General features: G+C 42.0%; 1 pseudogene across 1 annotated transcript; it reads right to left on the bottom strand.

Moving 5' to 3' along the window:
* Positions 1 to 67,721: 67,721 nt before the first annotated feature.
* Positions 67,722 to 141,172, bottom strand: LOC308281981 (ferrochelatase, mitochondrial-like; annotated as a pseudogene). Its single transcript has 7 exons — positions 140,011 to 141,172; positions 139,380 to 139,393; positions 88,787 to 88,847; positions 78,769 to 78,918; positions 71,448 to 71,673; positions 69,791 to 69,844; positions 67,722 to 67,781 (listed from the first exon to the last, which is right to left on the bottom strand). The product of its transcript is annotated as a ferrochelatase, mitochondrial-like (transcript).
* Positions 141,173 to 144,179: the final 3,007 nt, after the last annotated feature.

Here is a 144,179-nt window from a genome sequence, read left to right as displayed (position 1 = left end):
CACACGAACATAATCTCTTTAATCCCCATATATGGAGATCCCTTATGTCATCAATATTAAGCCCATATCTGGGAATTCCAATATATATATATATAGACAGTATATACATATTGTGTCAGTCGAAGCAGTGTACCTGCAACGACACAAGTCACACTTGCAAATGAATTCTGTCCTTGGAGATCCTCGATATCATCAATATTAAGCCTGTAGCTTGGAATGCCCATATATGGACATATTGTGTGAGTCTCATGTGGTCTATAACATAAGAAATCTATGATGTCAGACGTCAGTCATATTCATATTCGGGGAAATATTTTGTCCAACTTAAACCGCAACTCGAATCACACTTGCAAATGAATTCCGTCCTGTGTGACCTCACTCTTTCAAATTGCAAGCTCACAACGCAAGGCATTGTGAGCTTGTAGATCTGCTATTTTCATAACTCCTAACCTTCCGCATGAAAGGTATTTGCTATAACCACTAGTACACTATGGTGGCCATATCTCTTTAATCAGAGTGATGTTTATTAAAATATAAAACATTCTATGCAGACTCAAGTATACAAGTACAGGTGAGATGAAAACACTCCTGCCATATGTTTAGAAAGACATGTAGGAAATGGCTGTATACAATAGACTTTTTACTCAACCCCAGACCCCACCCCATGTGACTGATTGGTGTGACTTCATTACATTTACATTACATCCTCCCCCCACACAATCCATGCACGTCCTTTTGCATGTTAAACAACATAGATTTGAGATACCAATATCTAGTGGGGCCCAAACTAGCAGAAATACCCAAGCTCTCAACGCTCTCAATCGGAAAACTTGGGAGATTGTTTATTGGCTTTATTCACAACAAATTATGTCATACATAATAACTACTCTCAAAAAAGCATTTTTATAGCACTTTTCTAAGCAAGTTGTGAACTCAAAGCGCTTACAATGTGATGCGAAAATTCCAGAATCAAAGCGGGTTTAAGCGTATCACAAACTGCTCAAAATGATATAGCGCCCCCTTTGGCCAATTGGGGTAAGATTGGTTTTAGTGAAACTTGAACTAACCCTCTACAGTATTTCATCATGAAAATTTGACTTTGCATGTATGTTTTAGAGGCAGAAGAATAATTTGCATAAAACTGCAATATTCATTGAATTTATTTTAAAAAGCATGTTTCAATTTTAAAGAAATCCGATCTGACAGATCTTTAGATATCGGTCCAAAGTTCACGTAAAAAAAGTTTTGTGCACGTGGAGCGAAAATTTCAGAATAAAAGCGTGTTTACGCGTTTTACAAACTGCTCAAAATGGCGGAAAATCAAAGGGCGGAGCTTACTTAACAACGACACAGATGTCTTCCGCTTGAGTCAAAGCACCCGTGTAACAAGTTGCATGTCTTCAAACGGAACGAGTCATGACTTATGCCCGTTTGAAGTTTGAATTTTCAAACGCTTCGTATAGCGCCCCCCTTTGGCCGATTGGAATAAAATTGGTTTCAGTGATACTTTGACTAACCCTCCACATCTTTGCCAAATGCCATGAACGTGTAACTTTGCATGTATGATTTAGAGGCCGAAGAATAATTTGCATAAAACCACAATATTGATTGAATTATTAAAAAAATATATTTCACTTTAAAAGAAATCCGCCGAGACTAGTTTGACCGTATTGGTCCAAAGTTCATGTGAAAAAAGTTTCGTGCGCGTAACGAAAAAAACCCAGGAGGAGATAGATTTTTACTGTTTTTCATATTATTCCGAATTGTGGGAGACCTAAAGGTCAGAGGTCAAAAGTTAGAGGGTAAAAGTTGTTCGGCATGAGGAGACGCATAAGTGTATACAGGTTTCATGGCTGTACCTCAAACACAGCATGAGCTATACCTGTTCAAAGATCGCACTTTCGAAGGCTTCCTACAGCGCCACCATTTGGCCGATTGCTGTAAAAAGTAATAGCACACTTCACCACTGTAAGCTGAACACATTGATGTTTTTATTTTCATTTTCTCACTAAGTATGTAGGAGTAGAAAGGAACCGAAGTTTTTTGATACTTGCACTGACTGCCTGCCTAGTATAGAAATAATGACAATATCTAAAGTGTGCTCGCCTTATAGGCGAGCCCACAATAATGACAATATCTAAAGTGTGCTCGCCTTATAGGCGAGCCCACAACTAGAAAATATTGTTCCTTCGAAACAATTGTGGGCTCGCTTCAAGCCGGAAAACAATGGCTATAAAAGTACAAAATGTCAAGATCGCAGGCAGTGCTCTCTTTGACGTTACTGACGTCAAAGATTGGTCCATTTTGTTCCAAAAATGTGTTGTGCAAAAGTTGACCCGCTGGTGGCGCTATAACAGGCCAATGTGAGAAGGGTGGTATCTGTTCCTTGACCTATTGGGAATGTGCTTGCAAGATTTCACGCACATTGCAGGCTGTGTTCCTGATTTGAGGTGTTTTTGGCCTTGGCCACTTTATCGCTGCTTGCAGCTATATTTATAATTATTATTATATTTTTTGTGTGTGTGCACTTCATAGGCATATTAGATAAAGGTCCTTAGATTGTGTGTAGAATGTTTCATGCAAATTGCGAAAAAAAATCCTAACGGGTTTAAGCGTTTCACAAACTGCTCAAAATGATATAGCGCCCCCCTTTGGCCAATTGGGGTAAGATTGGTTTTAGTGATATTTGGACTAACACTCTACATCTTTGCCAAATGCCATGAACATGTTACTTTGCATGTATGATTTAGAGGCAGAAGAATAATTTGCATAAAACTGCAATATTCATTGAATTTATTTAAAAAAGCATGTTTCAATTTTAAAGAAATCCGATCTGACAGATCTTTAGATATCGGTCCAAAGTTCACGTAAAAAAAGTTTTGTGCACATGGAGCGAAAGTTCCAGAATAAAAGCGGGTTTACGCGTTTTACGAACTGCTCAAAATGGCGGAAAATTGAAGGGCGGAGCTTACTTAACAACGACACAGATGTCTTCCGCTTGAGTCAAAGCACGCGTGTAACAAGTTGCATGTCTTCAAACGAAACGAGTCATGACTTATGCCCGTTTGAAGTTTGAATTTTCAAACGCTTCGTATAGCGCCCCCCTTTGGCCGATTGGAATAAAATTGGTTTCAGTGATACTTTGACTAACCCTCCACATCTTTGCCAATTGCCATGAACGTGTAACTTTGCATGTATGATTTAGAGGCCAAAGAATAATTTGCATAAAACCGCAATATTGATTAAATTATTAAAAAATTATATTTCACTTTAAAAAAAATCTGGTTGATCAATCTGACCGTATTGGTCCAAAGTTCATGTGAAAAAAGTTTCGTGCACTTGACGCGAAAATCCCAGGAGGAGATAGATTTTTACTGTTTTTCATATAATTCCGAATTGTGGGAGACCTAAAGGTCAGAGGTCAAAAGTTAGAGGGTAAAAGTTGTTCGGCATGAGGAGACGCATACGTGTATACAGGTTTCATGGCTGTACCTAAAACACAGCATGAGCTATACCTGTTCAAAGTTCGCACTTTCGAAGGCTTCCTACAGCGCCACCATTTGGCCGATTGCTATAAAAAATAATAGCACACTTCGCCACTGTAAGCTGAACACATTGATGTTTTTATTTTCATTTTCTCACTAAGTATGTAGGAGTAGAAAGGAACCGAAGTTTTGAGGAGAACTTGATATAGTATAGTATAGAAATAACTAGAAAAATATTGTTCCTTCGAAACAATTGTGGGCTCGCTTCAAGCCAGAAAACAATGGCTATAAAAGTACAAAATGTCAAGATAGCAGGCAGTGCTCTCTTTGACGTTACTGACGTCAAAGATTGGTCCATTTTGTTCCAAAAATGTGTTGTGCAAAAGTTGACCCGCTGGTGGCGCTCTAACAGGCCAATGTAAGAAGGGTGGTATCTGTTCCTTGACCTATTGGGAATGTGCTTGCAAGATTTCACACACATTGCAGGCTGTGTTCATGATTTGAGGTGTTTTTGGCTTTGGCCACTTTATCACTGCTTGCAGCTATATTCATTATTATTATTTTTTTGTGTGTGTGCACTTCATAGGCATATTAGATAAATGTCCTTGGATTGTGTGTAGAATGTTTCATGCAAATTGCAAAAAAAAAATCCTAACGGGTTTAAGCGTTTCACAAACTGCTCAAAATGATATAGCGCCCCCCTTTGGCCAATTGGGGTAAGATTGGTTTTAGTGATATTTGGACTAACACTCTACATCTTTGCCAAATGCCATGAACATGTTACTTTGCATGTATGATTTAGAGGCAGAAGAATAATTTGCATAAAACTGCAATATTCATTGAATTTATTAAAAAAAGCATGTTTCAATTTTAAAGAAATCCGATCTGACAGATCTTTAGATATTGGTCCAAAGTTCACGTAAAAAAAGTTTTGTGCATGTGACGCGAAAATTCCAGAATAAAAGCGGGTTTACGTGTTTTACAAACTGCTCAAAATGGCGGAAAATTGAAGGGCGGAGCTTACTTAACAACGACACAGATGTCTTCCGCTTGAGTCAAAGCACGCGTGTAACAAGTTGCATGTCTTCAAACAAAACGAGTCATGACTTATGCCCGTTTGAAGTTTGAATTTTCAAACGCTTCGTATAGCGCCCCCCTTTGGCCAATTGGAATAAGATTGGTTTCAGTGATATTTTGACTAACCTTCTACATCTTTGCCAAATGCCATGAACGTGTGACTTTGTATGTATGATTTAGAGGCAAAATAATTATTGGCATAAAACTGCAATATTGAGTGAATTATTAAAAAATAATGTTTCACTTTAAAAAAAATCTGGTTGATCAATCTGACCGTATTGGTCCAAAGTTCATGTGAAAAAAGTTTTGTGCGCGTAACGCAAAAATCCCAGGAGGAGATAGATTTTTACTGTTTTTTATATAATTCAAAATTCTGGGGGATCTAAAGGTCAGAGGTCAAAAGTCAGAGCGGAAAAGTTGTTCGGCATGAGGAGACGCATACGTGTATACAGGTTTCATGACTGTACGTATAACAGAGCATGAGCTCTATCTGTTCAAAGTTCGCACTTTCGAAGGCTTCCTACAGCGCCACCATTTGGCCGATTGCTGTAAAAAATAATAGCACACTTCGCCACTGTAAGCTGAACACATTGATGTTTTTATTTTCATTTTCTGTCTAAGTATGTAGGAGTAGAAAGGAACCGAAGTTTTGAGGAGAACTTGATATGACGGTTAGATATTGTCACTAGAAAAATATTGTTCCTTCGAAACAATTGTGGGCTCGCTTCAAGCCAGAAAACAATGGCTATAAAAGTACAAAATGTCAAGATCGCAGGCAGTGCTCTCTTTGACGTTACTGACGTCAAAGATTGGTCCATTTTGTTCCAAAAATGTGTTGTGCCAAAAGTTGACCCGCTGGTGGCGCTATTATAACAGGCCAATGTAAGAAGGGTGGTATCTGTTCCTTGACCTATTGGGAATGTGCTTGCAAGATTTCACGGACATTGCAGGCTGTGTTCATGATTTGAGGTGTTTTTGGCTTTGGCCACTTTATCGCTGCTTGCAGCTATATTTGTTATTATTTTTCTTTTTGTGTGTGTGTGTACTTCATAGGCATATTAGATAAAGGTCCTTAGATTGTGTGTAGAATGTTTCATGCAAATTGCTAAAAAAATCCTAACGGGTTTAAGCGTTTCACAAACTGCTCAAAATGATATAGCGCCCCCCTTTGGCCAATTGGAGTGAGATTGGATTTAGTGATATTTGGACTAACACTCTACATCTTTGCCAAATGCCATGAACATGTTACTTTGCATGTATGATTTAGAGGCAGAAGAATAATTTGCATAAAACTGCAATATTCATTGAATTATTAAAAAAGCATGTTTCAATTTAAAAAAAAAATCCGATCTGACAGATCTTTAGATATTGGTCCAAAGTTCACGTAAAAAAAGTTTTGTGCACGTGGAGCGAAAATTCTAGAATTTTTTACAAACTGCTCAAAATGGCGGAAAATCGAAGGGCGGAGCTTACTTAACAAAGACAGAGTCAAAGCACGCGTGTAAGCAAGTTGCATGTCTTAAAACGAAACGAGTCATGACTTATGCCCGTTTGAAGTTTGAATTTTCAAACGCTTCGTATAGCGCCCCCCTTTGGCCGATTGGACTAAAATTGGTTTCAGTAATACTTTGACTAACCCTCTACATCTTTGCCAAATGCCATGAACGTGTAACTTTGCATGTATGATTTAGAGGGCGAAGAATAATTTGCATAAAACTGCAATATTGATTGAATTATTAAAAAATTATATTTCACTTTAAAAGAAATCTGGTTGATCAATCTGACCGTATTGGTCCAAAGTTCATGTGAAAAAAGTTTCGTGCGCGTAACGAAAAAAACCCAGGAGAAGATAGATTTTTACTGTTTTTCATATAATTCCAAATTGTGGGAGATCTAAAGGTCAAAGGTCAAAAGTCAGAGCGTAAAAGTTGTTCGGCATGAGGAGACGCATACGTGTATACAGGTGTCATGGCTTTACCTCAAACACAGCATGAGCTATACCTGTTCAAAGTTCGCACTTTCGAAGGCTTCCTACAGCGCCACCATTTGGCTGATTGCTGTAAAAAGTAATAGCACACGTCGCCACAGTAAGCTGAACACATTGATGTTATTATTTTCATTTTCTCACTAAGTATGTAGGAGTAGAAAGGAACCGAAGTTTTTTGATACTTGCACTGACTGCCTGCCTAGTATAGAAATAATGACAATATCTAAAGTGTGCTCGCCTTATAGGCGAGCCCACAACTAGAAAAATATTGTTCCTTCGAAACAATTGTGGGCTCGCTTCAAGCCAGAAAACAATGGCTATAAAAGTACAAAATGTCAAGATCGCAGGCAGTGCTCTCTTTGACGTTACTGACGTCAACGATTGGTCCATTTTGTTCCAAAAATGTGTTGTGCAAAAGTTGACCCGCTGGTGGCGCTATAACAGGCCAATGTAAGAAGGGTGGTATCTGTTCCTTGACCTATTGGGAATGTGCTTGCAAGATTTCACGCACATTGCAGGCTGTGTTCATGATTTGAGGTGTTTTTGGCTTTGGCCACTTTATCGCTGCTTGCAGCTATATTCATTATTATTATTTTTGTGTGTGTGTGCACTTCATAGGCATATTAGATAAAGGTCCTTAGATTGTGTGTAGAATGTTTCATGCAAATTGCAAAAAAAAAATCCTAACGGGTTTAAGCGTTTCACAAACTGCTCAAAATGATATAGCGCCCCCCTTTGGCCAATTGGGGTAAGATTGGTTTTAGTGATATTTGGACTAACACTCTACATCTTTGCCAAATGCCATGAACATGTTACTTTGCATGTATGATTTAGAGGCAGAAGAATAATTTGCATAAAACTGCAATATTCATTGAATTTATTTAAAAAAGCATGTTTCAATTTTAAAGAAATCCGATCTGACAGATCTTTAGATATCGGTCCAAAGTTCACGTAAAAAAAGTTTTGTGCACATGGAGCGAAAGTTCCAGAATAAAAGCGGGTTTACGCGTTTTACGAACTGCTCAAAATGGCGGAAAATTGAAGGGCGGAGCTTACTTAACAACGACACAGATGTCTTCCGCTTGAGTCAAAGCACGCGTGTAACAAGTTGCATGTCTTCAAACGAAACGAGTCATGACTTATGCCCGTTTGAAGTTTGAATTTTCAAACGCTTCGTATAGCGCCCCCCTTTGGCCGATTGGAATAAAATTGGTTTCAGTGATACTTTGACTAACCCTCCACATCTTTGCCAATTGCCATGAACGTGTAACTTTGCATGTATGATTTAGAGGCCAAAGAATAATTTGCATAAAACCGCAATATTGATTAAATTATTAAAAAATTATATTTCACTTTAAAAAAAATCTGGTTGATCAATCTGACCGTATTGGTCCAAAGTTCATGTGAAAAAAGTTTCGTGCACTTGACGCGAAAATCCCAGGAGGAGATAGATTTTTACTGTTTTTCATATAATTCCGAATTGTGGGAGACCTAAAGGTCAGAGGTCAAAAGTTAGAGGGTAAAAGTTGTTCGGCATGAGGAGACGCATACGTGTATACAGGTTTCATGGCTGTACCTAAAACACAGCATGAGCTATACCTGTTCAAAGTTCGCACTTTCGAAGGCTTCCTACAGCGCCACCATTTGGCCGATTGCTATAAAAAATAATAGCACACTTCGCCACTGTAAGCTGAACACATTGATGTTTTTATTTTCATTTTCTCACTAAGTATGTAGGAGTAGAAAGGAACCGAAGTTTTGAGGAGAACTTGATATAGTATAGTATAGAAATAACTAGAAAAATATTGTTCCTTCGAAACAATTGTGGGCTCGCTTCAAGCCAGAAAACAATGGCTATAAAAGTACAAAATGTCAAGATAGCAGGCAGTGCTCTCTTTGACGTTACTGACGTCAAAGATTGGTCCATTTTGTTCCAAAAATGTGTTGTGCAAAAGTTGACCCGCTGGTGGCGCTCTAACAGGCCAATGTAAGAAGGGTGGTATCTGTTCCTTGACCTATTGGGAATGTGCTTGCAAGATTTCACACACATTGCAGGCTGTGTTCATGATTTGAGGTGTTTTTGGCTTTGGCCACTTTATCACTGCTTGCAGCTATATTCATTATTATTATTTTTTTGTGTGTGTGCACTTCATAGGCATATTAGATAAATGTCCTTGGATTGTGTGTAGAATGTTTCATGCAAATTGCAAAAAAAAAATCCTAACGGGTTTAAGCGTTTCACAAACTGCTCAAAATGATATAGCGCCCCCCTTTGGCCAATTGGGGTAAGATTGGTTTTAGTGATATTTGGACTAACACTCTACATCTTTGCCAAATGCCATGAACATGTTACTTTGCATGTATGATTTAGAGGCAGAAGAATAATTTGCATAAAACTGCAATATTCATTGAATTTATTAAAAAAAGCATGTTTCAATTTTAAAGAAATCCGATCTGACAGATCTTTAGATATTGGTCCAAAGTTCACGTAAAAAAAGTTTTGTGCATGTGACGCGAAAATTCCAGAATAAAAGCGGGTTTACGTGTTTTACAAACTGCTCAAAATGGCGGAAAATTGAAGGGCGGAGCTTACTTAACAACGACACAGATGTCTTCCGCTTGAGTCAAAGCACGCGTGTAACAAGTTGCATGTCTTCAAACAAAACGAGTCATGACTTATGCCCGTTTGAAGTTTGAATTTTCAAACGCTTCGTATAGCGCCCCCCTTTGGCCAATTGGAATAAGATTGGTTTCAGTGATATTTTGACTAACCTTCTACATCTTTGCCAAATGCCATGAACGTGTGACTTTGTATGTATGATTTAGAGGCAAAATAATTATTGGCATAAAACTGCAATATTGAGTGAATTATTAAAAAATAATGTTTCACTTTAAAAAAAATCTGGTTGATCAATCTGACCGTATTGGTCCAAAGTTCATGTGAAAAAAGTTTTGTGCGCGTAACGCAAAAATCCCAGGAGGAGATAGATTTTTACTGTTTTTTATATAATTCAAAATTCTGGGGGATCTAAAGGTCAGAGGTCAAAAGTCAGAGCGGAAAAGTTGTTCGGCATGAGGAGACGCATACGTGTATACAGGTTTCATGACTGTACGTATAACAGAGCATGAGCTCTATCTGTTCAAAGTTCGCACTTTCGAAGGCTTCCTACAGCGCCACCATTTGGCCGATTGCTGTAAAAAATAATAGCACACTTCGCCACTGTAAGCTGAACACATTGATGTTTTTATTTTCATTTTCTGTCTAAGTATGTAGGAGTAGAAAGGAACCGAAGTTTTGAGGAGAACTTGATATGACGGTTAGATATTGTCACTAGAAAAATATTGTTCCTTCGAAACAATTGTGGGCTCGCTTCAAGCCAGAAAACAATGGCTATAAAAGTACAAAATGTCAAGATCGCAGGCAGTGCTCTCTTTGACGTTACTGACGTCAAAGATTGGTCCATTTTGTTCCAAAAATGTGTTGTGCCAAAAGTTGACCCGCTGGTGGCGCTATTATAACAGGCCAATGTAAGAAGGGTGGTATCTGTTCCTTGACCTATTGGGAATGTGCTTGCAAGATTTCACGGACATTGCAGGCTGTGTTCATGATTTGAGGTGTTTTTGGCTTTGGCCACTTTATCGCTGCTTGCAGCTATATTTGTTATTATTTTTCTTTTTGTGTGTGTGTGTACTTCATAGGCATATTAGATAAAGGTCCTTAGATTGTGTGTAGAATGTTTCATGCAAATTGCTAAAAAAATCCTAACGGGTTTAAGCGTTTCACAAACTGCTCAAAATGATATAGCGCCCCCCTTTGGCCAATTGGAGTGAGATTGGATTTAGTGATATTTGGACTAACACTCTACATCTTTGCCAAATGCCATGAACATGTTACTTTGCATGTATGATTTAGAGGCAGAAGAATAATTTGCATAAAACTGCAATATTCATTGAATTATTAAAAAAGCATGTTTCAATTTAAAAAAAAAATCCGATCTGACAGATCTTTAGATATTGGTCCAAAGTTCACGTAAAAAAAGTTTTGTGCACGTGGAGCGAAAATTCTAGAATTTTTTACAAACTGCTCAAAATGGCGGAAAATCGAAGGGCGGAGCTTACTTAACAAAGACAGAGTCAAAGCACGCGTGTAAGCAAGTTGCATGTCTTAAAACGAAACGAGTCATGACTTATGCCCGTTTGAAGTTTGAATTTTCAAACGCTTCGTATAGCGCCCCCCTTTGGCCGATTGGACTAAAATTGGTTTCAGTAATACTTTGACTAACCCTCTACATCTTTGCCAAATGCCATGAACGTGTAACTTTGCATGTATGATTTAGAGGGCGAAGAATAATTTGCATAAAACTGCAATATTGATTGAATTATTAAAAAATTATATTTCACTTTAAAAGAAATCTGGTTGATCAATCTGACCGTATTGGTCCAAAGTTCATGTGAAAAAAGTTTCGTGCGCGTAACGAAAAAAACCCAGGAGAAGATAGATTTTTACTGTTTTTCATATAATTCCAAATTGTGGGAGATCTAAAGGTCAAAGGTCAAAAGTCAGAGCGTAAAAGTTGTTCGGCATGAGGAGACGCATACGTGTATACAGGTGTCATGGCTTTACCTCAAACACAGCATGAGCTATACCTGTTCAAAGTTCGCACTTTCGAAGGCTTCCTACAGCGCCACCATTTGGCTGATTGCTGTAAAAAGTAATAGCACACGTCGCCACAGTAAGCTGAACACATTGATGTTATTATTTTCATTTTCTCACTAAGTATGTAGGAGTAGAAAGGAACCGAAGTTTTTTGATACTTGCACTGACTGCCTGCCTAGTATAGAAATAATGACAATATCTAAAGTGTGCTCGCCTTATAGGCGAGCCCACAACTAGAAAAATATTGTTCCTTCGAAACAATTGTGGGCTCGCTTCAAGCCAGAAAACAATGGCTATAAAAGTACAAAATGTCAAGATCGCAGGCAGTGCTCTCTTTGACGTTACTGACGTCAACGATTGGTCCATTTTGTTCCAAAAATGTGTTGTGCAAAAGTTGACCCGCTGGTGGCGCTATAACAGGCCAATGTAAGAAGGGTGGTATCTGTTCCTTGACCTATTGGGAATGTGCTTGCAAGATTTCACGCACATTGCAGGCTGTGTTCATGATTTGAGGTGTTTTTGGCTTTGGCCACTTTATCGCTGCTTGCAGCTATATTCATTATTATTATTTTTGTGTGTGTGTGCACTTCATAGGCATATTAGATAAAGGTCCTTAGATTGTGTGTAGAATGTTTCATGCAAATTGCAAAAAAAAAATCCTAACGGGTTTAAGCGTTTCACAAACTGCTCAAAATGATATAGCGCCCCCCTTTGTTCAATTGGGGTAAGATTGGTTTTAGTGATATTTGGACTAACACTCTACATCTTTGCCAAATGCCATGAACATGTTACTTTGCATGTATGATTTAGAGGCAGAAGAATAATTTGCATAAAACTGCAATATTCATTGAATTTATTTAAAAAAGCATGTTTCAATTTTAAAGAAATCCGATCTGACAGATCTTTAGATATCGGTCCAAAGTTCACGTAAAAAAAGTTTTGTGCACGTGGAGCGAAAATTCCAGAATAAAAGCGGGTTTACGCGTTTTACAAACTGCTCAATATGGCGGAAAATCGAAGGGCGGAGCTTACTTAACAACGACACAGATGTCTTCCGCTCGAGTCAAAGCACGCGTGTAACAAGTTGCATGTCTTCAAACAAAACGAGTCATGACTTATGCCCGTTTGAAGTTTGAATTTTCAAACGCTTCGTATAGCGCCCCCCTTTGGCCGATTGGAATAAAATTGGTTTCAGTGATACTTTGACTAACCCTCCACATCTTTGCCAAATGCCATGAACGTGTAACTTTGCATGTATGATTTAGAGGCCGAAGAATAATTTGCATAAAACCGCAATATTGATTGAATTATTAAAAAATTATATTTCACTTTTAAAAAAATCTGGTTGATCAATCTGACCGTATTGGTCCAAAGTTCATGTGAAAAAAGTTTTGTGCACTTGATGCGAAAATCCCAGGAGGAGATAGATTTTTACTGTTTTTCATATAATTCCGAATTGTGGGAGACCTAAAGGTCAGAGGTCAAAAGTTAGAGGGTAAAAGTTGTTCGGCATGAGGAGACGCATACGTGTATACAGGTTTCATGGCTGTAACTAAAACACAGCATGAGCTATACCTGTTCAAAGTTCGCACTTTCGAAGGCTTCCTACAGCGCCACCATTTGGCTGATTGCTATAAAAAATAATAGCGCACTTCGCCACTGTAAACTGAACACATTGATGTTTTTATTTTCATTTTCTCACTAAGTATGTAGGAGTAGAAAGGAACCGAAGTTCCCGTCTACTGTCTGACTGACTGACTGACTGATAGATAAATAATGACAATATCTAAAGTGTGCTCGCCTTATAGGCGAGCCCACAATAATGACAATATCTAAAGTGTGCTCGCCTCATAGGCGAGCCCACAATAAGACGTATACTGTAGTACAATATCCCAAATAACAGGCCATGATTATCCAGTCTAATGTCATGATATGGATATAATATTGATGCCCATGAAAGGCCAATGATTAAAAAAATTCTATTAATTAAAAAATAATTATACTACTGTAGTCTATAACATTTTAAACATTGCTGTTGTAGCTCTGTCGTTGTAATAGAGCTGCATGATTATGGCAAAACTTATCAAACAAAATCTTACCTTAATGAAAAACTATTTTATTTTGACCAAAAATACATTAATAGTTTCCCCATTCAAACACATGACATGCCTGTTTGAATTTCATTGTTTAAGGTGATAAATACCTTATGCCATTTTAGTCTGATGCCTTTCAAACAATGCAAAAAAATACCCCATGTCCCTGTTCCAGTTGTTTTTATTTGTCTCAACCTCTCTAAGGGGACTTAAAACGTTACACTTCTCTCTGTTAATCAGTGTAGCCTACTTTGTTAAACTTTCGGACGAGGCTTGCTTAACGAGTATTAATAGTTTACAGCTGGAAAGAAAACAAGACATCGCTTCTTAAACCAGCAGTGCGGATGATTTAAACTACACACAACGTCGTGTTTGGAAGCTGTTTACTACACTATGGAATTATTTATTTGGAACACAACACAAGGATATACTGCAGGTAAGAGAAAAGAAAAGTAAAGTGGACTGTGTTTAGTGTTGTCTGTTGGCTGCCGCTGCTGCAGGGGCTCTGTGTGTGTGTGTGTGTGTGTGTGTGTGTGTGTGTGTGTGTGTGTGTGTGTGTGTGTGTGTGTGTGTGTGTGTGTGTGTGTGTGTGTGTGTGTGTGTGTGTCTGTGCGTATCAGATGCGCGTCAGATAGCCGATGCTCTGTTACTTAACAAGACGTGTCTCTTAATGTTAACGTTAATGGGCTCCTCAAAATATGGATATAATACATTTCTTCCTTTGCATTGTATTGACTTGACTCGAGTGGACTCGGCGGGGGGCGAGTCCCGAGTCAAATGGTCCGAGACCGAGACGAGTCCAAGTCAAATTAAGGGCGAGATCGAGACGAGACCGAGTCAATGAAAATTTGGACTCGAGTCCTGACTCGAGACGAGTCATTGACTCAAGTACTACAACACTATTATACAAGCACGCACATGACTTTCTGATCACATGGATGTGATGCCATCGTGGTCAAAGCAACAGAGGCAAGTCAACATTCCTTGCGCCATCATAACATAACATTAACAAAATAAAACAAATGTGTGTAAAAGGTTTAATGAGACGTGAAGCCAATATTTGTAGGCCACTGTGTGGCAGGGCATGCAAACGGTTCGCTTGAGTTGCGCGCCCACTTTAACCTATTCACTTCTTTTTTTTTGGCAAGCGATACCTCTACATAAGTAGATAGTTAGGATATTATTTTGTTGGAACATATTGCAATTGCATCTGTGATAAAGAGGAAGGAGGCCCAGCGCAAACCAAAAATGGTGTAATTATCAGTTGGGTGCACGGTGCACCATGCAGATACAGTATCTCATCTGCAAACACGTATGTGACGTTCAATATAATATGGCCGATAAATTAATTGATTGGCCGGTAAAATATAATCCTGCCGGCCAAGGTGGCCGGCCCCAAAAATGCCTAGCGGAAACCCTGGTGGGTGCGTGTGCGTTTCTAAGAAGAAAAAGTACAGAGGAACTTTAAAAATAGTCTAAGCATCATCTTTAACAGGATGTGGTCTAACTTACTGCAGGTTTGTATCTGTGTGTGTGTTTGTGTGTGTGTGTGTGTGTGTGTGTGTGTGTGTGTGTGTGTGTGTGTGTGTGTGTGTGTGTGTGTGTGTGTGTGTGTGCGTGCGTGCGTGCGTGCGTGCGTGCGTGCGTGTGTTTCTAAGACACAAGAGGAACTGTAAAAATAATTCTAAGAGTCATCTTCAACAGAATGTGATCTGTCTTATACTGCAGGTCTGAACATGTGGTTTTTATTCTCACACCAACATCAGACTCTAGCTATGAGTGTGATTATGTAATTATAACTCACTAATTATTATTATTTTATATCAATATAGTTCTTCGGTTGCAATCAACATTCATGGCATTCACGTTGCCTAAAGACGCATTCACGTCAGTGTCCTTGGGTCCCACGGACGCATCGCCTCCATTGGAGTCCACGTTAAAATAATTTACCACGTCGCGAAAAAAAATATATTTTAAAAAGTCCAGACGCCACCATTGTTCATGGGTGAAGGCATGCTACTTAACGCTATGTTAACACAAATGAAATCCGCGTAGAAAGTCTTAAAACAGACGATAGAACTAACGACAGTGTGTTTTGAACACCATTGTGTGTCCGTCGATGGTCACAGAATTCAATGGGTGCCTGAGTTTTAGCGTAGCACCGGGCCGCTCTCTGACCATAGTGGCACAGCGTGTTAGGTGATACACCAAAAAGTGTTCCCCCACAGAACGTGTATGGCAAGACACGGCGCTACAGTGCAGCGACATGCGCATTGACAGCGAGCGGTCTCCGAAAATAACTTGGAATAAAAAAAGAAACTTAAAAAGTATCCAATTAAAATATAACTTACAAATGTAAACGTTTGCTGACGGCGTCACGTGTATTTTCCGACAGCATTAAATTCATGATATTGTATTTATTATGTTAGTGTATACTGAGTGAGTCTGCTCACTGCTCAGACAGCGACCCCGCCTCCTCTCCCCCTGTCCTCTTCATCCTCTTCATTCAATAACAACTGGATACGCGCGCTATAGTTTATAGATGTGGTGGACATTGGACAACGTGTTGAAGCCACACAGGTCTTCATTGCGTCTTTACAACAATAGCGACGATTAACGTCGTGGTGAACATGGTCAAATAACCTTTATTGGCTCAACTACAACACGGAGGAAGCAAGCTAGCCTAGCATGTATGCTATCTGAGACAGTATGTATGTAGCCTAGGCTGCCTAACTGTTTGATTGATTATAGCGTTTTCGTGGCGGCGCCGTCCCTGTGGTGGTCCGCCGGGGCCGCGGACCACCGCGGCCACCTGTGCCTTGCCCTCCCGCATCCATAGAGGGGCGGCACGTCCCTCTATGATCAACCGTTCAAAACAAAAGTAGCCGATCTACAAGCAATCCCAATCTACTGTTTTTGACCCAGTCCACTGGTTCTCTGTACAGCAGAGCAAACACAAGCACGGCAGATAGCATTTCCCCCATTCCATAGAAGCAGTAACAGTACAAACAGGATACATCTCACTGAGAAGATCCATATATTATCGATGTATATAAAATAACAGGTCGGTGGCTGTTGATTATGAAGACTCGGTAAAAGCTTCTATCTGCGCCCCCAAGTGGTCAACATCCGATATTACCGGTGAACATAACCATAATAACCAATTCAATGCACTTTGTCAAAAATGACGTGTTGAATTTTTGTGGGACCCATAAAATATCCCTGGGACGCATCCGAAAGACACTTCTTGGGTCCCGGGACTCATTACATTAAAAACCTATTAACATCACTGCATAGTTATGTGTTATTTAAGATGGAGTCTCTTTAGACTGTAGGGAACATACTGTCTGATAAGTATCATTAAGGCTACAGTCAAACAGGAGTGGAGCACAAGCCTGCTGGTCATTATCGGTACTGCAAGTCAGGGGATGTTACATGTTGTATGTTATTACTCAACTTCAGATTTTAAAAGCATTTTCAGTGAAAAACAGGTTTGTTTTATTTACATTTCTTATTTGTACCAATAGAATATTATATAGTATTTTCTACTCTACTTGAGAGTCCTGCCTTTCATTAGCAGAGCTGCACATTAAGTCACAGACAGTAAGGTACAGTATGTGTGCTTCCTACCCCTAAACGTTATGTGCACTGTACTGTGTAATCTCTATGTGTACATTTACACTGCATATACTGTATGTTTGTATGTGCAGACTTGAGGGCCTTATCTCGCATTAACCCTCATGCATAAACATTCTAGGCATTGTTTACTATTTTGAAAAACATTTTAAAATAGTTCAAACAGGCGATCTGCAACCTCACAACGTTTTGATATAAAAAAAATGCCAAAAAGGTTTAGTGAAAGTTTTGAAAGTGTCATCAAATAGATTGTTTTTCCTTTTTACTTTATTTATAATGCACATTTATAACAATCAAAGCTGACCAAAGTGTTGTACATGGTTAAAACAAAACAGAGCATCAACAAATGATATGCGTTTACACAACAAAATATGAAAAACTAAAAAAAATTAAAGCTCAAGTGCAATTAAACCCATTAAACCCCAGCCGATCGACAAGCTCACAACATGATGCAACACGTCACGGTGTGAGCTTGTCGATCGGCTATTGTCAACTACTGTAAATCTTTCCCCACAATAACAGAAAGCAGACTAGACAGTAGTATACAGCCCTGAGGGACTCTGCTCAACCATTACAGGTTTAAGTGGTTCAGTCAGACCTTTTTTATAATTCTATTCTATTGTCTATGATTGAGCATTTTGCAAAGAATTACATGAACTGATCTGTTGTGCCTTGAAAAGGAATCCATTGTGGCCGGTTATAGACACACATTTCTAAACCACACATTATTTGACCACAGCCGGTCAGGCCTGACCTCAATTAGTCGAACACCTCAATTAGTCGAACAGTCAACAACAACAATCAATCGAGGCCGAGGGAGTCTTATTCAACTACCTATCTCCACTATTCGAATGAGAGATTTGTCCAATTTGTTATCAAATAGTTTGGAGGGAAATATATATATCATCATTATATCATTTATTGGGAGAAACCAAGCCAGTATATGTTAAATGAGAAATGAATAAGCACAAATGGAACAATCCTCTATTACTATCAAACATTTCTTTATGTTATACAATCAGACTGATTCGTCTGCCAATCTTTAAGTCATGCATTTTGCCTATATAGTCGACTGCCAGTCCACTATATAGGCATACTCGGCCAATCAATTTTGACTATACAACTCCTTAGTCAGGGACAGACCGACAGTCCATAATGCTCTTTTGATTTGACAGAAGAACCATTAATAACAATGTTTCTGTTTGGTAACCTGAGATAAATGTATTTGGATTGCTACTTCTGATCAATATATCAAATTAGTTTGACATTTTATAAATTTGTTTTTCAATGTATAATTGTATCAGTTGCTTGATTTTGGATAGGGTAGCACTGGTCCTGTAAAGGTTGATGTTGGATAGGGTAGCGCTGGTCCAATAAAGGTTGAGAACCATTGATCTATTGTAAGAGGAAATGTAACCTTGTTTCCCAGACTTATCTCATCTCACCAGGAGGAAAACCTGGAAAACAACTCCATTTGAAAGTATCTATAGGATTACAATGCTATACAATGCATCACAACATTGTTCAATTCAATGAAGGTAAATTCAGTTTAAAGGGATATAAAGTCTTTTTAACTTTGTGAGCAAGAGTTTTTAAGTTGCTTGATTGAAAATTTACTGTATTTATTTATTTATTTCATTTTTCAATAATTTTTTTTTTTTTTAAATAAATGACAATTGAGAAAACATTGTTTTAAATTATTTCGATTCATGAATGGTTAAAATGGAGTTTGAGGTTACAATGAGCTTTTGTAGGAAGGGAGTGTGTCTGCCAATGTAACACGAGTTTGAGTAGACATTAAAACGACCCCACAGTGAAATATCGCTTTAATTCAATTCAGTTGAGAGGGCTTTGGCATCAATATCCTGTGTCAACATCAATGTTACCAAAGCATGAAAATACAATATGTCCAAATATGTGGCATCATGTAGCTGTACCAACACACCGGCTAACTGATACATTTCACTGGATAACTCTTTCACAGATCCAACGGTAAGGGGAACTGCATGGTGCGTCATACCATATACCTTCAGAAGACACAACACAGTCTTCTTCATCTCCATTAGGATTAGGCTCATCAGGGCTCCAGTACCTGGAGAAGTGGGAACATTTAATTGATTACAATACATTCCTCAAATCATGTTCTAGACATAAGGTACACATTAACTGGACAGTGAAATAGAAAACAGGTGTATTTTTTCTAATTGTGACACTGATAGTGTGGTAGTTGGTGTTTATAATATTTAATACAATTTAGAAAAAAAGCAGCAAAGATGAAATATGTGTGGTCAGTTGAATTGAAGTAGATAATAATGAATGTATAAAGTCTTACATTGGTGTTGTCAGCGGTGTTCCATCTACCCATTTCCACACTCCCTCTGTCTCTCTGTCAGTCAAACCCAGCCACACCCCCTGGTCCCTTGCAACTCTTTTAACAAGGTCCTGGACAGAAGAGCTGCTGGTTACTGAAGTACACACTGTACAATATATATGTTACAACACACACACACACACACACACACACACACACACACACACACACACACACACACACACACACACACACACACACACACACACACACACACACACCTGTTTCTCTTTGCTGTTTATGATCATCAGGTGAGATTTTTTGTCTCTACAGTATTGCCTGCTCTTCTCCCAGGTCCAGGTGTCCAACTCAGCAGAGATGTAATAACACACATCACCACTGCATGTAAATCCATGTGATTCTAACAAAACAATAGTGTTAGAAGCTATAATTAGTTCAGAATAACAGATCAGATTGTTATAACAATGATTAAAAACAATAATGTCTCACTGACCACTGCGTCTCTTCAGCGCATCTCGCTCTGCAGTTACACTGTCATATCTGGACTGTAAGTCATCGTTGTGTTTAGTCAGATTGTCATATCTGGACTGCAACTGTTCTCGGCCTTTGACCAGTTCAGAATCTGCAAGAGGGGGAATGAATGAATTGATATTTATTAGGCCTATATCAAATTATTGCAAAGCCATTGTAACTTCAAACTCTATTTTATTCATAATGAACGTCAAATATCTCAAAATGGAATCAAGCTATTTAAAAAACGCCAGGGTGTTCACAAAAGTCTGATTATTGTATATTTTAATATGACTCCAAACATGTTTGAAAGTGAAATATTCCTTTAATTTGACAATCATGATATGAATTGAAGAATGCATTTTGGGACAACAGGTGAATTGGTGTGAAGCTCAGCCAACGGCATGGTGGATGTGGTGTGGTGACAGATGTTTGGTATAAGAGTGGGTTGCATTAGGATGAAATATGATAGTATGAAAATCTGGGAACAAAATTGTTACTGATGGATAATTTATGATCCATGCATGAGGCTCATGCCCATGAAGTTTTATTCTGTGAACTGTTTTGATATACAGGTTAGTGCGACTGTGGGTACCATGACTACGAGATCGTGTTTGGGTTATAAGGCCTAGCCTTATCAATGGCCCCTAAACCAACAGTCTTACTGCCTTTGTGGAAATACACAGAGGACCGACCCAACGCACCACGTGTCTCTGTCTTGTCACATTCTCAAGGAACCAATCAAAGGCTTCCAGGTCATGTACTGTGGTTCATATTATGGTAAACCTCCATCAGAGAGAGAGAGAGAGAGAGAGAGAGAGAGAGAGAGAGAGAGAGAGAGAGAGAGAGAGAGAGCTGCAACTATGGAATTGTATGCTTCTTGTATGTCTCACCTGCCTGCTCTCTCCAAATACAACAATGTATGAACATAGTCCTGGGCTGTCTCAGAGTCTTATTTCAGTGTGAAAAAAAAAAAAAAAAAAAAAAATCTTGTGGTTATGGATTTATCATCCATATTTTTTTTTCTTTTACAACAGTTACAAAATCGTTTTCACAATGTGTTTCTAAAGGTGTGTAATAACATGTACTAGAAGTTTGAAATTCAACTCCTGTGGGAAACCTCAAAAAAAGTTTGTGTTCCATTTTTAACTTTACATACAGGAAAAAGAATACCCCAAATAAATCTGTTTTAAGTAGCATGTGAGGGGTCAAACTAGCGTTTTTTCATGATTCCAAATCTATTTAAAAGCATTCGTTTTGCATGAACGGGCTGTTCAGACAAACGCATCAGCAATATTACTGAATGAAATATAACATGTGAAGATACTGTTTATTATAGAATGACACTCACTGTGTAGACTCAGGCCAATGATGCCAGCCAATAGGATTGCACACAGCACACCCAGACACACTGCAGCAGCTCTGGCATGATTATTCTTTGACTCCTCAGAGGCTAAAAAACACAAGACGATCCTATGAGGTTAGTTCAGAGGGGTTCAAGTTTAAAATTAATGATACCTTTTGACAAGTTATGATTCTTTATGACAGATAAAAAGTAATTCATGTTCTTAATTGATAGGAATGTAAACATGGGGTTTGAAACTGTATCTGGGACAATGCACATTATTCAATATGGTTTACAAGGGCCAATGTTAGGACCAATGCATACTCCACTTTTAGAGACGACTTGAATTCGGTTCTGCTCTGTTCAAACTACAATATGTCATTCAGAGGTTCGGGCGGGTACCGCCATAAAGTTGGCTGTTCGGTGCTGCTGAGATTGTGTGTCTCCCCGAACCAAACCAAATTAAACTCGGTTCGGTCAAGGGTACCACGAGTTCCAAAATGTAGACCCGCCTTGAAACGGAACCGAGGATATTTGGACCGAACTGAATTTCCCTGAGAAAAATTCTGATTTACCAGCCCCTGGCCGAAACAGCACAGAGAATGATCCGATCTGGCCGGGACTTTAGACCCGTACTGGTAGATGATGCATTTATATAGCGCCTTTATCCAAGGCTTTACAGAGGTTGTGCATTACATTCACCCATTCACACACCGATGGCAGAGGAAACCTGCATTGAAGGCACCAACCTGCTCACCGAGAGCAACTAGGGGTTCAGGAGTCTTGCTCAAGGACTCTTCAACACTAACTCTGGGACAGTTTCTCTAACCCTGAGCCACTGCCGCCCCGTGCTACTGTGTCCGATGCTATATTATGCTTATTTTCACCATTACTTTGAGACTGGTCGTCTTCTCGTTTCTGTGTGTTTTGCACACAGTGAGTTTTGACTATTTTGAAAAACATTTAAAATACTCAGCTATTTGAACTATTAAAAAAAAAAATCAAAATCGTAAACAATGGCATAAAGGTTTGGGGATAAGGAGTAAGGCACCGAAGAAAATAGAGCCCAGTGCCACATTGAAATAGTTCATAGTTAGTAGTAGTAATTATACTTGTTTGTGTGTGTGTGTGTGTGTGTGTGTGTGTGTGTGTGTGTGTGTGTGTGTGTGTGTGTGTGTGTGCGTGCGTGCGTGCGTGCGTGCGTGTAGCCATATGCTAGCCTGTATTAGCCTGATTTCAGACTCTACGCTGGGGCTTGAGTCTGAACCTGTCTCCATTCTATAGAGCATCGCAGTTGAAGCCCCACCCCGTCCTCACTCTGGTGTCGGAAGCGTTTTCCGCATTCATTTCTTCCATAGACATTTCATAAAGTATTTATTTAAACGTTTTTAAGCCTTGGACAAAGCCACCTCGGCTGGAGAGGGATCATGTCAATATTCACATTTTTTTGAATGCAAAGATTAATTAGAAAGCTGAAAAAAAGGACAGGGTACAAGACTGTGTACATCATTATTTTTAAAATCGCGGAAACTACACTCCCAGAATGCCTTGCGAATGTTGTTGTTGTTTCCTGAAATACAGCCCTTAAATCACGCTCAGTTTAGTTGTCCAGGCCAGCATATGGCCTGAAATGTAGTGATTGTCATCTCTGTGGACTCTCTTATCGTCATCTTTAACACAGTGCATCATATTTGTAAAAGAAAGTATTCGCTCACGCAGTTCTGCTGATGTGCAATAATCTGCCGGGCAGACAGGGGGCAGTAAGCTACTTCCGCGGTAACCGCAAGATATGTGAAAGAAGAAGAAGCTAGACCAATCACAGACGTCGTTTTTACGTTTAGCAGCATGGGAAATGCAGTTCTTCTCCGTGCGATCTTGATTAAAACGTGTTTTTAATAAAACTAGAGTGATTGCATACATACTCGGGGGTTCTACAGGAGCATATGGAACCATTTTACAACCACCAGCCTAGTGGTAAGTGTACATTGAATTGCTACGACTTTGTGGCTGATAATGAAAAATCCTATGGTAAATATGAATGGCCAGCTTGCTTCCGACACCTCACTGTGATGCTCTATTTGATTGAAAAGGGGAGGGGATTTCAAATTTGAAATCCCCAATCACAAGAGATCTGGTGGGAGGGGTTGTGTTTGACTTTTGCACACAAAACATTCCCTCCTCCCCCTCCCCTCAATGACATGCACCAAACAGGTCATTGTCTTTGATGTTTCATTGATTAGAGAGAATCACTAACGAGCTATTCGACACTTGTATGGCTCAATCAATGACTGCAGTTCGGAGCCCTTTTGAAGTTCAAAGGGAGCAATTAAGAACTCTGGTGAGCCACGCAGCCACCCCTCCCTCCACTGTTTCTGTTGATTTTCAAAAGTTAGACGCGCCCCTCCTCCGCATTGTATTGATTTCAATGGTCGGTTTCGGTCGGTTTGAGAAGCTTTCGGTAGCAAGAGACACGTCATATGACACATCCAGACCAAGAGATGCAGTTCACTCAGAGAGTGGGCGGGTCTATTGGCTGGAGCCAGGCTAAGCCTGTATATCAGAAACCAGCTACACCGTACGCGTAACATATGTGTTAGGTGCTCATATAGCGTTTAGTTTTACCTCCATGCTGCTGTTGTGCTGTGTTCTGCTGTAGAGCATCCTGCTGGGTGCCAGTGTCAGGGTCAAGGTCAGGGTTAAGGTGGTCTGCCGAGACATAGATGTCTACTATCCTCTCCTCTCTCTCTCCTCTCTCTCTGGGACCATACCTGACATCTGTTGTCAGGTCTGGTACATCGTACACATGCTCATCCATTCTGCTTCATCTTCAAACTACATTCCTTGTACAACTTGTCAGAGAACTGAAGTCAAAAGAGGAGGTCTAACTTACAAGAAACGCAAATGACTTCACACTTTTGAGCGTGGAGTGCATGAGATAGCTGTATTTGCCCTGTTCTGGAACCACACATGACAACCACAGGTTTCAGAAACACAGAGAGAGGGTGGGCTAATGTTGTTTCTTGATGCTGTCGTGTGCCTTGTAAGCCTTTGTATTGAATGAGAGCAGGACAGAGAGCAACTGTGGTTCAGTAAGAGAGAGAAAGTATTAAATAATGTGTAATAATTAAAAAGGACACTTTCTCCTATGAATGCAATTGAACAGGTGTTTTCTGTATCTGTACACTGTATCTTTAAGTGCTTTAAGGAGGATATAGACTCATTGTGAGCAACGTACACAGGAAATGTGAGCAAATGTCAGAGGAAATGCCCAGCACACTGCTCTGTGGCGTTTCCTTAACAATCATATTGAATTCAAAGCGATCAATAGAACAGAATGTGAGTAATGTTCTTGCATGTTGCACAGCAGTGTTCCCCATGGATCAATGTCTATGGGTCATGAGTAAATACCCCCCAAAAATATGTTAGTTAAAAATAGGCTACTGTACATTCTTGAAAAAACAAAAGAAAACAAAAGAAAGAAAATAATTTCAAGCAGCAACATATTCAATTAATGATTGAAACTATGTGTGTGTGTGTGTGTGTGTGTGTGTGTGTGTGTGTGTGTGTGTGTGTGTGTGTGTGTGTGTGTGTGTGTGCGTGCGTGCGTGCGTGCGTGCGTGCGTGCGTGCGTGCGTGCGTGCGTGCGTGCATGCATGCATGCATGCATGCTGTATATGCACTATATGCTGAGCGGTATGAACATGTGAGAATTCAGTGAGATTGTCTATTATGAATGACTGTATGACATCCAGACATGTTCCATCTCTCCTGATGATACATACATCACACCTGTTGAATGACAATACCGCCACTGTCGGGCAGATACCTCTTATCTCCATTATTCCATACTTTAACAACAAATGACATTTGCAGAAAGAAAGGCAAGGGTGAAAGTGAAATTACTTGCATTGTTCAGAGACTACTCAATATATGTGAATATCTGTGAAATGATACCAAACTGTCCCCCCCCCCCCTCTCTCTCTCTCCCCTAACACTCTCCCCCCTGTGTGTGCGTGCATGTGTGTGTGCGTGCGCGCGCATGTGTGTGTGTGTGTGTGTGTGTGTGCTTCTAAGAAATAAAAGGACAGGAATTGTAAAAATAATTCTAGAGTCATCTTCAACAGGATGTGGTCTGTCTTACTGCAGGTCTGAACATGTATGTGGTTTTAATTCTCATACCAACATCAGCTAGACTCTATCTGCTAGATAAGAGTAGGCCTATATTATGTCATTATAAGCACCGATTATTATACTTTTATATTAATATAGTTCTTAAGATACAACAACATTCATGGTCATAGTTATGTGTTATTAAAGATGGAGTCTCTTTAGACTGTAGGGAAACATACCTCTTTATCCCCCTCTTTAAGCCTGCAGCTAAACAGGAGTGGAGCACAAGCCTGCCTGTCATTATCAGTACTGCAGGTCAGGGGATGTTAGTGTTTTATGTCACTGTTCACTTCAGATTTTATATGCATTTTCAATGAATTAATTAGTTGTTTTATTTAAATTCCTTATTTGTACGAATACAATATTAAACAATATTTTCTATTCTACTTGAGAGTCCTGCCTTTTATTAGTTTAGCAGAGTTACACATTTGTCACAGACATTAAGGTACAGTATATGTGTGCTTCCTACGCCTAAACATTATTCATAATGTGTGTAGGTGTGGCGTGCACATGTATCTCTGTAGGTGTACATGTATCTCTATGTGGACATTTACACTGCATGCATAGTGCATACTGTATGTTTGTATGTGCAGACTTGAGGGCCTTATCTTGCCTTAACCCTGCCTAAACATTTTAGGCATTATTATTTTGAAAAACATTTTAAAGTAGTTCAAAAAGCCAATCTGCAAGCTCACAACATCTTGATGTAGATAAATGCCAAAAAGGTTTAAGCGTAAGGGGTAAGACAAGAGAGGGCCATAATATTCAAAGTGTCATCAAATCAAAATCTTTATTATTATTATTATTATTATTTCAGAACTCAGTTTATGAAAAGAAATCTAATATGTAGGCATGGCTATCTGTTGTTGTGAGGTGAGGGGGGGGGAGTGATGCGTGCACATCATTATAGTCTTCTAAAAGTAGCCACAGGCTGAGCTGTCCTCACTTGCTGCTGCTGTTAGCATTTCAGAAACCATAATTAAAACTAGGCACTGCAGGTGGAAAAATGATAAAGTTTCCGCATATTCCGTAGATTTACCGGTAAAATTGTGCAAGTATTTTACTAACAAGCCATCTAAGAGCCGTATCCATGGCTTTCTCAGCCGTGCTCCGGACACACACACACCGCGTGTGTGTGACTGTGTGTGCGTGTGTGTGACTGTGTGACTGTGTGTGTGTGTGTGTGTGTGTGTGTGTGTGTGTGTGTGTGTGTGTGTGTGTGTGTGTGTGTGTGTGTGTGTGTGTGTGTGTGTGTGCGTGCGTGCGTGTGCGTGTGCGTGTGTGGGTGTGTGTGTGTGTGTGGGTGTGTATTTCAAAGAAGTAAAAGAGGAATTGTAAAAATAATGTGGAATCCTATCGATTATTCCTTCAGCAGAGCACTGGTTGTCTGTTGTGAGCTGCTGTTGTACACAAGGAGGCAATGAGCTACCAAAGTATGAGAAGTTCTGCGGGTCTTTCTTGGAAAGTATTCGAGGTCCAGGCAGGCGTCAATGGATGTCCAAACAGCTTTATTGACAGGCAGAGTTGAGGATTTACAGCATTCTTGCGGCTCAGAGGCCTCAGTCCACACCACCAGATCCACACCACAGCATCTCTCCCACTCGTCCACCCCTCAGGTTCCTCTCCCCACTCGCACACCACCCCCCTAGCACCCACGGTCCCTTCCCAAAATCTCCTGACCCTCAGGTCCCACTAGCACACAGAAGCTCTCTCAACACATGCATTTTATACATTACAAGAGCCCTCCCATCTTCTCCTGTTGGTAATTCTCACCCCCATGTCCTCTTCTGCCATTGGTCTACGAGGGACCCTCAGAACACCTTAGTGCATCCCCCTGCAGCCCTCAGCTGTTCGGTCTCCCCTGGGGAGACTAGCTTAAATGGAAATTTGAGTAACTGCATGTCAGGCTTTTGTCCGGGTTAGTCCCAGTTGTCCACCACTGTCAGCTGACAGCTGAGCCACCCATCAGGGGGTCTCTAGAATGCCACAGGACATGGCAGGTAGAGAGAGACATGATCCCAGATAGTGATTGCAGATAACATATCATTAACTCCAGCTGTACCAATGATCTTATTAACTCCACATTTCACCAACTTACTTGATCATTTAGTTAGTATAATGTTACACAATATAACCAATGATAAACCCTGTAAATGGTGGAACATTTAGACCTGTATTTTATAACTTCTTCGTAGAAGGATTTGACAAGCTCAACAGCTGCCCTGTCGGTGCATTAATCCACATACAGTATGCCTGGGGTCACTGTTTTTATGGCTTCTTCCCTGTGGCCCTCTGTTTACTGTTCACAGGGGTCATTCTTGATTAGCTTGACAAGATCAAGCTAATCAACCCCGAGGAATGTTGAGTCACTATTGTGGTTTGTCTAAAAGGAGATAAAAGACAGTACGGTCTTAAGGTCCGAATTGCCCCAAATGTGAGTCCTTAACGACTCCCTGTTGTTGATTGTCATCACCAGATGGCCATAGGGTCAGCACTCCCTGTCCTCAGGCCTTGGAGCAAACACTTCTTTGGGTGATAAACTCAGCAGGTAGTAGCCTCTGACTGTATCGGAACAGTCAGAGACAACAAAGCCACTATGGTCTAGAATAAGATAAGAGACAGATGGCAAATGGCTTGGATGGCCACATGCTTTAACCTTTCGTACTCAACTGGGTGAGCCTGCTTGTATATAATATTCCAAATATGATGTTTATGCTGTAGGCCCGATACCACAATCCTCCCCCCTTGGCAGATTCATCTGCCAGATTCATCTGCCACAAAATCATAATCAGAAATATCATAATTTTGGAATATTATAATTTTTGAAATATCATAAAATAATATTTTCATATAAATATCTGTCCTGTTTTAGGAACCGAATATCCATATGAAAAGACACCCCAATTGTCACAGTTCTCACAGTTCAGGTGTCCCCCCCTGGACAGTTGAACACCTATGGGTCAAATAGTTAACACATCATCATCATGAACACATTAATACCTAAAATCATAACTCAGAACAGAAACAATAATAAAAAGACCTCTCCTTTTTTCTGGGCATGGCGTGGATGTAAAAAATCACCATGATATTAGAGGAGAGAAATGTAGACTTGTGCAAGTATTCATTTACAAACACTTTTGCTACAGGGAAATTGTCATTTTCCCATGCTAAAAGAAAAAACTAAATCTTCTCGGGTCTTCGTACACAAAAATGCACAAAAATATTGTCCATCGTGCCTGAGCAAGAATAGAGAATAGATAATAGATAGAGATAGGTAAAGAGTTAGAAGTAGAGTAGAGAATAGAGATTAGACATAGAATAGAGAATAGAGATAGAGATATCGATAGATAGAGAGTTAGAAGTAGAGTAGAGAATAGAGATTAGACATAGATAGAGATAGATATTAGAATAAAGATAGAGATAGGGTGGTAGAGGTAGAGATAGAGTGATCCACGGCACAAGGTGTCAAAAGTGACACTGGGGCAGGGCAAGAATGTCATCCATCTTCTGACATGGGAAGGGGGAAAGGGTGTGGGATAGCAAGGAAGGATATGGTGCTCTCCTCATCTCAGAGCCCAATCAGGCTGTCCACATCTCGTCCATCGATGCCAGGCTCCGCTCCCTGGGTTGGGTTCATAACCGGCGTGGCATCTTCTCTCCATCGTAGGCCACCAAAGTCAACTTTTCTCCAGTTGGTCGTATCCTGTCGATAAAATAGCCCCATCTGGAGATCGCCGTTGCCAGGGGATGATTCCAGTTGCTCCCGCTGTTGGGCGGTTTGTCTCCACGGTGGACACTGCGTTCTGGGCAGTGTTCGGTCCATCGTTTTCTTGCACATTCTCCAGAAATGTGTTGTCTCGTTGCACTTGTAACATCGTTTCTGCTGCTGTGGGAATAATCTAGGCGGAGTCTTGCATTCTCTTGCAAAATGTCCTGGTTTCCCACAGGAATGACACCCTCCGAATCTCTGGGAGTTGAATGGCTGGTAGCCAGGTAGATTGCCCTCAGGCTTCGTATTCTGGAGAGGTGAATCTTGGAAGGTAGGTCCCCCCTGAGGAGATGGATGTTGGGAAATGCGTGCCCCCTGCGGCACCACTTGGTCAGCGTGTGAGTTGCTCTTAGCTATGACTGCGGCTTGTATTGTCACATTCTGCTTTGCGGTAATCAACTGTGTCTTGTTCAGTTCGCAGATTATGTCCATATCTTCTGCCTTCTGTGTATCCTGGCGCTCACGGACAAGGTTAACTGCATGATCCACATGAGTGGTGTAAGTGGGAGTGTCCATGTTAGATAACCCCACCACCATATTCAGCCTAGCCCGTGCCGCTTCTGGGAGTCCTGCTTCAATCTTGCTTCTGATGACAGCTTCCTCCGTGGGGTTACGGTCGGCATCTGCTCCCATGACATCCCTCCACTTCTGATATGCTCGGGATACAAAGACACGTGGGTTTTCATTTTCTCCCAGCTTGTCAATCAGTATAGCGTCTGGGTGCATACAAGTGGGATACCGATTCTTCAGGGCGAGGCACAACGCCCCCTTGTGCTGGGCGTATAGATCTCCGTCGCCGGCTTGAGAGATGGCGTGATTAGGCAGACCAGCAGCGTTGAGCAAGTCTCTTAGCACATGGTCCCCTGCTAGGCGGGCTATCAACTTTCTCCAGTCACCCATTGTCAGCTGTACGCCCACCAGAAGTTCATCAAACTTGGCAATCCATGGGAACGCACCATCTTCCAATCTGGGTAGCTGAGACTCAACGGTGATCATGTCCATGTTAGACCATGGCCTGTGCTCCAGGTTCTGGTTTGTGATAAGAACTGGGGCTTGAATAGCAGTGCATTGCCTCTTCGCATCCCCCCTGCTGGGTGAAAGACTTCTTTTCCGGTTGCATGTCTCTGCTCCAGCCTTGTGGTTCCTCTTTTCAGCTTGAAACTCCTTAATTTTCCGCACAGTGTCATTAAATGTCAGTTTCATGTCAGCTCCTGCTGCCCGAAGTTCACTTAACTGTTCACTCAAAAGAGAACACATCTTGTGGTGTCTCTCCAGTTGAGCTCCCACAGAGGTTAGCGTTTCAAAAAGCATTCTCTGTTCATGTCCCTGTGCAATGTCCTCGCTGTCGCTGTCGCTGTCCGAGCCTGCAACAGATTCATCGCTTCCTGCTAGGCCGGTGTAGAGTGTTCTTTTTCTGTGCCTGCTGTCACCCTCATGGCTCCAGTTGTCACCTTCATGACGATCGCCTCCTCTCCTGCGGCCTCACTCAACCTTGTTGTCATCACTGCATCCTCCCCTCTGCGGCTGGTTCTGGTGGCCGGTCCAGAAACTGCTGTTCTCCTCACTGGCTCCTCAGGTAGGCCTTCCGCTCCCCTCAGCAACTTCTCTGGTTTCTCCTCACTCCTGCAGTCCAACTTCTGATCCCCTCCTGCCGTCCCAGTCACCATGCGGGGTGGCTCTGCACAGGGGAACAGTTTGTTCTCTGCCGCCCCTTGTTGCAGGGACATGTGTGGCACAGGGTCACCATGAAAAGTAGGAGGGGGGTGGGTGGTTGAGGAAAGCTGTGTCTCCTCACATTCTGACAGGCGTGAGGTCACATGTCGTGGAGCTGCAGTTTCGCATACTTTAGGAGACCTAATCAGCCGCTGCGCCTCTCTAAAAAAATGTCCCAAAACGCTTAGTTCCAGCTCTCGCTTCTTGGTCCTCTTTCCTGTTTTCTGGTCAGATCTGTGCATACTGACTAAAGCTTGCATTGATCTTATAACTTCTGCATCAAAACTCCCCTTTTCTGGCCAAATACACCAACGCCGCGCCCATTTTTTAGAAATAGCAAATATGTCTGTGTAATAAAGACTATTCCTCTGTATAACCTCAGCTGGTGTCATAGCTGTCTCAAAAGCCATCTTAAAAACTGAATGGGTAAAAAAAACATAATAAGATGAAGACAAAACAAACCAATGTCGGTGTCTTGTTTACAAAACTACAAAACTAGTGAAAGTGAACTAATAGAGACAGAGAGACTCAGAGCTCACTCATAAAAAATAGGAGGGGGGTCCCTATGTAGCACATTTGCATGTACTGTAGAGCTACGGCTTGGTGTTCTCACACAAAGGGAGAAAGAGAGAGAGAGATAGACTGCATGCAAAATGCAGCAAGTTTTACGGCTATCTAGGAAATCCTGTGAGACCAGAGAAGTAAAGATATAGAAAAAGATTAGTGGTCAAGAGAAATACAGACAGAGAGAAAGAGAGGGAGAGAGAGACCCCAAAGATAAACACGACCCCCCTTGATCCCAAAACCCCCTGACTCACATTCCTCTCCACACACACACGTCAATCACTCACTCAATCGTCAATCAGTCACTTAAAACAAACAATGCCTGCTTGAATTAAACAATCCCAATAGTTCAACTCAAAATGAAACCCCTTTAAGTTTGATATCCCAGCCTAAAGGTTTATGAAACCTTACATGAAATGTGCAAAAAGAAATTGATAATGGTCGTTGTTTTTACACTAAAAAGTTAAAATTACTATTAAAATGTAATCTTAAAAATTGTTTAGCCACATTAAAAACCCATGAAATGAATGTGGAATCCTATCGATTATTCCTTCAGCAGAGCACTGGTTGTCTGTTGTGAGCTGCTGTTGTACACAAGGAGGCAATGAGCTACCAAAGTATGAGAAGTTCTGCGGGTCTTTCTTGGAAAGTATTCGAGGTCCAGGCAGGCGTCAATGGATGTCCAAACAGCTTTATTGACAGGCAGAGTTGAGGATTTACAGCATTCTTGTGGCTCAGAGGCCTCAGTCCACACCACCAGATCCACACCACAGCATCTCTCCCACTCGTCCACCCCTCAGGTTCCTCTCCCCACTCGCACACCACCCCCCTAGCACCCACGGTCCCTTCCCAAAATCTCCTGACCCTCAGGTCCCACTAGCACACAGAAGCTCTCTCAACACATGCATTTTATACATTACAAGAGCCCTCCCATCTTCTCCTGTTGGTAATTCTCACCCCCATGTCCTCTTCTGCCATTGGTCTACGAGGGACCCTCAGAACACCTTAGTGCATCCCCCTGCAGCCCTCAGCTGTTCGGTCTCCCCTGGGGAGACTAGCTTAAATGGAAAGTTTAGCTTTTAACAACCAACTATTGTCTAGATTGAAGTCCTATGTTAGTATATGGTTCTAACAGGTTATGTTATAATTGTGTCATCATGTTAATCAACAGAGTTAAGATTAATGCTGAAAAGAATAAACCCTTAAAGGAAACCTTTGAGTAACTGCATGTCAGGCTTTTGTCCGGGCTAGTCCCAGTTGTCCACCACTGTCAGCTGACAGCTGAGCCACCCATCAGGGGGTCTCTAGAATGCCACAGGACATGGCAGGTAGAGAGAGACATGATCCCAGATAGTGATTGCAGATAACATATCATTAACTCCAGCTGTACCAATGATCTTATTAACTCCACATTTCACCAACTTACTTGATCATTTAGTTAGTATAATGTTACACAATATAACCAATGATAAACCCTGTAAATGGTGGAACATTTAGACCTGTATTTTAGAACTTCTTCGTAGAAGGATTTGACAAGCTCAACAGCTGCCCTGTCGGTGCATTAATCCACATACAGTATGCCTGGGGTCACTGTTTTTATGGCTTCTTCCCTGTGGCCCTCTGTTTACTGTTCACAGGGGTCATTCTTGATTAGCTTGACAAGATCAAGCTAATCAACCCCGAGGAATGTTGAGTCACTATTGTGGTTTGTCTAAAAGGAGATAAAAGACAGTACGGTCTTAAGGTCCGAATTGCCCCAAATGTGAGTCCTTAACGACTCCCTGTTGTTGATTGTCATCACCAGATGGCCATAGGGTCAGCACTCCCTGTCCTCAGGCCTTGGAGCAAACACTTCTTTGGGTGATAAACTCAGCAGGTAGTAGCCTCTGACTGTATCGGAACAGTCAGAGACAACAAAGCCACTATGGTCTAGAATAAGATAAGAGACAGATGGCAAATGGCTTGGATGGCCACATGCTTTAACCTTTCGTACTCAACTGGGTGAGCCTGCTTGTATATAATATTCCAAATATGATGTTTATGCTGTAGGCCCGATACCACAATCATTCTAAGAGTCATCTTCAACAGGATGTGGTCTGTCTTACTGCAGCTATGAACATGTGGTTTTTATTCTCACCAACATCAGACTCTAGCTGTGAGTGTGATTGTGTAATTATAACACACTGATTATTATACTTTTATATCAATATAGTTCTTAAGATAAAACAACATTCATGGTCATAGTTATGTGTTATTTAAGATGTAGTCTCTTTAGACTGTAGGGAAACATACTGTGGGATAAAGAGGTGTTTAACCTCTTTATCCCCCTCTTTAAGCCTGCAGCCAAACAGGAGTGGAGCACTAGCCTGCTGGTCATTATCGGTACTGCAGGTCAGGGGATGTTACATGTTGTATGTTATTACTCAACTTCAGATTTGAAATGCATTTTCAGTGAAAGACAGGTTTGTTTTATTTAAATTTCTTATTTGTACCAATAGAATATCATATGGTCTTTTCTACTCTACTTGAGAGTCCTGCCTTTCATTCGTTTAGCAGAGTTGCACATTAAGTCACAGACAGTAAGGTACAGTATGTGTGCTTCCTACCCCTAAACGTTATGTGCACTGTACTGTATCTCTATGTGGACATTTACACTGGTTGCATACTGTATGTTTGTATGTGCAAACTTTAGGGCCTTATCTCGCATTAACCCTCATGCCTAAACATTTTGGGCATTGTTTACTATTTTGAAAAACATGTTAAAACAGTTCAAACAGCCGATCTGCAAGCTCACACTGTTTTGATGTAGAATAATTCCAAAAAGATTTAGAGAACGTTTTTTAAAGTCATCAAATATTTATTTTTTTACTTTATTATCTCATCTCACCAGGAGAAAAACCTGGAAAACAACTCCATCTGAAAGTATCTATAGGATTACAATGCTATACAATGCATCACAACATTGTTCAATTCAATGAAGGTAAATTCAGTTTAAAGGGATATAAAGTCATTTTAACTTTGTGAGCAAGAGTTTTTAAGTTGCTTGATTGACAATTTACTGTATTTATTTATTTATTTCATTTTTCAATACATTTTTCTTTAAATAAATGACAATTGAGAAAAAAATGTTTTCAATTATTTCAATTCATGAATGGTTAAAATGGAGTTTGAGGGTACAATGGGCTTTTGTAGGAAGGGAGTGTGTCTGGCAATGTAACACGAGTTTGAGTAGACATTAAAATGACCCCACAGTGAAATATCGCTTTAATTCAATTCAGTTGAGAGGGCTTTGGCATCAATATTCTGTGTCAACATCAATGTTACCAAAGCATGAAAATACAATGTGTCCAAATATGTGGCATCATGTAGCTGTACCAACACACCGGCTAACTGATACATTTCACTGGATAACTCTTTCACAGATCCAACGGTAATTGGAACTGCATGGTGCGTCATACCATATACCTTCATAAGACACAACACAGTCTCCATCTCCATTAGGCTCATCAGGGCTCCAGTACCTGGAGAAGTGGGAACATTTAATTGATTACAATACATTCCTCAAATCATGTTCTAGACATAAGGTACACATTAACTGGACAGTGAAATAGAAAACAGATGTATTTTTTCTAATTGTGACACTGACAGTGTGGTAGTTGGTGTTTATAATACAATTTAGAAAAAAGCAGCAAAGATGAAATATGTGTGGTCAGTTGAATTGAAGTAGATAATAATGAATGTATAAAGTCTTACATTGGTGTGGTCAGATGTGTTCCATCTACCCATTTCCACACTCCCTCTGTCTCTCTGGCAGTCAAACCCAGCCACACCCCCTGGTACCTTGCAACTCTGTTAACAAGGTCCTGGACAGAAACACTGCTGGTTACTGAAGTACACACTGTACAATAGATATGTTACAACACACACACACACACACACACACACACACACACACACACACACACACACACACACACACACACACACACACACACACACACACACACACACACCTGTTTCTCTTTGCTGTTTATGATCATCAGGTCAGATTGTTTGGCTTTACAGTTTTGCCTGCTCTTCTCCCAGGTCCAGGTGTCCAACTCAGTAGAGATGTAATAACACACATCACCACTGCATGTAAATTCATGTGCTTCTAACAAAACAATAGTGTTAGACGCTATAATTAGTTCAGAATAACAGATCAAATTGTTATAACAATGATTCAAAACAGTAATGTCTCACTGACCACTGAGTCTCCTCTTCAGCTCAGCTCGCTCTGCTAGTACACTGTCATATTTGGACTGTAAGTCATCATTGTGTTTGGTCAGGTTGTCATATCTGGACTGCATCTGTTCTTGGCCTTTGACCAGTTGAGAATCTGCATGAGGGAGAATCAACACACCGATGAGGTTTACATACAACTTTGTTGAAAACTATACGCTGCCAAGTTGAGTCAAACTACTACATTTACTGCTACTATATTAATCTTACTATAAATGTGAGAAATCTCTGTGAGTGCGCGTAGATGTAATCCGCGTATCTCGAGAACCGTTCGTCCCACACGCTTCAGATTCAACCCGATTTCCAGAACCGGCGCAAAACATTTGGAATCTCCTTATGCAGAGTTGATTGTTGACATCAGGCTGTTCCAGAGGAAATCGGCGCAAGCGCTGACTCATTGTGACATCACTTCATAAAAGGCTCTGATACCATATATGGGCATAAAATGGACACAGACAGAACCACCGGAGGGGCATCATACCCCATGGGTGGTAAAGCAAGCAGGCTGCGTATTATTGCTCAAGATGAAGACAGACAGATACAGAGGTATCCATATATGGGCATAAAATGGACGCAGGCAGAAATATATCTCCATATATGGGCATAAATGGACACAGGCAAACAGATAAATCGGGTTTGCGCTAAAGGTTGGGGCATTCATTCCCTATTTACATCGTTCCCGAGTAGACCGGTCCCCGACTAGATGATTGGCCGCCCGAAGGGCAGAGATCTCCATATATGGGCATAAAAGGGACACAGATAGATACAAAAATCTCCATATATGGGCATAACATGGACTCAGACAGACAGATATCTCCATATATGGGCACATGGACACAGGCAAACAGATGGTCAAAACAGGTCATACGACAACAGGTATAATGGGGTTTGCATTAAAGGGTGGGGAATTCATTCCCTATTTACATCGTTCCCGAGTAGGCCAGTGCTCGACTAGACTCTCGCCCGCCTGTCAGGCAGATACAGGGATCTCCATATATGAGCATAAAATGGAGCATAAAACGGGTCCTATGACAACAGGTATAATGAATGGGGTTTGCATTAAATGGCGGGGCATTCATTCCCTATTTACATCGTTCCTGAGTTGGCCAGGTCGCCGACTCGGGCGGCCGAGCTTCTAGTATATTGTGGCAAACCAGGGGAAACTAAGCGGCCTGTTAAGCTCAGACTGGGGGAGGTGATAGAGGGAGTCTACTTTCCTATCCAGGTTCTACAGCCACTTGGAAATTGGCATTGGTCACACCTGGAGCCCATTCACTAATCACCCTGAAACCTATATAGCTGGCTCCAAACAGCCAGGCTGGCTTTTGAATGCCAGACAGAGAGGAGGAAAGACCTCTCTCACTTGGAGTGAGAGGCTAGGAGGACGGACCGTAAAAGTGAGTGGGAATTCATTCTTGAACAGTGAGGAAGAACTTTGATGCGGTTTGGATGTCTTTTGGACTTTTGTGACTTACTGCTATATTTTGTGGCTTACCTGGTCTCTCTCTCTCCCTCCCCCCACCCAGGCACCGTCGACTCCAACACCACTGGGGAAAGCTGGGTTTCCCCCCCCCAAACTTAAAGGCTCACTGCTCTCTTTTCTGCCCACAGGACCTGAACGGTTCCATTTAGTTTGATTACGGACAAGGACAAAGACGCCCTGACCAGGAAGAACCTTAGTTGATCCTTTTGCCCCGCTCCTCACTTTGTTTGAATAAATACCTATTATGGTTGCATACTGACTCCGAGCCTCCTGTTTTATGGTGAAACATTACTCTACCACCCCTGGGTTGCCACATTTGGTGGAGAATAGGGGTAGCCACGCCCCCACCAGAGTTTCACCATAAAACAGGTACTCAGAGGAGAGTTTTGCATTATGGAAAACGCCCTAGTCCAGCTAATCCAGAACCAGGCCGAGCAGGCCCATGGTATCCTGGCCCTACAGGAAGCGATGACCAAGCTGGGCCAATGTTTGACTAATCAACAGACGCTGACAGAACCCTCTAAGGTGCTTACTAAACAGACAGGCGAAGATGACATTGAGGTGTACCTCGAGGTGTTCGAGAGGACAGCAGGAAGAGAGCAGTGGCCTAGGGGCCAGTGGGCTGGAATCCTGGCCCCGTTCCTTACCGGGGAAGCCCAGAAGGCCTACCGGGACATCCCCCAAACTGACATGAATAATTATGACAAGCTGAAGCAGGCCATCTTGGCACACTACGCGCACAATCTACAGACCAGAGCCCAACATTTCCACTCATGGGTCTATGACCCTACCTTCCCCGTTCGCCCCCAGGTTGCCGCCCTGGGGCGACTAACCCGAGCCTGATTAGTCTCAGGGGAAGGTCCCCAGGCCATTGACCGAATTGTGTTGGACCGGTGCATCAGAGCTCTGCCGGCGGATGCAAAACGAAACGCCGCCCAAAGCTGCCCAGACACTGTAGATAAGCTGATTACTCTGCTGGAGAACCACCAGGTGACGTCAGAGATGATGCGGAGTCACAGAGCAGAGAACCCCCGCCCCAGCCGTCCGGACCCCAGGGGAGACCGACCGAGGCTGAGGAAGTACGACCTAGAAGTCCTACCTGAACCCCCAGCTCCTCGGCCAGGACCACCCCGGGCCCCGGCAGGACGGGCACCCCCAGTAATGCGTGAGCGCCGTAGGTGTTTTACCTGTGGCCAAGAGGGCCATCTGTCCTGGAGCTGCCCCGGTAACGAGGAATCCATGCCAACAGAAAGTCCACGTGAGTCTCCACACAAGGGCGGCAGCTATCTCACCACCTGCTGGGCCCACAAGGGCACAGACGCCCCGAAGCTCCCTGTCAAAATAGGGGCCCGCGACGCGGAAGCTTTATTGGACTCCGGCAGTCACGTGACCCTACTTCGGCCTGAACTGGTGACTGGCACCCTGGGACCCCCTATCCCCGTCTCTTGTGTCCATGGGGACTCACGTGATTATCCCACGGCCCACATCAAGGTACAGACGACCAAGGGGTCTTTTGAGGTCTGGGCCGGGGTCGTGGAAAATCTCCCAGTACCAGTGCTAATAGGGCGGGACTGCCCAATATTTTGGCAGTTGTGGACCCGTAGCGGCACTAACCCCCGAAGAAGTAAGGTGAAGAAAAGACCCCGTAGCTCCCAGAAACCCAAGCCCATGCATGCCTGCGCTGCCCCCACTGGTGGCACGCTATCCGCCGGAACAGGGACACCTGGGAGCGACAACACCGGACCCGACGGCTCCTCGTCAGACGAGCTGGATGCTGCCCTCTCAACCCCCGCCGAGACCCCCGGGAGGGGCAATGCTGAACCCGACCGGTCCTCATCGGACGAAAACTATGCGGAGGCCTTCTCAGAGTTTCCCCTGATCGAAGGAGGAAAAGAGGCCCACCCAGGGCAGTTTGGAACGGCCCAATTAGAAGACCCAAACCTTGAGCAGGCTCGACAGAATGTGTCCATGGTGGAAGGAAAGCCTGCAGAAGGGGTGAGTCACGTCACTTTTCCTCATTTTGCAGTAAAAAATGGGCTTTTGTATAGGGTGGTTAAGGTCGGGGAAAATCTGGTGGAACAACTGCTAGTGCCTAAATGTTATGTTCCGAAGGTATTATACCTAGCCCATTCACATATGTTGGGGGCCCATTTGGGTGTGGAAAAAACATATGATAGAATACTGGGGCGCTTTTACTGGCCGGGCGTGAAAAGGGCAATCCAGGACTATTGTAGGAGTTGTGTAGAATGTCAGAAGACAGCCCCTAAAGTACACTACCGAAATCCATTGATTCCCTTGCCCATAATTGACACCCCCTTTGAGAGAATCGCAATGGACATAGTAGGTCCCCTGCCGAAGTCCAGTAGAGGACATCGGTACATCCTGGTCCTGGTGGACTACGCCACTCGCTATCCCGAGGCCATACCACTACGTGCGGCGAATTCTAAGTCGGTGGCTAAGGAGCTCTTCCTGCTTTTCAGTCGGGTAGGCATTGCCAAAGACGTTTTAACTGACCAAGGGACCTGTTTCATGTCTGGTGTAATGAAAGCAATGTATAAATTGTTGAAAGTGACACAGATAAGAACCTCCGTACACCACCCAGAGACAGATGGGCTGGTTGAGCGCTTTAATAAGACCCTCAAACAAATGCTGAGAAAAGTTGTTGATGCTGATGGGAAAAACTGGGACCAACTAATCCCCTTTGTGTTGTTTGCCATCCGAGAGGTCCCCCAGGCTTCAACAGGTTTTTCACCGTTTGAGTTACTGTATGGACGGAGACCCAGGGGCCTGCTGGACCTGGCTAAAGAGGCATAGGAGCAGCAGCCGTCGCCTCATCGCTCTGTAATCGAATATGTCGACCAGATGCAAGCGAGGATGGGTAAGATTTGGCCTCTGGTCCGTGACCACATGCAGCAGGCCCAACAAGCTCAGGCCCGTGTATACAACCGGAATGCCCAAATACGAGAATTCCGGCCCGGTGAGTTGGTCCTGGTCCTGATCCCGACCGCCGAATGTAAGTTCTTGGCCAAGTGGCACGGGCCCTACGAGGTACTAGAGAAGGTCTCGGCTGTAAACTACAAGGTGAGACAACCTGGGAGGAGAAAAACCTGTCAAATCTATCATGTCAATCTGCTGAAAAAGTGGCACACTCCAGATTGTGTACCGATACCATCATTAACTGCCGAGGTCCTAGCCTCTAATCCCTCACAGGTACCTCTAGGCCCCCAACTAGCCCCGGCCCACCGGCAAGATTTGACCGAGCTGACCAGCCAGTTTAAAGACGTGTTCTCAGACCTGCCGGGGCGGACCGAGGTAATTCAGCATGACATCATCACTGAGCCCGGAAAGACAATTAGGCTGCGCCCATATCGCATCCCGGAGGCTAAGAGGGAGACCATCAGAGAAGAGGTAAAAAATATGCTGGAATTAGGAGTCATTGAAGAATCTAATAGTGCCTGGTCCAGCCCGATTGTCCTAATTCCGAAGCCAGATGGCAGTGAAAGGTTCTGCAATGACTTTAGAAAGCTAAATGAGATATCCAAATTTGATGCTTACCCGATGCCCAGGGTGGATGAGCTGATTGAGCGGTTGGGTCCTGCCCGGTTCATATCCACCCTAGACCTCACCAAAGGATATTGGCAGGTACCCCTCACTGAAGCTGCCAAGGAGAAGACGGCCTTCTCTACCCCCGATGGATTGTACCACTACAGGGTCCTGCCGTTTGGCGTGCATGGGGCACCAGCAACATTCCAAAGGATGATGGACCGGGTACTCAGGCCTCATCGTGAGTATGCAGCAGCCTACTTGGATGATATAATCATACATAGCTCGAGTTGGGTTTCCCATCTAGGCCATCTGCGGGCTGTCCTGGAAGCCTTGCGACAAGCTGGCCTGACAGCAAATCCTAAAAAATGTCACCTAGGCTTGGAGGAGGCCCAATACCTGGGTTACACTATCGGAAGAGGCAAGGTAAAACCCCAGCTTCGGAAGGTTGAGGCGGTCCAAACCTGGCCCAAACCAGTCACTAAACGTCAGGTAAAAACATTCTTAGGCCTTGTTGGATACTATAATTGTTTCATACCGCATTTTGCTACAATTGCAGCCCCCCTACACGAGATGACGAGGAAAAACTGTCCGCATCATGTCCGCTGGACTGCTGAAGCGGAGGGAGCCTTTGCCTCCCTTCAGAGGGCCCTGTGCACAGAGCCAGTGCTGAGAACACCAAACTTTAAAGTACCTTTCATTGTCCAAGCTGATGCCTCAGGAACAGGTATAGGAGCTGTGCTGACCCAAGTACAGAGTGGAGAAGAGCACCCTGTCATCTATATCAGCCGTAAGTTAAAGGAACATGAACTAAATTACTCTACTGTAGAAAAAGAATGTCTGGCAATTAAGTGGGCCTTGCACAAGTTACGCTATTATCTGCTAGGTCGCAAATTCTCTCTAGTAACAGACCATGCACCCTTAAAGTGGATGTCGACTGCCAAGGACAGTAATGCACGTGTCACACGATGGTTTTTGGAACTGCAAAACTTTAATTTTGATGTCGAGCACAGGTCTGGCAAAGCTCACGGGAATGCGGATGCCCTGTCCAGGAGAGAGGAATGCTGGTTTGTTGACGCTCCTAGCCCCTGCCTGGAGCTGGAGGGGGGGGTATGTGGCAAACCAGGGGAAACTAAGCGGCCTGTTAAGCTCAGACTGGGGGAGGTGATAGAGGGAGTCTACTTTCCTATCCAGGTTCTACAGCCACTTGGAAATTGGCATTGGTCACACCTGGAGCCCATTCACTAATCACCCTGAAACCTATATAGCTGGCTCCAAACAGCCAGGCTGGCTTTTGAATGCCAGACAGAGAGGAGGAAAGACCTCTCTCACTTGGAGTGAGAGGCTAGGAGGACGGACCGTAAAAGTGAGTGGGAATTCATTCTTGAACAGTGAGGAAGAACTTTGATGCGGTTTGGATGTCTTTTGGACTTTTGTGACTTACTGCTATATTTTGTGGCTTACCTGGTCTCTCTCTCTCCCTCCCCCCACCCAGGCACCGTCGACTCCAACACCACTGGGGAAAGCTGGGTTTCCCCCCCCCAAACTTAAAGGCTCACTGCTCTCTTTTCTGCCCACAGGACCTGAGCGGTTCCATTTAGTTTGATTACGGACAAGGACAAAGACGCCCTGACCAGGAAGAACCTTAGTTGATCCTTTTGCCCCGCTCCTCACTTTGTTTGAATAAATACCTATTATGGTTGCATACTGACTCCGAGCCTCCTGTTTTATGGTGAAACATTACTCTACCACCCCTGGGTTGCCACAATATTTAATGGGCGATCATAATTGCTAATATTGAAAATAAAATAAATAAATCAAAAAAGAAAAAAGAAAAAAAGTGATACACAGCCCTGATGATGACCAGCCTCTGGTCGAAACATGTCGGTTTTTAAACACTGAAATAAAGTTGTTCCTCCTTTTTTAAACTCGAGTGCCTGGATCACTTTTTTCTTTTTTGATGACTTGATCCCGTCGATCCAAGAGCACCATTTACCTACTCGTTTTTACTACTTATACTCTCTAACGAGCACCTGGTTTTCTCTCTCTCTCACAAAATAAATAAATGTTGAATCATCAGAGAACTATAAAGCATTAAAATAAATTACAATATATAAAATACAATAGTGAAACTTACAGAGAGAGAGTCTGAGACCAATGTTGAGCAGAGCCTGAACACCACAAAGCAATCCAAAACCCAGAACGACCAGCCTGTACCGTCTGCTGACTGCAGGCAGGCAGGCAGGCAGGTAGGCACGCACGCACGTACGCACGCACGTACGCACGTACGCACGCACGCACGCACGCACGTACGCACGCACGCACGCACGCACGCACGCACGCACACACACACACACACACACACACACACACACACACACACACACACAGTGAGTATAAAGGGGGAGTGAGATCAGTTAAAATACTTCTTCACCTCTTGCTTTAAATCAATTTAAAATATATTTCTAGTGATTTGGTTCAATTAGTAACATGTCTTACCAGATCTACTCTTCCGTGGATGTTTCAGCCGAGCTGTGGTCTTGGTCTGAACATTTGCATAGTTTACGTCATCATCGTCTTCGCCATCATCTTCATCCTGGATCTCAATGTTTGCAGCCATTTCTACCTTTATGACTTCAACTAATCTGGCAGGTATTTGAAACGGTTCACCTCTTAGCAATACAATGAACAATAGAGGAGGGTGGTCTCTTAACAGAATGAACAATAGAGGAGGAGGTCTTTCTTTTATGAAGTTGTCAAATCACCCCCCCCCCTTCCTCCTGTTGTTTCCTCTATTAGAGGCAGTGCATTAACACCTCCTCCCCCTCCTCACCCCCATCCTCCACCCACACCATCACACCACCCTCCACCCTGTCCACCACTTTCACTCTCACATAGTGTCATACACTCCTTGTGTAACACATGTATCTTTTGTTATTTGCATGATTTCTCAATATGTGATTTGTCAAGCTAAATGTATTTATAAAGACCCCCAGCTCAAAGACATACCGTACATGAGCAATCAGCATTTAGCACAGTAAGAAGTAAATAAACTGTAAAAGCAACAGGTGAAATGGATAGCTAGTGAATAAAGTGTTGAATTCAGTGAAGGGAGCAGATCTGACAGGGAGGGTAATGTTGATCCACTGTGTAGGAGCTGAGACAGTGAAGGTATGGTCACCTCTAAGACTCACTGTATAGGAGCTGAGAAAGTGAAGGTATGGTCACCCCTAAGACTCACTTTAGGCTGTGAGACAACTAGGAGCTCCATACATTCTATTTGTTTCCTCAATATGATGATCATCAGTGAAAATTATAAGTAAAACAAGAAAAGAAGAAAACCCTCTTGTGTCAATTCAAATATGATATATAACCCAATACCGGTAATTGTCTATGAAATCATAAAGTCCTTCTATAAAGGGACACTTTGCAGAGTGCATTATCTCTGCCAGGCTGGGTGGCCTATGCCCATAACCTAATGTTTCTGCAAGAAACAGTGACTTCCCAGAGGAAAAATCTGCTTCTCATTTAAAGCTTTTCAGTTGCTCATGAGACGTAAGGGAGCCACACTTTTGTTTCTCATGTGTGCTTCATTAGAAGATCAGATATTGCTCTCCTTGAAGCTCCTTGTAGATCCTAAAGGTGCTTTAGGATCTTTAAGGAGCTTCTCATTTGGAGCCATGTTTGAGAAGAATTTGAGTATCTTATTCTGAGATTACAGGGAGTGAGAGACGAGATGTAGGGGAGCACTCTCTATTGACTCATTAGTGTATCCTATATTACTCTCATATTGAGCCAAATATGAGAAATAATTGAGTAGCTTTATTTGAGATGATAGGAGCAATAAATGAGACATAGGTGAGAGCTCTCTGATGGCTCATTTAAGTCTCTTAACTGTGACCCAAGATTCTTACTTTGAGCCATTAATGAGCAATAATTGAGATTTAATTACCCAGAACCTTTTTTTCTCACTTGGAGCTGTAAATGAGATACAGTATACATGCAGATATTTTGATATAAAAACAATACAATAATTTCCTTCAATAAAACTTTATTTAATTTCCTTCAATAAAACTTTATTTTCTGTAAGGTGGCTGAAGATGAAGTGCTTTTAACAGTAGTCTTTTAAAAGACTACTTTGGAAAAGGTTTGGGTTGTGTATTTACCTTGCCATGATGTAACTCTAAGGTGGCCAAGAAAACAATACATTTTAGTTATACAACAACCCAAACTACGACCAAAGTGGTCTTGTATTCCAAATAAAATAAAAACAAACATCACAGTTCCTCCCCTTACTACTCATGAATGCAGTGCCAAACAAGAAAGTGACCCTAATCAAATCAATGTGACCAAAACAGTCACTGCTACTTAAGTCAAATACATGCAAAAAAAACACATGCAATAATACTTAACTAATTAAATGCGCACAGCTTAAAAGTTCACTTAAGAGTGCAAAGTGCCCATTGGTCAGTGCAAAAAGCAGAAGTGACATGTACTCCCAGCAAAACCGGACAGGAACAAACAGTCAGTGATAACTATTCCAGTTACAAGTTACAGTTGTCCTTACCAAACGACCGTTGTGTTTCATTGTATAATGTGAGGACAACATTCACGAAGGACTGCCAGTCTCTCACGTCTCCGTCCTGGGTAGATGAATCTATCTGTTCCTCTGTCTCTTACTCCAGTATCCGAGGATCTCGGGTGGGAGTTCTTAAAGATTGTATTAAGTTTCCTGCACCCTGGCCAATTCCTCCACCCCTGCAAGGAGAACCCAACAACGGTGTCCGCCTTCCTCACCAGTCTGTTGAGGTTGAAGGTGTCACCCGCTCAGTTGTTCCTCCCCAGCACGTTATTCCAAAGAAAACTGCTCCACTTGCCATACCAGATTGGTAGAACATCTGTAGCATCCTGTTGCACACGCCAAACGATCCCGTCTTCTCAGGAAGAGCAGGCTGTTCTTACCCTTCCTGTGAATCGCCTCTGCGTTGTGCGACCAGTGTTTCCACGGACACCGCCTTCCATCCAGCTTCGGTGCCATACCGTAAGACATAGTCTGCAGACAGGGAAGATGAAATTAGCTATATAAGCACAGTCAACATGTTTTCCCCACGCCAGTGATGTCGTTCGAACCTTCTCTCAGTCAGTGGGGGAAAATAAAAGATACAATGTTACATTAAACCCTGAGACACAATCTCTTCCATTGAAATAACCAAAGAGTTAATGATCGTTTCGGCCTACACCTGCCACTGTTCAGCGACTGTTGCAGCGCAGCTATCTACAAGACTCTTATTAAGAAGGACCCAGAAGGGGCACTGTTTGATGTAAAGTCATCAACAAAACTTCCAGCTAAACCTTCAGTTTTAGAGGGGCTTTCAACAGGATAATCACAAGGTTTGTGTGCTTTATTAAGATAAAGTACCAAAGAAATTAGAACAACCAGGCTGACCGCATTTAAGACAAAGTGTCTTTCCTGAACAAAGTCTGTGGATTAACTTCAAGTGCGTTGTTAGTGAGTTGGCATTGGCCTGAGGGACTTTACAAATAAAACAAAACATCTCAGTATCAAATCAGTGCATCATCAGAGCACTCAGATAACAATATACTTTTCAGTATTAAAATTCAGTGCAGCATCAGAGCCCTCAAAATAAATCTTCTCAGTTTAGCATCAGAACCCTCAAAACCATCTCAAAAGTATCAGAAATCAGTGCAGAATCAAGAGCCGGGAGTCTCTGGTAGGGGACCCAACCGGTAGGAGACAATATAATCTCAAAAGTATTAAATAAATAAAAACAAAATAAAAATAATAATCAGTGCAGCATCCGAGCTCTCATTTATTTGACCCTGGGATTGACCTTGGTGGTAGCAGCATCTATCTGGTAAACAGCACTTTGCAAGAAGTGGTAGACATTAGCCAGATCCCGGTTGTACGAGGTAGCGAAGACGAAATGATTTTTAAAAAGCGTGTCGAAAGAGGCAAGGGAGTCTGGTGACTTACACGGGATTGCACGTTTGTCAATCACAATGAAGTATTTGTGTATGGTACACCTCTGGGTCCCCACAGCCAGTAGATAGGGTTGACGACTCTCGTGATGCTGTCCAGATGCCCCTCGACACTGGTCCCAGTCTGTGACAAGAGAACTTCATTAGTCATGTTATTACAATTAATATGTTTGCAGTTTAGAGCCCCAACTTTATGAGATAGCCACCAGAATCACTTCTTGCCACAAAATGCAACCAACAACATTCTGCCTTATCTTTATTCTGCTAAATGTAAAATAAATAAACATATTCATATCGGTGTATCTCAGGCTGATGGGGATAGATCTGTGGGGGGCGAAAGCAGACAATTATCACAGGGCAGTCGCTGATTACAGATGAGCATGGTTATCGCATGATTTCACAAAAGTATAGTTTTAAGGGTGACTATTAGGGACAGAACAGTGAGCCATCTTAAACTTTAATTGAACTATAACCTTACCTAGATGAACTTCACAAGGTGGTCAATGGCTTGTCGGGCTGAGAGCTTCCCTGGTCTCTTGTTGCGGCCTTGAGGTGAGGGTGGCATGAGGTGGATAAGGCAAGATGGAGGACATCTCACTGTCCCATCCTGAAAATACAAGGGAGAGAAAAAAACCCAGACATTTTTACTAAAATCTCTTCATTTTGGTTTCGAAACCAATTCCCTCTTCCATTAGTATTAGTCATTTAATTCCAGCATACCATTTTCCAGTTGTCCTGTTGGGATTCAGCTTTATGAAGCAGATCTTCAAGGTCGCCTGTCTGGGTGAGGCCAAGGCTTTGTTCAAGGACTTTCTGCCTGTAGCGAGTAGGCCCCTTTTCCAGGAACTTGGAAAAGGGGCAGCGATGCAGCGATGTCATCACCAAACATCAGACTGAAATTCTGCTCCATCTGCAGACAAGATGGAATACAGACGACAACATGGCATACATTTTTAATAGGTTCACCTTATGACCAGGGCTGTGATCTGTTTAAAGTCATTTTTCATTTCAGTTCGACTTTAAGGCAATACATACCATTCCCGCAATGTCAAGAAATCTTGGAAAGGTGGTGAATATTTCAGAGGACTTCACTGGGTCATGAACCATTGCTTGGCGATGGGTGAAGGTGTGTTTCATCTTCTCCTCGACGATTGCTTCATCAGTTGTATGGTTCATCAGTGCGATGGCCTCACAACACTGGGTTTTGACAGGGGATTCTGACACTCTGTAATGATCCTCTCTCCTCCAGGTTTGGCCATCAGAATGTTTTCAATCATCTAAGTGGGAGGGGGGAAAAGGGGGGGACAGGGATTTGGTGGCCAAATATATTTACAGTAGCACAAATGTAAACCATGCCCCCCATACTTCTCCGCAATTGTACTTTGCCATTTACCCCCCTGCTGCCCCCTTTATCAGAATCACCATCTTGATCTCCATTTCAAACAGTCATCTGCAAATCTTACCTGAGCGAGATGAGTCAGGTCAGCTCTGTTCCTTTGGGCAGGACACGGCTGCAAAATGGTGGTGTCATCAGTCCCCATTGTCTGCACTGGAGCTGAGAAAGGCTAGTTTCAGTGAGCCTCACTGAATCTAGCATGTTGACATAACAGGAGTGATTATAATAACATGTGATTAGCAAGAGGGGATCATTTGTGTTAAGAGTAATGTAAAAGAGATATTATAAATAAATATTGCGTGCCGGATCAAACAACATGAAGTGCTTTTGCGCACTGCTGCCAGTAGCCTACTTATTTAGCGTCTGGTACTAACTCTGCTGTCACGTACTGCAGTTGTTCTCAAACTTTTCAGGCCGCAACCCCAAAAATAATCATATTTTAACTGGGGACCCCCCACCCTGACGAGCACTAAGAGTTGGGACAGTACATTTTGTATAACACTGTTCTATTGTGAAAGTCTAGCAGATCTACATGCTCACAACGCCTCGCATTGCGAGGCTTTGTGAGCATGTAGATCTTCTATTTTCACAATCTCTGAGTCTAATATTTGATCATTTGGCCCAATGTTTAGTCTGTCATTTTAGAGGTATTAAAAAGTCCTTAAATTGTCACTTTAGAAATGTGCAAATACCCTCTATACACTTAAAGTTTGTTGGTTTGTTTACTGTTGAGAAAACAATGATTAGCCAATCATCAGGGGACCCCCCAAAATAATTTAGGGACGCCCCTGGGGGTCCCGACCCAAAGGTTGAGAACTACATTTCTAATACCTCAAAAGAACAGGGGAACAAAGGAAAGAAAAGACCGTTATAACATTAAAAGTAAACAAATTATATAAAAACTGGTCAAACGTTGCCCAAATTGTCAAATGATATAAGAGGCAACAATTGTGAAAATAACAGATCTACAAGCTCACTGCATTCCAAGTGCTTGTCAGGGTGGAGGGTCCCCAGTTCAAATATGACTATTTTGGGGGGTCCCCAGTTCAAATATGATTATTTGGGGGGCTTAAGTGGTTAACAGTCAACAGGATCACTGATTACATTAATTATGAGAAGCAGTGTTCTTGGTGACATCACCACCAACAAGTGCCACAGGATATAAATAACAACAAGTGGGCTTGAGACCAGTATATTATACCAAAACTTCATAGGATAGACCAAGGATATTCTCCTCAAAAATATAAAATAAATAAAAAATACCAACAGTACAAAGGCAGGGCCCTTAGCCAATGAGGCTAAGGGCACAGGGGTATATATTTGTGCCCATATGAGCCCACACTGTTTTGTATGAACAGTATTTCTAGTTAAGAACTGGTTCTCAAACTGTTTTTTTATTTAAAGGACCCCCTGTTTTTAGTATGCATATGGCCATGATCCCCCATCATCCATAACTCCCCTAGAACTGTACAAATGGAACCAGATGGACCTGTTAGGGTTAATTTGGTTCCATTTGTATACTCTACTACCATTGCTAGCTAACATTAGCCACAAATACCACACACACACACACACACACACACACACACACACACACACACACACACACACACACACACACACACACACACACACACATACACACACACACACACACACACACACACACACAGTATTGAACAGCTGCTAGCTAACTTTGGCTCTGTTAGCCACAATACCACACAACAGGCTGCAAGCTGTGCACAAATACACAGCAAAGCACCTTCTGTTAATACAAAATAAAAAAACGTCCACTTCTATCAAAAGGGAAGCTTATCTTACACATTTTGAACATTCAGTTCCATTAGGATGTAGTCTACTGTAAAAACGTTAGCATCAGCTAGTGTTAGCATTAGCTAGCGTTAGCATTAGCTTAGTTGTACTGGTTGGATGAACCTTTCAGAAAAATACACACTTTGTACAAAAACACTGCAGACAACATTCTTAAGTAACATACAGTACATGTAGGTTACTTTATCCAGTGGCTATGTTGTTTCACCTACCTAAAAAGGATAAAGTCCATGAGAGCATATAACTCCTGGTTGTTCTTCTCTTCAGCACTGACTGACTGAGGTTCAAAATGGCAGCCAGCCCAGACTGGTTCAAACCAGTTCCAAGTCGTTCCAATAGCTCCTCTCTGTCTTGAGGAGCAATAGATGAGCAGCAAATGAGCAGCAAATGTTTCCTCTGAGAAAGTATAATAATAAGGATATGCCCCGCCTCCTACAGAGCTCTGCTTCCTGCTAGATCAAAGCAATATGTGATGTCACTGTTCTCATCCTTCCCAGTTGTTGTTTGGGCAATTAACCCTTTGACTGACTGCTGCTGAAGCAATAATGCATTGTTTTTCATGAACTACTGTACACTTATCTAAAGATTAGATCTGATCAGATCAGATCAGGGGTCTTCAACAGGGGGTCCGCGACCCCTAGGGGGTCCGCGGGGATACTGCAGGGGGTCCCCTAAAAAAAGGGGGGGGAAATATATAGGATATATATAAATATATAATTTATTTTAAGAAAGAAAAAAAAGAAAAAAAATATATTTTAATAGCATTATTATTATAGCAGTATTGAATGCACAATGTGATTTTACACAATTTTATACATAAATATACAATATATGTTGTAGCCCCCTTCCCTACCCTACAAGGTATCTCAGTTATAACTATTATAATTATAATAAACATACTATAAAGTGTTAGGCCTATACATCATTGGAAAAAATACTATTTTTGTCAATACTGCATGTAGAAATACTCTGTAACAAATCATTCTAAATTTACTTAAAGTACAAAACTGTTGGTATGAAAATGTATTTAAAGTTCAAAAGTAGAAAGTACTCATTATGCAGAATCTTTGAAAAGAGCAGATCTACAAGCTTACAATGGCATTGGTAACATTTTTGAGAGGCCATTTTTGCGACCGTTAGGTCGCAGTTACTATCAAAACCTTCACTGGCAGTCTGTCTGCCTGTCTGCCTGTCCGTCTGTCCGTCTGTCCGTCCGTCCGTCCGTCCACATCACGGCACACCACACTTTTGCCCTTCTCCACAACCGTTGCCCCTATCCATGCCAAACTTTGCACACACACTCCTTGCCTGCCAATCCACAAGCTCCACCCCTCCAGAGACCCCTGGAGCTCCAGGGACCCCCAGGGACCCCCTGGCGCCACTGCCAAAAAGTCAAAAGTAGCCGATCATACATGTGCTTATCTCCTGGTTAGGGAGTCTTACTGGTATTGTTCTGCTCCAGGATTCTGGCTACCCCCCCTAAATCACATGCGCTGAGTCAGAATATGCAGGTTTTATTCCAATGCGCAAACAGGAAGTGTCTCAAAACTGCCACTTCCTGGTGTGTTTTGGGTATTACGAGTTGGTAGGTGCTCCGATATATTTTTTTCTCATGTCTGCATGTCATTTTAAGCCTCAGGTCGACATTCAGTAACCCTAATATCCTATCGTGATTTTATAGTAATTCAAAGGAGGCTAACCCTAGTTTAATCCTAGGAATGTCGCACAGAAATAAAACACACCTCCACGTGTTCGTCTCGGTGAGCTATTCAACATACTAAAAGATGCGCCCTTGACACATGATGGTTTCGGACTTATAACACGAAATAGCTAACCCTAGGGTCAGCTATTTCGCGTTATAAGTCAAAGACGATGCGACATCAGACCTTGGTTCCGAGATATGTTGTAGAGCTCTCCGAGACGAACGTGTGGATGTCTTGGTTATCCTCCTACGACCTTTCTTCCCTGGGATCTCCAATTTGACTAAGGGTCATAGAGTCTATAAACGTTAGAGCACATTGAATGCCAGGCCAGAGAAAGCTATCTCCTCACAGGAGTGTCTGTGTGGGATGAACCTTATACTGGCGTGTTCAGCTCGCAGAGACGAACATGTGTATTGTGTGTGTGTGTGTGTGTGTGTGTGTGTGTGTGTGTGTGTAACTCCTCTATACGACACTCCTGTGCCGAGAGAACGGCCCCTAAAGTTAGAATTAGGGTTAGCCCTCTAGGGGTCATACATCAACGCGTTCGTCTCAGCGAGCTGATCAAGAATCTTTTTGCCATGTGTCTGTGCGTCCCAGGGAACCCGAGCTAGCTCTTTTAGAAGGGTTAGAAATCGACTAAAGCATTTTTATGTGACGGGATAAGACTAAGAAAGATCTAACTGATCAGTCTTGATCACATGACTAGCGATTTGTGTGAAATTTGAAGGAGTAATATAAGAAAATATGTATTACGTAAGTCGGCCTGCTGGTGGCGCTATAAAAGGCATGTGACAAATGTAGGGCAAAGTTGAAGTTTTAGTCATGCTGCATAAATTGTTGAAACTCATGTAGTAGTAATAATATCTTAAAATGTAACTAACTTATAATGGTTATCCCCCAAATTAGCATTCTATTGATGCAGACCCTTAGTTTTCATTAGATAACGTTTCTGTAAGTTCTATACTTTATCTTAATAAACTATCTGATACATTGCTTTTAACATTCTTAAATTGGCATGAGATTGGTTCTGTATGTGATAAAATTGAGACATAATTTATCTAATTGTTGGTATCATTCGAGAGCTTGTACTAGCTAGAATGATATATACTTAAGACATTTTCTGAATATGCTATAAATAAAGCAAGTGAATTAAAATGAGCATTAAACACAAATGCATGATCAAATGAGAATGATTGAAGACTGCATCGTTTATAGCTATATACTGGCCAATCTGAGTCTTTAATGTGACTTAAATGAGATAATCTTGAGAGCTCTTTTACAGCTCAACAGTGGTCATTCTGAGACAGACCTGAGATGTAACAAAAAGCCTTAATTGAGCTTTAAATGAGATTATATTGAAAGCTATTTTTTATATCACTTGGAGCTAAGTTTGAGACGCAACAATCCAGATGAATTGAGCAATATTTGAGACATTATTGAGCTCTCCTGTATAGCTCATCAGAGCTTCCATCTGAGGCATGTTGCTCCCCAGAAATAGAGGAGAAACAGGAGCAATACCTGAGATCTCCTTTTTGTATCACCTTGATCTCATTTGTGGCTTGAGAAACAAAAGAGCAATAGATGAGGGCTCAATCATGGATTCTGCTTACAAAGACATGGGTGAAAGTGAAATTGCATTGTTCAGAGACTCCTCAATATGTGAATATTTGTGAAATGATTATACCAAATTGCCCTCCCCCTCTCTCTCTCTCTCTCTCTCTCTCTCTCTCTCTCTCTCTCTCTCCCCCCCCCCCCCCCCCCCCCCCCCTCTGTGCATGTGTGTGTGTGCGTGTGCGTTTCTAAGAAGAAAAAGTAGCCTACAGAGGAACTTTAAAAATCATCTACGCCGCTACGCGTCATCTTCAACAGGATGTGGTCTATCTATACTGCAGGTCTGGATGAAGAGTGTCTGCTAAATGCCTAAATTGTGTGTGTGTGTGTGTGTGTGTGTGTGTGTGTGTGTGTGTGTGTGTGTGTGTGTGTGTGTGTGTGTGTGTGTGTGTGTGTGTGTGTGTGTGTGTGTGTGTGTGTGTGTGTTTCTGAGGCTTCCCACAGACAGTCAGGCACTAAGTTGAGTGAGAGTTGTGTGGGGGAGGCGGGGGGCAGAGACAGCGCAATGCATTCCGGATGGAAGTCTAGTGGTTTGAAGTCTAGTGAGAGTCCTGTGGTTGCACAGAGCACCATCCAACAAGCACACAACACGCACTAGACTTCAAACCACTAGACTTCCATCCGGAATGCATTGTGCTGTCTCTGCCCCCCGCCTCCCCCACACAACTCTCACACAACTTAGTGCGTTCCACTGTGATTGCAGCCTCAGAGTAAAAGGAGGACATTCTAAGATATCTTCAACAGGATGTGGTCTGTCTTACTGCAGGTCTGAACATGCATGCTTTTTTGTCTCCACCAGCTGAAGGCATGGGGAGAGTATGTTTTCCCCTCTGTCCGTCCGTGCGTCCGTGCGTCCATGCGTCCTCGCAGTTTTTTTACCACCTAATCTCAGTCGCTGTTGGCACGGTCGCTGCCAAAATGAGCACACACACTCCCTGGATACCAATTCAGAACCTCTTTCAAATGGGCCTGTTCTAGCGCCACCATGAGGCCGATGTTCGCAAAACACATTTCTGTACACTACTCTTACAGAAAAATCCTACAAATCGGTAGGCAGTATCTCGACAGTCATGTGATCTGTCGAGATCCCGTGATCTGGATCATGGGATCTGTCCGATTTTGCATATTCCATCCTGATTGGCTAAGATTGGCTTCCAAATGTTTTTAGGATTGAGGATTTACCTATAACTCAGTGACAAATGTTGTACGCACACTCCCTAGAGGCCAAGGAAAAACCTTTTCACTGCATTTTTCAGCCTTTTATAGCGCCACCTTTGGGCCGACTTATGTAAAACACATTTTTGGATATTACTCCTTCAGATTTTCTCCAAAAATAACACAAATCAGTACACAGTATCTTTATAGTCATGTGATCAAGTCTGATCCGTCTGATATTTCATATTCCATCCTGATTGGCTAATATTAGCTTCCAAAGTTTGCAGGATTGCTCTGTTTTTGAACAAAATGCCTCTAATCATCAACGCAGCTTGCGATTACCGTGAAATTTGCCACACATATTCCCACTATGTCAAGGAACAAATGCTACCCTTTGTGCTCGGAAGAGCACTGCTTCTATTTTTTTCTCTTTATTTTCTTTTCTTTTCTTCTCTAGAACAACTTTTCATGAGAGCCATTAAAATCTTACTCATACCTTTATTGTGACATTTTGGAACAATATAATGTTTTGAATTAAAGTATTAGAAATGTCGCCTGTTTTGTGCATGTCTAATTGACAGTAGCCTACTTGAACGTCTGTGTGCATCTGAATGTTATTCATAATGTGTGTATGTGTGCACTGTACTCTACATGTTTCTCTATGTGTACATTTACACTGTGTGCATATGTTTGTATATGCAGACTTGCCTTACCCCTCATGCCTAAACATTTTACGTATTGGATACTATTTGAAAAACATTTTAAAATAGTTCAAAAGAGATGATCTGCAAACTCACAACGATGTAGAAACATGCCAAAAAGACGTTATTTATAAAGTACATTTATAACAACCAAAGCTGACCAAAGTGATGTACATGGTTAATGAAACAGAGCATGAACAAATGATATGCGTTTACACAAGACAATATGAAAAGTTTAAAACAAATTAGATGAGCTCAAGTGTAATTAAACCACTTAATCCCCAGCCAATTGACAAGCTCACAACCTGACTCAACTAACACGTTGTGTCACGGTGTGAGTTTGTTGATCGGCTATACATCACAATATATTGGGAGGAACCAAGCAAGTATACAGTATGTTAAATCAGACATTACTTAATAAGCACCCCCCACAGACCAAATGGACCGATCCTCTATTGCTATCTTAAAAACAAATATGTTATGCAATCAGACTGATTCGACTACAAATGTCTACTGCCAGTTGACTATAGGCAATATTCGGCCAATCAGATTTGACTATACAAAGAAATCCTTAGTCGGGGACAGGCCTACAGTCCATAAAGCTCTTCTGTATTTGACAGAGGAACCATTAATAACAATGCTTCTGTTTGGTCACCTGAGATCAATGTATTTCGATTAATATTTCTGATCAATAGATGCAATTAGTTTGAAGTTTTATAATTATTTACGATGTATAATTATATCAGTTGCTTGAGGTTGGATAGGGTTGCACTGGTCCAATAAAGGTTGAGAACCACTGATCTATTGTAACAGGAAACATAACCTTGTTCCCAGACTTATCTCATCTCACCAGGAGAAAAACCTGGAAAAACTCCAGTTGAAAGTATCTCTAGGATTCTACACAATGCTACACAATGAAACAAAACAATTCCGTTTAAAAGGATATTTCCCTTTCAAACATGTTTGGGGTCATTTTAACATCTAGTTTTTAAGTTGCTTGATTCAATATAACTTTTTTCAATATTATTTTTCTTTACTTTATAGGCTATTTATTTATTTCATTTTCCAAAACATGTTTTAAAAATAAAGAAAAAAGGTAATTGAAAAAACAGGTCCCTCACGTATAGGCTATTAGGACAATATGAGCCACCAGAACCAATTATGTTCAATGAATTCAATTAATGAATGGTTAAAATTGAGTTTGGACTGGAGTTACAATGGGTTTGTATAGGAAGGGAGCATGTCTGATCTAAATAAATAAATAAAACATGTACATAAATAAATACATATCTAAATACTGAATCAAGCAACATATAAACTGTCTGGCGTTCTCACAAAAGTTTGGGTAGACGTTAAAATGACCGCAGACATGTTTGAGGGTGAAATATCCCTTTCATTTTAAATCAATTAAATTGAAAGGGCTTTATTGGCATCAATAGCCTGTGTCAACAACAATGTTGCCAAAACATGAAATACAATGTGTCCAAATATTTGGCATCATGTACCTGTACCAATACACACCAGCTAACTGATACATTTCACTAGATAAGTCTTTCACAGATAAAATTATGGGAGACATAACTGCATGATCTGTCATACCAAAAACCATTATAAGACATAACACAGTCTTGTTCTTCAAAGTCATTAGGTTCACCAGGGCCCCAGTACCTGGAGAAGTAGGAACATTTAATTCATAGCAATACATTTACATGACATTTAATCATGACCTCAAATCATGTTCTAGACATAAGATACAAATTAACTGCACAGTGAAATAGAAAGCAGGTGTATTTGACTCATTGTGACAGTGTGATAGTTAATGTTTATAAGATTTAATACAATTTAGAAAAAAGCAGCAAAGATGAAATATCTGTGGTTAGTTGAATTTTAGTAGATAATAATGGTGTAATAAGTTATGAGGTCTTACGTTGGTGAGTTCAATGTTGTTCCATCTACCCATTTCCACACTCCTTCCTCCTCTCTGTCAGTCAAACCCAGCCACACCTCCTGGTTCCTAGCAACTCTGTTAACAAAGTCCTGGACAGAAAAGCTGCTGGTTAGTGATAGGTTACACTGTACGATAGGTTACAACACACGCACGCACGCACGCACGCACGCACGCACGCACGCACACACACACACACACACACACACACACACACACACACACACACACACACACACACACACACACACACACACACACACACACACACACACACACACACACACACACCTGTTTCTCTTTGTTGTTTATGACCATCATGTCAGAATATCTGTCTCTGCAGTATTTTATGCTCTCCTCCCAGGTCGCTCTTGAAGTAGAGATGTGATAACACACATCACCACCGAATGTAAATCCATTTGGATCTAACAAATCAATAAACAATAACGTTAGACACTATATTCTAATTTGTTCAGATAAACAGATAAAAATCATATAAAAATGAATAAAAACAGCAATGTCTCACTGACCACAGATCTTCTTCCCCAGCTCATATCGCTCTGCTGCTACATTGACATATCTAGACTGTAAGTCATGATAATGTTCAGTAAGATCGTCATATTTGGACTCTAAGTCATCATTGTGTTCGGTCAGGTTGTCATATCTGGACTCTAAGTCATCATTGTGTTCGGTCAGGTCGTCATATCTGGACTCTAAGTCATCATTGTGTTTAGTCAGGTTGTCATATCTGGACTCTAAGTCATCATTGTGTTTAGTCAGGTTGTCATATCTGGACTGTATCAGGACGTTCTGTACAGTCAGGTTTTTAATTCTGAACTCTAACTGTTCTTGACCTTTGACCAGTTGAGAATCTGCAAGAAGGAGAATCAACAAACTGATGAGTTTGACATACAACCTTATCCTGATAGTACATCTTAAAGGGATATTTCATTGTCAAACATGTTTGGGGTCTACAATGGCTTTTGTGAGCATCTCAGACAGTGTATAGGGAGAGCGGGGTAAACTGAGACACCGGGTAAACTGAGACACTCCATTTATCTTGGCAATGGAACACATTTGTGGTCATGTGCCCATTATATTTTCAAGCCCTTTGAATTTCCCACTTGCCATGAAGAGAGAAACCTGATAGTGCTGTAGAAAATATGCTTTTTTCACAAAAATGTGTTTTTTGCATGTAAAAGTAAATTTTCTTGCTGTCACATAATCAACTGTTGTGTCAAAGCAAATTGATGCAGGGACAACATTTTATATCATACATGTTGATGAACTACCAACTTATAAATCCATGTGATAGATGCTAGATGGAGATTACCCTGAATTGATAAAATTATCACTTTTCCCAAAATGTGGCTGTGGGGTAAAGTGAGACATTTGCTTCGGGGTAAAGTGAGACACTATCTCACATTAACCCAACATGATAGACATGGAGATAGCTGTAAAAATCTGATTAAAGGGTGTACCAAACTGTTCTCAGTTGATTCTTATGTAATTTTCCCTGTAGATTCCATTTCTGATATATATTTGTATGTACCGTGCATAATTAATGAGATAATTAGCATATTTGACTAAATTTGCTAATTATCTCATTAGTTATGCACAATACAACAATATACTTTGCAGAAATGCATTCTACAGAAGAAATTACATAAGGATCAACTGAGGAAGGTTTGGTAAACCCTTCTATCAACTTTTTATAGGGTTTTTAGTTTTTTCTTTCTGCCCATGTGTCACATTGTTTGACACATGGGTGGAAATGACAGGACAAACCCTATTAAAAGACTTTATGCTATGTACATTTTTGTGTTGTGCATATTTAACCTGGTTAACTGGGTTTTTGTGTTTTTATGGTAGTTTTAAAGTGAAAAAAGTGAGTGGATCACTTTACCCCGTTGATTCTCTGGTCTGTCTCAGTTTACCCCGGTCCTGGGGTAAACTGAGACACAAGACCACTTTTTTTAAAACAATCATATTTTCTCTGCCTTTTGTCTTGAATATGTTCTGATAACTTCCATTGTTAGAAAACATCCCAAATTACTGGTAAATGTGTACATTTTTACTGATATATCTTTTAGTTCGCCTATAGGGGAGAAAATGTAAAAAGTGTCTCAGTTTACCCCGCTCTCCCCTAAGTTCCTCGGATTCGCTATTTAGATATTTCATATTCATTTAATCAAATTCTTATACAACACCATTGTAACTTTAACACTTATGTTGCAATGATTTTTTCCGGCCAATGTCCCGCGTTGCCATGGTTACCATAGACTTCCATGTAATTGTGCAATTGTGTAAAAAGTGCACGCCCATGCCTAGCTGATGCACCACGTGTGTGCCCACTGTTCACAGCTTTCAAACAAAAAAATCCGCTTGGAAATCCGTTCAGGCATTCATGATTTATGGGCCATTATGTTTTCTTCAGATGTAAACAAACATGGCTGCCATATTGAAAGAATGGGTTGGTATGGGGGTTAAACATGCAATTTCGCTATCGCGATCATGCCTAATACATTTCTGGAGGTCCAAAAAAAATTTTTGAAAACATTTTTTTTGATTTTTTTTTTTTTTTTTTTTTCAAAAACGGCCCAAACTCGGGAAACTCGGGGTTGGCACAGCGTTGGTATCAATACAAACTCGGGAAACTCGGGGTTGGCACCAGATGTGTTTATTAGACAGCTAATTAAGGCTATCAAATTAGCCAATTTTTTAAATGATGTCATGTACCCCCATGTTAAATTACCCAATCAAATAAATTTTTTGTAGTTACTGTACTGAAAGTAGTACTTTCTGTACAGCAATTGAAATAAATTTGATTTGGGTAATATGGGGGGAGGGGCGGAGTTGAGCGGCGAGCAGTATCTTGTGAAACCCAACATAACTGCGCGAGGAGGAGAAAATGCGACAATTCATAAACCGAATTTTAAAACAAGCAGTTAGGGGTAAAATGTTTATAGAATCTGTTATAGAATCCACCCTAACCGCGTACAAAGTACAAGTCTTCTAACAAAAAGGTGTCAGAGATTAGAACGAGGGTCCAGCGATCTCCTCCTCGGCAGCTCTGAGCCCTTTTAGCAGCCATCTCCTGCTGTCTCACCGGAGCACACCGGAGGACTGAAGTCCGTGGCTCATACACTCGGTGTGTGTAGCCTGTGTGTGTGTATGTGTCAGAGACGTGTGTGTGTGTGTGTGTGCGTGCGTGCGTGCGTGCGTGCCCGCGTGTACACACACAATAGCTCTCGAAAATAGCCTTTTTTGCTACAAGCTAACAACAACACATCACGTTGTGCGCGGCAGCGCACGACGGACGAAGTATACATTCACTACTAACTGATACGGCCCGCCTCCTTTTCAGACTGTTTGGAGAAAGACCACGTGACCTACTGTATCATAATGTTAAAATTCTTTGTGTGTCATCCGGCCTTTAACTAAACTGTCTGGGGTGTGCACAAAAGCCTGAGTATAGTAGGCCTATATGTTAAAATGACTCCAAACATGTTTGATAGTGAAATATCCCTTTATTTGACAATGATTATATTAAATAATTTATTTTGGGGGAACAGGTGAATCAGTGTGAAAGCTCAGCCAACGGCATGGTGGATGGGGTGTGGTGACAGATCTTTGGTATTTATTTACTACAAGCTGCACACAAGCAGTCATTTTCCACAAATGTCCGTAAATGGGTGGGTGACGTGACGTAACGTTTTCGCTGTCCTCGGTGTCAAACATGTATAAATAAAAAATATATTTGTCAAAAACCTTCTGAATATTGTGCAGGACATTAAGCTTTATGTGAACTTACTCAAGATTAAAACATTTCATTCCTCATTTCTTCAGAATTTTCAACCAAACATGGCAAAACTCATATGGTGTGACTGTCCTGACCTTGTTTCTCAAAGTGGGAACTTGAATAAAACTAAGAAAAAGAATTGCTAAAAATCATTTGAAAATGAATTTAGGCTAAAAAAAATGTCTATTTGTGAGCCTATATCTTTTCAAAGTCAAAGCATAATGTTTTCAGTCATTTCTGATCAAAAACATTTTGTCCCCCAAACCAAAATCATTTGGTGTGACACTAGTTTGGACAAATTAAACAGGCAATTATTTGGACACCTATTGGCTAGAGAGGTCCTTCTTCTGTAAGGCTATTCAGCACTCCCAGCACAACTGCAAGACAGGTGTCTGAGGTGAGTTATGATTTTAACATTTTCATGAAATGCCATCTTGTTGAAACTTTGACAAACTCACCACTTTGGATGTCTGTTGGTGTGACACCTTTTCATTAAAAAAAGCTTAAGTTATTTGAAGTTTTGGTCATATTTCCATGTAGATCTAGGTTGCTTTGTTATAGCTAGCATGCTGTTAGCATGCTAATGTGTACATAGTAGCCTCAAGGTAAACCTAAATGCAGAAAACGTAATATGGTGTGACACTTAATTGCGACCGTAGGTCGCATTTACTATCAAACCCTGCACAAAGTGTAAGTCCGTCTGTCTGTCACACCTCACACGTCACACTCTTGCCCTGCTCATATCTCCGCAACCGTTGCCCCGATCCATGCCAAATTTTGCACACACGTTCCTTACCTGCCAAACTACAACCTCCAAGGACCCCCGGAGCTCCAGGGACCCCCAGGTCCCTGGGGGACCCCCAGATGTAAAAAATGACCAAATGTGCTAAACTGACCAAATGACCACCCCAACGGGGCTGCTCACGGGGAATTCCCGGGGACCACCCACTCCTGGTGCTCCAGAACGGATGCAAAAGTGGTGGCGCCCCCAGTGGAGGACCCCCTACACTGCAGCTCACATAAAATGCCGTAACTCCGGCTAGGAGCGACCGGGACAGCCGGGGCCGGTACCTATTCGTCCGCCTTGCCGGCGCGGAGACCCCACCCCTCATTTCTCACATGGCCCTCTTCTAGCGCCACCATGAGGCCGATTCTTGCAAAACACATTTTTGGACACTGCTCCTACAATTTTTGCCATAAAATCACGCAAATCGGTACACAGTATGTCTACACTCATCCCATCAACATGAATCTCTCCCATATAGCGCCACCTCCAGGCCGATTTTTAAAAACACATTTTTGGACACTGCTCCTACAGATTTTGCCCTAAAATCACGAAAATCACTACACAGTATGTCTACACTCATGTCATCAACATGGATCAGGAAGATTTTGGCAAAACACATTTTTGCCCTATTTGTGGAGATAAGTGACCTACGGTCGCTTATCTCCCGATTAGGGAGTCTTACTGGTCATAATGGTGTGACATGTCTGCTTGTCACGCCATATGACTTGATTGTCACACCATATGATTTATACTGTATTTAACTACAGATATAACAATAAATAACAAAGTTCCATGTTTCTTTTGTACTTTTAAACATTTGTTTTAAACATTTTTACATAAAATGTAATTTAGCTTCATTCAGTGATACTTCAAATTCATCAGACAGAGCAGAAACCCCTTCACAGAAACCTTAACATATTGTTTCAATCTAAACAATATTTTCTCTTTGTCTTAAACTATACATTCCATTTTCTTTTGTCAGCTGGAAAATGACAAGTGCTGAGAGAACGAGAAAGTACAGGGAGAAACTAAACAATGACCCAGCAAGGAGAGAGGAGCCAAAGGGGCGAGACTGCATTTTCTACGAAGAGCAGGAGGTTGTCTGTGGCATAGCAGAACCGCAACAAGGCAGCCGGTTTGCTACCCTCACCAAATACGACTGGCTGATGTACAATACAGTCTAAATGTATAATCTAATCTGATCTAATACTTTTGTACTTTCACTCACTGGACTGGACAGTGGACAGTGTTAAGGTAGGACCCGAGACAAAACTAGCGAAAATAGCTGATCTACAAGCTCTCAACACGTTGTGCTGCGAGAGCTTGTAGATCAGCTATTTTCGGAGTTGCGCAACCCAGCACTCTTTAGCTAGTGGAGATGTGGTGTAATTTCATGATTCCTAATTACATTTGTTCAACACAAAATGCTGTGTTCAAGTTCAGGAGACTTCGGAAAAAAGCAATTTACCTGAATGCTGAGTTCTGTTTCCACTAATTGGTGTTAATAAAACGTTGCCTTGGCTCCAAGTGTGGCTATGCGCCTTATTGTCTCTTTAGGTAGGTTAAAACACAGTTTGCTTTGACACATGAAGATATGATCATACGGTGTGACACTAAATCATTTGGTGTGACATTCCAAATAGTGAGAAATCATACCTTTATTAATGATTAAACCAAAAAAATGTTTATGGATTACATAGAGAATATTATCAGGAAGAGTCACAAATATTTGTGTAATTTTAGAGAAAGTTTTGACAGAATACATTTAAAATATGTTGTAAGATCATGAACATGGGCCTCACACAGAGTGTCGATTATGAAAAAAATATACAGATATAATTAATTTTCAAAAAACTATAGTGGATCACTGGTTAGTTATGATAAAGGACTTTGATAAAGTGAGTAACTTAAGAAAGATGTACTCCATTTTCATTTTATGAACAATTATTTTCATGTCACACCATATGACGATTTTAGGCACAAGTACAACAAACTGTTGAATAAAGTCTGATTCCAATAAAATATCTAAAAACAAAATGTATTTCCATAAGGTTGAGAGTGAGTAGAACAAAAGTAAATAACTTTTATGCCTGCAATTTAAAGTTTTTTTAAAAACAAATTTTTTGGGGCGTCACGTCACTGACCCAAATGTCGTTTATTTTGGAAGTATATTGGACATGAACTTTACATAATGTTTCAGAGACTCTTAAAGGCACTGCAGGGCATGAAAAGCATTCATTTGATAGGTGTCCATCTGCTCAAGGTCCGCATACTGTATAGTGGACCCTGAGTAGACTTGCGCAACAAGTCCCCCAAAACACATTGAAAATATTCAATGTACCCATCAATGTCTCACACCAACCCATCTGCCCCAAATTAGGACCAAATGTATTTCAGGCAAACGCATCAGCAATATTACTGTATGAAATATAACATGTAAAGATACTGTTTATTATGGAATGACACTCACTGTGTATGCCCCCGCCAATGATGCCAGCCAATAGGATTACACACAGCACACCCAGACACACTGCAGCAGCTCTGGCACGATTTACCTTAGACTCTTCAGAACCTGGAAAACACAAGACAATCCTATGAGGTTAGTTCATGGGGTTTAAAGTAAAAATTAATGATACCTTTCCACAAGTTATGATTCTTTATGACAGATAACAAATCATTTATGTTCTTCTTAATTGACTCATTAACATACATGTGGTTTGAAAGTGTATGTATTTATCAGGGACAATGCACATTAATCTCAGTTTTCCACATCAATTTAAATGTAAAAAAGAATAGGGTTTGCCGCCCGTGAGCCCTTGTATGAACGAGCATACGCAAGAGAATTTCACAGGACCGCACTCGCTCGCCTCTCCGCCCCTCAACTGCACATCCCAAATAATCGCCTGCCTCTTATTGAAAATGAATTACTAGGGTGCGTCACTGCCCCCTGTCTGAAAGGGGCTTCAGTCACTCCAGCCACCTGCATGTCCTTCTAACCTGGGCTGATCCTCTACCCATATCCTAATGAAAAATACTCATGTTTCGAAATTTGGTCCCCCAAAATAATCATATTTGAACTGCAGGGTCCCCCAAAATAATCTTATTTCATTGTTGGTTCCAAGGATAAATGTTGTGAAAATGGCCGATCTACAAGCTCACAACACCTCGTTGCGAGGCATTCCGTGCTACTTCTTTGCCTTTTTTTACTATTTTGAAAAACATTTTTAAATTCCAGACAAAAATAGGGCTCAGTGCCACATTGAAATAGTTAATAATGGTTAGTAGTAGTAATTATAGTTTATTTTTTATTTTTTTATAGCAACATACCGTATATCAGACAGCAACTACACCAGTGCTGTTGCGTAACGTAGATGTGTTAGAATGTGTTAGAGCGTTTACCTCCATGCTGCTGTTGTGCTGTGTTCTGCTGTACAGCATCCTGCTGGGTTCCAGGGTCAAGGTTAAGGTCGTCTGCAGAGATATAGATGTCTACTATCCTCTCCTCTCTCTCTCCTCTGTCTCTTGGACCATACCTGACATCTGTTGTCAGGTCTGGCACGGCGTACACGTGCTCATCCATTCTGCTTCATCTTCAAACTACATTCCTTGTACAAATTGTCGGAGAACAGAAGTCAAAAGAGGAAGACTAACTTACAAGAGACGCAAATGACTTCACACTTTTGAGTGTGGCGTGCATGAGCTAGCTGTATTTGCCCTGTTCTGAAACTACACATCACAACCACAGGTTTCAGAAACACAGAGAGAGGGCTAATGCTGTTTCCTTATGCTGCTGTGCGTCATTAAAAGTGCTGCTTATTTGAGAGTTCTGATGACTTTATTATTTGCCATCATGCTTTGAAGACATTGGGTTGAGCTCGTCAGTTCACCTGTTTCTTGATAAATCCAGATCTTATCAGTAGGGAAAACTAAACAATATAGCCTACAGCCTTTGTATTGAATGAGAGCAGTACAGAGAGCAACTGTGGTTCAGTAAAGGCGGCCGTACACTAACCGATAATCGGGGCATTTAATTACCCTCCCGACAGTCGGGCTGCCTCCGACTGAAACGGGCCAGACTATCGGGCATGAATGTCGTCAAGCGTGAGGGCTCACAGATCCACTCGGAGCCCACCCGAGTGGCTCGGAGGACTCTTTTCAAAAAATGTTTGATATTTTCCTGTATCACTACTGGTCTGGAAGACTGGAACAACAGCGGGGAACTGAGGAAAATACAGCCGATGCGCAAATCTGAACATAGTATGTGACAGATCTCTCTCTTTTTCTCTCTCCATCGCTCCCTCTCCCTCTCACTCACTCGATCACCCACACACACACACACACACACACACACACTTTTCATGGCGTCTGTCCGTCCATGGTTGTATCTTGAATGATTGGGATTTCAATTAAAACTCAACGGTAGCGCGATCAAAAAAAAAAAAACGAAGAAATAACGCTTCCAGCCACTGTCTGCAGTCAGTCACAGACTGCGACCAGCACATCACATCAAAGATATACACGCCCATCCTGATCTACGGGGGCTCTCCCCTGATCTACAAGCCTACAACGTGGCACGGAGGGACAGTTTGCAGATCTATATGTTCTGTGTGCGCTACACAGTCATACGACTAATCATAAAATCAGGCACCGTGAGAAGGAGCAGCACTTGACCATAACGCAGGAGAGAGAGGGGATGTCACAGTTGGATGGACATGAAACGTGTCAAAGTGAACTCATATTATCATCCAAATAGGACACAACTTCCATATTGAAGCTTTTTTTCCCCGTTGCGTGAGGCGGTGTTGTGTGTTGAGTGAGTGGATAACGTAATGTGTTTGTATGTGCGTGTGCATGCGTGTTGCAAAGCACAGCGCTCAGAACAGCCCCAGTGGCATTTTGTATCAATTATATTATTTATTGTTGCTGTGTCCGAGCCCGACTCAATCGGGATAGAATCCTGTAGCGTGCGGAGCGCCCGACTGTTCAAAACGGCTAGTGTGAGCCCGTTTAGATTATCTGGTCAGATAATCTGAAAAATGATCCTGTAGTGTTTAATTCTACCCGATTCAGTCGGGTCCGATTATCGTGTAATGTATGGCCGGCTTAAGAGAGAAATTATAAAATAATGTAATGCATTAAAAAGGAATTTCTCTCCTATGAATGCAACTGAACATGTGTTTGAAACCTGAATGCAACTGAACATGTGTTTGAAACCTGTCTGCGATGTGTGCACATGCCTGCATGGCAGCTTACTGTATCTTTAAGTGCTTTAAGGAAGACAGATGTAATGGAACAAATATATCATTGTGCTCAACAGTCACAGGAAATGTGAGCAAATGTCAAAGGAAATGCTCACCACCACAGTGATGTTGCACAATGCTAGGTGAATTCAAAGCTATCAATACAGCAGAATGTGAGTGATGTTCTTGCAGGTTGTACAGCAGTGTTCCCCATGGACCAATGTCTATGGGTCGTGAGTAGGGGTGACCCCGAATAGTCGAATGGTCGACTAATCGATCGAAACGGCAAAAAAACAAAACAAAAAAAACAGGCTATTCGATTACCATTCGACTATCAACACAATGACTAAAATCATAGTCGACTATACATCCTAGTCATGAGTAAATACCCGAATAAAACAACATGTTTCCTACAATTAGTTAATTAGTTAAAACATACTGTACATTCTTGAGAACAAATAAAAAAAAAATAAAAAATAAAAAAAAATAACTTTTTATTGAAAATAAATTCAAGCAGCAACATATTCAACGGATATTGTTGAATATGTGTGTGTGCGTGCGTGCATGCTGTAGGCTACATGCTCTACTTGCTGTGCGGTACTGGCCCTGTGAGACTGCCTATTAGGAATGACTGTATGACATTGTCACGACCTGGCTCTTAGGCCATGACAAACTGAGGAGGACACACGGCAGTGGTATAGATAATAACAATAATTTATTAACATAAAGGATAAATAATATATACAAAGGTTATGAAGTGTGTAAGTCAGTCATCAGTAGTGTCAGCAATGCATGGATGTGTGGTAAGTGTAGTGTGGGGTGTTGTAAAGGGTGAGAACTCAAACAAAGGTGCTGTCGTCTCGAGAGAGGGAGAAAGACTGGCTTGGCACCCAGTCTTATAGGGCTTCAGGGAGCACTGGCCAGGTGCTCCCAATGCACATAATCATGGGCCGACACCCATAGTCTCTGTGGAGAGAAGCACACATACAGGGAGAACTGCATGGACACCACAGGCCCTGAGGCCAGGCCAAAGGGGCCGTGACACCCTCCCCCTTCAAAATGAGGGACCATAAGGGACCGAGACAGTTTAAATAACGCAAACTTAAGTATACTATCAAATTCAACGCAGAGATAAATTAATACATAATATCAAGTAATGAAAAAACCCATGTGTAAATTTAGGAATATCCATACTATTAAATATCATAAATACCATTAAGTACTATCAATACCATTTGTCCCCAAATAACTTCAATCCAACCCATCCCGTCTTACAACCAGCACACCCAGTCCCCTCCTCAGCAACCAAGATTGACCATGGATTCCTGGAGCAACTAGGGCGGATTCACACTGCGGTCTCGAGACCGGTCTCGAGGCTACTTGGCAGATGTTTAAACCGGTTTTGACAGTGTGAAGCGTGCGGTCTTCCTCAGAAACGGATAGCCTCGAAACCACCTCAAGAGGTAGTCTCGAGACTGCATTGTGCGACCTCGAGACCGGTGAGCCGCAGTGTGAAGCAACCGGCCTCAAAAACGGTATTGATGTTGAACGTGACCTCATATAATGTCGACGAGTCAGCCGTCGGCACAAATAAATACTGGGTAACAGTTGTCGACATGGCCATGGGATCAGCGACTTCATCTCACAGAGAGATTGCTTGCTTGTAGGACTGTCTTCTAAAATTCGTTTATATGTTTTATATCACCAGTTAGCCTACTACTGTGGTGCGCTGGACTGGTGTCATGTACTTCCAATTGGGAGAAGTAGCAATTGGCGAACAGTTATTTATTGTCTCGCACCAGCGCACTGAGGCAGGGGTGAAAGTGAGACGGGACGGCCAGAACCGGCGCTCCGTTAAACATTCGGAACACGGGACTGTAATCTAGGCTGACCTAGGATCAGATTCAGGTCCGTTATTAGCCGCGAGGCAGCGACATGAAGTATGGCTGTAACTGTGAGATGATGGTTATGCTGCTCTGGGATCAGATTTACAGCGGGAGGGGGGGGGGCTTGGTGCGTGCGTGCATGCATGTGTGTGCGCTGTCGCCCGTCGGGAAAGAAAAGCAGAAAGAGAAAGCACTAGCCTACAAGTTAAACCATGAACTGTTAAACCATGAAAACAAACCGAAAATGACTTACCGCTGTTGATAGAAAATAGCCTAAAAGTATTCCTTTATCCCTGACTTTTGTTTCGATGTTATAGATTCCTTGCCACTGCTTGTGCACTGCTGTGCCTGCTTGACGTGCCATTAATGTGAATATTAAGCCACAAGCGTTTCAGCCATGTTGATTATTAAATAATTAAAATAATAACGTGCGCTGCGCTGCATGTCTCGCTCATCATTCTGCACGTTTATGCGCCTGGAAAATAGCAGATCTACAAGCTCACAACGCGTCGTGGATGCAAGGTCAGTGTGAGCTTGTAGATCAGCGACACAGGTCAATTGATATGCAAATAGGCTTGTTTGTCTTGTCGAGGTGTGGGGGGTGCGAGACCCAAGACCACTGCAACAATGTTCCACACTGCGCTGTCGCGCGTCATTGAATTGTTACACCAACTTTCGTGCCTGAATTTATTGGCAACCACCATCAGCAATGTCGCATAGTTGATGACACTATGTGCATACCGCCACCTATAGGACCGGGCTGTATAGTGCTAGTGATCTCCAGGGAGGCCAGAAGGTCTGCCAATGTGAATGCTGGCCAGCGTGAACCAGCAACCGGTTTCAGAATCAGTTCTAATCAAACGGATTGCAGTGTGAATCCGCCCTAAGAGGGAGAGATCGAACTGGAGGCAGGAGCATACAGAAAAGGACTAGAGGGACAAAACAAAAACACATGTCACATCTTGCCTACTATTTACGGCACCCTGGACAGGGCATCTGCTACAATATTTTCAAAATACTCCAAATATTAAATATATTAGATATGAAATATACTACTGGTAAATATGTTACACATTAAATATACTATACCACCTCTACTCCGATGGCCACCCGCACCCTGTCACAGGCCTCCACCCCAGCAACCTATTACCCAAGGAGCATAGGGGTGAAAGACAGAGGCAAGATGAGGACCCATGGAGAATGTCCGACGAGTAGGACCACAACCCTCAGTTTAGACACTGTAGGGAGAACATTGAGAACAGGTCACTGATCAGTACAAACAACATATAACAAAGGACAAAAAAATGTTCCGCCAATGGAACCAAAGACACAAAGATACAAACTGTTCCGCCAATGGAACCAAAGACAAACACCAAAGACACAAAACTGCTCCTCCAATGGTTAACCCCCCTATCACCAGCCACCAACCCAGCAACTGATGCAGTCTGAGTGACTGGCCAAGAGGGCCACTGGAGCAAAGGAGCAAATCACCATTACTTTACAGTATTTATGTCCAACAAAGAGTACCACCCAAATCTGGCCTGGCCCCTGTAGAAACGTAGACATTCTGTCCACCAAAGAGTACCAACCACATCTGGCTTGGTCCCTGTAGAAATTCATAAACAAACGTAGGGTTAGAACCAAGTACTGTATAACAAAGCCACCCGACATGTCAAAGGTTGCAACCTAATTAATTATTTTGTTGACCAAAACCCTGCAGGGGCCAACACCATAAGTGCAGAAGGCACCCCTGCAGTAGCTAACAAAGAAGAAATCTTCAGGTTAAAAAAACATCCTCTTGAATATCCAACAGAAAATGGTCACATTATCCCCCTTACTAGCAAGTAACATGAGCAATTCACCCCTGTAAACAAAATACCATCCGACATCTACTCTAACATCAACTCCACCTTGCCACACCCTCCTGTCCACCGCCACAGCAGCCTTGTATACAGGAGCACTTTAAGAGACTGACAAACAGGATGGCCTATAATGGAAGAAGAAAAGACGACATCTTGGGTAAAAACACAGGTCATGAAACCATTTGCGGGACTCCACACTATAAGATCAGCAGTGCTGTAAATACATCCAAAAACGAATTTGAAAATATTTAAAAATACCACCAGGACATATCCCACTCACATACAGATCTGCCAACAAACACTGTACAGAAACCTGAATCAGGAATCGGAGAACATACAAACCACTTCTCCCACACAATGCTCCCTGATCAGCTTTTCTGTCCAAGTTTTACTTTTTACACTTAAATCCTCATGAGCAAAACCCAATTAATTGGCTAAAACACCAATAAAATCAACACTAATCTACACTCTGCGTTGTTTTACAGTGCATTAAAACAAACGCACCCCTGCAACACTACAGCCGAGTTACCCAGTGCAATTTCAATAGAATTAACACTCCTCGTTTTACTCATATCAAACCCACTTCTTGAAAAACAGTTTATTCCCACACCAGATATTTGGTGAGCGCTTTTCTCAGTCAACCAATTTCTTTACGGCAAAACGCAGCTGGCCCCAAAAAGATAATGTTCTGCCCGAAAAAGTAACTTTAACACTTGCAATTCATGCTCTGGTCAATACATTGAAAAAGCAACTTTAACTCTACCCCCCCCCCCCAAGCTCCACATTTCTCTGGCCATCTAATAGCCATACGCATATCAGCGTTAACATAAGGCTTCATCTCACCTTGTTTGACTGGTGGTGAATGGTGGCATCAATGCAATGACCTGGTAGAGGGTTTGTATGATTCTCTGTAGCCATCGTTTTAGCAGGGCCTGCTGGGGGGAAGTGTACCGAGCCTGCAACCAAATGCGCCGCCTCTCTGAGACGGGCCAGAACAACGGCCACTCATAACCCCTCCCAGCTTCAGTCTGGTGGACCACTCGTCTGGTGGACCACTCGTCTGGTGGACCACCCGTCTGGTGGACCGCACCGTCTGGAGGGTCGCACCGTCTGGAGGGTCGCACCCGTCTGGTGGACCGCATCCGTCTGGTGGACCACATCCGTCTGGAGGAACCAACCGTCTGAGGAACCAACCGTCTGAGGAACCAACCGTCTGAGGAACCAACCTCTGTCTGACCCTGCTTTGTGTAACCATCATGCTACAAACCACCGACCAAATCAACTCAGTTTTTCCTGCCACCTGTTGGAGATGTATTCATTTACTTAGAAACGGACAATAAGTCCTTTTTACTATTATCCTTTAAAGTTACAAGTCAATATTGACAGAGCAGAACCACACAAGGAACAATGCAGGGCAAAACTGACACTCAAAAAACACTCACCATAATTAACAAAACCCTAAACAAACCAGTTTAAAAGAAATTGCCTATACTGCCTAGCAGACGCATGGATATGACACATTTAGCATAACAGGTGACCAACCTAATTGACCAATCAAGGGAAACCTAATGTTCCTTCACAGTCTCAAAGCCCTCAATCTCAGGCATTTCCAAAACCATAAATTCAACCTGGTCAATAGACAAAAGATGTGACTTACTTATTTTACAATAATACCATGTAGGTTCTCTTTTATAAAGCCATTAGACATGTTTAAATAACAACAAATTCCAAAAATGGAACCAATGCTTCCCCTCTGTCACTGACACCTTAAGACAAGTGAGACACACAAACCAAAAGAACAGTGAGTCCCCCTGTGGGAAAAACACCACTGACCTACATGGATCAGAGTACTGCCCCTAGACTGTACGAGACCCACCTGCCCCACCTGTTCCAATTACCACACCTGGTAACTAATAGACAGCATGAACCAAAAATAACCCACATATAAAAATAACCAAATGCAATTGTATTTACCCAGACAATTACTTAGATTACCCTTACTAAGATTATCTTTACTTAAATAACTCAAACAAAACCAAATTATTCAAACCCAAATTGTTAGATAGTTAAAATGAATCAAAACCAAACACTACCATGCACCTCCTCCAAATGCCGTGACCAACAGTGCCAATATAGGCCCACAAGCTCTAAACAAAACAGGAAGATTACTTTACCTGTCAATAATGTCACGGCCAACCCGAGTTCCAACTTTCGCAAACGGCACGAGCCCCCAATTTGTCACGACCTGGCTCTTAGGCCATGACAAACTGAGGAGGACATACGGCAGTGGTATAGATAATAAAAATAATTTATTAACATAAAGGATAAATAATATATACAAAGGTTATGAAGTGTGTATAAGTCAGTCATCAGTAGTGTCAGCAATGCATGGATGTGTGGTAAGTGTAGTGTGGGGTGTTGTAAAGGTTGAGAACTCAAACAAAGGTGCTGTCGTCTGGAGAGAGGGAGAAAGACTGGCTTGGCACCCAGTCTTATATAGGGCTTCAGGGAGCACTGGCCAGGTGCTCCCAATGCACATAATCATGGGCCAACACCCATAGTCTCTGTGGAGAGAAGCACACATACAGGGAGAACTGCATGGACACCACAGGCCCTGAGGCCAGGCCAAAGGGGCCGTGACAACATCCAGACATGGTCCATCTCTCCTGACGATACATACATCATACATGTTGAATGACAATACCATCGCTGTCAGGCAGAAACCTCTTATCTCCATTATTCCATGTATTAACTTCGTGATTCCATGTTTTTTTGTCAATTAGCGCCCTACTTGATTATACACACAAAAGCATCAAAAGTAGCAGATCCACAAGCTCAAAACCCGGCGCAAAGTGACGTGTTTCGAGCTTGTAGATCTGATACGTTTGCTGTTTTTGAATTTGAATCCTGAAAAATAACAGTTTTGAACACATGAGTTTTCCACCCTGAGAGAGACAGAGAAAGAGAGAGAGAGAGAGAGAGAGAGAGAGAGAGAGAGAGAGAGAGAGAAGGGGGGAATGAAAAGACAAATAGAGAGGATGGAGGAATGAAGGAGTAGGGAAGAGGTGAGTATAGGAGGGAGGGGAATGATTGACAGGTGGTGTGATTGTCATGCATGCCATCATGCACTGTAGTGCAGCTCTGAGTCAGTATGGATGGATGGAGTCACTGCAGCCAATGCAATACACTGGGAAATATTGACTGACTGACGGACGGACGGACGGACGGACGGACGGACGGACGGACGGACGGACGGACGGACGTGCAGACAGACAAAGACAGACAGACAGACAGATTAGCCTGGTATCACTACCATTTTCGAGTTTCTCATCTGTTCGGGAGCGGAAACGGCCTACGTCATGTTGTAGTCGTCAGACGGACTACACTTTGGCCAGAAAGATCAATCCGGAATAAGTGTTAAACCCCAAATAATTCCCCGTGCTCAGGGGCATAATTTTAGGGCCTACCCAATAAAAACCCTTTATGAGGCATAGTGTTGCTCATTTTGTAATAGTTTGTTTGGTATTATCCATCTTGATGTCAAACTCAAATACAAAATTAAAAAAAAAAATGGTACAAGTCGAGGGCCGGACTGGTACAATGTTTATTTAAACGCGGGCTTGCAGAATCGATACGCGCCAATGCATTGTGGAACTTATATTATGGGGGTGCGTGTTTAGCAGAGTGACTCACTGCCTCAGGCTGATGGCCTCAAAATATCTACCCTAGTCCATAGGGATATGCCTTAGTCTGATGGTTAAGATGTTGGACTTTCCCACAGGAGACCTGGGTTCAAATCCCAGGCGTTACAGGTTACACATGCAACATACCAACGGGCCAGTTCTAATAGTAATTCAATATCATCCTGCGGGCCAAAGACAATTCATTCACATGCCTGATTTGGCCCCCGGGCCTTTCAGTTTGACATACCGGTATGTGTTTTAGTCCAACTTGTAGCGACTGGCAAGACCTACACCTCTTCCTTTTACCGATCTTATTTTTCCTCCCAGGAGGAAAGTCTGGTTATGTGTGAGGTTAGATATAGATAGCTATAGATGTCTGTCTGTCTGTCTGTCTGTCTGTCTGTCTGCCAGTGTGTCAGTCTCTCTCTCTCTCTCTCTCTCTCTCTCTCTCTCTCTCTCTCTCTCTCTCTCTCTCTCTGACTGCAGTTGCGCGCCACATTTCTCATTTCTCCTGGGTTATATTTATTAACATTACCAACCTTATAATCAGGTATGCTGGGCTGCCTATCAAATAGCTCCACAGCACCAGGTTAATTTCCCCAAGCACTACATTATTTAATATCAAACAAAGTATCTAAATTCAACATAACCCAATCTAAACTATTGTAATCTAATAAGAATGTACATTATGAACCCTGGCATGAATTATTGATTTAAAATAAGTAGTTATGACTAAACTAATTTCACCGCTGGTTGGGTTTAAGGGATTCGTCATTAGCGTGCAGTGCTCCCACCATACAGGATGGTTCAGATATATTTTGTCGCTGTCGGGTGGAAACCTTGTATGTCCAAAAGTGTTACTTTTCAAAAAACTGAAAATAAAACAGTCATAATATATCAGCTAAGCTCCTTGAAAAGTTCTGTCAACACATATGACTCTTTACTAAACATTACCAAATACGATGTGAGCTTGTAGATCGCCTATTTTTTTGCTACTTTTTTGCCACACTTTTGCACAAAGAAGTGTAATATTGTTTCATTCAAATAAGTTCTGGATTTCAGCTTTAAAACTTTTAAAGCCACATATAATTTCAGACCCCTATGTCGGGTGGAAACCTTGGCATGTCCAAATCCATTCCTTTTTTTTTTTTTTTTTTTCTTTTTTTTTAATATATATACTGTATATATATACTGTATATATTTTTTGGTTTAATTAAAAAGGAAAAAGTGAAAATAGTAATATTGATCTACAAGCTCACAACACGTCGCATCGCAAGGTTTTGTGAGCTTGTAGATATGCTATTTTCACTATACTTTTGTGTGTGCGACACAAAAGTATAATGTATAATTTACGAAAAGGTAAACTTTTGAAACGTGGGACATAGGAGGTTTCCACCCGACAGCGTACCATATTATGAAAGATCTGCCAACCTGATGAATATTAGATGAGGGAAGGAGAGAAGAGAAATAAATGAATGCATATAGAATGACTACATCCAGGGACCATGAAGTGCATACTGTTCTGAAACAAGATTTTTTAACTCACACTCCTTGTTAGGGGACCGGGGCGACGAGGAATGCGTGTCATATTTTATGTAAATGACTTTTTCCGCAAGGAGAAAATGGTAGCCGGTGGTTAATGACACCCCCAATGCTACGGGGCGACGTCCCTCAATTATAGTTTTGGAATGAAAGATGTATTCCGTTAATCTATGAAGACCGGGAACACATCATTAGGTGTTGTTACTTCGACCGTTGTTTTATGCTTTAACTAATGAAAAAATAGCAGATATACAAGCTCACAGCGTGGCACCCAGTGCAGCGCTGCAAGCTTGTAGATCTGCTATTTTTTGAAAAATCATGAACGTTTTGTCACACGATTCCGTAAATTGTCTTCTAAATCCTTCTTAGGTTTTTTGAAAAACGCAAGTTTGTACATCAGTGGTTCTCAAACCTTTTCACGTCAAGGACCAATAGAAACATAATTATGTATTTGGACGCCGACCCCCGTCTCTAAATATTATGTATCAGGGACCCCCCAGAGCGAAATATATATTCAATTATTATTATTTTTTTTCAAAAATAGCAGATTTACAAGCTCGCAGCGCGGCACTCGGTGCCGCGCTGTGAGCTTGTAGGTCTGCTATTTTTCAATAGTTAAAGCATAAAATAATGGTTAAAGTGTTTCCAGGTGTAAATGGATTAAATTAATGAAAAGCCCATTTGGAAGAGAAGAGACGGAGGGTGCTAGATTTTGTTGCCGCGTGCACAGCTGGTGTTACTTAATTCCTTTTCTCTCTTTCACCGTTTCTTCCCTCGCTTTTCTCGTCTTCCCCCTCCCACTCTTCCCTTCTTTTCTTGCAATTTTTCAAGCGGCAAATTAATGGGATTCCTTCGTTCCTATAAGCAAGGTGATAAAAATGTATTACCAATCCCCTGCACATTTGAACCTGGCATATACGGGCTTCTGCTGTGGAAGTGCATTAAATTCTGGAGGGATGGAATGGAAGGATGAGGAGGGGGATATAGGGAGAGAGAAAGAAAGAAAGAAAGAAAGAAAGAAAGAAAGAAAGAAAGAAAGAAAGAAAGAAAGAAAAAGAAAGAAAGGACAGGAGTGGAGGGGACAAAAGCGAAAGCAAGAAACTTTTTTATAACACTGCAACCTCAGCAAAAAGGCCTCTGCGGTATTTTATATCTGTGTGTGTGTGTGTGTGTGTGTGTGTGTGTGTGTGTGTGTGTGTGTGTGTGTGTGTGTGTGTGTGTGTGTGTGTGTGTGTGTTTGCGTGCGTGCGTGTGCGTGTGCGTGTGTGTGTGTGTTGGGGGGGTACCCCTCCCATCTCTCTGCCATTCATCCCCTCATCCCCTCTTCCTCTCCGTAACTCCATCTCTCTCTCTCTCTCTCTCTCTCTCTCTCTCTCTCTCTCTCTCTCTCTCTCTCTCGCTTTCCCTCCATGTTGTGACAGATCCTAATCAAGTGAAATGACAACTGTTTGTAGTAATCATTGTCTCACACTCAACTGTCAACACTGGCTCTCTCTGTGTGTGTGTGTGTGTGTGTGTGTGTGTGTGTGTGTGTGTGTGTGTGTGTGTGTGTGTGTGTGTGTGTGTGTGTGTGTGTGCGTGCGTGCGTGCGTGCGTGCGTGCGTGCGAGCTTGCGTGCCTGTGTGGGTGGTGTGTCTGACTCTGAATGGGAGCTCTTGAATGAGTGAGTGTTGATTTTCAGAGGTGAGGCCATCATCATGATTCTGACAGGGATGCGACTGCAGAGAGAGAGAGAGAGAGAGAGAGAGAGAGAGAGAGAGAGAGAGAGAGAGAGAGAGAGAGAGAGAGAGGAGTCATGTCAAAGTCAATATAGAGGGTGGGGGGCAGAGATGAGAGATTGCATATTGTCTCCGTTGCTTTTCAGGATAAAAAATAGTAACAGATCTCGAACAGCAGATCTACATGCTCACAACGCCTCACGTTGCAAGGCGTTGTAAGCATGTAGATCTGCTATTTTCACAATAGAACCGTGTTATACAAAATGTAATGCCTTACTGCTTGTCAGGGTGGGGGTGGGGGTGGGGTGGGGTCCCCAGTGAAAATATGATTATTTTGGGGGTCATGGCCTGAAAAGGTTGAGAACCACTGGTCTACACCAATGCAACCCCTCGCAACAGAACTGTTTGAGAGAGCGTTGCAGGGCTGTCTGGACCAGCTGGCAGCTGCAGACCGGTGCCATTTGGGGATGATGGCTGCAGGTATACAGTAGTTGGCAAGGAGTTGCATTGGTGTGAGCTGGCCTTTATAATGCGTTGTTAGCTTAAAGACGCTCTTAATCCAAAACGATTTACAGTACAACAAGCAAGGACAGCACAAGGTAATACATCAAATTCATAGATGCATAGAAATAGCAGTCGTGTGCGTGCGTGCGTGCATTCAGAGCACTGCCTCTCTCTTTAACTCATTTAGTGCTCCTGAAATTAACGGATTATAAAGTCCACGATGCCACCTTCAGGCTGCATTCACTCCCGTTATCTTATTTTGAAGGCCAGAAGTCCACAGCGTAAACACTTCCGGTCTGACGTCATCGCGTCCTGCGCCGGAACCGATCGTTGTTTACGTGGTGTCATGGCGGATCGGCTCGGAGCTTTTCTCCATGTGCTTTATAAGCGAGCATCTGCCTCCATCTTCGCTTCTAAAGTGTAGTTTTGAGATAATGGACATTAAAGATGAGATCCCCCGTCCACCTCAATGTTATGGGATGACTATTTTGTGCTCGTGGAGCCGTGATGATGAGAAATCAGCGACGGATTTCGGCTCCGGACCTTCCGCCATTGTACTCGGTAATATATCCGTCGTTACAGTAATATATTACTTTTCACGAGTATACTCGGGATTGGCACCATGTGATACTCGAGTACTTTTCACGAGTCTTCTCGGGATTGGCACTATATGAGTTAATACGCCAGAACACGGGAACAACAAGTTAATCTCCCCGGTGACTGTTGCTGTGTGACAGCTTGATTGACAGCAGCTGTACCCCTGGCACACTGTGGAGCGAAGCGTAACGCAGGAGCCAGGCGTGTCTGACAACACGCCGCGAGGGGTGGGTGGTGGTGGTGGGGGGGGACAGAGTTCACGGCTACACGCCTGGGGTGGCGCGGTGACACGGAGGTCATCTGCATCGCCACTGTGGAGTTTTGAGCAAAGATTAGGATTGCATACAATGGCGTCATTGATGGAAATAGAAATCATATTCCATAATGGATAAACAGTTTTCCCCAACCATAATAAAGTACTCCACACAAGAAAAGAGTCCACACCAGTGCAAGTGGGTTTTTCTATATAGTTGTATTGAAAATATAGTTCAGGGTTCAAATTGTAGCAAGTACAGTACACCCATCGTTGGTTCTCTGAGTACAAAGCATAATAATTTCACATATATAGTTGAGTGTACACAGCATAGAAGACTTTCATTGGCCAATAGAAAATAACAAAGTAGAACATAACAATAGATATCAAATGTTTTCATGTTGTTGGCCCCAGTCGTAAGGCCAGATAGTATGTTTGGCATTTTGTTATCCTGTGTCCTGGTCATTATGACCTGCAGTGGACAGATCTCATCGTATGTTAGTTATTTGTCCCAACATTCTGATGGCATTGACGTTTAACACTGAAAATGATATCTATACCGTATTAATCATAATAACAGGAACATTTTAATCAATTATCTTAACAGTCATCGTCATGGTTCTACACCTGAGATCACAGTACTGATTGTATACATGTGTCACACAGGATTGCATATCAACGCTGTCGGGCAGAAACCTCTTATCCTCCATATTTTAACATTATGTTTTTTTGTAATTTAAAGGACAACTTTGTTTTTTTACAACAAGGGTTCATATTTTAAATTGTAATTAGAGAAAATAAAAAGTGAGTGTTAAAATGTTTTAATTTGCTTCGTTCTATTGTTTTATCGCATTTACCGTGCTAAAATGTGGGGCATGCGTACGCATGGGGGCATGCGTACAAGTGGCTAAATATGTATTTTTAGACACAATAAGCGAGCAGTTTCTTTATTGCTATTTACAGTAACACTTCTAGCCCCGATAAGTCACATCCAACCATGAAAGGTTGTGTTGTATCTTGGGAATGGGCTTATTCTGTGTAAAATGACATATTTAGCCACTTGTACGCATGCCCCAAACACTGAAATAAGAATCTCTAAAACAATAGAAAGAAGTAAATGAAATCAATTTAACACTCATCTTTTATATTCTTTAATTACAATCTAAAATATGAACCCTTGTTGTAAAAAACTAAAGTTGTCCTTTAACGCCCTTACTTGATCATAATACAGCGGCATACAAAAGCATCAAAAGTAGCAGATCTGCAAGATTGAAACACGACACGAAGGGATGTGTTATGAGCTTGTAGATCTTGCTGTTTTTTTTTTATTTAAATCCTGCAAAGTAACAGTTTTTGGACGTACAGTATGAGGTTTCCTTCATGTCGTCACAATCAGGCAGAAACCATGCTTCAACTTTGTATTTTTTGTAAAATGAATGCCCTGCCTTGTTTGTAATCACTGTTGCTGTTATTATGACACCTGAATTTCCCCCTGGAGATCAATAAAGGGTGATGTCATCTTTTATTTTATTATATCAAAGTGTACTGTCTGTATGAGACTGAGGTTGAAAGCTGATAAGGTAACCGGAAGGCTCTCCAAAACACACAGTCGCCCCATTATTATTTTTTCAGAGAACCTAAGGTTAAGGTTAGGAATAGGTTTAGGGTTGAGCAGTTTTACTGAGGTTAAGGTCATTTAGGCATCGGAGTGTGTTTTGGGTCGAGCGTTCTTGTATTCGCTGATATTGACTAACTTATTCCATAAAGACTTACTTACATGAGTGACAACTAAGAGTGTTGATGTGTTACCTTTCTCGATGAAAATATAAAATTACGTCTTAAATTGAAGTAGTTGGCGTGAAGACAACATTGATTTAAAATCTAACATTTGCGTCCAGAAATATTGTGTACTGTACTTAACTGTCAAATATAATAATAACAATGTTTCACTTGTTCAGCTTCCAATTTTTATTATTTTTATTTTTATTTTCCCGTCGATGGGCTTGAGCAGGGCTGTGGTCGTTGGGAATGTTTATACACCGAATTTATAACTTTGAGAATATCTGCCAATATTTAGATTGTAAAAATATAGTCTCCATTTTCATTAAGTGAAGTTTATTTTTCCAGTGATGCACATTTCATGCATAGTAAACTCAATATGCGCCACATTAAAAAAATATATAATATACTGTATTAATTATGAACATTGAGGCAGCCAATCTGTCTATCTCCTGTCTGTCTGTCTCTCTGCCTGTCTGTAGATATTTTATATGCCCGACTGGACTTGCCTAACGACATCACATAGATTCCATATAGTTTCATTGTTTGACAGCACAATCATCAGTGTATTTTGGATTCATGTCAATTTGTGTTTTCAGATATTTAACCACTTCAGCTGTCATTACCTAATAAACTTGACCTTTTACTCTGTACTTAGTCTACTCTTTTTACCAAACCTCTTTGACAAAAATAGCCGATCTACAAGCTCACAACACCTCGCAGCACGAGGCGTTGTGAGCTTGTAGATCTGCTATTTCTGGCTACAGTTCTCAGAATATGGACACTAGGGTTCAAGTGGTTAATATAAAAAGGATTGGAAGATTTGGAGGACCCCCTGTAGTAACTCTGAGGACCCCCTAGGGGTCCCAGACCCCCTGTTGAAGACCCCTGGTCAAGTTCAAAGACTGTGCTGGTTAATTTTAGGAGTCCTTGACATGAACATGTTTTTAGAAGCGCTGATGTAAACACATTGTGTAATTATCTGTCTCTGCCACCATGTTGCTAATGGTTTGAGAGCACAAATACAAGCGTGTGGAGGAGTCATCTCTCAAAGGCATAACGTGAGAGCTATAATAAGCTTCCCGAGGCATTGAGGCATTTTGGCAGGATTTTGGCCAGGAACGTAATCTAGAAGGGATTGGACCAGAGCTTAATAGGCTACGTGCCTGAATTTATGCCTCATTTATGGCTAATTTCACCCACACAGTTCATTGTAATGCAATACGTATGTGTAAAACTAGTCTGATTAAAAGATTTAAGAAGTATTAATGATTGTAATGCGAGGGTTTAGGAGGGATTCCATGCTTCCAAGCAGACATTCCAGGTTGTGGTTATGAAATAAATACAGCAGGAGGAGTGCAAGTCATTATGAAAGCATCCCCATAAAAAGTTGTGTTTTGGCTACCCCTGCTGAGTCCCTACAGTAGGGGATTTGAACGGCCCCTAGAGAATATTCAAGTCCCCTGGTTTTTATTGTAGCACAGTGTTGAAAGGAAGATGAACACTTTTATGTCTGAGAAAGGGGTGCATAGTGCTGAGTACATACCGGTATAACCGCCAGGCCGGGTGGCCTATCTACCCAGGGCTGTGTAAGAGTCAGTCAGTTGCATTACACTTTAAGGTTTCCCAACCTTTTTTTCTGCCAGGGCACACTTTTCGAAAGATCCTAGGGCACGCATAGATACACGGTGTGTGTGGCTATTTTCAAAATGTTCGCCTCTTTCTTATTTACTTGATGCAGTAATGTTTTTTTTTTTATCTTGTTTTCTTTTCTTTTTTTGCGGTACTAAAAAGGTTTTGAAGTCCTTAAATTGTGACTTCACTGTCAAATTTCAAATTAACACCAAAGCATCACACTGCACTACAGGGATGATGTGCAGAATGACAAATTACTCTGAAGAGTGTTCTGAAAATAACCTTTTTTGAGTGGTGCAAACCGCTCCTACACCTGGCTTTGTGTGTATGTCCCTATGACCTTATTTCCCTATATGTCCGTAGTACGAGACTACCATCATAGAAGGTGCGCAGAGAACGACATCACCACAGCTGATGTCACGGACAGAACTACCCATAAAAGGAGATATGCATGTGTCCCGTGTTTGATACCATACGGCTCACTGGTGCGATTTTTACGTCTGGCTTGTTGTGTATGTCCGTATGAGCACGGAACTCAATGTATGGAGATAACAAAGATAACAAAAGTCATGGACAGAATGGCCCATACAAGGAGATATGCACGTGTTGTGTTTGATATTATGCTAAGTGAGCAACAAGTGAATGGCGGCCAAGTGTGGTAAAATCAATCGACTCGTATTCAAGTGAATGGCGGCCAAATTAAAAGGCAACTGCCAACATGTTTCAGCCTGGGGAGGTCTTACGGGGCGAAATGAAACAGACAAATTCATTATAGAGTACTGAAAGATTATATAATGCTGGCACACACAGAATGGAAGTGCACACGGTTGCAACTCAGTCGCGCACAATATATGAACCGTAGATCAGCTATTTCTGTCTATGCAACACCATTAATATCATCGATGCCCTTGCTGTTGAAACCAGCCAGAGCGACATCATCATTTAAAGGCATTGTCTGTTGTGAGAAGGTCCTTGATGGCCCAGTGGAATCATGGGACAGGGCTGCGGTCAGGAGGAGCAGGACAGGGCTGAGGGCCGTCCATGGGGTTAATTAATAACATCTGTGTCCAATTAAACTCTCTTCACATCTCCTTCCCTGGAGTTCTGTCTGTCCAACCTGACAATGTGACGCCTCTCTCTGCCACGCCCCCCACTGCGGGACAGTGAGACCAAGTGGCCAACTCTGGTACTGCAAAGAGAGTCTGAGAGACAGGGAGATCCCTGCTATTGAACAGTCTAGTATGATTGCTGGCGTGGAAAGAAATATATATTTTATAAACATAAAGTAATACACATACTATGTTTGATAACAAATGGATTTTAAAAAGGAGCTTGTGTGTGAATGAGTGAATGTAATGCACACTATGAAGCACTTTGGATAAGGGTGCTTTATAAATGCACCAATTACCGTTTATCATACTACAGTCATATAACATAATAATCATCAAACTATAATCATAATAGTATGAGAAAAATATCAAACATCAAAACAGAACAGTATCAAATATAAACACACAGCGTGTGCACAGAAAAAAAAAATGTACCTCAGACTCTAGTATAAAGTATAAAGACATCATGTAGCAGCAGATATGAAATATGTAAGCTGTAGGCTTATGTGTGAATGGAGTGTATACAATACAATGTCATAGTGTCAGTGTGATGGCATCTTAAAGTTATGACTGACAAGGTGACAGGGATCAGTGTCTGTTCAGCAGGACTTTTTCACCATTTATCATGCATTTGAATGCAGAGAGTATCCACAGGGTATCCACAGAGTACCCACGGGATACTCGTTTCCGTGCACTTTGATGTACGCATGCGCCGATATCTGTCGCCTGGAATATTTTATTCCCCTCACGGGAATCGAACCCAAGCTGTGGGTTTGTTGCATCCGTGCTCTACTGACTGAGCTAATGAACGGATGATGTGACTCCTTTTTTGTGCATTTATCTTTGACGTGGATAGTGGGGTAGACGTGCAGTGGGGTAGACGTGGATAGTGAGGGACTGAATATTTACTATTCTGTCCATAACGGCACATATCTCGGTAACGCGGCTGAGTGGGATTGGCCGCCGTTCCGTTGGGGTCATCGGCGCCCAATACCGCGCCGCTCCGTCGGGGTCTGTGGCGTGGAGCGTTACACCGGGGAACAGAGAATCCATGGCATCTGGTTCGATGCTGGAATTCAATTCAGGTTTTATTATTGTGTACCTCTGAGGTTGACCACTAGATGTCGACATTTCATTCCACTACTAATCAAGCCACTGTTTCATTGTCTTTTTCTCAACCATCCACTGTGAGATACCGGGATACCCAGTATCCGTATCTACGGATACCTCTGCATTGAAGCGTCTGAAAACACGTGATCATTTCGCATTAAGTGCGTTGATATCATCTGAAACAGGTGGTCCTTGATGGCCCAGTGGAATCATGGGACAGGGCTGCGGTCAGGAGGAGCAGGACAGGGCTGAGGGCCGTCCATGGGGTTAATTAATAACATCTGTGTCCAATTAAACTCTCTTCACATCTCCTTCCCTGGAGTTCTGTCTGTCCAACCTGACAATGTGACGCCTCTCTCTGCCACGCCCCCCACTGCGGGACAGTGAGACCAAGTGGCCAACTCTGGTACTGCAAAGAGAGTCTGAGAGACAGGGAGATCCCTGCTATTGAACAGTCTAGTATGATTGCTGGCGTGGAAAGAAATATATATTTTATAAACATAAAGTAATACACATACTATGTTTGATAACAAATGGATTTTAAAAAGGAGCTTGTGTGTGAATGAGTGAATGTAATGCACACTATGAAGCACTTTGGATAAGGGTGCTTTATAAATGCACCAATTACCGTTTATCATACTACAGTCATATAACATAATAATCATCAAACTATAATCATAATAGTATGAGAAAAATATCAAACATCAAAACAGAACAGTATCAAATATAAACACACAGCGTGTGCACAGAAAAAAAAAATGTACCTCAGACTCTAGTATAAAGTATAAAGACATCATGTAGCAGCAGATATGAAATATGTAAGCTGTAGGCTTATGTGTGAATGGAGTGTATACAATACAATGTCATAGTGTCAGTGTGATGGCATCTTAAAGTTATGACTGACAAGGTGACAGGGATCAGTGTCTGTTCAGCAGGACTTTTTCACCATTTATCATGCATTTGAATGCAGAGAGTATCCACAGGGTATCCACAGAGTACCCACGGGATACTCGTTTCCGTGCACTTTGATGTACGCATGCGCCGATATCTGTCGCCTGGAATATTTTATTCCCCTCACGGGAATCGAACCCAAGCTGTGGGTTTGTTGCATCCGTGCTCTACTGACTGAGCTAATGAACGGATGATGTGACTCCTTTTTTGTGCATTTATCTTTGACGTGGATAGTGGGGTAGACGTGCAGTGGGGTAGACGTGGATAGTGAGGGACTGAATATTTACTATTCTGTCCATAACGGCACATATCTCGGTAACGCGGCTGAGTGGGATTGGCCGCCGTTCCGTTGGGGTCATCGGCGCCCAATACCGCGCCGCTCCGTCGGGGTCTGTGGCGTGGAGCGTTACACCGGGGAACAGAGAATCCATGGCATCTGGTTCGATGCTGGAATTCAATTCAGGTTTTATTATTGTGTACCTCTGAGGTTGACCACTAGATGTCGACATTTCATTCCACTACTAATCAAGCCACTGTTTCATTGTCTTTTTCTCAACCATCCACTGTGAGATACCGGGATACCCAGTATCCGTATCTACGGATACCTCTGCATTGAAGCGTCTGAAAACACGTGATCATTTCGCATTAAGTGCGTTGATATCATCTGAAACAGGTGGTCCCTCAAGGTCCCGACACACTGCTCACTAAACGCGTTGATGGACTTCAAGTGGAAGTGGATTTTGATTGATTTTTTGAATTTCTGATCAGTCCCCGTTGTCTGCATGAAATTGGCATGAGGTTGGTTGAATTTAACTTTATTTACAACGAGTGCTGTCCATCGGAACGCAAAAACATATGTGTGTCTGGTTAGAGAGTAGAGAGTGCTGATCAGATATGAATCAAGTATATTCATATTCAATAATTCGATTGTGTATTACTTGGCCACCATGACTTTAAGGCAAAACTAAAACCAAGCTACGTCCAACGATGCACACAGTACATAACTGCACACAGTCTCTGGATGGAGTGTTTAGGGGATTGATGCATCTAGTTCAGTGCTTCTTAAAAGTGGATCTATAGGACTCTATAGTTACTTGAGGGGGTTCCAAATGAACCATTACAGGTCTGTAACTCTGAGAGAGTCCACATGGAACCAAATGTAATGTTAGGTACTTAGAGTTATCCTTGGAATAAAGACAATTTGAGAACCACATAGGCTACTGGTCTAGCTGCGTCAACAACACGTGGTGTGTTTTATACCGGGTGCATCTCTCCATTCTGACAGACACTAACCCTATCGCTTAACCTAATCCTAACCTTAACCTCTATGGAAGTGTTGCCACTCGGACAATAAGAAGTCACTGTCGGAGTGGCGACATGTCGGAATGGAGAGAGCCCCCCTCTTATACCATGAGTCTGTTGGTTCAGCATTTGATGCTGCCGCATGGCCTGACTGACTGCACAGCTGCATGAACAGATTGTGGCTGGGGCGATAAAGTGTCTTTTCGTGAGGCGAAACATAGATCATGATTTAAGATGTAACCAGAAAAAGCAGCCTTCACAGACTGTGGATGCAGTCCAGAGAGGCGAGTAGAAACTGATAATGTCATGTCTGTACATGCTCCTTCCGATGTCAACACTTTTCTTCAGCTAGGGAGGTGATACGACTGCAAATTGTTGCTATTATGAACTTCTGATGGGCATGCAGTCTGAGAAACTTTCTCAGAACTCGTGCATCCACAGATATCAGGAGAGCCTGTCCAGAAGTGGGGAGGAGCATGTATTGGCCTTTAAGTCAGGATTCATTAACTCCCAAGCACTGTAGTTATGTTCATGGTGACTGCTTCAGACAGGCAACAAACAATAAACAAGAAGAAAGTTTTCCGATGTCTTACTCGTCGTGATGAGTCAAGGAGGAACGGCAGAGGGAGATAATTACACCTCTGAGCTCCTGAAATGCATTATGTGAAACTGATGAAGCGTGCTGAACAGTCATACATGCTGAGCTCCTGTTTTTACTCCATTATTTAGCAGGTAGGGAAGAATCGCTCTCGTTCTCTTATCTCCCTCTCCCTCCCTCACTCTCTCCCCCCCTCTCTCTCCCTCTCTCCCACTTGTTCCCTCTCTCTCTCTCTCTCTCTCTCTCTCTCTCTCTCTCTCTCTCTCTCTCTCTCTCTCACCCCTTCTCTAGCAGGTGGGATGAACGCACAAGATAATTACCCAGACTGAGAGCCAGTTGACGAGGTGAGGTAACGAGGGATCAAGTAAACCAGCGTTTCATACAAATGAGTGTGCCCCTGTCTGTGTGTGTGTGTGTGTGTGTGTGTGTGTGTGTGTGTGTGTGTGTGTGTGTGTGTGTGTGTGTGTGTGTGTGTGTGTGTGTGTGCGCGCGCGCGTGCATTTCGCCAATATACCTACTTTCAGCTATGTTCAATGTCGTCCTAAAATGTGGATGTCCTCATTAGCATAGTAATTCAAGGGTGTGTGTGTGTGTGTGTGTGTGTGTGTGTGTGTGTGTGTGTGCGTGTGCGTGTGCGTGTGCGTGTGTGTGTGTGTGTGTGTGCACGTGTTAATGTCCTCATTTGGTTTTAATGAACAGGTGCATCATTCCATGACTCAGAAACATAGTTAGATGTTTGCATTTTTCTCTCCAGGAAAAGAGTCCCTTCCTCCCACACAGCTAAATCTGGGGCAAAGTACTATAACAGTCAAGAGCCAACCCTATAATGTAGTTAAACAGCAACATACTGTATACAGCCAACCCTAATGTAGTTAAACAGCAACGTACTGTATACAACCAACCCCAATGTAGTTAAACAGCATGATGAAGAAGATCTAACCTTGCGTCACCAGGCTTTCCACCGTGGAGGAAAGCCAGGTATTCTGGCCCATGTGATCCTCTTTAGAAAAAAAGAATCATGTGTGTTCCCCACATAATGCGAATCATTTAGTTTCTATGAGTTAGCATAAAAGATGGACGTACTGTACCAAAACGATTATGCCAAACAAAACATATTCTAAACTAAGGGCATCCTTTGGGAGTTCTCGGGTGGCGCAGTGTTAAAGTCCCTGCCCACCACCATGTAGGTTGTGGGTTTGAATCCACTGTGGTACAACCACAACAGCTAAAAAAACCTGTCCATTATGAGCACGGAACTCCATGTATGGAGATAACTGACGTCACGGACAGAACGGCCCATACAAGGAGATATGCAGGTGCGAGTTTTTTAGGAATTAAAAGAAAACGCCATAATGAATGTGTATGGGAGGGGATGGGTGCAAGGATTATTTGGGCGCAATCCGAACCGTCTCCAAATCCAAACTTGTCATCAATGCACTTACTGTTGAAATCGATGACTTTTGTCTGAGAACTCGTTGACACTGTTCTGTTCCCAGAGGCGCACTGCAGCACACAGAGACACAGAGACACAGAGACAGCTCCCGGTCCATGTGATCCAAGGCTCTGTGTGCGTGAGCCTGAATGTTTCAAAGTGTCTGCATGTAAGTGAGTGCCGCGTACGTGCATGTGCATTTGCGCGTGCCTATTAACAGCAAATTGTAATTAAGCAAAACATAATATGAATTATTAAAATATTTGTTATAATTGTAAAAGGCATTGTTACAAGACTCTCGTTCTGTTTTCCAAAGTTTCCATCAGCAGCTCCTAGACTGAATTAAACAGATTAATTAAGTTCTACGACTAATTATGCAATGTGCTGAGAGGGACGGCAGTCGGATCAGCGGTTCCACACAATCTGTCTAAAATGTGAGGAATCACATGCGCTTGTGTGTGTGTGTGTGTGTGTGTGTGTGTGTGTGTGTGTGTGTGTGTGTGTGTGTGTGTGTGTGTGTGCGTGTGTGTGTGTTAACCATTTAGTAAAACAGACCTGAGTTGCACTGTACTTGGTGCGTTCTTTTTCCATCTCTTCACAAAAAATAACGTCAAGAATAAAGTTATTTTCACTTCCACGGCCACTTGAGGGCACCAAAGTCTGTAAGCCTTGCCAGAGTCTCTCCCATAGACGAGCGCTGTAACATACGGGGACCCACGCAGCAGTGACGTGCGTGTACATTTGCGCGTGCCTATTAACTCTCCTACTGCCAGATTATTTATTTATTTATTGGGTCTGGTGCCATCAAAAAGCGGCTTACCTTTGCGACGTTATAGTAGATAGATAGACATTTATTTTTTTATTTTTTTTGATTGTGCAATAGTGCACTTTGGTCTGCCAGGCAGCAGAGGGCGGCGTCATGCGAGAATGAATGTGAATTTGCCTGTTATGTGTTGCCGTGCATTCAGACCAGTCACTGGCCACAGAGCCTCACAGCCAGAGGAAATCAACAAGGAAGTGAATTGGTCTCCGTTGATGTTAACGCATAATGGATTTTTTACACCATCACCGCGGAAAATGTGTTTACAGTACACGGCGGCGCGACCCCTCATCAGCTTAAGGACATCAACAAGGTAAACGAACGAACGCGAACGAGCGCCGTATTGGCGCGGAGGTCTCTTGAGAATTGGGGCGAACAGGAACGACCAAAGCAGTATAAGAGTTAACAGCAAATTGTAATTAAGCAAAACATAATATGAATTATTAAAATATTTGTTATAATTGTAAAAGGCATTGTTACAAGACTCTCGTTCTGTTTTCCAAAGTTTCCATCAGCAGCTCCTAGACTGAATTAAACACATTAATTAAGTTCTACGACTAATTATGCAATGTGCTGAGAGGGACGGCAGTCGGATCAGCGGTTCCACACAATCTGTCTAAAATGTTAGGAATCACACGCGTGTGTGTGTGTGTGTGTGTGTGTGTGTGTGTGTGTGTGTGTGTGCGTGTGTGTGTGTGTGTGTGTGTGCGTGTGTGTGTGTGTGTGTGTGTGTGTGTGTGTGTGTGTGTTGCCCCGAGGAGGGGGGGACATATCCCCTCCACTTGAGCTGAATTACACAGTTGTTTTATGCAGATTTAAAGGCATTTTTTAAATGAAATACACATGAATTCATTAAGTCTATATTAGATCTTTTTATTGAACCACAGTAACAAGAGGAAACGTAACTTAAAATGTGTTGACAAACGAAATTGCATTTCCATTATGCATCTGTTCAAAGGTACTTACATTGTTGCTTGATTTAAAGAACGACGTTATCGTTTTTTGGTTTTTTGACCGTTTCATTTTGACTGAGAATGATGTGAGACTAGCCTACACACACCAGCAGCAGGTCCAGCACCTGCAATGACGGTCTCCTTCTGCCACTGCTTGTCACTATCGCGTTGCATTAATTAAACTCATTCAGAACAGCTGAGCTGAGCTGCCGACTGCACTGTGACTGCACTGGTGGGACTGTGCCTCTAGAGGGCAGTAATACGCCTTGAAATGAGAACTACTCAGTGTGTACAGTATAATCGATCATATTTGCGGCTTTTTCTTGGACCTGAACACTGGAGGGGATATCCCCCCCACCCAAAAAAAGTGGAGGTGTTAATCCCCCCCGTCCCCCCTACCCCCTGCGCGCATGGTGTGTTAACCATTTAGTAAAACAGACCTGAGTTGCACTGTACTTGGTGCGTTCTTTTTCCATCTCTTCACAAGAAATAGCGTCATTAACGTCAAGAATAAAGTTATTTTCACTTCCACGGCCACTTGAGGGCGCCAAAGTCTGTAAGCCTTGCCAGAGTCTCTCCCATAGACGAGCGCTGTAACATACGGGGACCCACGCAGCAGTGACGTGCGTGTACACGTGTGTGCGTGTCATGAAAAAGACCCGGATGAAAATGGCTACAAGATAGCCATAGGCTATCAGTCATGTTAGAAGCCCGATAAATAAACCTTTTCTGCTTCCATAAGAACACAGTTCAGAGAAAATGAGCTTCAAAGATGTGAGAATGTATTGGATTCGGCGGTGCGATTCGGCGGCGAGACGCTCTCGCGGGCCGATGTAAACAGATCGCGGCCGGCGGCCTGGATGAAAATTTTGCCTCAGGCTTCGTTGAGGCCTCCGATTATTTAATTCATTTTATATAAAAAGCCGATATAGTTTGGGATCGGCACCCCGTGAAACGTTGCACCGCCGACAGCATAGATTCAATAAACATTGGGGTGCTGTAAACTTGGCATCTGGCCATTTTCAATGGAATAAATCGTCGGACCACGTAGAATGGCTCGTTGGAAAGCGTAGGACGAGCCAGGACCACCCACGTCTCTACAAGCAGCTCAGGGTAAGTAAAATAGCAAAACAAATATTGTTTCTTGCCGAAAAAAAGCCGAACTTGTTCGGGATCGGCACACAAAGGGTTGTTTCATAATCTTATACGGTAGATTTGTTTACTGCATTTGACAGAAATGTAAGGTACTGCAAAGTGTAAATGTAATCAAAGGCGATTTTAAGGGGTGTCCTAGGGTGCACGTGCACCCCCTGGCCGCCAGGCGGCCATTTTGATTTTTTTTTTTTTTTTGTAATGTAACTTTATTTTATAATTATTAAATAAAACAGTGATCGTGATTTGTAAAATGTGCGCAAAAATAGAGGTGGAGGGGCAAGTATTTCAGCTTGCTTGCTTGCAATGTAAGACCTATCAGCTTGCTTGGCGACGGCGCTGTTGGCAGACTTGGCAGGCACTGTGGGTGGGCTGTGAGATTGACACCTGTGCTGGCCGGCTGTGTGACTCTCTGATATGATGACCCACAATTCCGTGATTTCCTTATCTGTTTCCGCCCGCCTAAAACAATATGGATACAGCAGCAGAGCAGCAATAATGGCGAAACGAACTATAAATACAAAGACAATTGACCAATTCTTTATAAAAAAGAGCAAACCCAGTGCCACAACCGATAATTCATCATCAGGAAATGTGAACACGGGTTCACTCGACACTGATAGTAATGCTAATGAACGTGAACCAGAGGAGGTGGACGGAGCTTGCAGCAGCAGTGATCCAGCCACCGACATCACTGTGGAAGGCTCGCCGTTGCCGGAGACCGAGGCCCCGGTTCCTCCACAGCAAGCAAGCCCCACTCCAGACTCAACTGTTGTTACCCCAGGCCCAGACCCAGAGGAGCCAAATGAAGCCAACTTTGTTCATGAAAGAGACCCTTGCCATGGCCCGGATAAAGCCAAGCAGTTTTTGGCTTTGGGTCCATATCAGCCAGAAGATGTAGAATGTCCATTAAAGGCCGCTGGCGAAAAACAACGCAAATTCAGAAAGGAGTGGTTTAAAGATTTTGCCTGGCTGGAGTATAGCGTGCGGCGTGCGCCATGACCGGGCGTTCTGCTTTCCATGTCGGGCCTTTGGTTCTGAGAACGCCGAGCAAGCTTTCAGGAGGACAGGTACATAAAGACACATCTCTGTTTACACAATGCTGTTGTACTCCCTCCAAGTGCATAGTCTATTATGTTATGAGCGCAGTTTCTCTACTTTGAGACAACTAAAAACGTATTTACGGACAACCATGACTGATAAAAGAGTGTCAGATATAGGCATTTTACAGATTGAGAAAATACACGAAATTAAAGTGCAGAAAATAATTGAAAGGTTTGCAAGTGCCAAAACCCGGAGGCTGCAGTTCATTGTGTAATAAGGATGTGTCTACTATTTGTTTTTGTGAAATGCTTATTTGACACTGTAAATGACTGCTTGATTGCTTGATGAATGATGATTAACTTGATGTTTGGCTTTATATGTCCTGGCTGTGCTGCCTCTGTCTGCAAAATAAGTAAATAAATCCTATAGATAGACATATGGTGTCTAGAAAAAGAAGCACCTGTTTTACACTTTTTTTTGTTTATATTGTGTTACATTTGGGTACAAAATTAACTGCAGAAATCCGCTAAAACAACATTACAAAACCGCTAATATCCGCAATTTTTTTAAGCGCGCCCGCGAGCGTCGGGCACGCGCGCTGGTTGTGCACCCCCTGCTGGAAGAGGCTAGAATCGCCTATGAATGTAATGCAGGGGTGAGGTGGAGGAGAAGGTTAATGGACCGTTTGTCAGCCTTCTGATTGGTCCCTGAGACTCCCTGACTGGCCAACCAGAAAAAAACATTCACTTTTTGCTATCGGGGGTGGAGTTGTGGCGAGTTGTGCAGTGAGAGAATGTTGCTTCAGGCTTTCAACAACGGTCCGCTCTGCGCGGCACGGCGTTCGTGCAGTACGGCCGCGCGAGGTGATAGCGATTTCGCTCATTATAATGAATAAGCTTCAACAGACTAGTTCACATGGACCTTATCAATGTAACTAAGAGTTTCGATTGGGTACATATATTTTAAATGGGCAGAATTACGAAAGCCAGCCTATTATGTGAGGAGAATAGGCTGGCTTTCATTTTCCTACCCAAAATGCACTGCACTTTCTCTTTCTATTGATCTCCTCTATCTGATCCAGAGGATTAAACTAATTAAAACATATATTTTCGGGGGAAAACTAGTGTTTTGCTATGTAATTACTGTACTTTTTTCTTCCCTTTTTATTAATATCACGTAGATGTGTTTTTTTTTTTGTACTTTATATAGCTGTAATGAGGCTATGAAAAAAAAAGAAATTCCCATCCACTTCCACTATAAAAGAATCTGCAATGGTGATTCTGTCCCACTGGGATTAAACAAATTAAAACATATATTTTCGGGGGAAACCCCCTGTTTTGCAACGTAACTACTGTACCTTTGTCTTCCCTTTTTATTAATATCACCTAGATGTTTTTCCTTTGGTACTTTAAATTGCAATAATGAGGCAATGAAAATACCCTCATTCACTGCCACTATAAAAACAATCTGCCCAGGGTCATCTGTACCACCATAGTAACAGGGCAGAATGGGGCGGGATTTGCAAATGAGAGAATTGCCCTGCATGTGCCAAAAATGTTTGAAAACCACTGGCCCAGTCTATCAAATATTTAAGAAATGGCCTGTAATTTTAACATACAGGATCTTGTCTATAACATACATTCTTACAGTATTTATTTGCATGTTAGTCAGATTATATGTTAGTCAGACAGTCAGCTATATTTGACTATATACAGTAGGTAGGCTGAGGGACCCACATATGAGGAGATATTGTGTGTTTTGGACAAACAGCAGCGTGGTGCTGTTTGTGGTGATAAGCTTAATGTCAGAGTGTTTTTGTTGGAGCGCCTCAGTGCGGCTGCAGAGTTCATGTGCAACCTCTTCCAGAGAGAGATGGAAACACTAGAAACTCTGCTGGAGAAACAAAACAAACTGCTGGACATTGACTGTGATATGGACATCGATCTACACACTGCAGGTATGACACAGTCTGCATGGTGAGGCGTTGATAAGCTGTAGATCTGGACTGTTTGGCACTGCATTGATAAGTTGTACTGTCTATAATAAGTATTACTTTGTGTTATGAAGTCACACTTATGTAGCATTGACTGTTCTTGACACACACACACACACACACACACACACACACACACACACACACACACACACACACACACACACACACACACACACACACACACACACACAGAAATATTACGACTGCTCTGTATTGTTGATTCTTCTTTTTTGCTGTACACAACAGTACTTCTTTTATTTTCTTACTTCTCTGTACATTTTTAACCTTAACTGCTATGCCGCCTCTGGGCGACTAATTTCCCCCCTTGGGATAATAAAGGTGTCTGTCTGTCTGTCTGTCTGTCTGTCTGTCTGTCTGTCTGTCTGTCTGTCTGGTTTGGGGGATCAGTGCTTGTAGATCAATATACAATACCAGCCAGTATACTCACACACACAATGGAAATCTGACTTCAGATGGAGAAGCCTTCCGTATTATTAAAGTCCTTATTCGTGTCACAAAGTCCTTATTATTAAAGTGCATATTGCATTCCTTCATTCCAGACCAGTGTGTGGAGTCCAGTCTGCAGGTGAAGATCAGTTCTCCTGCCAGGACTATTAAACAGGAACCTGAAGACCACCTTAAACAGGAACCTGAAGACCACCTGGATCTCAGTAAGTTTTGAGCACTCTGCCTTTATTTATTTTATTGGTGACAGTGGGCCAGTACTGCGGTAGCCCTAGAATGTCTGTGATCGTACATATAACACTTTGTGTATATTCCAAATACACAGCATTGATCGGTCCCCTCCGCTTGCGGTTAGCATAATCTCCGCAGCAGAAATATAATTAGTGCTACTTTTCCTAAGACTTGAAGTCAGATATTGTCCTCTAGTTTCATATCCCTTTGAAAGTTCTGTTTGAAAACATGCGTTCAGTTAAATATCTCCACTACACTTTTCCACAAGCTTCACGAACCGTGTCAATATGCCGACGGGTCGGCTTTCCGACCACCTAAACCTAACCTTAACCCTAACCCTAACCTCAGTAAAACTAACGCTGGTGAATGCTAACCTGGTGAATGTTAGCCTAGTCGGACCAACAGACCCTCGAACGCTCAGTCCCCGAGCTTCACGTGGACGACATTCAGTCTGGGGCGAGGGGCCATGGAGTGAGTGCTGGACTGAATTTATAAAAACCTCCTTTGGGAAGCAAGAACAAATGGGTGGGGCACACAAGCTTGTCTCGTGTCTTCTGTGAGATCGTGAGATGTAAACAAATGTGACTGATGCTGGAGAAAAGGTCCATATGTAGGCAATAGTGAAGTCCAGCAAATTAACAAAATAGGTTTGATGTAGGATTTTTGGTGTTTATTCTTTTTTTTTTATCTAAGAGTGTATGTTTGAGAACCTTTTGCCTGATGAAGACGTAAAGTCGAAACGTTGCAGTTGCCTATAATAAAAGTAAGTTTGGAGCATATAAGCATATATATGGAGCATATAAACAGTGTGCGGCGTTCTTCTCCTTCCACTATCTGATACCTTGATGTCCAGCACCTGGCCTGAATATAGGCTTGAGATGTGCACACAATCTTGTCTATCAACTGTTTGAGAACCTTCTCATTGCAACAGAACTCCATTTTAGAATCTTTAAATACCTTAAATTAGTTTGTAAACAGAGCTGTGTTTTTGTGTTTCCTTATACCCTTCTGGGGGGTGGTGACACATATTAACATGTCAAAGCCAACATTTACATCTGCAGTTTCTGTTGGCTAAAGTGTGGCTATTGTTCTCAGGCTTCAGCTACAGATCACCACCAATAGGTTAGGGCGGGTGAGGGGTGGAGTTAACAATCCATTGTTCACACGCTTACCTGCCTGCCAGTAGTGTGACAAACTTTGAGAGCCCTTTAGTCTGATTCTTGGTTTGAGGTTTAACTACATTCAACTAAGCATATCTTCTTCAAATATATTCAGATTTCAATGAATGACACATCATTTGAAAGCTAATATTCTGTACTTTCATGATCTGCAAAAAGCTGAAAAAAGACCAATGCCTACATATGGACCTTTTCTCCAGCCTTGGTCACAAATAACGGACACATTCTTTACTGCACAGCGCAGACTGTGCACCATCAAATTAACATTTTAGAAGATGCTGGCAACAAGTAATCTGTTGATACTTTTTTTCCAGTGACAGCTATGTACTGAGGTACTGCAGTGGAGGTACAATATTCAAAACCTTCAGAGAGTCTTGTTGTATTTTCTTCCTAGATTTCCTGCTCATTCCTGCGTGTAAAGGGGAGGTTTCACCTGAAGAGGAGTGGAGCTCCAGTCTGGTCCAGGATGAACCTCCACAGATTAAAGAGGAACAGGAGGAGCTACTTGATAGACCAGAAGAGGCTGGTGGGTCAATGTTGACATTTTTAGTAGTGAAAAGTGAAGATGATGATAAACGGAGAGTGTAGCCAGCACCTCAGCTGAACATACTGTATGAAAACACAGGCTGAGGACTGTGGAACATCACAACCAACCAGTGATGACCAGCTCCTCTCTTCACACTGTTATGAATCAGACAATGAAGACGGTGATGAGTGGGATGAGACTAGGGGAGATCAGTCTGCTTTAAACACACTGAAATTACACTTATCTAGCATTGACTGTTCTTAGGGTTTTACCGACGTAAATAGACTGCTCTGTATTGTTGATTCTTATTTTTTGCCTTGTTTTTTCTCTGTAAACAGCAGTACTTTTTTTCTTTTCATACTTCTCTGTAACTTTGTAACCTTAAAGGTGTATTTCACAGGGGTTTTGTAGAAACGGTTTGAAAACGGGGCAGGACCGTATCACAGATTGATTGACATTTGCTCTGGCATCGCTTCTAGAACTAGGTGACTTCCTGGTTTTCATAGTGTGGGCAAGGGGAGACGGGCTGACTGACAGACAGTATTAGCTTAACCTACAGTACAGCACAGTACAGGACAGTAAAGTAAAGTACAATAGAGGCACGCCATGACGTCATCAATAATATTAGTTCTGGCCGAAAACATGTGTTTAGACTAAATATCTCCACTACACTTTCCACAAGCTTCACATGGACAATGTTCAGTCCGGGGTGAGGGGCCCTGGAATGAGTGCTGGACTGAACTTATCAAAACTTCCTTTGGGAAGCACAAACGTGTGGGGCACACAGTTGGTCTAACATTTAAGATTCAACATTTAAGTTACTTCTTTAAAACTAATAGGGACCACCTCTCATTTGCCTCTTATTGTCTTATTCAGCTCGTCTCGCATCTTCTATGAGATCGCTAGATGTAAACAAATAATGGACACATTCTTTACTGCACAGCGCAGTCAGCGCACCATCAGATTTACATTTTAGAAGATGCTGGCAAAAAGGTAATCTGTTGATACTTTTTCCAGCAACAACTCTGCACTGAGGTACTGCAGTGGAGGTACAATATTCAAAACCTTTATAGATTCTCGTTGTATTTTCTTCCTAGATTTCCTGCTCATCCCTGTGTGTAAAGAGGAGGTTTCACCTGAAGAGGAGTGGAGCTCCAGTCTCGTCCAGGAGGAACAACAACCTCCACAGATTAAAGAGGAACAGGAGGAGCCAATTGAAAGACCAGAAGAGGCTGGTGGGTCAACAACATTGACATTACCAGTGGTGAAAAGTGAAGATGCTGATGAACACAGAGAGACAGAGCCTGTAGCCAGCACCTCAGCTGAACGCATGCAAACACAAGCTGATGTAGAGGACTGTGGAACATCACAACCAACTAGTGATGACCAGCTCCTCTCTTCACACTGTTCTGAATCTGACACTGAAGACAGTGATGACTGGGATGAGACTAGGGGAGATCAGTCAGCTTTAAACACACTGAAACCACACAAGGCACCAAATGTGGGAGGACAGGGCAAGCCGTCCCAGGATCTGACATCATCAAAAGAAACTCACTCCAGGAGGAGTCAAACAGGGAAGAAAAGCTTTAGTTGTACAGAGTGTGGCAAAATGTTTAATCAAAAGGGACATCTAAAAACACACATGAGGACACATACAGGGGAAAAGCCCTTTTCTTGTACAGTAGCGGGGCAGATAAATGCATTTTTGCACTAAAATACTTCACAAGTGGAAAGAAACCTAAAACTTTTCACAAGTACTCCTTAGGGGTTGTTCCTATGATAAAACACGTTAGACATTGAAAAATCAAAATGGCTGCCATGTTTCCAAGATGGCTGCCTCTGAACAGTACGCCAGCCAGTTAATGTACGATTTCCATAATATTAGAGTCGTTTTGTAGGTTTTAAAACATACTGAGTTCATTTATTACACTTTTAAGGCAGTCAGAATAACCTTTCTGACTTTTGGTTGGGGTCTTTCCTCACGTGGGACACCCCAGACAGACCCCTGAGCCTATCTCAGTAATCGCATTGCTCCTGCTCCAGAGCAATGTTAAATTAGATCATAACTGAAGCATTAAAGTTGTTGTAACTGGGCTCTGAAAGCAAAAATTAGTAGTGGCAAATACCCAGGGGTCTTCCACGGGGGGTCCGGTACCCTAGGGGGTCCTGAGAGTTACTACAGGGGGCCTGCCGAATCTTGATGGGGAAGTTTATTTTTAGTTTTTATTAGTATTCTCAGTATTATTTATAACATTTTTGTGTTGGACAGACAGGTTCACACTCACAGGTGTTACTGCAGGGATTGCAAGAATTAAGGTATTGCAACTTCTCAATTTATTGCACTGCACTCACACTGACAACACAACACACACACACACACACACACACACACACACACACACACACACACACACACACACACACACACACACACACACACATACACACACACACACTTCTTTAAGAGCTCACGGTCAATTGTACCCAAAGAAATTCACTACTATACATGTCCTCCCTAATAGTGTTGACAGTTTCCACTATAGCATTTGCAGGGAGGAGTGCAAGGCAGGTTATTATGGAAGCTCAGGGTAATTTGTCAAGTATGACAAAGTAGGCATCATAATACGATACCTTCATCAAGGGACATGATTTTGAGGAAGTGCAAACACATGAAGAGGCTGATACCCCAATTCCTTATCAAGTCCATGCCTCCGGTACAAAAAAAGGAAATTGATATATTCGAGTGAGTTCAAGTTATTGGATGTTACAAATGTCAAGGGTTCCTTTGTGTACATAGATTTTAAGGTGCTGACTGGGAAAGAACATTTGTTGGAATCACCAAAAAGACATGGGTCAATGCCTACTTGATGATGATGATGACCAAGCCATTAGCCGCTTCAAGGACCTTGGCAAGGTCATTGCCCATTCCTCCTGAGCTTATAAATGGTGAGCTTCCATCAACATTGCAGTTGGAACATTTTGCATACCATGTTTACAGTTCAAAAGGTCCAAAAACCCTGGGATTACTCAGATGGGAACTATTTCTGTCAAAGAACTTGGAGGGTGAGATGCTACCTCCAACTTGTGCTGCACTGCTACCACATTACCTCCGTGCCAACTCCGTCACAATGCAGGATAAATCATACCTGACAAAATGCCCTGTGCTTCCACCAATCGAAGAAAATAGATGGAATTCAGAGAGTGGAGGGTATGTTCCAGTTAGGTTTCTTGCTCTCCCTGCTCCAAAGGCAGTAGCTCATCAAATGTGTCTGCAAAGCAGGTTGTAAGGGACGGTGCAGCTGCTCAAATAACCTGCCTTTCACTCTATGCTATGGTGGAGACTGTGTCAGCACTATTAGGTTGGACATTGAAGATGATGATGATGAAGACGAATATATCCTGCATGTCTGAAATTACTGTATTGTAGTGAATCTCTTTGGGCGTAATTGACCATGGGCTCTATAAGAGGATAAGGTGAGGGTTTTGGGGTGACAATAACAAAGAGTTGTGTGTGTGTGTGTGTGTGTGTGTGTGTGTGTGTGTGTGTGTGTGTGTGTGTGTGTGTGTGTGTGTGTGTGTGTGTGTGTGTGTGTGTGTGTGTGTGTTGTCAGTGTGAGTGCAGTGCAATAAATGGAAATGTTGGTTTGCGCCCAAAGTGAAAAGTTGCAATACCTTCATTATTGCAATCCCTGCAGTAACAGCTGTCAACCATAACTGTTTAACACAAAAACATTATAAATAATACTGAGAATACTAATAAACCATCAAAGTACAATACATAAAACCAGGATACATAAAAAACATTCTAAGTTTCAAATGTAAAAAAAAAAAAAGATCTCATAGAGATTTGGCAGGCCCCTGTAGTTGCTCTGAGGACCCCCCCAGGGATCTCGGACCCCCCGTGGAAGACCTCTGTTATTTGCTACTAGTCATTTTTTATTTCAGAGCATATTTCAGATCTAATTTAACATTGTTCTGGAGCAGGAGCAGAGCGATGACTGAAATAGGCTCAGGGGTCTGTCTGGGGGGTCCCAGGTGAGTTAAGACCCCAACCAAAAGTCTGAAAGGTTATCCTGGCAGCTTTAAAAGTGTAATAAATGAACTCAGGATGTTTTAAAACCTACAAAACAACTCTAATATTATGAAAATTCAATATAAACTGGCTGGCGTACTGTAAAACATATCCGAAAAGGCGGCCATCTTTAACACTGGCGGCCATTTTGAAAATTAAGTGTCTAATGTGATTTTTCTAAAGAATGACCCAAGAGGTACACTCTGTCAAATTTTGGTGCTTCTTTCCAGAACTGAAGTATTGTTCTCCTTAACTGCCCCGCTACAGTCTGTGGTAAAAGCTTTGCTGAAAAGGGTAGTCTAAAAAGACACACGCTGATCCATACAGGTGAAACCCACTTTATTTGTACAGTCTGTGGTAAAGGCTTTTCTCGAAAGGGTACATTAAAAACACACATGAGGACTCATACAGGAGAAAAGCCCTTTTCTTGTACATTTTGTGGTAAAGGTTTTGCTGAAACAAGTAATCTAAAAACACACCTGATGACTCATACAGGCCAAAAGCCTTTTTCCTGTACAGTCTGTGGTAAAGGCCTTATTAGCACAAGTCATGTAAAAACACACATGAGGTCTCATACAGGCGAAAAGCCATTTTCTTGTGCAGTTTGTGGTAAAGGCTTTTCTCAAAATGGTAATCTAAAAGCACACATGAGGTCTCATACAGGGGAAAAGACCTTTTCTTGTACAATCTGTGGTAAAGGCTTTGCTGAAAAGAGTAAAATTAAAAAACACATGAGGACACATACAGGAGAAAAGCCCTTTTCTTGTACATTTTGTGGTAAAAGTTTTGCTGAAACAGGTAATCTAAAAAAACACATGGTGATTCATACAGAGGGACAGCCTTTACATTAAAGTGGTCACACACACAGACATACAGTATTATGATAATTCTGGTATAAACCAGGATGACAATGACAAGGATACTAAAACAGAGGAATCACACAATCTGACAATAGCAACATGATTGAATAAAATGAACACCATGCGTTACTTGTTCAGGGACGATTCAACACGATGGACACGTCAACTGTTTTACTTTTTATTATCTTGTATTATTCCCTGCAGCTCATAGGTTATTTGTAGAACAATATGAGTATATGTTATTTTGTATTTGTACTATTGTTTTATTGTGACCTATTTATTGTATGGTGTTCACGATAAATAAAAAAAATCACACCCAATGTGAAGTGAGTGGTGGTCATGCTTGCATAACGTCTTCAATCAATTGGTAATTGGTGACGTAATACAGGCCACACACACACACACACACACACACACACACACACACACACACACACACACACACACACACACACACACACACACATTGCTATGGCAAAACGCTGAGGAAAAATATAGGTCTAGGATGTAATTGGTGATGTACGGTAATATGACTACACACACACACACATACTGCTGTGGCAAAACGCTGAGGAAAACACATTGCTATGGCAAAACGCTGAGGAAAAGTGGCTACAGATAGGTCTAGGATGTAACTGGTGATGTAATGTGATGTAATAAGGCTACACACACACACACACACACACACACATATTGCTATGGCAAAACGCTGAGGAAAACACATTGCTATGGCAAAACGCTGAGGAAAAGTGGCTACAGACACACGCACAGCCACTCTATGGAGCGGTTTACCACCGCTCAAAAGAAAAGGAGAAAAGAAAAAACATCAGTGTCTGGGCACATTTTAAAACAGCAACAGGCAATCACATATTTAATCTGACTATATAAACGTGACTGAATAAAATAAATGATTGTTAAGTGGTCTGAAAATACAATCAATCCAACACTGATGATAGTGCTGTCAAACAAGTCCATGAAGCCATATGAAATCGAAAACGCTGAATCTGTAGTGAGGGTCCCTGGTTCATCTCTCTCTCAGCTAAGGGGTCCTTGGCCTGGAAAACCTCGAAGACCCCTGGTCTAGATGATAGCAGGAAGTTCACAGCTCAGTGATTCTTCTCAACCATCTTAATGAACCCCCTCAAGGACCCCCGGGGGTCCCTGGACCCCAAGTTGAGAGCCAGGGGTTTTACAGTAGTCAGCCAGGTGTTTCCTTTCAGCAGGCATGAGGTAAAAAAGATATATTAAAGAAACTTCAGGCAATTGTTCTTGTAAAGTCTGATAATTATCCCAAATTGGCCTCTTGCCTTCAAGGATATCATGATTCCCTTGGCCCGGCCGAGATTGTGAAGTGATGTTTTTTATTTATTTTATTTTTTTCATTATTCATTATTAGCTATGTTGTCATTATCTGAAATTTCAAAAGAATAAAATAAAATAAAAAACAACCTTGGCTGTATTGCAAGCTGTAATTACAGAGTGATATAATATTGCTGGTAATATTTGCTTTGTTGATGACAGCCTTGAGCCAATTGAGAAAGACAGAGAGAGAGAGAGAGAGAGAGAACTGTTACCCCCGCGACCCGATTCCGGATAAGCGGTTGAAGATGGATGGATGGATGGAAGAAATATAAATGAAATAGGCCTACCTGCATTTTGCGGTCAATGCTTTGGGAGTTAGATGTTAAAGCTATAGGGGGTCGCAATTAGAATAGATAAAATAGTCCCCACTTTTTGGGATGTTTTTTGGTCACTGACTCACAGTATATTTTATTTTGCACATACGTGGAATTTTTCCTCCTGCAACAGCTATGGTCTGTAGTAGCTCAGGTCTGGTTGCCAAGCGGGTTGGTGCCTTGCATGGTTGGTGCCTCTCATGGTTTCCTACACCATCGGTGTATGAATGTGTGAGTGAATGGGTGAATGTAAAGCACAATCATTGTAAAGCGCCTTTGATGAAGGTGCTACTGTATATAAATGCACCATTTACCATTTAACTAGGAGCCATGAGCAGCCATTCTACTGCACTTGTAGCCTACATGCTACACTTAGAAATATAAAATAGGTGTGAACCCATAGTTATAGCTATAGGCCTATAGGAATTTGGATTAAAAATTAGGTATCTATATTATCTGAGATAGGCTATACCTGCTAATAGTATCGTATGCAGATTAACATCTGCACAAAGTTGCACTGGGTATTAAATGAAACGTTTAGTTGTTGAAAATGTAAACTCATTCACGTGCTGTAACATTAAGATCTAAAATTAAAATAAAACACAGAGACAATGTCATTCATTAGTAAACACTCCCTGTGTGCAGTGCTGATATAATCACACATTCAGCATGTTTTCAAAAGTGAAAAGGGGTTTCATTGTAGGCCTAATGTCCATGTAAAAATAGAAAAAAAGGTCTTTCAGAAAAGTAAAATGTGTTATTCATTCAAATTCCACAAAGAACTTGATCAATAGCGAAACCTCAAAATGAACTTTTTAACAGAATCAGAATTCACTTTTGCAACATATCAGGTAGTGAGTGAAAAATGTCATGGGTTTGCTTTGCTTTCTTTGGCAAAGAAAATAAAAAAGAGGCTGTAGGTATGCAGCAATAGGTTACACAAAAAATACATTGAATACAGTGAGGCCCTGCCCTGACTGCAGTGAACTGGAAGAATGGGAGGAGAATCAGAGATGGACAAGGAGATGTTTCTCCACTCCAAGATAAAAGGATAGTGTTATCACTGCAAATCTCCACATCTTTTTACACTCGCAGCAGGACACGGAACCCAAACACACAAGGACAGACTGTCTTTCCACAGCTACAGCAGGCTCTATCTTCAGTTACACACCTTATTATTCCACCAGGGGGCGAAATGCAGTAGGAAGGCAACGGACGTGCCGCATGTGAAACACGTTGACCCGGAAGTAATTGCGTGTTGTGATCTTGGCTCTTTCTCGGTGAAAACGTCTCATGAATAAATGAGGTAAAAACGTGTCAAATGGAGTCTGTACGGCTGAATATAAATGAACACATGACGTCGGTGGGAGAGGAGATAGTGTGTGTTTTGGACAAACAGCAGCGTGGTTCTGTTTGTGGTGATAAGCTTACTGTCAGAGTGTTTGTGTTGGAGCGCCTCAGTGCGGCTGCAGAGTTCATCTTCAACCTCTTCCAGAGAGAGATGGAAACACTAGAAACTCTGCTGGAGAAACAAAACAAACTGCTGGACATAGACTGTGATATGGACATCGATCTACACACTGCAGGTATGACACAGTCTGCATGGTGAGGCGTTGTTAGTCTGTAGATCTGTTTGGCACTGCATTGATAAGTTGTACTGTCTATAAGTATTACTTTGTGTTATGAAATGACACTTATGTAGCATTGACTGTTCTTGACACACACACACACACACACACACACACACACACACACACACACACACACACACACACACACACACACACACACACACACACACAGATATTACAACTGCTCTGTATTGTTGATTCTTCTTTTTTGCTGTACACAATAGTACTTCTTTTATTTTCTTACTTCTCTGTAAATTTGTAACCTTAAAGGGGTCCTGCCACGCCCCGAAATTATAATAGTATGATATAGTAGGATACAGTAGGTCACGTGGTCTTTTTTAAAACGGTTTGAAATCTCTGAATCAAATGATCCCATCCCCCGTAGCGCAGCCCCCTCCACTCGGAGGAGTAGAGAGACAGACAGGAGACAGCCTGGCCAGCAGATATGGGATTTATGGCTATTTGAAGTGAGCTGGATCTCTGAAATTGAGTACTTTTCCCACCACTGTTCATTAGAAAGGAACGGCTCCCTACTGTGAACCGAATCATATCGTTCATTTCAAAGAGCCGTTCAAAAGACTTGATTCGTTCGCGAACGTCACATCTATACTGGCCAGCCACACGCAGTTCGAGGATGAGTTCGAGCGCAGCTGCCCAACTCAGTGAAAACATCGTGTTTTCCATTTCAATGAATAAACATAAACAAGCATATTCCCATGAACAATGGGGAAGTAACAACCAGTAACCACCGGAAATATAATTTTTATAGCCACAGATTCATATATAAATGTGTGTCTTTAGCTGGTTAGCTTTAGTGCTAGCCCAGCTAGCTAGCCCTGTGGGAGCAGAGAAGTTGTGAGGGCTGTGACTGTGAGAGCGAGCCTGCGGGCGATGGGAAGAAAATGTACATTGTGCAGACATACAGTAAGTAACAGTCAATTAATTAATTTGATTGGCTTATCGTGCATTCCCACAATGACATCAAACAAATATTAACTTGTTTTTAATATAATTTCTTAAGGTGACAGTAACCCTTAAGGTGGCATAAGCCCTTTAACTGCTGTGCCGCCTCTGGGCGACTGATTTCCCCCCTTGGGATAATAAAGGTGTCTGTCTGTCTGTCTGGTTTGGGGGATCATTGCTTGTAGATCAATATACCAGGCAGTATACTCACACACACAATGGAAATCTGACTTCAGATGGAGAAGGTTTCGTATAATACATTATTATTAAAGTCCTTATTCATTTCACAAAGTCCTTATTATTAAAGTGCATATTGCATTCCTTCATTCCAGACCAGTGTGTGGAGTCCAGTCTGCAGGTGAAGATCAGTTCTCCTGCCAGGACTATTAAACAGGAACCTGAAGACCACCTTAAACAGGAACCTGAAGACCACCTGGATCTCAGTAAGTTTTGAGCACTCTGCCTTTATTTATTTTATTGGTGACAGTGGGCCAGTACTGAGGTAGCCCTAGAATGTCTGTGATCGTACATATAACACTTTGTGTATATTCCAAATACACAGCATTGATCGGTCCCCTCCGCTTGCGGTTAGCAGACTAATATCCGCAGCAGAAATATAATTTGTGCAACTTTTCCTAAGACTTGAAGTCAGATATTTATTGTCCTCTAGTTTCATATCCCTTTGAAAGTTCTGGCCGAAAACATGCGTTCAGTAAAATATCTCCACTACACTTTTCCACAAGCATCACGGGTCCGCGTCAATATGCCGACGGGTCGGCTTTCCGACCACCTAAACCTAACCTTAACCCTAACCCTAATCTCAGTAAAACTAACGCTGGTGAATGCTAACCTGGTGAATGTTAACCTGGTCGGACGAATGGACCCTCGAACCAATGCTCAGTCCCCGAGCTTCACATGGACGACGTTCAGTCTGGGGCGAGGGGCCATGGAGTGAGTGCTGGACTGAATTTATAAAAACCTCCTTTGGGAAGCAAGCACAAAAGTGTGGGGCACACAAGCTTGTCTCACGTCTTCTATGAGTTTGCGAGATGTAAACAAATAACGGAAACATTCTTTACTGCACAGCGCAGACTGCGCACCATCAAATTAACATTTTAGAAGATGCTGGCCACAAGTAATCTGTTGATACTTTTTCCAGCGACAACTATGCACCGAGGTACTGCAGTGGAGGTACAATATTCAAAACCTTTAGAGAGTCTCGTTGTATATTCTTCCTAGATATCCTGCTCATTCCTGCGTGTAAAGAGGAGGTTTCACCTGAAGAGGAGTGGAGCTCCAGTCTGGTCCAGGAGGAACAACAACAACCTCTACAGATTAAAGAGGATCAGGAGGAGCTAATTGAAAGACCAGAAGAGGCTGGTGGGTCAACAACATTGACATTACTAGCAGTGAAAAGTGAAGATGCTGACTAACACAGAGACACATTGCCTGTAGCCAGCACCTCAGCTGAACACATGCAAACACAAGCTGATGTAGAGGACTGTGGAACATCACAACCAACTAGTGATGACCAGCTGCTCTCTTAACACTGTTCTGCCTTAACATCATACCATCGGCAGACCTCCGGGCGGGATTTCACCATAGCGATTTTCATCATTTCAACAAATAAGCATACTAGTGTATGCTTATTTGTAACTACATGTAACTTTTAACTTTGACATGAACAATGTTGCTAAAACGAAGATATCTGTGAGGTAATTTCTATACACAGATATAGAAATAAATTGCATTTTCATGTACATAAGGTGACTTCCTGGTTTTCATAGTGCGGGCAAGGGGAGACGGGCTGACTGACAGACAGTAGTAGCCTACCTACAGTACAGCACAGTACAGGACAGTAAAGTAAAGTACAGTAGAGGCGCGTCATCAATAATATTAGCTGATCAGATAGCCTGATTTAACTTTTTTTGTGTCTTTATTAAAGTCCCTATTCATGTCACAGTCCTTATTATTAAAGTGCATATTGTATTCCTTCATTCCAGACCAGTGTGTGGAGTCCAGTCTGCAGGTGAAGATCAGTTCTCCAGCCAGGACTGTTTCTATTAAACAGGAACCTGAAGACCACCTGGATCTCAGTAGGTTTCAAGCACCCCAAGCAACGTTAAGTTGTATATTACATTGTGTGTTTATTTACATCTGTCATGTTGGACATAAAAACTCAAAGACTCACTGATCTAACATTTACAAGTTACTACTTTAAAACTAATAGGGACCACCTCTCATTTACCTCTTATTCAGCTCGTCTCGCATCTTCTATGAGATCGCTAGATGTAACGGACACATTCTTTACTGCACAGTGCAGTCAGCACACCATCAGATTTATATTTTAGAAGATGCTGCCAAAAAGTAATCTGTTGATACTTTTTCCGGCGACAACTATGTACTGTCACTGAGGTACTGCAGTGGAGGTACAATATTCAAAACCTTTAGAGAGTCTTGTTGTATATTCTTCCTAGATTTCCTACACATCCCTGTGGTTTCCCCTGAAGAGGAGTGGAGCTCCAGTCTGGTCCAGGAGGAACACCAACCTCCACAGATTAAAGAGGAACAGGAGGAGCTAATTGAAAAACCAGAAGAGGCTGGTGGGTCAACATTGACATTACTAGTGGTGAAAAGTGAAGATGCTGATGAACAAAGAGAGAAGGAGCCTGTGGCCAGCACCTCAGCTGAACGCATGCAAACACAAGCTGATATAGAGGACTGTGGAACATCACAACCAACTAGTGATGACCAGCTGCTCTCTTCACACTGTTCTGAATCAGAAACTGAAGACAGTGATGACTGGGATGAGACTAGGGGAGATCAGTCAGCTTTAAACACACTGAAACCACACAAGGCACCAAATGTGGGAGGACAGGGCAAGCCGTCCCAGGATCTGACATCATCAAAAGAAGCTCACTCCACGAGGAGTCAAACAGGGAAGAAAGGCTTTAGTTGTACAAAGTGTGGCAAAATGTTTAATCAAAAGGGAAATCTAAAAACACACATGAGGTCTCATACAGGGGAAAAGCCCTTTTCTTGTACAGTCTGTGGTAAAGGCTTTTCTGAAAAGAGTAAAATAAAAACACACATGAGGTCTCATACAGGAGAAAAGCCCTTTTCTTGTATAGTCTGTGGTAAAAGCTTTTCTCGAAAGGGTAACATTAAAAAACACATGAGGACACATACAGGAGAAAAGCCCTTTTCTTGTACATTTTGTGGTAAAGGTTTTGCTGAAACAAGTAATCTAAAAACACACCTGATGACTCATACAGGCCAAAAGCCTTTTTCCTGTACAGTCTGTGGTAAAGGCCTTATTAGCACAAGTCATGTAAAAACACACATGAGGTCTCATACAGGGGAAAAGCCCTTTACTTGTACAGTCTGTGGTAAAGGCTTTGCTCAAGCAGATGGTCTAAAAACACACCTGGTGATCCATACAGACGAAAAGCCCTTTTCTTGTACGGTCTGTGGTAAAAGCTTTAATAACAAAAGTAATCTAAAAAGACACATGATGACTCATACAGAGGGACAGCCTTTACTTTAAAGTAGTCACACAGAGACATACAGTATTGTGATAATTCAGGTATAAACCAGGATGACAATGACAAGGATACTAAAACAGAGGAATCGCACAATCTGACAATAGCAACATGATTGAATAACATGAACACCATGCGTTACTTGTTCAGGGACTTTTGTGTTATATTGTGTACTATGGCTCTTCTTTTCGATTCAACATGATGGACACGTCAACTGTTTTACTTTTTATTATCTTGTATTATTCCCTGCAGCTCATAGGTTATTCGTAGAACAATGTGAGTATATGTTATTTTGTATTTGCACTATTGTTTTATTGTGACCTATTTATTGTATGGTGTTCACGATAAATAAAAAAGAAAAGGAGAAAAGAAAAAGCATCGGTGTCTGGGCATATTTTAAAACAGCAAACAGGCAATCACATATTTAATCTGACTAGATAAACGTGACTGAATAAAATAAATGATTGTTAAGTGGTGTGAAAATACAATCAATCCAACACCGATGATAGTGCTGTCTAACAAGTCTATGAAGCCATCTATGAAATCTATGAAAAAGTTGAATCTGTAGTGAGGGTCCCTGGTTCATCTCTCTCTCAGCTAAGGGGTCCTTGGCCTGCAAAACCTCAGAGACCCCTGGTCTAGACTCTCTAGATGATAGCAAGAAGTTCACAGCTCAGTGATTCTTCTCAACCATCTTAATGAACCCCCTCAAGGACCCCCGGGGGTCCCTGGACCCCAAGTTGAGAGCCAGAGGTTTTACAGTATTCAGCCAGGTGTCTCCTTTCAGCAGGCATCCTGAAAATTTATTGCAAATGTGTTTTTTCCCACAGATTTCTTTCCCTGTTTTGTCTTTCTAATTATTATGAAGAATGGCGCGTATTTCTGCAGAAACTCACAAATAGCAAGAAACCACTCCATTCCCATTGAAAAGCAGAATCCACCTTCATAGGCAGATTTAAACTTTGAAGACAGATAAGGTCATACAATAGCAAAAATAGCTGATCTACAAGCTCAACGTTCTGCAAATCCACTGAAATGCTAATGTATTGTCAATTGCATGACTTGTGAAGTTTCGAAATGGCACATCTGTATTCCATGTATGTATGTATGTATGTATGTATGTATGTATGTATGTATGTATGTACATACGTGGGGTCACTCAGCATGTGTTCTGGGGAAGGTTATGTACTGTATATCTATGGAGACTGTAGGTAGGCTATGTACCGGTATACAATCATAATTGAAGACCTGTGGCCTTTGGTTAGTCTTGCATAGAGATCTCAACAAGCGGCTGGTGACATCTAGATTCAATGTGATGTACAGTAGGTGCTATAACTGTCTGGAAACATCTCACAATGTGTTGCAATGCCATGCCTCACAGCCTCATGCCTGTAACATCCAGGAACACGTGGGGACAGAAGAAGTGTTGATTTTGTTCCCCTTTTCTTATAAGCACTTCAGGATTTAATGTGCATTGATTTTGTAAAGTGCTTTTAAACACCTTTCACATAAGGGGTGCGTCCCCTTTCACCTTTTTATTTTCAGAATGATAGAGCACTTGATGGTGCAGTTAATTATTGGAACAAGGCCTTACCATCCCAACATAGAGCAGCTTCAAACCCTATCAACAGTCACACAAGCAGTGGTGGACAGTAACTAACTGTATAGACTGAGGGTATGCGCATGCATAAAGTGAATGGTAAATCGAGCGGCAACTCGAGTGGCAAAGTGAGTTTAACGCTGTTTAATGCAATCAGATAGGACTTTTCTGTTTGTATGTGGGCTGTCAAGGCCAGAAAGTCTATATATATATATATATATATATATATATATATATATAGCTTAATATATATATTTGCCAATCAGTCTTGTAGATTTGGAGAAGGCATATATGACCAGGTACCCCGGGAGGTTCTGTGGGAGGTATTGCGGGAATATATGTTTTTTTAAACCAAATATCCCCCGGGTCAAAATGAACCGCGAACAGCATTAGAGGGTAAAAAAAAAATGAGGGGTGTGTAGCATGGGTGTAGTGCAAAAATATTTATGTTAATCACTGAAGAATCTTTAAGGCCAGTGAGTTTCAGGTGAAAAAATATAAACTTCTACGTTTTTCTTTCAAATGAAAATGTAAAACGGGTCAAAATGACCCGAACAGAACTTAAGGGTTCAAAACGATAAAATAGTCCCTCCCACTCTTTGGGATGTTTTATGGTCACTGACTCAATGTATATTTTATTTTGCACATACGTGAATTCTTTCCTCCTGCAACAGTTAGGCTATAAGGTCTGCTGTGGCTCAGAGCTGCGGTTACCAAGCAGGTTGGTGCCTTGCATGGTTGGTGCCTCTCATGGTTTCCTACGCCATTGGTGTATGAATGTGTGAGTGAATGGGTGAATGTAAAGCACAATCATTGTAAAGTGTATTCGATGAATGTGCTACGTATATGCACCATTTACCATTTAACTAGGAGCCGTGAGCAGCCATTCTACTGGCTCTATCTATCTATCTATCTATCTATCTATCTATCTATCTATCTATCTATAAACATACAGTATATCTGAGATAGGCTATAGCCTACCTGCTAATAGTATCGTATGTAGATTAACATCTGCACAAAGTTGCACTGGGTATTAAATGAAACGTTTAGTTGTTGAAAATGTAAACTCATTCACGTGCTGTAACATTAAGATGTAAAATTAAAATAAATCACAGAGACAATGTCATTCATTAGTAAACACTCCCTGTGTGCAGTGCTGATATAATCACACATTCAGCATGTTTTCAAAAGTGAAAAGGGGTTTCATTGTAGGCCTAATGTCCATGTAAAAATAGAAAAAAAGGTCTTTCAGAAAAGTAAAATGTGTTATTCATTCAAATTCCACAAAGAACTTGATCAATAGCAAAAACCTCAAAATGAACTTTTAACAGAATCAGAATTCACTTTTGCAACATAACAGGTAGTGAGTGAAAAATCTCATGGGTTTGCTTTGCTTTCTTTGGCAAAGAAAATAAAAAAGAGGCAACATGCAGCAATAGGCTACACAAAAAATACAGTGAGTGAAGCCCTGCCTTGACTGCAGTGAACTGGAAGAATGGGAGGAGAATCAGAGATGGACAAGGAGGTGTTTCTCTCCAAGATAAAAGGATAGTGTTATCACTGCAAATCTCCACTTTTTACACTCGCAGCAGGACACGGAACCCAAACACACAATAGTCAGGTGAGGTCCCTTATGTAATTTTTTTTTTTTTCTTTTGAAGATTTGCAAAACTATACATTTTTGGAAAGGTTATTTTCTAAGGAATCAGAAAATCAATGTTTCCATTTGCCCAGTTGTGTTTATGGCGGCCATATTGGAATTTACAAAATGGCCACCATAAAATTACGTTTTGTAATATCTGGACCTCTAAATAAGCTGGAACATTGATTTTAACTGCTAAACCTACATTTTCAGGGTCAAGGAATCCAATATTGGTAGTTATAAAGCTCAAATAATTACAACATTAACCCTTAGATGCATGACTGGGTCCAAAACAGCCTGGTGTGATTGTTTTCTTGCAATATTAGATTCACTATGTAATGTTGTTGGATTGTTTTGAAGATTTGTAAACTATACCTTTTTGGAAAGTTTATTATTTAAGGAATCAGGAAATCAATATTGGACAAAATGGCAGCTGTAAAATATATGTTTTGTCATATCTTGGCTTCTAAATTAGATGGAACATTGATTTTAATGGCTAAACCTACATTTTCAGGGTCAAGGAATCCAATGGTCCAAGTTATCATTTCATTTTTTGCATCAATACATAATCTACCATATGGGTAAAAACCGACACAGCCCAGGCAGTCAGTCAGATAACAAACTCATCATTGTTTTATAACTGTGAACTTTAAATGTTTGTTTAACCATGTTAAACATCATGACGTGTAATCATAGACAGTCTCTATGCATCATCATAATCATTATGATCACTTTTGTGCATCACAGCTTGGGAATCATCATCGTTCTGGTACTGGCTGCTGCACTGACACATGTCAGTACAGGCTTAGCTTTGCAGGAACATCTGCCAGAAGAACAGTCAGATTTACACTTGCATTGGACCATCTCAAGGATGGCCTTTGGAGCTTGGAGGACCTCTGTGGTCGTTGGTTTCAGCATGGCAATCAAGTGTTTGAAGTACCCATTTTGCAAGGGATCCATCTGTGGATCCATCAGAGCAATGGCTGTTTGTGCCCATGCCCTTGTTTGGACATGGACTCTCAAGATGTGCTGCTTCAGAGCTCCAGGTGTTGGAGGGAGCTTGTCACATTCTGCCCTATGTTTGCAAGCTGCACATACAAAGGACTCCAGTGTTGACAGCATTCTCCACTGTTGACAGCATTCCTTCTGTCACTTCTGCTTCATCCAAAAGCATCTACAGAGCATTGATCTTAATCTGTTTTGAGGTACATCTGCAGCCAGGTTGCCTTGCTTATACAGGAGAACCTCCCTGTGTTGTCGACCCCAGCGAATGCATGGAAGGCTGGCAAAGCCTTTGTTCTTTCTTTACGTAGAGCTCGCCACAGTGGTTCAGTCTACACCAGAGGCCATAGGAATGGATGTGTTCTTCAGCAAGAGGTCACAGTTTGCTTTGACCTGCACTAAAATGTCCTTATCTGGGTATGGAAATACCAACTGTGTATTAGGTGGGCTTTGCTATGAATCCAGCACAGCCTGGTGGATCAGCAGTGTGTCTGCTTCTTCGTGGTTATTTTCTTCAAAGACCAGGTCTTCGTTGCTCCAAATGTATCTAGAAGCAGATGTGATCATCAGCTTTCAGTCAGATCAGCCAGTCTGACTCCAACATCAGACACATAACACATAATATGCGGTTGATGTTGGTGTCATCTCTGACTTGATACTTAATATAAGCTTCTCCTTGTCTTTGTTCATCTCTGGTTGCACTCTTCAGAGAATCTTTGATCATAAGCTTGTGTTAGTTGCATCAGTCTATCATTGAAGAAGCCACTCAGATCCTTGAGTGTCACTACAGTCGCTGTTTTTTTTTGTTTTTTTTTGCTCAGCTTCTGCACAAGCACCATGCCATCCACTAGTGCGGTCTAATGACTAATGTAGCTGTTGCATCTTGGTGGGTAGAATTTCCAGCTTGAGGTGGCTGGTCTTCATGGGACATATCTTCTCTTGTCACACAGGGAGGTTCTCCTGTATAGGCAAGGAAACATAGCTGCAGAGTCTACCTCAAAACAGATGAACATGTTACCAATGCTCTGCTGATTGGATGAAGCTGAAATTATGGAAATAATGCTGTCAACACTGGAGTCCTTTGTATGTGCATCAACATCAAGACAATCCATGAAATGCGATGGCATCTGTTCTGCAAACATAGGGCAGAAAGTGACAAGCCCCCTCCAACAACTGGAGCTCTGAAGCAGAACATCTTGAGAATCCATGTCCAAACAAGGGCATGGGCACAAGCAGCCATTGCTATAATATTAGTATCTGTTAGGCTGACTGCCTGAGCTGTGCCATTTTGTTGGTGGATTATGCATTTCAATGTGATGAAATTATAAATGAAATTATAACTTGAACCATTGGATTCCTTGACCCTGAAAATGTAGGTTTAGCCATTGAAATCAATGTTCTGTGTTATTTAGAAGTCAATATATTACAAAAAATACATTTTACGGTGGCCATTTTGTCAATTCCAATATGGCCGCCACAGACATCTGGGCTAATGGGAAAATTGATTTTCTTATTCCTTAGACAATATCCTTTCCACAATTGTGTAGTTTTACATAGTGAATCTAATATTGCAAGAAATCAACCACACCAGGCCGTTTTGGACCTAGTCATGCATCTAAGGGTTAATGTTGTAATTATTTGAGCTTTATAACTACCACCATTGGATTCCCTGACCCTGAAAATGTAGGTTTAGCAGTTAAAATCAATTTTCCAGCTTATTTAGAGGCAGAGATATTACAAAACGTAATTTTATGGTGGCCATTTTGTACATCCAATATGGCTACCATAAACACATCTGGGCAAATGGAAACATTGAATTTCTGATTCCTTAGACAATAACCTTTCCAAAAATGTGTAGTTTTGCAAATCTTCACAAAACTCCAACAAAAGTATAAATCAAAGCATAAGGGACCTGACTACAAGGACAGGCTGTCTTTCCACAGCTACAGCAGGCTCTATCTTCAGTTACACACCTTATTATTCCACCAGGGGGCGAAATGCAGTAGGACGGCAACGGTGCCTGGATCCTTCAATGCTCACGTGAAGCACGTTGACCCGGAAGTAATTGCGTGTTGTGATCTTGGCTCTTTCTCGGTGAAAAAACGTCTCATAAATAAATGAGGTAAAAACGTGTCAAATGGAGACTGTACGGCTGAAGATAAATGAACACCTGACGTCGGTGGGAGAGGAGATATTATGTGTTTTGGACAAACAGCAGCGTGGTGCTGTTTGTGGTGATAAGCTTAATGTCAGAGTGTTTTTGTTGGAGCGCCTCAGTGCGGATGCAGAGTTCATGTGCGACCTCTTCCAGAGAGAGATGGAAACACTAGAAACTCTGCTGGAGAAACAAAACAAACTGCTGGACATCGATCTACACACTGCAGGTATGACACAGTGTTTGCATGGTGAGGCATTGTTAGGTTTTAGATCTGTTTGGCACTGCATTGATAAGTTGTACTGTCTATAAGTATTACTTTGTGTTATGAAGTGACACTTATGTAGCATTGACTGTTCTTGACACACACACACACACACACACACACACACACACACACGCACGCGCAGAGAGAGAGAGAGAAATATTACGACTGCTCTGTATTGTTGATTCTTCTTTTTTGCACCACACAACAGTACTTCTTTTATTTTCTTACTTCTCTGTAAATTTGTAACCTTAACTGCGGTGCCGCCTCTGGGCGACTAATTTCCCCCCTTGGGATAATAAAGGTGTCTGTCTGTCTGTCTGTCTGTCTGTCTGTCTGTCTGTCTGTCTGTCTGTCTGGTTTGGGGGATCATTGCTTGTAGATCAGTATACCAGGCAGTTAACTCACACACACAATGGAAATCTGACTTCAGATGGAGAAGCCTTCCGTATTATTAAAGTCCTTATTCATGTCACAAAGTCCTTATTATTAAAGTGCATATTGCTTTCCTTCATTCCAGACCAGTGTGTGGAGTCCAGTCTGCAGGTGAAGATCAGTTCTCCAGCCAGGACTATTAAACAGGAACCTGAAGACCACCTTAAACAGGAACCTGAAGACCACCTGGATCTCAGTAAGTTTTGAGCACTCTGCCTTCATTTATTTTATTGGTGACAGTGGGCCAGTACTGAGGTAGCCCTAGAATGTCTGTGATTGTACATTGAACATTTTGTGTATATTCCAAATACAGCATTGATCGGTCCCCTCCGCTTGCGGTTAGCAGACTAATATCCGCAGCAGAAATAATAATTTGTGCTACTTTTCCTAAGACTTGAAGTCAGAAGTTTATTGTCCTCTAGTTTCATATCCCTTTGAAAGTTCTGGCCGAAAACATGCGTTCAGTAAAATATCTCCACTACACTTTTCCACAACTTTTCCGCGTCAATATGCCGACGGGTCGGCTTTCCGACCACCTAAACCTAACCTTAACCCTAACCCTAACCTCAGTAAAACTAACGCTGGTGAATGCTAACCTGGTGAATGTTAACCTGGCCTGACCAACGGACCCTCGAACCAATGCTCAGTCCCCGAGCTTCACATGTACGACGTTCAGTCTGGGGCGAGGGGCCATGGAGTGAGTGCTGGACTGAATTTATAAAAACCTCCTTTGGGAAGCAAGCACAAACGTTTGGGGCACACAAGCTTGTCTCGTGTCTTCTATGAGTTTGCGAGATGTAAACAAATAACGGACACATTCTTTACTGCACAGCGCAGGCTGTGCACCATCAAATTAACATTTTAGACAAGATCTGATGCCACAAGATGCTGGCAACAAGTAATCTGTTGATACTTTTTCCAGTAACAACTATGCACTGAGGTACTGCAGTGGAAGTACAATATTCAAAACCTTCAGAGATTCTTGTTGTATTTTCTTCCTAGATCTCCTGCACATCCCTGCGTGTAAAGAGGAGGTTTCACCTGAAGAGGAGTGGAGCTCCAGTCTGGTCCAGGAGGAACCTCCACAGATTAAAGAGGAACAGGAGGAGCGAATTGAAAGACCAGAAGAGGCTGGTGGGTCAATGTTGACATTTTTAGTAGTGAAAAGTGAAGATGATGATAAACGGAGAGTGTAGCCAGCACCTCAACTGAACATATGAAAACACAGGCTGATGACTGTGGAACATCACAACCAACTAGTGATGACCAGCTCCTCTCTTCACACTGTTCTGAATCAGACAATGAAGACGGTGATGAGTGGGATGAGACTAGGGGAGATCAGTCCGCTTTAAACACACTGAAATTACCCTCATCTAGCATTGACTGTTCTTAAAGTTATACTATGTAACTTTTTTAATAGAACAAATCTTAAAATTGTCCTAACTATTAAATCGCTAAAGTTTTAGAACACCCACTCCGTTAATTTCAGACCCAAAAGCCTTTTCTTTATATGTTTTCTACATAGCCATGACAGGGGCTGTATTTCCCGGCAAAATGATGTCATCTCCCACATGATACACTACTGGCCAATCACAGCGAAGATCATACACCACCGGCCAATCACAGCGAGTCTTGCTGTCTCTTCAGGAATTAGCTTCCCTCAGCAACTGTGTTTACATTGGTGAAGGAATCTTGCCTGCTACTCACTCAATTATGGTCTAAAAATGATGGGAGCTTTAAGTTTTTACCGACATAAAACAGACTGCTCTATAGAGTTGATTCTTCTTTTTTGCCTTATTTTCTCTCTGTAAACAACAGTACTTTTTTCTTTTCATACTTCTCTGTAACTTTGTAACCTTAAAGGTGTATTTCACATGTTTTTTGTAGAAACGGTTTAAAATGGGGCAAAACCATATCACAGATTGATTGACATTTTCTCTGACAGAGCTTCTAGCACTAGGCGACTTCCTGGTTTTCATAGTGCGGGCAAGGGGAGACGGGCCGGCCGACAGACAGTAGTAGCTTACCTACAGCACAGCACAGTACAGGACAGTAAAGTACAGTAGAGGCGCGCCATGACGTCATCAATAATATTAGCTGATCAGATATCCTGATTTACCTTTTTCTGTGTCTTTATTAAAGTCCCTATTCATGTCACAGTCCTTATTATTAAAGTGCATTTTGTATTCCTTCATTCCAGATCAGGGTGTGGAGTCCAGTCTGCAGGTGAAGATCAGTTCTCCAGCCAGGACTGTTTCTATTAAACAGGAACCTGAAGACCACCTGGATCTCAGTAGGTTTCAAGCACTATATTCATTTATTTTATAGGTGAAAAGTGGGCCAGTAGCCCAGTACTGAGGTATCCCTAGAATGTCTGTGATCTTACATATAACACTTTGTGTATATGACAGATATTGTCCTCTAGTTTCATATCCCTTTGAAAGTTCTGGCCGAAAACATGCGTTTAGTAAATATCTCCACAAGCTTCACATGGACGACATTCAGTCCGGGGTGAGGGGCCCTGGAATAAAAACCTCCTTTGGGAAGCACAAAACGTGTGGGGCACACAGTTGGCAGGTGGTGTGTTTAATTACCCCACGCCAATCGCAACGCACCTGTCAATTGTGAGCCTCATACGTGTGTGCTTCCCAAACACACATGTGTTCTCAAAGGAAGTTTTCATATGTTCAGTCCAGCAGTCATTTCAGGTCCGGCCCCGTCGCTGGCAGAGAATGTTGTCCATGTGAAGCTTGTGGAAAAGTGGAGATATTTGACTAAACACGTTTTCTGCCTTTCAAAGGGATATGAAACTAGAGGACACTATCTGACTCTTAGGAATTAATTATTGGATGAGTACACAAGTAGCACAATGAAAAACACTTGAAACGTTGTTAAAACATTCTTGAGAGCAACGTTTAGTTGTACATTACATTGTGTGTTTATTTACATGGCTGTCATGTTGGACACAGCATAAAAACTCAAAGATCTAACATTTACAAGTTACTTCTTTTAAACTAATAGGGACCACCTCTCATTTGCCTCTTATTGTCTTATTCAGCTCGTCTCGCATCTTCTATGAGATCGCTAGATGTAAACAAATAACGGACACATTCTTTACTGCACAGTGCAGTCAGCGCACCATCAGATTTACATTTTAGAAGATGCTGGCAAAAGGTAATCTGTTGATACTTTTTCCAGCGATGGTGCCATGGCATTGGTCTGAAGGTTCATTAGTCCGAAGATAGAATACTATGCCTAACTCTAACCCTAACCTTAACCTCAGTAACCCTAACTAAATTCAGACTAATGAACCTTCGGACTAATGAACCTTCAGACTTATGGGCAGTCCCCCCAGCGACAACTATGCACTAAGGTACTGCAGTGGAGGTACAATATTCAAAACCTTCAGAGAGTCTTGTTGTATTTTCTTCCTAGATTTCCTGCTCATTCCTGTGTGTAAAGAGGAGGTTTCACCTGAAGAGGAGTGGAGCACCAGTCTGGTCCAGGAGGAACAACAACCTCCACAGATTAAAGAGGAACAGGAGGAGCTAATTGAAAGACCAGAAGAGGCTGGTGGGTCAACAACATTGACATTACTAGCAGTGAAAAGTGCAGATGCTGATGAACACAAAGAGACAGCGCCTGTAGCCAGCACCTCAGCTGAACACATGCAAACACAAGCTGATGTAGAGGACTGTGGAACATCACAACCAACTAGTGATGACCAGCTGCTCTCTTCACACTGTTCTGAATCAGAAACTGAAGACAGTGATGACTGGGATGAGACTAGGGGAGATCAGTCAGCTTTAAACACACTGAAACCACACAAGACACCAAATGTGGGAGGACAGGGCAAGCCGTCCCAGGATCTGACATCATCAAAAGAAGCTCACTCCACGAGGAGTCAAACAGGGAAGAAAGGCTTTAGTTGTACAGAGTGTGGCAAAATGTTGAATCGAAAGGGCGATCTAGAAAAACATATGAGGACACATACAGGCGAAAAGCCCTTTTCTTGTACAATTTGTGGTAAAGGCTTTGCTCAAAAGGGTAATCTAAAATCACACATGAGGTTTCATACAGGCGAAAAGCCCTTTTCTTGTACAATCTGTGGTAAAGGCTTTGCTGAAAAGAGTAAAATAAAAAGACACATGAGGTCTCATACAGGCGAAAAGCCCTTTTCCTGTACAATCTGTGGTAAAGGCTTTGCTGACAAGAGTAACATTAAAAAACACATGAGGTCTCATACAGGCGAAAAACCCCTTTCTTGTACATTTTGTGGTAAAGGCTTTGCTCAAACAGGTAGTCTAAAAACACACCTGATGACTCATACAGGCAAAAAGGCTTTTTCTTGTACAATCTGTGGCAAAGGCCTTATTAGCACAAGTCATCTAAAAAAACACATGGTGACTCATACAGAGGGACAGCCTTTACTTTAAAGTAGTCACACACACACAGACATCAGTATTGTGATAATTCAGGTATAAACCAGGATGACAATGACAAGGATACTAAAAAATAGGAATCGCACAATCTGACAATAGCAACATTATTGAATAACATGAACACCATGCGTTACTTGTTCAGGGACTTTTGTGTTATATTGTGTACTATGGCTCTTCTTTTCGATTCAAAATGATGGACACGTCAACTGTTTTACTTTTTATTATCTTGTATCATTCCCTGCAGCTCATAGGTTATACGTAGAACAATGTGAGTGTATGTTATTTTGTATTTGTACTATTGTTTTATTGTGACCTATTTATTGTATGGTGTTCACGATAAATAAAAGGAAAATGAGAAAAGAAAAAGCATTGGTGTCTGGGCATATTTTAAAACAGCAAACAGGCAATCACATATTTAATCTGACTATATAAATGTGACGAAACATTAACGATTGTTAGTTAAGTGGTCTGAAAATACAATCAATCCAACACTGATGATAGTGCTGTCAAACAAGTCTATGAAGCCATCTATGACATCTATGAAAAAGTTGAATCTGTAGTGAGGGTCCCTGGTTCATCTCTCTCTCAGCTAAGGAAAGAGCCCCCTGGTTTAGATGATAGCAGGAAGTTCACAGCTCAGTGATTCTTCTCAACAGGGACGTGCTGGGCCCCTGATTCAGCCCGGAAAAAGAGTTGGAGAGGCCCTCATTGCTGCTACTCAAATATTTGCCATTTCAGATCATGACAAGTGACAAGCCAATTACATGAGTTATATATCGTTGTTGTCGAGTGGAAACCTTGTATGTCCAAAACCGTTTGTTTTGTATTTATCATTTTAAAAATGATTTAAACTAGTGAAAACAGCCGATCTACAAGCACACAACGCCTCGCACCGCGAGGCGTTGTGTGCTTGTAGATCTGCTGTTTTCACTACTCTTGTGCAACGGCCTTGTATGATGAAGCAGGGCTTTGCTTTGCGAATAAATCTACAAATTTGAAACTTGGAAATACGAGGTTTCTGCCCGACAGTGACGATTTACTTTGTTGGCCACCCAGCCAACAAAATTTATTTTAAATTTGTTTCCTAATGGCCGGCCTGGACCGGCCGGGAATGAACCGGCCGTTTGGGAGTTGTCCCGCTTTTCCCAATGGCCAGCACGTCCCTGCTTCTCAACCATCTTAATGAACCCCCTCAAGGACCCCCGGGGGTCCCTGGACCCCAAGTTGAGAGCCAGTGGTTTCACAGTATTCAGCCAGGTGTTTCCTTGGCTTTCAACGGGCATGGGGGAAAAATATATTATATATTAAAGAAACTTCAGGCAATTGTTCTTGTAAAGTCTGATAATTATCCCAAATTGGCCTCCTGCCTTCAAGGATATAAAGATTCCCTTGGCCCGCTGAGATTGTGAAGTGATGTTTTTATTTTAATTTTTTCATTATTCATTATTAGCTATGGCGTCATTATCTGAAATTTCAAAAGAATAAAATTATATAAAAAAACAACCTTGGCTGTATTGCAATAAGCTGTAATTACAGAGTGATATAATATTGCTGGTAATATTTACTTTGTTAGTGACAGCCTTGAGCCAATTGAGAAAGAGAGAGAGAGAGAGAACTGTTACCCCCGCGACCCGATTCCGGATAAGCGGTTGAAGATGGATGGATGGATGGAAGAAATGTAAATGAAATACCTGCATTTTGCGGTCAATGCTTTGGGAGTTAGATGTGAAAGCTATAGGGGGTGGCAATTAGAATAGATAAAATAGTCCCCACTTTTTGGGATGTTTTTTGGTCACTGACTCACTGTATATTTTATTTTGCACATACGTGACATTTTTCCTCCTGCAACAGTTAGGCTATGGTCTGCAGTGGCTCAGGGCTGTGGTTGCCAAGCAGGTTGGTGCCTTGCATGGTTGGTGCCTCTCATGGTTTCCTACACCATCGGTGTATGAATGTGTGAGTGAATGGGTGAATGTAAAGCACAATCATTGTAAAGTGTATTCGATGAATGTGCTACGTATATAAATGCACCATTTACCATTTAACTAGGAGCCGTGAGCAGCCATTCTACTGGCTCTTTATCTATCTATCTATCTATCTATCTATCTATCTATCTATCTATAAACATACAGTATATCTGAGATAGGCTATACCTGCTAATAGTATCGTATGTAGATTAACATCTGCACAAAGTTGCACTGGGTATTAAATGAAACGTTTTCACGTGCTGTAACATTAAGATCTAAAATTAAAATAAAACACAGAGACAATGTCATTCATTAGTAAACACTCCCTGTGTGCAGTGCTGATATAAACACACATTCAGCATGTTTTCAAAGGTGAAAAGGCGTTTCATTGTATTGTCCATGTAAAAAAAGGTCTTTCAGAAAAGTAAAATGTGTTAGGCCTATTCATTCAAATTCCACAAAGAACTTGATCAATAGCAAAAACCTCAAAATGAACTTTTAACAGAATCAGAATTCACTTTTGCAACATAACACAGGTAGTGAGTGAAACAGTTCATGGGTTTGCTTTGCTTTCTTTGGCAAAGAAAATAAAAAAATAACAATAGGCTACACAAAAAATACATTGAAAACAGTGAAGACCTGCCCTGACAGCAGTGAACTGGAAGAATGGGAGGAGAATCAGAGATGGACAAGGAGGTGTTTCTCCACTCTAAGATAAAAGGATAGTGTTATCACTGCAAGTCTCCACTTCTTTTAACACTCGCAGCAGGACACGGAACCCAAACACACAAGGACGGACTGTCCACAGCTACAGCAGGCTCTATCTTCAGTTACAAACCCTCCACCAGGGGGCGAAATGCAGTAGGACGGCAACGGTGCCTGGATCCTTCAATGCGCATGTGAAGCACGTTGACCCGGAAGTAATTGCATGTTGTGATCTTGGATTCTCGGTGAAAACGTCTCATAAATATAAATGAGGTAAAAACGTGTCAAATGGAGTCTGTATGGCTGAAGATAAATGAACACATGACGTCGGTGGGAGAGGAGATATTGTGTGTTTTGGACAAACAGCAGCATGGTGCTGTTTGTGGTGATAAGCTTAATGTCAGAGTGTTTTTGTTGGAGCGCCTCAGTGCGGCTGCAGAGTTCATGTGCAACATCTTCCAGAGAGAGATGGAAATACTAGAAACTCTGCTGGAGAAACAAAACAAACTGCTGGACATTGACTGTGATATGGACATCGATCTACACACTGCAGGTATGACACAGTCTGCATGGTGAGGCGGTGTTAGGCTGTAGATCTGTTTGGCACTGCATTGATAAGTTGTACTATCTATAAGTATTACTTTGTGTTTTGAAGTGACACTTATGTAGCATTGACTGTTCTTGACACACACACACACACTTCTTTTTTTTTGGACACAACAGTACTTCTTTTATTTTCTTACTTCTCTGTAAATTTGTAACCTTAACTGCTGTGCCGCCTCTGGGTGACTGATTTCCCCCCTTGGGATAATAAAGGTGTCTCTCTGTCTGTCTGTCTGTCTGTCTGTCTGTCTGTCTGTCTGTCTGTCTGTCTGTCTGGTTTGGGGGATCATTGCTTGTAGATCAATATGCAATACCAGCCAGTATACTCACACAAACAATGGAAATCTGACTTCAGATGGAGAAGCCTTCCGTATTATTAAAGTCCTTATTCATGTCACAAAGTCCTTATTATTAAAGTGCATATTGCATTCCTTGATTCCAGACCAGTGCGTGGAGTCCAGTCTGCAGGTGAAGATCAGTTCTCCAGCCAGGACTATTAAACAGGAACCTGAAGACCACCTTAAACAGGAACCTGAAGACCACCTGGATCTCAGTAAGTTTCGAGCACTCTGCCTTCATTTATTTTATTGGTGACAGTGGGCCAGTACTGAGGTAGCCCTAGAATGTCTGTGATTGTACATATAACACTTTGTGTATATTCCAAATACACAGCATTGATTGGTCCCCTCCGCTTGCGGTTAGCAGACTAATCTCCGCACCAGAAATATAATTTGTGCTTCTTTTCCTAAGACTTGAAGTCAGATATTTATTGTCCTCTAGTTTCATATCCCTTTAAAATTTCTGTTTGAAAACATGCGTTCAGTAAAATATCTCCACTACACTTTTCCACAAGCTTCACTGGTCCCCGTCAATATGCCGACGGGTCTGCTTTCCGACCACCTAAACCTAACCTTAACCCTAACCCTAACCTCAGTAAAACTAACGCTGGTGAATGCTAACCTGGTGAATGTTAACCTGGTCGGACCAACAGACCCTCAAACCAATGCTCAGTCCCCGAGCTTCACGTGGACGACGTTCAGTCTGGGGCGAGGGGCCATGGAGTGAGTGCTGGACTGAATTTATAAAAACCTCCTTTGGGAAGCAAGCACAAACGTGTGGGGCACACAAGCTTGTCTCACGTCTTCTATGAGATTGCGAGATGTAAACAAATGTGACTGTTGCTGGAGAAAAGGTCCATATGTAGGCAATAGTGAAGTCCAGCAAATTAACAAAATAGGTTTGATTTAGGATTTTTGGTGTTTATTCTTTTTCCCCCCCATATTATCTAAGAGTGTATGTTTGAGAACCTTCTCATTGCAACAGAAATCCATTTTAGAATCTTTAAATACCTTAAATTAGTTTGTAAACAGAGCTGTGTTTTTGTGTTTCCTTACACCCTTCTGGGGGGTGGTGACACATATTAACATGTCAAAGCCAATATTTACATTGACATTTTCTCTGGCAGAGCTTCTAGCACTAGGTGACTTCCTGGTTTTCATAGTGCGGGAAAGGGGAGACAGGCCGTCCGACAGACAGTAGTAGCTTAACCTAGAGTACAGCACAGCACAGGACAGTAAAGTAAAGTACAATAGAGGCACGCCGTGACGGCATCAATAATATTAGCTGATCAGATAGCCTGATTTACCTTTTTTCGTGTCTTTATTAAAGTCCCTATTCATGTCACAGTCCTTATTATTAAAGTGCATATTGTATTCCTTCATTCCAGATCAGGGTGAGGAGTCCAGTCTGCAGGTGAAGATCAGTTCTCCAGCCAGGACTATTAAACAGGAACCTGAAGACCACTTGGATCTCAGTAGGTTTAAAGCACTCTGTCTTCATTTATTTTATAGGTGAAAAGTGGGCCAGTAGCCCAGTGCTGAGGTATTCCTCGAATGTCTGTGATCTTACATATAACACTTTGTGTATATTCCAAATACACACAATACAATCTGAGCTACTTGTGTAGGCCTACTCACCCAACAATTAATTCCTAAGACTTGGAGTCAGATATTGTCCTCTAGTTTCAGATCCCTTTGAAAGTTCTGGCCGAAAACATGTGTTTAGTAAATATCTCCACTACACTTTCCACAAGCTTCACATGGACAATGTTCAGTCCGGGGTGAGGGGCCCTGGAATGAGTGCTGGACTGAACTTATCAAAACTTCCTTTGGGAAGCACAAACGTGTGGGGCACACAGTTGGTCTAACATTTAACATTCAACATTTAAGTTACTTCTTTAAAACTAATAGGGACCACCTCTCATTTGCCTCTTATTGTCTTATTCAGCTCGTCTCGCATCTTCTATGAGATCGCTAGATGTAAACAAATAATGGACACATTCTTTACTGCACAGCGCAGTCAGCGCACCATCAGATTTACATTTTAGAAGATGCTGGCAAAAAGGTAATCTGTTGATACTTTTTCCAGCAACAACTCTGCACTGAGGTACTGCAGTGGAGGTACAATATTCAAAACCTTTAGAGAGTCTCGTTGTATTTTCTTCCTAGATTTCCTGCTCATCCCTGCGTGTAAAGAGGAGGTTTCACCTGAAGAGGAGTGGAGCTCCAGTCTCGTCCAGGAGGAACCTCCACAGATTAAAGAGGAACAGGAGGAGCTAATTGAAAGACCAGAAGAGGCTGGTGGTTCAACAACATTGACATTACCAGTGGTGAGAAGTGAAGATGCTGATGAACACAGAGAGACAGCGCCTGTAGCCAGCACCTCAGCTGAACACATGCAAACACAAGCTGATGTAGAGCACTGTGGAACATCACAACCAACTAGTGATGACCAGCTGCTCTCTTCACACTGTTCTGAATCTGACACTGAAGACAGTGATGACTGGGATGAGACTAGGGGAGATCAGTCAGCTTTAAACACACTGAAACCACACAAGGCACCAAATGTGGGAGGACAGGGCAAGCCGTCCCAGGATCTGACATCATCAAAAGAAACTCACTCCACGAGGAGTCAAACAGGGAAGAAAAGCTTTAGTTGTACAGAGTGTGGCAAAATGTTTAATCAAAAGGGACATCTAAAAACACACATGAGGTCTCATACAGGGGAAAAGCCCTTTTCTTGTACAGTCTGTGGTAAAAGCTTTGCTGAAAAGGGTAGTCTAAAAAGACACACGCTGATCCATACAGGTGAAACCCACTTTACTTGTACAGTCTGTGGTAAAGGCTTTTCTCGAAAGGGTACATTAAAAACACACATGAGGACTCATACAGGAGAAAAGCCCTTTTCTTGTACATTTTGTGGTAAAGGCTTTGCTCAAACAGGTCATCTAAAAACACACCTGATGACTCATACAGGCCAAAGGCCTTTTTCCTGTACAGTCTGTGGTAAAGGCCTTATTAGCACAAGTCACGTAAAAATACACATGAGGTCTCATACAGGGGAAAAGCCCCTTACTTGTACAGTCTGTGGTAAAGGCCTTATTAGCACAAGTCATGTAAAAACACACATGAGGTCTCATACAGGGGAAAAGCCCCTTACTTGTACAGTCTGTGGTAAAGGCTTTGCTCAAACAAGTAGTCTAAAAACACACATGATTACTCATACAGGCAAAAAGCCTGTTTCTTGTACAGTCTGTGGTAAAGGCCTTATTAGCAGTCATGTAAAAAGACACATGAGGTCTCATACAGGCGAAAAGCCCTTTACTTGTACAGTCTGTGGTAAAGGCTTTTCTCAAAAGGGTAATCTAAAAACACACATGAGGACACATACAGGCGAAAAGTCCTTTTCTTGTGAATTTTGAGGTAAAAGTTTTGCTGAAACAGATAGTGGTCACACACACAGACATACAGTATTGTGATAATTCAGGTATAAACCAGGATGACAATGACAAGGATACTAAAACAGAGGAATCACACAATCTGACAAAAGCAATATGACTGAATACAACTAACCCTATGTATTAGTTACTTGTTTAGAGACTTTTGTGTTATATTTGTACTGTGGATCTTCTTTTCGATTCAACATGATGGACACGTCAACTGTTTTATTTGTATTATCTTGTATTATTCCCTCCAGCCCATAGGTTATACGTAGAACAATGTGAGTATATGTTATTTTGTATTTTTCCTATTGTTTTATTGTGACTTTATTGTAAGGTGTTCAAGATAAATAAAAAGAAAAGGAGAAAATAAAAAGCATCAATGTCTGGGCACGTTTTAAAACAGCAAACCGGCAATCAAATATTTTATCTGACTTGACTGAATAAAATAAATATTAACCATTGTTAAGTGGTCTGAAAATACAATCAATCCAACACAGATGATAGCGCTGTCAAACAAGTCTATGAAGCCATCTATGAAATCTATGAGAAAGTTGAATCTGTAGTGAGGGTCCGTGGTTCATCTCTCTCTCAGCTAAGGGGTCCATCGCCTGGAAAACCTCAGAGACCCCTGGTCTAGAGTAGACTCTCTAGATGATAGCAGGAAGTTCACAGCTCAGTGATTCTTCTCAACCATCTTAATGAACCCCCTCAAGGACCCCCGGGGGTCCCTGGACCCCAAGTTGAGAGCCAGAGGTTTTACAGTATTCAGCCAGGTGTCTCCTTTCAGCAGGCATCCTGAAAATTTATTGCAAATGTGTTTTTTCCCACAGATTTCTTTCCCTGTTTTGTCTTTCTAATTATTATGAAGAATGGCGCGTATTTCTGCAGAAACTCACAAATAGCAAGAAACCACTCCATTCCCATTGAAAAGCAGAATCCACCTTCATAGGCAGATTTAAACTTTGAAGACAGATAAGGTCATACAATAGCAAAAATAGCTGATCTACAAGCTCAACGTTCTGCAAATCCACTGAAATGCTAATGTATTGTCAATTGCATGACTTGTGAAGTTTCGAAATGGCACCTCTGTATTGCATGTATGTATGTATGTATGTATGTATGTATGTATGTATGTATGTATGTACATACGTGGGGTCACTCAGCATGTGTTCTGGGGAAGGTTATGTACTGTATATCTATGGAGACTGTAGGTAGGCTATGTACCGGTATACAATCATAATTGAAGACCTGTGGCCTTTGGTTAGTCTTGCATAGAGATCTCAACAAGCGGCTGGTGACATCTAGATTCAATGTGATGTACAGTAGGTGCTATAACTGTCTGGAAACAATCTCACAATGTGTTGCAATGCCATGCCTCACAGCCTCATGCCTGTAACACGTGGGGACAGAAGAAGTGTTGATTTTGTTCCCCTTTTCTTATAAGCACTTCAGGATTTAATGTGCATTGATTTTGTAAAGTGCTTTTAAACACCTTTCACATGAGGGGTGCATCCCCTTACACCTTTTTATTTTCAGAATGATAGAGCACTTGATGGTGCAATTAATTATTGGAACAAGGCCTTAGTTACCATCCCAACATAGAGCAGCTTCAAACCCTATCAACAGTCACACATCAGTGGTGGACAGTAACTAACTGTATAGACTGAGGGTATGCGCATGCATAAAGTGAATGGTAAATCGAGCGGCAAATAGAGTGGCAAAGTGAGTTTAACGCTGTTTAATGCAATCAGATAGGACTTTTCTGTTTGTATGTGGGCTGTCAAGGTCAGAAAGTATATATATATATATATTTGCCACTCAGCAGGCTTTCCCACATAACTATGATGTATGATGTCACCTGCATACCCTCATGTGTATTGTAGATTTGGAGAAGGCATATGACCGTGTACCCCGGGAGGTTCTGTGGGAGGTTTTGCAGGAATATGGAATGAGAGGGTCCTTGTTGAGGGCCATCTGTACGCCCAAAGCGAGAGCTGTGTCCGTGTGCTCGGAAATAAGTCGGATTATTTTCCGGTGGGGGTTGGCCTCCGCCAGGGCTGTGTCGTCACCTATCCTGTTTGTGATATTCATGGACAGGATCTCGAGGCGAAGTGGTGGTGGAGAAGCTATAAGGCTCGTGAGCTAAGGGTTGCTTCACAGCTTTTTGCAGATGGCGTGGTCCTGATGGCACCATCGGTCCGAGACCTTCAGCTCTCACTGGATCGGTTCGTAGCCGAGTGTACAGCGGCCGGAATGAGGATCAGCATCTCTAAATCTGAAGCAATGGTTCTCAGCAGGAAACCGATGGATTGTGCAGTCCAAGTAGGGAATGAGGCTTTACTCCAGGTGAAGGAGTTTAAGTATCTCGGGGTCTTGTTCACGATTGAGAGAAAGGGGAAGACGGAGAAGGAGATCAGCCGGAGAATCGGAGCAGGAGGAGCGGTTTTGCAGTCACTGAATCGTTGTGAAGAAAAATGAGTTGAGCCGGAAGGCAAAGCTCTCTGTCTACCGAGCAATCTTTCCTACTCTCATCTATGGTCATGAAGTGTGGGTCATGACCGAAAGTATAAGGTTGCGGGTGCAAGCGGCCGAAATGGGTTTTCTCAGATGGGTGGCTGGTATCTCCCTTAGAAATAGGGTGAGAAGTGCAGTCAGCTGAGAGAGACTTGGAGTAGAACCGCTGCTCCTACACTTGGAAAGGAGTCAGCTTAGGTGGTTCGGGCATCTAGTACGGATGCCCCCCAAGCGCCTTCCTAGGAAGGTCCTCGATGCGCGTCTCACTGGGAGGAGACCCCGTGGCAGACCAAAGACCAGATGGAGGGATTATATCTCCAAACTGGCTTGGGAACGCCTCGGTATACTCCCTGAGGGAGTGGAGGAAGTTTCTCGGGATAAGGAAATCTGGAAGTCTCAGTTGGAACTGTTACCCCCACGACCCGATTCCAGATAAGCGGTTGAAGATGGATGGATGGATGGAAGAAATATAAATGAAATACCTGCATTTTGCGGTCAATGCTTTGGGAGTTAGATGTGAAAGCTATTAGGGGGTGGCAATTAGAATAGATAAAATAGTCCCCACTTTTTGGGATGTTTTTTGGTCCACATATGTGAAATTTGTCCTCCTGCAACAGCTATATGGTCTGCAGTGGCTCAGGGCTGCGGTTACCAAGCAGGTTGGTGCCTTGTATCATGGTTGGTGCCTCTCATGGTTTCCTACACCATTGGTGTATGAATGTGTGAGTGAATGGGTGAATGTAAAGCACAATCATTGTAAAGTACCTTCGATGAAGGTGCTACTTATAAAAATGCACCATTTACCATTTAATTAGGAGCCGTGAGCTATATCTCTATCTATCTATCTATCTATAAACATACAGTATAGGCTATACCTGCTAATAGTATCGTAGTTGCACTGGGTATTAAATGAAACATTTAGTTGTTGAAAATGTAAACTCATTCACGTGCTGTAACATTAAGATCTAAAATTAAAATAAAACACAGAGACAATGTCATTCATTAGTAAACACTCCCTGTGTGCAGTGCTGATATAAACACACATTCAGCATGTTTTCAAAAGTGAAAAAGGGGTTTCATTGTAGGCCTAATGTCCATGTAAAAATAGAAAAAAAAGGTCTTTCAGAAAAGTAAAATAGTTATTTATTCAAATTCCACAAAGAACTTGATCAATAGTGAAACCTCAAAATGAACTTTTAACAGAATCAGAATTCACTTTTGCAACATAACAGGTAGTGAGTGAAAAATGTCATGGGTTTGCTTTGCTTTCTTTGGCAAAGAAAATAAAAAAGAGGCAATATGAGGCAATAGGCTACACAAAAAATACATTGAATACAGTGAAGCCCTGCCCTGACGACAGTGAACTGGAAGAATGGGAGGAGAATCAGAGATGGACAAGGAGGTGTTTCTCCACTCCAAGATAATTAAGGATAGTGTTATCAGTGCAAATCTCCACATCTCTTTACACTAGCAGCAGGACACGGAACCCAAACACACAAGGACAGACTGTCTTTCCACAGCTACAGCAGTCTCTATCTTCAGTTACACACCTTATTATTCCACCAGGGGGCGAAATGCAGTAGGACGGCAACGGTGCCTGGATCCTTCAATGCGCATGTGAAGCACGTTGACCCGGAAGTAATTGCGTGTTGTGATGTGATCTTGGATTCTCGGTGAAAACGTCTCATGAATAAATGAGGTAAAAACGTGTCAAATGGAGTCTGTACGGCTGAAGATAAATGAACACATGACGTCGGTGGGAGAGGAGATATTGTGTGTTTTGGACAAACAGCAGCGTGGTGCTGTTTGTGGTGATAAGCTTAATGTCAGAGTGTTTTTGTTGGAGCGCCTCAGTGCGGCTGCAGAGTTCATGTGCAACCTCTTCCAGAGAGAGATGGAGACACTAGAAACTCTGCTTGAGAAACAACACAAACTGCTGGACATTGACTGTGATATGGACATCGATCTACACACTGCAGGTATGACACGATCAGTCTGCATGGTGAGGCGTAGTTAGGCTGTAGATCTGTTTGGCACTGCATTGATAAGTTGTACTGTCTATAAGTATTACTTCTTGTTAAGAAGTCACACTTATGTAGCATTGACTGTTGTTGACACACACACACACACACACACACACACACACACATACACACACACACACACACACACACATACACACACACACACACACACACACACAGAGAGAGAAATATTACGACTGCTCTGTATTGTTGATTCTTCTTTTTTGCTGTACACAACAGTACTTATTTTATTTTCTTACTTCTCTGTACATTTGTAACCTTAACTGCTGTGCCGCCCTGGGCGACTAATTTCCCCCCTTGGGATAATAACCTGTCTGTCTGTCTGTCTGTCTGTCTGTCTGTCTGTCTGGTTTGGGGGATCATTGCTTGTAGATCAATATACCAGCCAGTATACTCACACACACAATGGAAATCTGACTTCAGATGGAGAAGCCTTCCGTATTATTAAAGTCCTTATTCGTGTCACAAAGTCCTTATTATTAAAGTGCATATTGCATTCCTTCATTCCAGACCAGTGTGTGGAGTCCAGTCTGCAGGTGAAGATCAGTTCTCCTGCCAGGACTATTAAACAGGAACCTGAAGACCACCTTAAACAGGAACCTGAAGACCACCTGGATCTCAGTAAGTTTTGAGCACTCTGCCTTCATTTATTTTATTGGTGACAGTGGGCCAGTACTGAGGTAGCCCTAGAATGTCTGTGATTGTACATATAACACTTTGTGTATATTCCAAATACACAGCATTGATCGGTCCCCTCCGCTTACGGTTAGCAGACTAATCTCCGCAGCAGAAATATAATTTGTGCTACTTTTCCTAAGACTTGAAGTCAGATATTTATTGTCATCTAGTTTCATATCCCTTTGAAAGTTCTGTTTGAAAACATGCGTTCAGTAAAATATCTACACTACACTTTTCCACAAGCTTCACGGGTCTGCGTCAATATGCCAACGGGTCGGCTTTCCGACCACCTAAACCTAACCTTAACCCTAACCCTAATCTCAGTAAAACTAACGCTGGTGAATGCTAACCTGGTGAATGTTAACCTGGTCGGACCAACGGACCCTCGAACCAATGCTCAGTCCCCGAGCTTCACATGGACGACGTTCAGTCTGGGGCGAGGGGCCATGGAGTGAGTGCTAGACTGAATTTATAAAAACCTCCTTTGGGAAGCAAGCACAAACGTGTGGGGCACACAAGCTTGTCTCACGTCTTCTATGAGTTCGCGAGATGTAAACAAATAACGGACACATTCTTTACTGCACAGCGCATGAGCGCAGACTGCGCACCTTCAAATTAACATTTTAGAAGATGCCGGCAACAAGTAATCTGTTGATACCTTTTCCAGCGACAACTACTGTATGTACTGAGGTACTGCAGTGGAGGTACAATATTCAAAACCTTCAGAGAGTCTTGTTGTATTTTCTTCCTAGATTTCCTGCACATCCCTGCGTGTAAAGAGGAGGTTTCACCTAAAGAGGAGTGGAGCTCCAGTCTGGTCCAGGAGGAACAACAACCTCCACAGATTAAAGAGGAACAGGAGGAGCTAATTGAAAGACCAGAAGAGGCTGGTGGGTCAACAACATTGACATTACTAGCGGTGAAAACTAAAGATGCTGATGAACACAGAGAGACAGAGCCTGTAGCCAGCACCTCAGCTGAACGCATGCAAACACAAGCTGATGTAGAGGACTGTGGAACATCACAACCAACTAGTGATGACCAGCTCCTCTCTTCACACTGTTCTGATTCTGACACTGAAGACAGTGATGAGTGGGATGAGACTAGGGGAGATCAGTCCGCTTTAAACACACTGAAATTACACTTTGATTCTTATTTTTGCCTTGTTTTTGCTTTGTACACAACAGGACTTTTTTTCTTTTCATACTTCTCTGGAACTTTGTAACCTTAAAGGTGTATTTCACAGGGGTTTTGTAGAAACGGTTTGAAAATGGGGCAGGACCGTATCACAGATTGATTGACATTTTCTCTGGCAGCGCTTCTAGCACTAGGCGACTTCCTGGTTTTCATAGTGTGGGCAAGGGGAGACGGGCCGGCTGACAGACAGTAGTAGCTTACCTACAGTACAGCACAGTACAGGACAGTAAAGTAAAGTACAGTAGAGGCACGCCGTGACTGCATCAATAATATTAGCTGATCAGATAGCCTGATTTAACTTTTTTCGTGTCTTTATTAAAGTCCCTATTCATGTCACAGTCCTTATTATTAAAGTGCATATTGTATTCCTTCATTCCAGATCAGGGTGTGGAGTCCAGTCTGCAGGTGAAGATCAGTTCTCCAGCCAGGACTGTTTCTATTAAACAGGAACCTGAAGACCACCTGGATCTCAGTAGGTTTCAAGCACTCTGCCTTCATTTATTTTATAGGTGAAAAGTGTGCCAGTAGCCCAGTACTGAGGCAGCCTTAGAATGTCTGTGATCTTACATATAACACTTTGTGTATATTCCAAATACACACAATATAATCTGGGCTACTTGTGTACTCACCCAATAATGAATTCCTAAGACAGTCAGATATTGTCCTCTAGTTTCATATCCCTTTGAAAGTTCTGGCCAAAAACATACGTTTAGTAAAATATCTCCACTACACTTTCCACGGGCTTCACATGGACGACGTTCAGTCTGGGGTGAGGGGCCCTGGAATGAGTGCTGGACTGAACTTATCAAAACTTCCTCTGGGAAGCACAAACGTGTGGGGCACACAGTTGGCAGGTGGTGTGTTTAATCACCCCACGCCAATCACAACGCAACTGTCAATTGTGTGCCCCATACGTGTGTTTCTCAAACACATGTGTGTTCTCAAAGGAAGTTTTCATATGTTCAGTCCAGCAGTCATTTCAGGTCCGGCCCCGTCGCTGACAGAGAATGTCGTCCATGTGAAGCTCGTGGAAAAGTGGAGATATTTCTAAACACGTGTTCTGCCTTTCAAAGGGATATGAAACTAGATGACACTATCTGACTCTTAAGGAATTAATTATTGGGTTAGTGCACAAAAAGCACAATGAAAAAAAAAGAAAAAAAAAAGAACGCTTGAAACGTTTTCTAAAACATTCTTGAGAGCAACGTTGTATATTACATTGTGTATTTATTTACATGGCTGTCATGTTGGACACAGCATAAAAACTCAAAGACTCACTGATCTAACAAGTACAAGTTACTTCTTTAAAACTAATAGGGACCACCTCTCATTTGCCTCTTATTGTCTTATTCAGCTCGTCTCGCATCTTCTATGAGATCGTTAGATGTAAACAAATAACGGACACATTCTTCACTGCACAGCGCAGTCAGCGCACCATCAGATTTACATTTTAGAAGATGCTGGCAAAAGGTAATCTGTTGATACTTTTTCCAGCGACGGTGCCAGCGACGGTGCCATGGCATTGGTCCGAAGGTTCATTAGTCCGAAGGTTCATTAGTCCGAATTTGTTAAGAATAATATGCCTAACTCTAACCCTAACCTTAACCTCAGTAACCATAACTAAATTTGGACTAATGAACCTTCGGACTAATGAACCTTCAGACTTATGGGCAGTCCCCCCAGCGACAACTATGCACTGAGGTACTGCAGTGGAGGTACAATATTCAAAACCTTTAGAGAGTCTCGTTGTATTTTCTTCCTAGATTTCCTGCTCATTCCTGCGTGTAAAGAGGAGGTTTCACCTGAAGAGGAGTGGAGCTCCAGTCTGGTCCAGGAGGAACAACAACCTCCACAGATTAAAGAGGAACAGGAGGAGCTAATTGAAAGACCAGAAGAGGCTGGTGGGTCAACAACATTGACATTACTAGTGGTGAAAAGTGAAGATGCTGATGAACACAGACAGACAGAACCTGTAGCCAGCACCTCAGCTGAACGCATGCAAACACAAGCTGATGTAGAGGACTGTGGAACATCACAACCAACTAGTGATGACCAGCTGCTCTCTTCACACTGTTCTGAATCTGACACTGAAGACAGTGATGACTGGGATGAGACTAGGGGAGATCAGTCAGCTTTAAACACACTGAAACCACACAAGACACCAAATGTGGGAGGACAGCGCAGGCTGTCCCAGGATCTGACATCATCAAAAGAAGCTCACTCCACGAGGAGTCAAACAGGGAAGAAAAGCTTCAGTTGTACAGAGTGTGGCAAAATGTTTAATCAAAAGGAACATCTACAAACACACATGAGGACACATACAGGGGAAAAGCCCTTTTCTTGTACAGTCTGTGGTAAAGGCTTTTCTCAAAAGGGTACAATAAAAACACACATGAGGTTTCATACAGGAGAAAAGCCTTTTTCTTGTACAGTCTGTGGTAAAGGCTTTATTAGCACAAGTCATGTAAAAACACACATGAGGACACATACAGGGGAAAAGCCCTTTTCTTGTACAGTCTGTGGTAAAGGCTTTTCTCAAAAGGGTACAATAAAAACACACATGAGGTTTCATACAGGCGAAAAGCCCTTTTCTTGTACAGTCTGTGGTAAAGGCTTTGCTGAAAAGAGTAAAATAAAAAAACACATGAGGACTCATACAGGCGAAAAGCCCTTTTCTTGTACACTTTGTGGTAAAGGTTTTGCTGAAACAGGTAGTCTAAAAACACACCTGATTACTCATACAGGCCAAAAGCCTTTTTCTTGTACAGTCTGTGGTAAAGGCTTTTCTCAAAAGGGTAATCTAAAAACACACCTGAGGTCTCATACAGGCGAAAAGCCCTTTTCTTGTACATTTTGTGGTAAAGGCTTTGCTAAAAAAAGTACAATTAAAAAACACATGAGGTCTCATACAGGCGAAAAGCCCTTTTCTTGTACATTTTGTGGTAAAAGCTTTGCTGAAACAGGTAGTCTAAAAAAACACCTAATGACTCATACAGGCCAAAAGCCTTTTTCTTGTACGGTCTGTGGTAAAGGCTTTAATAACAAAAGTAATCTAAAAATACACATGGTGACTCATACAGAGGGACAGCCTTTACATTAAAGTAGTCACACACACACACAGACATACAGATTTGTGATAATTCAGGTATAAACCAGGATGACAATGACAAGGATACTAAAACAGTGGAATCACACAATCTGACAACATGATTGAATACAATTTACACTATGCGTTACTTGTTTAGGGATTTTTGCGTTATATTTTGTATGGATCTTTTCGATTCAACACGATGGACACATCAACTGTTTTATTTGTATTATCTTGTATTATTCCCTCAAGCTCATGTTATTTTGTATTTTTACAATTGTTTTATTGTGACTACATTGTAAGGTGTTCACGATAAATAAAAAGAAAAGGAAAAAACTAAAAAGCATCAGTGTCTGGTCATATTTTAAAACAGCAAACAGGCAATCACATATTTAATCTGACTATATAAATGTGACTGAATAAAATACATGATTGTTAAGTGGTCTGAAAATACAATCAATCCAACACCGATGATAGTGCTGTCAAACAAGTCTATGAAGCCATCTATGAAATCTATGAAAAAGTTGAATCTGTAGTGAGGGTCCCTGGTCCATCTCTGTTTTTTGGTCACTGACTCACTGTTTATTTTATTTTGCACATACGTGACATTTTTCCTCCTGCAACAGCTATGGCCTGCAGTGGCTCAGGGCTGCGGTTGCCAAGCAGGTTGTTGCCTTGCATGGTTGGTGCCTTTCATGGTTTCCTACACCATCTGTGTATGAATGTGTGAGTGAATGGATGAATGGAAAGCGTACATTTACCATTCATTTAACTAGGAGCCGTGAGCAGCCATTCTACTGGATCTATCTATCTATCTATCTATCTATCTATCTATAAACATACAGTATATCTGAGATAGGCTATACCTGCTAATAGTATCGTATGCAGATTAACATCTGCACAAAGTTGCACTGGGTATTATAAATGAAACGTTTAGTTGTTGAAAATGTAAACTCATTCACGTGCTGTAACATTAAGATCTAAAATTAAAATAAAACACAGAGACAATGTCATTCATTAGTAAACACTCCCTGTGTGCAGTGCTGATATAATCATACTTTCAGCGTGTTTTCAAAAGTGAAAAGGGGTTTCATTGTAGGCCTAATGGTCCATGTAAAAATAGAAAAAAAGGTCTTTCAGAAAAGTAAAATGTGTTAGGCCTACTCATTCAAATTCCACAAAGAACTTGATCAATAGCGAAACCTCAAAATGAACTTTTAACAGAATCAGAATTCACTTTTGCAACATAACAGGTAGTGAGTGAAAAATGTCATGGGTTTGCTTTGCTTTCTTTGGCAAAGAAAATAAAAAAGAGGCTGTAGGTATGCAGCAATAGGTTACACAAAAAATACATTGAATACAGTGAAACCCTGACCTGACTGCAGTGAACTGGAAGAATGGGAGGAGAATCAGAGATGGACAAGGGGGTGTTTCTCCATTCCAAGATAAAAGGATAGTGTTATCACTGCAAATCTCCACATCTTTTTACACTTGCAGCAGGACACGGAACCCAAACACACAAGGACAGACTGTCTTTCCACAGCTACTAGGCTCTATCTTCAGTTACACACCTTATTATTCCACCAGGGGGCGAAATTATAACATATATTACGTATTAACTTATATGTATTATATATTTAATGCAAATATATACGGTCTATAATCCGGACATGAATAATAAAAAACAAGTAGTTAAGGGGATACGATTGCTTTGCATTCTACATTTCAATTTTAAAGCCTTTTAAAATGAACAAAATATAAAATATGTACCTGCACTATAGCTGATAAAGAGACCAAACTACAAGACAGCTTTATTCTTGGACACTGGTGAGAGGCGGGTTCATTAACTTTTATTCAAGTATTTCTGTGCCTCAAAGAAGGCTCATGTGTACGGCAAAGTTCATTTGGATAAATATGAGGTCACGCCACGCTTAACCGCTTTCAACCGCTCAACACTCCACCTGTAAACATTGATAATAAAGTTCCCATCCTCAGTGTGTGTGTGCTGGAGCTTCAGGCCGGTGAAGAAAGCCTTGGCCTCTCCACAGGTAGGGTTGGTGCAGAGCGGACAACACAGGGTCATCTGACGAGAGCAAGGCTCGTTAGCCGCCAGGTGAGCCCGGACCAGATCTGCCAAGGCCTTCGCGAAGAGTGGGTTTCCGTTCAGCGACTCTGCTCTGCGGATGCTCTCTGCCCCGCACTCTTCTCCCAGCAGCCGGCCGTACTTTATGTCAAGCTCGTACAGCGTCTCTATGTGGTCCGACGTGAAGGTGATCGGCACCAGAAGAATGTTCCTCCTCCCGCGCTCGCAGAGGGCCCTGATCGCGTCATCCGTCTGCGGCCCGAGCCACGCCATGGGGCCGAACCGGGACTGCCAGGCCAGCCGGTAGGGGTTGCAGAGCCCCAGCCTCTCCATGACCGCCTGCACCGTGGCTTGTACTTCCTGCGGGTAGGGGTCGCCTCTGTTCACCACGGCCATGGGCAGGGAATGCGCCAAGAACAGGATGACCACGTCGTCCCGCTTCTCCTCTGGGAACTTCAGCAGCTCGTTGCGGACGTGCTCCGCGAAGCACTCCACCAGTAAGGGGTGAGTGGGCCAGCGGTCGATGACACTCAGCTCATCTTCGGCCCGACGCCTCTCTTGCGGTAGTGACGATAGATGGCGTTCAGGCTACTGCCCGTGGTGGAGCAGCTGTACTGCGGGTACTGTGTGAAGGCCACCGCCTGCTCCACTCCATCATTCTCCATCGCCTCTATGGCCTCCTCCGTCAGAGGGTGGGCATAGCGGAAACCGATGTAGTACCTGTGAGGGGCCGTTTCCGGAGACGTCTCGTCCAGGAGCCTGACCATGCCTTCCGCCTGCGTCGAGGTCCAGTGTTTGATGGGCGACCCTCCTCCGATCTTGCGGTACCGTTCCTGGATCTTAGGTGTGCGCCGTCTGGCAATGAACGGGCCCAGCCTGCTCTGTACGGGAAGCTTCATCAGGTCCGTGTCCGTGAAGAGCCGTAGCAGGAAGTCGTGGACGTCTTCCAGCTTCTCTGGCCCCCCCATGTTTAGCATCAAAATCCCCGTCTTAGGTCTCCTGTTTCCCTCTGTTTCTGGAGGAACAGGCTGGGGTGAGGCAGCAGCACCAGCTGCTTCTGTGGACTGTCGTCTCAGAGAAGATTTCAAACACACACTTCTGTTACCGAACAGGATAAGCCGTCTGTGTGGGCTGCTTCCCAGGAGGACTGCCGTGGCGGTACAGATCCCACTCTGAAGATGCATTGTGTCACAGAGAGAATATCAACGTCACTGAAAAATATGTGGTGTTCACAGTGAAAAATACCAAGTCCTGACAGAAGCACAAGTAGTAAGGGCACTGCAGAAACACTTGAGCATGTGGGTATGTAAGGCCAAATACCCTGGTTAGTACAGAGGGTGCAGATCTCTAGTTTAGAGTGTGCAGGTGTCATTATGAGTCAGGCATATCCATATATGGAGTACTAATAGCAGTCATGCCCAAAATTGACTTAAGAGAGTCAGTTAATGTTCCTCATTCCTTCCTTTAATGCTGTGTCATCGCGTGTCATCATGGCCATCTGTTAATTACACAGGGTTTCTTATGCAAGCTTACAGGGGCAGAACATATGGAACGTAAACATGGGTATAATAGAACATCAAAAACAGAATCATTGAAAGAATAAATAAATCAATAGTGCAATGCCTTTTATTCTGTAAGCATTTTATGGTTATGACTATGAGTCTGCCACGGAACTCCATAAATGGTGCTAACTGACTTAAGTCAATTTTGGGCATGACTGCTATTAGTACTCCATATATGGATATGCCTGACTCATAATGACACATGCACACTCTAAACTAGAGATCTGCACCCTCTGTACTAACCAGGGTATTTGGCCTTACATACCCACATGCTCAAGTGTTTCTGCAGTGCCCTTACTACTTGTGCTTCTGTCAGGACTTGGTATTTTTCCACTGTGAACACCACATATTTTTCAGTGACGTTGATGTTCTCTTTGTGACACAATGCATCTTCAGAGAGGGATCTGTACCGCCACGGCAGTCCTCCTGGGAAGCAGCCGACATGCTCTGCGTATCCTGTTCGGTAACAGAAGTGTGTGTTTGAAATCTTCTCTGAGACGACAGTCACAGGTCTGGATGAGTGACAAGGTTTGGTTTCTGAACTGTTGGACTGTTGGTCCTTAAAGGACAAGTTCACCTCTGAGACAACCAGATCTTATTGTATTCTTGTTTGGGACAAGATCAACACAATCCTGAGTTATTTTTTGTGTTCAATCTGTGTTTTGAGATATTTCAGCATGAACGATGATGCATTTTGCATCATATGATGCTGCATGATGCGTCATATGATGCAAAATGCATCATCATTCATGCTTAAATACTACAATATCTCAAAACACAGATTGAACACAAACAAAAATTCAGGATTGTGTTGATCTTGTCCCAAACAACAATAAAATAAGATCTGGTTGTCCCAGAGGTGAACTTGCCCTTTAAGGGACTTCAATGTGTCTTACATGATGTCAACATCATTAGGGTCTCATTTAGAAAGAGAAACTGTGACACTATATGTCCTTTGTTTCATTTTTAGGGGGAAAGAAAGGACACCAGCATGTGATGCTGAAAATAGGTTGAAGTCAAGTGTTGTTTCTTTCTGTTCTGAAAAGGTTGGATTTTGTAGGACTGAATAGTAAATCTGTCACTTCTGCAATCAATGACCACACATTCTTAAATTGTTGCTTATTGCGACCGTCAGGGAGCAGTTTACTATGAAAACCTCCACCGGCCGTCCGTCCGTCCGTCCGTCCGTCCGTCCGTCCGTCCGTCCGTCACACCTTTGTGACCATCAACAAACGTCACACCTTTGTTGATGTTTAAATCGAAGAGTCTTGGTCAAATACTTCTGTTGGTTTCTGCACTGATCATTTATACAATTCAGCTGTGTTTGCTCGTGTCATCATGATGAGGTCATAAATCAGCCATGCCCAAATATAGATTTTACGGGTTTACATGCTTACTCAGTTATTCGTTATGTGAAAGTCCTATGACGTCTATGATATCTGACATCATCATACATACATTCCCTTTTATGCCCATAAATGGAGATCCCCTCTGTAGAACCAGCCACTGACATCACTGTAATGTCAGGGGAACCAAATCCCTTTTATGCCCATATATGGAGATCCCTGTGATGCCAGGGGAACCAAATCCCTTTTATGCCCATATATGGAGATATGGAGATCCCCGTGTTGCCAGGGTAACCAAATCCATTTTATGCCCATATATGGAGATCCCTGTGATGCCAGGGGAACCAAATCCCTTTTACGCCCATATATGGAGATCCCTTATGTCATCAATATTAAGCCCATATCTGTGAATATCTTTGGGTACCAGATGTCTCCATATATGGTTAAATGGTCCGATATACATCACTGGCCAGAAGACCAAGAAATGGTGCAACCTCGCCCTTTGCTTTTCTCCCTATAGGCATCTTACTGGTAGGTAGTTTAATGAGGAATGCAGTATGGTGGTAGGTAGGTAGTTATGGCCTTTGATGTAAGATTTTCACTTTCTAGGATAACTATATTTGCTATTCCCAGATGATGCCCTTTTAGGGTACCCCTCATGCCCATATATGGAGATCCCCAGGCTTTACTAATTAACATAAGTTTTATGCCCATATATGGAGATCAGTGTCCCAATGTCATCAGATATATGGGCATAAATGGACACAGGCAAACTAGATGGGCTGTATGGATATCCAGATGTGTGATGTAAGTGTTTTATTCCAAATGTGGCACCCCACAGACATATTTCCAGAAACAAAATCCCTTTCATGCCCATATATGGAGATTTCTGATGTCATCAATCCCAGGCCCTGTAAAAAACATGGTTGCTATGGTATGAGCAACTTATGTCTCCATGGAGATTCAACTTCAATGAGTAACCATGGCAAACTGTCAACTGCCCGTATGTCTTGATAATTGGTAAAACAAACTTTTGGCCTATTTGTGGAGATAAGCGACCAACGGTCGCTTATCTCCCGATTAGGGAGTATTACTGGTACATACATGTTAGCTCATTCGACAATGAACTAATGGAAATACTTTGTATGCTGTTTGTCTTTTTAGGGTTAAATACTTGGATCTGT

The sequence above is a fragment of the Nannobrachium achirus genome (assembly GCF_963921795.1).
Source record: "Nannobrachium achirus genome assembly, chromosome: 3".
Lineage (NCBI taxonomy): Eukaryota > Metazoa > Chordata > Actinopteri > Myctophiformes > Myctophidae > Nannobrachium > Nannobrachium achirus.
The sequence above is the reverse complement of the archived record's forward strand: the minus strand, read 5'-3'. Positions and strand labels throughout refer to the sequence as shown.